The following is a 144,179-nucleotide window of genomic DNA, read 5'->3' on the forward strand; positions in this document are numbered from 1 at the left end:
ATGAACCACAAATGAATCAACTGCCCACCTGACTGTACCCTTGTCATCATCTCTTTAGTTGGCCTGAGTCAATGCCTGGCCCCTACTCAAGAACTTGACTTTCAGGAATTTATGTGATAGGCCTAATACAGCAGAGGCAAAGAAAAAAAATGGATACACAAAGATGTTCACAACAATATATATATATATATATATATATATATTTATTTTTTTTTTTTTGTGGTACGCAGGACTCTCACTGTTGTGGCCTCTCCCGTTGCGGAGCACAGGCTCCGGACGCGCAGGCTCAGCGGCCATGGCTCACGGGCCCAGCCGCTCCACGGCATGTGGGATCTTCCCAGACCGGGGCACGAACCCGCATTCCCTGCATCGGCAGGTGGACTCTCAACCACTGTGTCACCAGGGAAGCCCCACAACAATATTTTAAATAATAGAGAGGAAAAGTGCAGGTAACCAGACAACCAAAATGTTTAACTTTAAACACGGGCCTCAACTGAGCAAACATTTATTAAGCATCTACTCAGTAGCAACAGATAAATGAGATACAGTCCCTGCTATGGATTGAATTGTATCCTCCTCCAAAACATACTGAAGTCCTAAACTCCAGTACCTCAGAATGTGACCTTATTTGGAACTAGGGTGGTTGCACATATAATTAGTTAAGATGAGGTCATACTGGATTAGGTTGGGTCCCTAATCCAATGATGGTGTCTTTATAAAAAGAGTAGAGAGACACACAAAGAGAATGCCATGTAAACACAGAGGCAGAGACTGGAGTGATGCAGCTGCAAACCAAAGAACACCAAGGACTGACAGCCACTACCAGAAGCTTGGAAGAAGCAAGGAAAGATTCCTACACAGATTTCAGGGGGAGTACATCTCTCCCAGCACCTTGATTTCAGACTGCTAGCTTCCAGAACTACAAGACAGTAAATTTCTATTGTTTTCAGGTCACCCAGTTTGTAGTACTTTACCGCTGCAGCCCTAGAAAACGAACACAATCCCTATCTTCAGAAACCTGTATCTAATAAGAGACAAACATACAAACAAATACTTCCACCGTGGAGTAATAAGACCAAAAAATAAAATTATGTACAGCATTCAAGGGTAGTACCAAGTAGTGGTTAACTCTACTAGGAATCTATGTTGGAGAGAATTCAGATAAAACTTTACAGATACAGTGATGTTGGTTTTGGGAGTGGATAATGGCTATGTGAAGGCCATTGAACAAGGTGGGGATGGGGAATGAGAGGATATTCTTCCAGGCACAGGGACCAGCCTGTGCAAAGCCCAGACGGTGTGAAATGGTATTGTGGCTCCAAGAACTGCAAGTAGCTCACTACTGCTGTCTTTCAAATGCAAGTGAAATGAGGAGAGAAAATATTGACCTAAAAAAAAATGCAAGAAGCAAGAACCAGATCCTACAGCACTTTGTATGCCTTGTCAAGGAAGCTGAAATTTATCCATTCCATGATGGGAAGCATTAAAGTTTTAAAGGGAAGAACATGGTCAGATTAGAAAGGCCACTCTATGGGGTAAAGTGAAGAAGGAATTGGGGCAGAATATGTGTGTCACAAGCCAGACAGAAAGACAAATTGATAGACTGACTTTTTTTCTATCCTTCATGATGCCCTCTCTTTCCACCCACAGCTTCCACCCCTCACCCACCCCCAGTCCTGAGGCGACCACCATGCATCAAGTTTTTATGTGGGAAGGAGGTTAATCATTTGTCTCTATGGCTCCAGGTTATAATTAAGACAAATTGGTATAAGTGTGAGAGAAGATACAAAACAAACAATTGTCTCATTAGAAAGAGTTCTAAAATTATTGCAGCATTTTCCCAAATGTGACCTTATATCACTTCTGTGAAGAGGGTGGGAAGTTCCATGGCCAAATGTTTGCAAAATTCTGGCTTAAACAAAATAGAAAGTTCTCCCCATTCTGATTTTTGCAGAGCTCTTATTATGCTAATTTACATGATGACTCTCCAAAAGGGGGCAATTTTATAAAATGTTTCCCTAATGTATCTGACCTCAGAACTTTTTCCTGCAAATTATCACTTCCCAAAATAAAACACACCCTGTGTTGAGGTGAGTTAGCATTTTCTAATGAGCTAGTGATCCCCCCTTTGCTGGCATGTTTTGTGAGAGATTAGCCCTCTTAAGGATGATGTAAAAGAAAATTTCTCAGTTGAATGTGATGTTAGATTAAACTACTTCGGAAGTCAATTACATTCACTCCCAGGATCAGACTACAAGAGCTTTCTTAGGCAAGAAACCTAATCCTCCCCCCACCCCACCCCTGAGAGCTGCCCAGCTCCAATACCATGCCCAATTGTGTGGCTTCCTTTCAGAAATGCATCTACAAGACTCATGTAACTTAAGCTACTCCTGATTTTTTCCAGGGAAAATAAAAATCAAATACTGTCCCAAAGGAATGCTGTCATCAATAATTTAAGGAGGGCTGGAAAGGGACAAAGCCAGCCACTGTCTAAGGGCATGCTAGGAGGACATACCTGTTGTCACCAGAATTACCAGAGAGGCTACATGGAATGGAATCATTCAGAACCAAAGATGAGTGGCAGGAAGAAGGGCAGGAAGAAATTGAGAAAAATAATTTCTTTGTCGACTGAAGAAACTGCTAATCTATCACAATCCCTGTCAGCCCAATGATGCTTCAGACCCTGACCCTCTTCCCACCTAACTCAGCTCTGAGTTACACAAATACATCTGATTGGCAAAAACCTAAATTACAACCATAACCTTAGGAAGTCTTAAAAATGTGATTTTTAGCTTTCTAGCCTCTACTGTATAAGAAGGCACACTAGAAGGAAATTACAGTGGGTGTGGAGAAGGCCAAACAAACAACAGTATCCCCCACACACATATACAATACTTACAGAAAGCAGATCTTTTGGAAATAAAACAAAATACAAAATAGAATGAGTTGAGTGGGGTTCAAAGACAAGTTATAATCTACTTCAGGAAGCTCCTGATGATCCATTTATCCTACCAGTCATTAATAGCCACTCACACTTAAGTTGAGTCTGAGTTAGGATAAAAGATGTATAGCATATATTCTTTCACTTTCCCTTTCCACTCCTGTGGCAGACATTAATAATCAATCCCATTAATTTTGTGCTAAACCTAGACTCAATTTCAAATTCCTTTTCAGAACAATGCAACAGGCAGCTAGTAACATCAATCAGAATTAACAGGCAAGGGGCTTCCCTGGTGGCGCAGTGGTTGGGAGTCTGCCTGCCAATGCAGGGAATGCAGGTTCGTGCACCGGTCCGGGAGGATCCCACGTGCTGCGGAGCGGCTGGGCCCGTGAGCCATGGCCGCTGGGCCTGCGCATCCGGAGCCTGTGCTCTGCAGCGGGAGAGGCCACAACAGTGAGAGGCCCACATACCGCAAAAAAAAAAAAAAAAAAAAAAGAATTAACAGGCAAGTTGAAAATTGTCATCCTTCATTCAACTGTCGTGACATTTTACTTTAAAAAATTTAGGAAATTGCTGGTCTATCATCTAGTGCCACAAAAATGATATGAAAACAAAACAAAACAGAACAAACAACTCCCTGAAATTCAGAGGTTTAAAGCAACACTCATTTATTATTATTAATGCATCTGCATGTTGGCTGATCTAGATTAGGCATGGCGGGGGCAGCTCTGCTCCCCAAGTGCCTTAACCTCCTTGGACCAGTGGGCTAGCCAGGCATGTTCTTCTCATGTCAATGACAAGGGTGCAAGAGGGGCTGTGGAAATGCACTGCCTAGGTTTGGAACTGGCACACTACCACTTCTGTGCACATGCCATTAGCAAACAAATCACTAAGTTGAGCCCAAAGTCAAGGGTAAGGAAACACCTTTCAGCCACAGTAAGGCCATGGCAAGGGTGCGGAAGCAAGGAGCGGTGAAGAATTGGGTATAAAAATGCAAACTATCACAGGTCCTCATCAAGGATCATTATAATCTCAAAATAAAATTGTGTGTAATCTCTAATTTTCATTGCCAACGATGCTGAAAAATTCTGCCCTACATTGCAAGACATTGGCCCTTGTCAGTTAAAAACGGAGATCCACAGAGAAGTGTGGATTGACATTAGGAGCATTGAGGTGAGCATGAAATCTGCTGGTTGAGGAAGTGGTATCCTTAGAAGTCTAAACCAGCACACAGAACTGCAGCAAGTGGTGATCATACTAAAGTGACCGAGATAAGGGCCACGTGTACTTGGAGCAGCTCTATTTGTTCTCAGCAAGTCACTCACCATAACAGCAGAGGCATATGACAACAATCATTTTCATGTAAAGGCACCAATTTTGCTTCTATTACTCAGTGCTACTTATGAAGGAATATGTTTAAATTTGTCATTTTGATAATCTTAAAAAGCAAATAGCCCTTTTCACCCCCGCCGCCACCCATGCGTGTGCGCGGGGACCACCCTACCAGCTCGCCCTAGTCTTTTGCTTTCTTTTTCCTGCCCTGGGCCTCCCTCTTGCGCCCGGGACCACAATGCTCTGCTCCGCTTGTCATTTGGAGGCGCCCAAAGGTGGAGCCGGGCTGCCCTGGGGGCGCAGTGGATAAGCATCCTACTGCCAATGAGGGGGATACGGGTTCAAACCCTGGTGTGGGAAGATCCCACGTGCTGCAGAGCAACAAAGCCCATGTGCCACAACTACTAAGCCTGAGCTCTAGAGCCCACGATCCACAACTACTGAGCCCATGAGCCACAACTACTGAGCCCACGTGCCACAACTACTGAAGCCCATGCACCACAACTACTGAGCCCGCATGCCTAGAGCCTGTGCTCCACAACAAGAGAAGCCACTGCAATGAGAAGCCTGCTCACTGCAATGAAGAGTAGCCCCCACTCGCTGCAACTAGGGAAGGCCCACAAGAAGCAACGAAGACCCAACTCAGCCAAAAAAAAAAAAAAAAAAAGGTGGAGCCGAATTCCACTCCCCTTGAATGTGGGCCAGATTTAGTGACTTGCTTCTAATGAATAAAATGCAGCAGAAGTGATGTGATGTGGCTTTTGAGGAGAGACCAAGCAACTGGTTGCTGATCCTGCACTCAGCTCCCCGTAAGTCATGCAAATGGCAGCCCTGGCTTACCTTTCCTATGACATCTGTTAATAGCGTGAGGGCCAGAGGATCATGAACCAAGGAGTCCGTGTAAAAAGAACCAAGGTATTTCTCTGGGTTGGTTGGATTGTCCTGGGCACACAGATCTGGATGCATGCTGAATCCATGGGAGATTCTTCCTTCTGTGAAGGGGAAGGAACCACCCGCAAGTAAAGCCTGTTCCTGAGGGGTTAGTGTTAATTGAAAAGGATTCTTTTCAACCCTCATGTTGTATGCAAAGAGAAGTTACTGTAGCCCAGCTAGTTAACTGTGTTTACAGAGGATCTACTGGGTTCCAAATGCGAGAGATGACCCAGCAAAAAGAATAAAGTTAACTCGTCTAGAAATTCAGATTTAAGTAATTTATTCTAAAGAGAGAAGACAAGTGTATAAAGATGTGTGGTCAAGGTTTTCAAATGTAGTGTGGTTATAATAGAAAAATACAGATGCAGCCCTTCAGTTGGGGAATACCTAAATAATGACGGCATATCCATAAAATGCATTGTCATGCATACAACCATCAAAAATGATGAAGCTCTGTACTCACTGACATGGAAAGATGTCTCCACGTGCTGTTGAGAAGGAAAAGTGGATTAGAGAACAGTGTGTATAGTTTGATATTGTGTGTGTGTATTCAAGAGTCACAAACTCACTTACCTACAGGAACCAAGCAGGAAATGGAAATGAATGAAACAGGCCTGTTTGTAAACAATAGTAAATGGTAGGGACTACTGCAAACTGGAGAGCTTATGGTAGCTTGTGGTCTGACGAGAGATTTAAATGAAAAACAAAGCAAAATCAAGTAAACTGTGCCAACCAAACTAAATTTGTCTGCAGAAATGGAATTTGGTCCTTGAACCATCATATACTTAATAACTAGAACAACGACCAGGACTAAATTGTGTCCCTCCAAAATTGTGTCCCTGACTCCCAATGTGATTGTATTTGTAGATAAGGCCTTTAAGGAGATAATGAAGGTTAAATGAGGTCATAAGGTGGGACCCTCAGCTGACAGGACTGGTGTCCTAATAAGAAGAGGAAGAGACACAGGAACTCTCTCTCTCTCTTCCTGTGAACACACAAAGAAAAGGCCATGTGAGGACATAGTAAGAGGGTGGCCTTCTGTAATCCAGGAAGAGAGACCTCACCAAAAACCAGCTGTGCTGGCATCTTGATCTGGGAACTCCAGAACTGTGAGAAAATACATTTCTGTTATTTAAGCTGCCCAGTCTGTGGTCATATTCTGTTACGACAGCCCAAGCTGACTAATACAGATAGGGTTTTACCTCCATGTGCAAAACATACTTTCAGTTTAGGAAACTTCTTGAACACTCCACCCATGATCATGGAGCAAATGGCTGTGGTGGTCTCTGCGGGCATTCCTGGAAGACAAAACAGTCATGACATATAGGGCTTGTCATCACGAACAAGAAGTTCAGTGATGCTAATGGCAGGGGAATGGGACCTTGTGAGAAACACGGGGTCCCTGTGCCCTAGCATGGCTTGGTTGTATGCAGGCCATTACTTTGGCAAGCAGAAACCATGTGACACTTCCTATTTGCCACTTGCAAGTAGAGTCATCTAATGGCTAGAAGAGTCAAGGAGCCAGAGGGCCTGTCTTTTGTCCTGATTCTCCCAGCTTCCATTTTGTGTGCAGTGGGGCAAGCAGAGTACAGTGAGTCTAGGCTGAACCCTTTCTCCTCCAATTGTTTGCTTCTTGGGGTTTGACAAGTAATTTAATGCCCCCGAGTCTGGGCTTCTTCACCTGTGAAATGGGGACAGTGTTGCCCATCTTGGAAGGCTGTTGTGGAACCTTGCAAATGATGATGTTGGGAAAGTTCTTGGCCAGAACTTCACATTGAAGGGGCTCGACAAATATGATTTGCCTCCCTGCTTTAATTTCCTCATCTGTAAACTGGGGTTAATAATGGTTAGTTCTTGCCACTTAGTGAGTGCTCAATAAATATTAACTAATATTAATATTCCTGCCAAATCTTTACTGCTTCTTGGAGCTGAGGTTGAAAATAACTGGATTAAAATGAATTATTTCAAGTGCTTTGTGCTTCTAGAAGAGGCAGCTGGTCCATGCCTGATGCCTTCACCTCCATGGAGTCAATCTGGGCTATATTTCCAGATGACTGCTTTTCAGACTGTGATTAAGAAATCTCTGGGTGCTCTGTGACTGAGCCCTGGGCCTTCTGGGGAAGCCTGATTCTCTGTTTGCCTAGTGAGGCTTTACTGGTTGTTCAGCCTGCCTTAGGCCTGTCACTTTTCCATGGACAGAAATGTCCCTGGCTCCCTGGATCCTTGGCCTTTTGAGAATTCTGGAAGCATGATGGATTCACATCTACCTGGGAGTGGTTTGTGGGTAGAGTTTCCTGCAGGCAGGGGGATGGACAGCATCACTTCCCTTTGGTCCTATAATTCTGCTTTCCATTAACTACCTGGACAATAACCCCACAATCATTGTCCATATAGGAGCCAAAGTGGAATATTTATAATGCAAATTGGATCATGGCCCTCCCCTGCTGGGAATCCTCCAATCTCCTAAAGACCGCCTTTGCATCCAGAATAAAATTCTGAAATTAAAAAAAAAAGAGGGCTTCCCTGGTGGCGCAGTGGTTGAGAGTCTGCCTGCCGATGCAGGGGACATGGGTTCATGCCCCGGTCTGGGAAGATCCCACATGCTGCGGAGCGGCTAGGCCCGTGAGCCATGGTCGCTGAGCCTGCGCATCCGGAGCCTGAGCTCCGCAACTGGAGAGGCCACAACAGTGAGAGGCCCACATACCACAAAAAAAAAAAAAAAAAAGCAAATATAACTTACTGGTAATAATAAGTAACTAGAGTACATAGGGTGCTATAAATTTTGGGGGTTTTTTTGATGCTATAACGAAAAAAATTACTAACAAAAATAGTTTTAACCATACATTATTATGAAAACATGACATTTTAACTATAAATCTTCATGAAAAGCAACTGTATAATTTGATGTTGTATATTATATTTATAATCACTGTTTTGATACCAGTTAGAATATATGAGTACAACTGTTGGATCCACCAAAGTTATAAATGCCTTTGAATAATTTTTCTATCAATAAAACTAAATTTCACAACACTTGGTGTTCCTAATTCCTTTCAACACAGCTTAGTCTCAACACTTCCATTAAGGATTTTTCCTTCCTCTCTCTTCTTTTATGCTCACATCTATAAACACTAAAAATCATGCAGGGTGGGTAGGAAGGTAAGAAAAGATATTGGTTTAAAAAACTAGGTGGGAGACGGGGGAAGATGGCGGAAGAGTAAGACGTGGAGATCGCCTTCCTCCTCACGGATACACCAGAAATACATCTACACGTGGAACAACTCCTACAGAACACCTACTGAAGGCTGGCAGAAGACCTCAGAGCTCCCAAAAGGCAAGAAACTCCCCACGTACCTGGGTAGAGCAAAAGAAAAAAGAAAAAACAGAGACAAAAGAATAAGGACGGCACCTGCACCAGTGGGAGGGAACTGTGAAGGAGGAAAAGTTTCCACACACTAGGAAGCCCCTTCGCGGGCGGAGACTGCGGGAGGCGGAGGGGGGAGCTTCGGGACCGCGGAGTGGTGCACAGCGACGGGTGTGGAGGGCAAAGTGGGGAGATTCCTGCACAGACGATCGGTGCCGACCGGCACTCACCAACCCGAGAGGCTTGTCTGCTCACCCGCCGGGGCCGGCGGGGCTGCGAGCTGAGGCTCGGGTTTCGGTTTTGGACGGAGCTCAGGGAGAGGACTGGGGTTGGCGGCTTGAACATAGCCTGAAGGGGTTAGTGCACCACGACGAGCCGGGAGGGAGTTCGGGGAAAAGCCTGCACCGGCCGAAGAGGCAAGAGACTTTTTCTTCCCTCTTTGTTTCCTGGTGCGCGAGGAGAGGGGTTTAAGAGCGCGGCTTAAAGGAACTCCAGAGACGGGCGCGAGCCGCGGCTAAAAGCGCGAACCCCAGAGACGGGCGCGAGCCGCAGCTGAAACCGCGGACCCCAGAGACGGGCGGGAGACGCAGGGGCTGCTGCTGCCGCCACCAGGGGGGCTGTGTGCGAGGACAGGTCACTCTCTAAGCCCCTCTTCCGCGGAGCCTGTGCAGGCCGCCACTGCCAGGTTCCCGGGATCCAGGGACAACTTCCCCGGGAGTACGCACGGCAGGTCTCAGGCTGGTGCAGCGTCACGCCGGCCTCTGGTGCAACGTCACGCCGGCCTCTGCCGCAGCGTCACGCTGCCTCTGCCGCCGCAGGCCCGCCCCGCACGCAGTGCCCCTCCTTCCCCCATCCCCCAACCCCCGGCCTGAGTGAGCCGGAGCTCCCGAATCAGCGGCTCTTTTAACCCCGTCCTGTCTGAGCAAAAAACTGACGCCCTCCAGCGACCTGCACTTAGGGGCAGGGCCGGGTACAAAGTTGAGCTCCTGTGAGCTGTGAGAGCAGGTAGGAGAGGGGGAGGTCTCTCCCGGCAGCTGCGGAGGCGGCAGATTGAAGCTCCACAATCAACTTGATGTGCCCTGCATTGTGGAATACCTGAATAGACAGGGAGTGATCCCAAATTGAAGAGCTGGAATTTAGGAGCGAGATCTGTGATTTTTTTCCCTTTTCCTCTTTTTGTGAATGTGTGCGTGTATGCTTCTGTGTGAGATCTTGTCTGTATACTCTTGCTTCCACCATTTGTCCTAGGGCTCTATCCGTCCATGGTTTTTTTTTTTTTTTTTTTTTAATTTTTTTAAAATAATTAATTTTAATTGTAATAACTTTATTGTACTTTACCTTCGTTCTTTCTTTCTTTCCTTCCTTCCTTCCCTCCTTTAGACAGCGAATCACCCCAGGTTGAGGGGGTGGTCTCTGGGAGCAGGATTTATGATTTTTCCCCCTTTGCCTCTCTTTGTGAACGTGTATGTGTATGCTTCTGTGTAAGATTTTCTCTGTATAGCTTTGCTTCCAACATTTGTCCTAGGGCTCTATCCGTCCATGGTTTTTTAAAAAAAAAATTTTTTTTTTCTTAATAATTAATTTTAATTGTAATAACTTTATTGTACTTTACCTTCGCTCTTTCTTTCTTTCTTTCCTTCCTTCCTTCCCTCCTTTAGACAGCGAATCACCCCAGGTTGAGGAGGTGGTCTCTGGGAGCAGGATTTATGATTTTTCCCCCTTTGCCTCTCTTTGTGAATGCGTATGTGTATGCTTCTGTGTAAGATTTTCTCTGTATAGCTTTGCTTCCAACATTTGTCCTAGGGTTCTATCCGTTCCTTTTTTTTTTCTTTTTTCTTTCTAAATATTTTTTAGTACAACTATATTATACTTTATTTTAGTTTTACTGTATCTTCTTTCTTTCTGTCTTTTTTCCTTCTTTCCCTCCTTCCTTCCTCCCTTCCTCCCTCCCTCCCTCCCTCCTTTCTTTCCTTCTTTGCTTCTTTCTTCCTTCCTTCCTTTCCTCCTTTCCTTCTTTCTTTCCTCATATTTCTACTAATTCTCTATACATTTTCTCCTTCTTTCCCTCCGTTCCTTCCTTCCTCCCTCCCTCCCTCCCTCCTTTCCTTCTTTGCTTCTTTCTTCCTTCCTTCCTTTCCTCCTTTCCTTCTTTCTTTCCTCATACTTCTACTAATTCTCTATACATTTTCTCCTTCTTTCCCTCCTTCCTTCCTTCCTCCCTCCCTCCCTCCCTCCCTCCTTTCTTTCCTTCTTTGCTTCTTTCTTCCTTCCTTCCTTTCCTCCTTTCCTTCTTTCTTTCCTCATACTTCTACTAATTCTCTCTACATTTTCTCCTTCTTTCCCTCCTTCTTTCCTTCCTTCCTCCCTCCCTCCCTCCCTCCTTTCTTTCCTTCTTTGCTTCTTTCTTCCTTCCTTCCTTTCCTCCTTTCCCTCTTTCTTTCCTCATACTTCTACTAATTCTCTCTACATTTTCTCCTTCTTTCCCTCCTTCCTTCCTTCCTCCCTCCCTCCCTCCCTCCTTTCTTTCCTTCTTTCTTCCTTCCTTCCTTCCCTCCTTTCCTTCTTTCTTTCCTCATACTTCTAATAATTCTCTCTACATTTTCTCCCTTTTATTCTGAGCCGTGTGGATGAAAGGCTCTTGGTGCTCCAGCCCAGGAGGCAGGGCTCTGCCTCTGAGGTAGGAGAGCCAACTTCAGGACACTGGTCAACAAGAGACCTCCCAGCTCCACATAATATTAAACGGTGGAAATCTCCCAGAGACCTCCATCTTAACACCAGCACCCAGCTTCACTCAACGACCAGCAAGCCACAGTGCTGGACAACCTATGCCAAACAACTAGCAAAACAGGAACACAACCCCACCCATTAGCAGAGACGCTGCCTAAAATCATAACAAGGCCACAGACACCCCAAAACACACCACCAGACGTGAACCTGCCCACTAGAGAGACAAGATCCAGCCTCAACCAGCACAACACAGGCACTAGTCCCCTCCACCAGGAAGCCTACACAACCCGGTGAAACAACCTTAGCCACTGGAGACAGACATCAAAAACAACGGGAACTACGAACGTGCAGCCTGCAGAAAGCAGACCCCAAACACAGTAAGATAAGCAAAATGAGAAGACAGAAAAACACACAGCAGATGAAGGAGCAAGATAAAAACCCACCAGACCTAACAAATGAAGAGGAAATAGGCAATCTACCGGAAAAAGAATTCAGAATAATGATAGTAAGGATGATCTGAAATCTTGGAAGTAGAATGGACAAAATGCAAGAAACAGTCAACAGGACCTACAAGAACTAAAGATGAAACAAGCAACGATGAACAACGCAATAAATGAAATTAAAAGTACTCTAGATAGGATCAATAGCAGAATAACTGAGGCAGAAGAACGGATAAGTGACCTGGAAGATAAAGTAGTGGAAATAACTACGGCAGAGCAGAATAAAGAAAAAAGAATGAAAAGAACTGAGGACAGTCTCAGAGAGCTCTGGGACAACATTAAACGCACCAACATTCGAATTATAGGGGTTCCAGAAGAAGAAGAAAAAAAGAAAGGGACTGAGAAAATATTTGAAGAGATTATAGTTGAAAACTTCCCTAATATGGGAAAGGAAATAGTTAATCAAGTCCAGGAAGCACAGAGAGTCCCATACAGGATAAATACAAGGAGAAATACGCCAAGACACATATTAATCAAACTATCAAAAATTAAATACAAAGAAAGCATATTAAAAGCAGCAAGGGAAAAACAACAAATAACACACAAGGGAATCCCCATAAGGTTAACAGCTGATCTCTCAGCAGAAACCCTACAAGCCAGAAGGGAGTGGCAGGACATACTGAAAGTGATGAAGGAGAAAAACCTGCAACCAAGACTACTCTACCCAGCAAGGATCTCATTCAGATTTGATGGAGAAATTAAAACCTTTACAGACAAGCAAAAGCTGAGAGAGTTCAGCACCACCAAACCAGCTTTACAACAAATGCTAAAGGAACTTCTCTAGATAAGAAATGCAAAAGAAGGAAACGACCTATAATAACGAACCCAAAACAATATAGAAAATGGGAATAGGAACATACATATCGATAATTACCTTAAATGTAAATGGACTAAATGCTCCCACCAAAAGACACAGATTGGCTGAATGGATACAAAAACAAGACCCTTATATATGCTGTCTACAAGAGACCCACCTCAGACCTAGAGACACATACAGACTGAAAGTAAGGGGATGGAAAAAGATATTCCATGCAAATGGAAACCAAAAGAAAGCTGGAGTAGCAATTCTCATATCAGACAAAATAGACTTTAAAATAAGGACTATTAAAAGGGATAAAGAAGGACACTACATAATGATCAAGGGAATCGATCCAAGAAGAAGATATAACAATTGTAAATATTTATGCACCCAACATAGGAGCACCTCAATACATAAGACAAATACTAACAGCCATAAAAGGGGAAATTGACAGTAACACATTCATAGTAGGGGACTTTAACACCCCACTTTCACCCATGGACAGATCATCCAAAATGAAAATAAATAAGGAAACACAAGCTTTAAATGATACATTAAACAAGATGGACTTAATTGATATTTATAGGACACTCCATCCAAAAACAACAGAATACACATTTTTCTCAAGTGCTCATGGAACATTCTCCAGGATAGATCATATCTTGGGTCACAAATCAAGCCTTGGTAAATTTAAGAAAATTGAAATTGTATCAAGTATCTTTTCTGACCACAACACCATGAGACTAGATATCAATTACAGGAAAAGATCTGTAAAATATACAAACACATGGAGGCTAAACAATACACTACTTAATAATGAAGTGATCACTGAAGAAATCAAAGAGGAAATAACAAAATACCTAGAAACAAATGACAATGGAGACACAACGACCCAAAACCTATGGGATGCAGCAAAAGCAGTTCTAATGGGGAAGTTTATAGCAATACAAGCCCACCTTAAGAAGCAGGAAACATCTCGAATAAACAACCTAACCTTGCACCTCAAGCAATTAGAGAAAGAAGAACAAAAAAGCCCCAAAGCTAGCAGAAGGAAAGAAATCATAAAAATCAGATCAGAAATAAATGAAAAAGAAATGAAGGAAACGATAGCAAAGATCAATAAAACTAAAAGCTGGTTCTTTGAGAAGATAAACAAAATAGATAAACCACTAGCCAGACTCATCAAGAAAAAAAGGGAGAAGACTCAAATCAATAGAATTAGAAATGAGAAAGGAGAAATAACAACTGACACTGCAGAAATAAAAAAGACCATGAGAGATTACTACAAGCAACTCTATGCCAATAAAAAAGACAATCTGGAAGAAATGGACAAATTCTTAGAAATGCACAACCTGCCAAGACTGAATCAGGAAGAAATAGAAAATATGAACAGACCAATCACAAGCACTGAAATTGAAACTGTGATTAAAAATCTTCCAACAAACAAAAGCCCAGGACCAGATGGCTTCACAGGTGAATTCTATCAAACGTTTAGAGAAGAGCTAACACCTATCCTTCTCGAACTCTTCCAAAATATAGCAGAGGGAGGAACACTCCCAAATTCCTTCTACGAGGCCACCATCACCTTGATACCAAAACCAGACAAGGATGTCACAAAGAAAGAAAACTACAGGCCAATATCACTGATGAACATAGATGCAAAAATCCTCAACAAAATACTAGCAAACAGAATCCAACAGCACATTAAAAGGATCATACACCATGATCAAGTGGGGTTTATTCCAGGAATGCAAGGATTCTTCAATATACGCAAATCTATCAATGTGATAAACCATATTAACAAATTGAAGGAGAAAAACCATATGATCATCTCAATAGATGCAGAGAAAGCTTTCGACAAAATTCAACACCCATTTATGATAAAAACCCTCCAGAAAGTAGGCATAGAGGGAACTGTCCTCAACATAATAAAGGCCATATATGACAAGCCCACAGCAAACATCATCCTCAATGGTGAAAAACTGAAAGCATTTCCACTAAGATCAGGAACAAGACAAGGTTGCCCACTCTCACCACTCTTATTCAACATAGTTTTGGAAGTTTTAGCCACAGCAATCAGAGAAGAAAAGGAAATAAGAGGAATCCAAAGCGGAAAAGAAGTAAAGCTGTCACTGTTTGCAGATGACATGATACTATACATAGAGAATCCTAAAGATGCTACCAGAAAACTACTAGAGCTAATCAATGAATTTGGTAAAGTAGCAGGATACAAAATTAATGCACAGAAATCTCTGGCATTCCTATATACTAATGATGAAAAATCTGAAAGTGAAATCAAGAAAGCACTCCCATTTACCATTGCAACAAAAAGAATAAAATATCTAGGAATAAACCTACCTAAGGAGACGAAAGACCTGTATGCAGAAAATTATAAGACACTGATGAAAGAAATTAAAGATGATACAAATAGATGGAGAGATATACCGTGTTCTTGGATGGGAAGAATCAACATTGTGAAAATGACTCTACTACCCAAAGCAATCTACAGATTCAATGCAATCCCTATCAAACTACCACTGGCATTTTTCACAGAACTAGAACAAAAAATTTTGCAATTTGTATGGAAACACAAAAGACCCCGAATAGCCAAAGCAATCTTGAGAACGAAAAAAGGAGCTGGAGGAATCAGGCTCCCTGACTTCAGACTATACTACAAAGCAACAGTAATCAAGACAGTATGGTACTGGCACAAAAACAGAAAGATAGATCAGTGGAACAGGATAGAAAGCCCAGAGATAAACCCACGCACATATGGACACCTTATCTTTGATAAAGGAGGCAGGAATGTACAGTGGAGAAAGGACAGCCTCTTCAATAAATGGTGCTGGGAAAACTGGACAGGTACATGTAAAAGTATGAGATTAGATCACTCCCTAACACCATACACAAAAATAAGCTCAAAATGGATTAAAGACCTAAATGTAAGGCCAGAAACTATCAAACTCTTAGAGGAAAACATAGGAAGAACACTCTATGACATAAATCACAGCAAGATCCTTTCTGACCCACCTCCTAGAGTAATGGAAATAAAAACAAAAATAAACAAATGGGACCTAATGAAACTTCAAAGCTTTTGCAGAGCAAAGGAAACCATAATCAAGACCAAAAGACAACCCTCAGAATGGGAGAAAACATTTGCAAATGAAGCAACTGACAAAGGATTAATCTCCAAAATTTACAAGCAGCTCATGCAGCTCAATAACAAAAAAACAAACAACCCCATCCAAAAATGGGCAGAAGACCTAAACAGACATTTCTCCAAAGAAGATATACAGAATGCCAACAAACACATGAAAGAATGCTCAACATCATTAATCATTAGAGAAATGCAAATCAAAACTACAATGAGATATCATCTCACACCAGTCAGAATGGCCATCATCAAAAAATCTAGAAACAATAAATGCTGGAGAGGGTGTGGAGAAAAGGGGACACTCTTGCACTGCTGGTGGGAATGTGAATTGGTTCAGCCACTATGGAGAACAGTATGGAGGTTCCTTAAAAAACTACAAATAGAATTACCATATGACCCTGCAATCCCACTACTGGGCATATACCCTGAGAAAACCAAAATTCAAAAAGAGTCATGTACCAAAATGTTCATTGCAGCTCTATTTACAATAGCCCGGAGATGGAAAGAACCTAAGCGCCCATCATCGGACGAATGGATAAAGAAGATGTGGCACATATACACAATGGAATATTACTCAGCCTTAAAAAGAAATGAAATTGAGTTATTTGTAATGAGATGGATAGACCTAGAGTCTGTCATACAGAGTGAAGTAAGTCAGAAAGAAAAAGACAAATACCGTATGCTAACACATATATATGGAATTTAAGGGGAAAAAATGTCATGAAGAACCTAGGGATAAGACAGGAATAGAGGCGCAGACCTACTGGAGAACGGACTTGAGGATATGGGGACGGGGAAGGGTGAGTTTTGACAGGGCGAGAGAGAGTCATGGACATATACACACTAACAAACGTAGTAAGGTAGATAGCTAGGGGGAAGCAGCCGCAAGGCACAGGGATTTTAGCTCGGGGCTTTGGGACAGCCTGGAGGGGTGGGATGGGGAGAGTGGGAGGGAGGGAGACGCAAGAGGGAAGACACATGGGAGCATATGTATATGTATAGCTGATTCACTTTGTTATAAAGCAGAAACTAACCCACCATTGTAAAGCAATTATACCCCAATAAAGATGTTAAAAAAAAAAAAAAAAAACTAGGTGGCAGAATCCTTCTAAGAGAAAAGTACCTTTTACTTATAACATCCTGATTGGCCCTTGGTTGTAGAAAGATATCCCTTAAGATGGGTGCAGGATAGGGGAAGAGTGAAGAAAGGAGAATTAAATTGCCCTATGTAATAAGTAAGAAGTTTTTGTGGAAAGGGGAGTGGGGGGGGCGTGGTTTGAGAATAAGGTAGAAACTGAGGGAGGAGATAAAAGAAGATGGTATCAACCAAAAAAATAATGCAGGAAGCTGCAAATAAGAATAGAATTCATTTTGGATCTTAAGAATTATAATTCCAGAGACACAAATTTGGGTTACCCCAGAAGAGCATTCCAAGGAAGAGAAAGAGCCAGGGGCTTATAAAGACAAAAAGCCACAAGGTTGTTAAGGTGCCCAGTGAGAATGGTGATTGAATCTGACTTGAGTCGGAAAATATTCATTCCAGGGTTTCCAGGATGGTTCAACATATGCAAATCAAAGCCATACACCATATTAGCAAAAGGAAAGACAAACCACATGATCATCTCAAAAGACCAGCAGTCCCTAACTTTTTTGGCACCAGGGACCAGTTTCGTGGAAGACAATTTTTCCCTGGACCGGGAGTGGGGGATGGTTTGGGGATGATTCAAGTGCATTATATTTATTGTGCACTTTATTTCTATTATTATTACATTGTAATATATAATGAAATAATTATACAACTCACCATAATGCAGAATCAGTGGGAGCCCTGAGTCTGTTTTCCTGCAACTAGATGGTCCCATCTGGGGTTGATAGGAGACAGTGACACCCAAAGTGGGTTGCTTATGTCCAGTCTACTCCGTAATCTCGTTTTGGTTGCTGTCACTACAGAAAACCATGCTTCACAAAGATAGGATGTTGGAAATGGAAGCAGGCTTTTCCGTGATTTTGTGGCAATCTCAGGATATTCTGCCTTGACCTTAATCCAGAATGTATGGAGATTTGAAGTTGTCTCAAACATACTTTTAAGGCCACTGTCATTTGCAATCTCAAGCAGTTGATCCTCTTCTAGAACGGACAAAGTCAATTCACCTGGCTTATTCACAAATGGGTCACAGATCCACTCCTTCCCAGTGTGGGGGTCTTTTGTGGTTGGGAAGTAATGCTCAAACTCTTTTGAAAGCTGAGATAGGTGATCATGCACCAGCTGGGAGAAAGAAGTCCCTGGCTCAGTCTCTTTCAAAATCTCTGCTAATGTTTGAAACATGTCAAAAATCCCAATGTTCACTCATCGCCCCCATAATTCCAGTTTGGCTTTGAATGCAGCTACTTTATCTGTCGACTGAACACAGTTGTCGTTCTCCCCTGAAGTGACAGACTGAGTTCGTTGAGCAGGTTGAATATGTCACACAAGTAAGCAAATTTTGTGACCCGTTGTGTGTCACCGAAATGTGCTGCCAGTGGTGATTGTTTTTCTAAAAGAAATCTCTGGAGCGGCTCTCATAGCTCAAAAACTCTGGCCAGTGATCTGCCTTTAGAAAGCCATCTCACTTCTGTGTATGAGAGAAGATGTGTGTGCTCTGCGTCCATCTCCTCACAGAGCTGCAAGAACAGACGTGAGTTAAGGGCATGTGCTTTAATGTGGTTGATAATTTTAATCACCTCCTGCAAAACGTTGTTAAATTCAGGTGACATTTTTTGGCTCGTCAGCATTTCTCTATGGATGACACAGTGCGTAGATTCACATTCAGAAGTGACCTCTTTGACCCGAGTAGTGAAACCAGAAAGCCGTCCAGTCATGGCAGCTGCTCCGTCCAAGCATATACTGACACAAAATGACCAATTCAGTTTTCCTGATATGTAATCATTCAAAGACTTGAATAGTTCTACAGCTGTGGTGTTGATTGGCAACAAGAATGCACATAACATATCCTCATGCACATCCTCCTGAAAAATATATCACACAAAAATAAGCATTGTTGCCAACCTTGGTAGACTCATCAACCTGGATTCTGTACCACAGTGACTCATTAATCCTCTCTAACAATTGTGCCTCAATATTCTCTGCTATTTCTTCAGTTCATCTAGTTATGGTGCTAGCCGAAAGAGGAACACGTGCCACTTTTTGATCTGCAGCCTCTCCTAAAAGTTCACGACAAATGTCCTTACTAGCAGGCAGGATCAACTCTTCACCAATAGTAAAGGGCTTCAAAGCTTTAGCAATGTGGTTAGCCACTAAGAATAATGCTCTCAGTGCAGACACATTTGACGAAGTGGTGGCCTTCGATAATTGCTCTGTTCTTCATGTTCACATTTATTTCTTTTGAAAAACTCCTAAGGTTTGTCTTTTAAAGCAGGGTGCTTGGTCTCCATGTGGAAAAGCAGTTTTGAAGGTTTCATGCCTTCGTTGGATATCCTGTCGCCACATATTATACAAAGCAGGCTTGGAGAATGTGAATCACCTGTTGCAATGAACCTGTAATTTAAGTAGGACTCTTGGTATTTTCTTTTAAACGCAGCTTTCTTTTTGCTGGCAGTCTTAAGAGTCTTCTGCCGTCTCATCATTGGGTCTTTCCCCCTTTTCAAAAAAGCTCTCCAGCGACATTTGTTTTTACTCATTTTGGCTAGGGTTAGCTTGTGGGCTTAGCAAAACTGTGACTGAGCAAGTACGCAGTGCAGGAAAGAGGTGCGGACGGAAGTAGTAAATAAAATAATGGGCGGGCCAAGCGCAGACTAAAATAAGTGTCAGATTCTGACTTAACGCCTGCCACCAGATGCAGCTATACAACTGAAATACATCAACTCACTTGCCACTATAAAATCTGCCACCAGGGCTTCCCTGGTGGCGCAGTGGCTGAGAGTCTGCCGGCCGATGCAGGGTACACGGGTCCGTGCCCCGGTCCAGGAAGATCCCACATGCCGCGGAGCCGCGGAGCGGCTGGGCCCGTGAGCCATGGCCACTAAGCCTGCGTGTCCAGAGCCTGTGCTCTGCAATGGGAGAGGCCACAACAGTGAGAGGCCCGTGTACGGTAAAAAAAAAAAACAAAACCTGCCACCAGATGTAGCTTAATTTTCACTTGCCACTCACTGATAGGGTTTTGATACAAGTCTGCAAGCAGTTGATTTATTATGGTCTCTGTGCAGTCAAACTTCTCTGCTAATGATAATCTGTATTTGCAGCTGCTCCCCAGTGCTAGCATTACGCCCTCAGCTCCACCTCAGATCATCAGGCATTAGATTCTCATAAGGAGTGCACAACCTAGATACCCCACATGTGCAGTTCACGGTAGGGTTTGTGCTCCTATGAGAATCTAATGCTGCCGCTGATCTGACAGGAGGTGGAGCTCAGGCAGTAATGCCAGTGATGGGGAGTGGCTGTAAATACAGATGAAACTTTGCTCACTCACCCGCCACTCACCTGTATTGCAGGACCCCTGCAATAGACTCAGAAAAAGCATTTGACAAAATTCAACATCCATTCATGATAAAATCTCTCACCAAAGTGGGTATAGAGAGAACATATCTCAACATAATAAATCTATTTATGACAAATGCATAGCCAACATAATACTCAATGGTGAAAAGTTGAAAGCTTTCAAGTTCAAGACAAGGATGCCCACTCTCATCACTTCTCTTCAACATAGTATTGGAAGTCCTAGCCACAGCAATCAGACAAGAAAAAGAAATAAAAGGTATCCACTATTCGTAGATGATGTGATACTCTGTATAGAGAACCCTAAAGTCTCCACACAAAAACTATTAGAGCTAATAAATTAATTCATCAAGGTAGTAGGATACAAGATTAATATACAGAAATCTGTTGCATTTCTTTACACTAACAATGAAATATCAGAAAGAGAAAGTAAAAAACAAAATTCCATTTAAAATTGCGTCAAAAATTAAAATAAAATACCTAGGAATAAACTTAACCAAGGAGATGAAAGATCTGTATGTTGAAAACTATAAAACACTGATAAAAGAAATTGAAGATGATTCAAAGAAATGAAAAGATATCCCATGCTCTTGGATAGGAAGAATTGATATTGTTAAATGGCTATACCACCGAAGGCAATCTACAGGTTTAATGCTGTCTCTGTCAAAATACCCATGACATTTTTCACAGAACTAGAACACATAATCCTAAAATTTATATGGAACCAAAAAAACTCAGAATTGCCAAAGCAATCTTCAGGGAAAAGAACAAAGCTGAAGGAATAACACCTCTAGACTTCAAACAATACTACAGTAATCAAAAGTGTGGTATTGGCACAAAAACAGATATATGAATCAATGGAACAGAATACAGCCCAGAAATAAACCCATGCACCTGTGCTCAATTAATCTATGACAAAGGAGACAAGAACATACAATGGAGAAAAGACAGTCTCTTCAACAAGTGGTATTGGATAAGCTGGACAGCTACATGTAAATCAATTAAATTAGAATACTCCCTCATACCATATACAAAAATAAACTCAAAATGGCTTAAAGCCCTAAATATAAGATATGATACCATAAAACTCCTAGAAGAGAACATAGGCAAAACATTTTCAGATATATACTATAGCACCATTTTCTTAGATCAGTCTCCCAAAGCAAAAGAAATAAAAGCAAACATAAATAAATGGGACCTAATCAAACTTAAAAGCTTTTTCACAACAAAGGAAACCATCAACAAAACAAAAAGACAACCAAATGGGAGAAAATATTTGTAAACAATGCAACCAACAAGGGATTAATTTCCAAATATGCAAACAGCTCTTACAACTCAATAGAAAAAAAATAAACAACTCAATCAAAAAATGGGCAGAAGACTTAAATAGATATTTTTCCAAAGAAGATATACAAATGGCTAACAAGCACATGAAAAGATGTTCAACATCACTAATAACAGAGAAATGCAAATGAAAACCACAATGAGGTATCACCTCACATGGGTCAGATGGCTATCATCAAAAAGTCTACAAATAATAAATGCTGGAGAGGGTGTGGGGAAAGGGAACTCTCCTCTACTGTTGGTGGGAATATAATCTGGTGTAGCCACTATGGAAAACAGTATGGAGGTTTCTTAAAAAACTAAAAATAGAGCTACCATTTGATTCAGCAATTCCACTGCTGGGCATGTATCCAGAAAAGACAAAAACTCTAAATTGAGAAGATACATGAACCCCCGTGTTCATAGCAGCACTATTTACAATAGCCAAGACATGGAAACAACCCAAGTACCCATCAAGAGATAATTGGATTAAGAAGATGTGGTATACCTATACAATGGAATATCACTCAGCCATAAAAAAGAATGAAATATTGCCATTTGCAGCAACATGAATTGACCTAGGGAATATTATACTAAGTGAAATAAGTTAGATAGAAAAAGACAAATATTATATGATATCACTCGTATGTGTAATCTAAAAAATAATACAAATAAATTCTGCATACAAAACAGAAATAGACTCACAGACATAGAAAATGAACTTATGGTTACCAAAGGGGAAAGGGGGTATAAATTAGGAGTATGGGATTAACAGATACGCACCACTATACATAAAATAAACAACGAAGATTTACTGTATAACACAGGGAACTATATTCAATATCTTGTAATAACCTGTAATGGAAAATAATCTGAAATATGTGTATATTTGAATCAATTTTCCGTACACCTGAAACTAACACAATACTGTAAAAACTACACTTGAATTTTAGAAAAAGAAAGAAAATATTTGCCTTAAGGAATCACAAGTTGTTTTAGGGTAGGGGTCCAATAAGTTGATAGACTTTCACAAGTTATTTTAGGTCTGATAAGTGTCTTGATTTTCTGGCAGAGGTTTTGATGACTTCATCAGGTCAAAGGTCAGATTCCATCCAGGCTGAGATGTGCATAAGTCACGCTTCCTTAATGGCACCTTGCTCCATTTTAGAGAGCTCACTTAGCAACACCAACCTCATTTTTATTTTCCTTTCATCATGGAGAGAGAGAAGGCTGGTAAAGTAACAAGAGACCAGACAATAGATGTCTGTGCAGAAACTCAAAGTTGTGGGCATAGCTGTTGATCTTGAAGAACAGGGATAGCTAATATTCTATTTTAAATTGCTTTCTAGGCTCTGCTGCAATATCACACAAACATGACATCAACCTCCAAATCATGAATAGACGCCTACAATATATTTCATAGAAATCAGAGAACTCTTCCCTTCAGGTTAACCAAGAGCAAAGAGAAGGGAATATCCATGAAAGGTGAAACAGAGAGAAGAAGAATTTGTGAGCAAGAGGTGACTAAGAGAAATGCAAGCAGGGTTGTTAGATAAAATAAAGGATACCCAGTCAAATTTTAATGTCAGATAACAGTGTTTGGACTAAGGATATCTCAAAGACTGCCTGAAACATACTTATATTTTAAAAATTAGTGCATTATTTGCTAAATCCAGCAATCCCAAATGCAAGCCTCCTCCACCCAAGAATCTTTAGATCTATTGTAGCAAGTATGTGTTTCTCTTTTTAATTTGAGATGATTAAACATTTTCCCCCACCTTCCAGCCTACAGGAGGACGTGAGGAATTCCAGACAAGTGACTAATATGTAAACGTATCCATTTACCATGTTACTAGCTAGTAATCCATACTAAACCAGTCATCTATTTCTCATGTCTTTTTAGTGTGGTCATGGTACTTTAAAATGGGGACTATTGTCCCAGTGACTTTTGCTTTCTGTGCTACAGAAGGAATAAAAAGTAAAGAATAGAAGTAGGCTTCCTTTTCTGGCATTAGGGACAGATTAGATACTCTGAACAACCCTCAAAATTGAATCAACTAAAATGCAGGATAAAATGTTTCTTAAAATATTTTGAATGCATCACTGAGCTGCATTCAAAGGAATCTACAGAAGCCAGAAATGAATTGAGAGCAGGAATTCTGAGTGGTAGGCAAGTATAAAACTCTGCATGGGGGGTTTGTGCTAAACCTGGAGAAACATTTAGTTAAACTGCAGGATGCGTGGGGGAAATACTAGATACTACCTAAGGTAGGGCTTCAAATAGAAGACCCCTACACCAAGCTGAGATAGCAAAGGGCTACACCCTCAGAAAAAAGTAATGAAAAACTCCTCTATGCTGAAAGAAGCAGTCAGCCTCTACCTGGATGCTGGGTGGAAGGGGAAAAAATATTCCGCTTAAGATCTCATAACCAGAGGGCTCTCTCTCACGGGTTCAAACTGTAAGTTCACACCAATTCTGTGGTCCAAAAACTCAAACAGAATTTAAAGTGGCCCCAGGGGACTTCCTGAAAAAGAATGATGGCAACAGCTTGAAGTTATTGAATCTCTCCAAAACTCATCATGAAACCAAGCTGAACAACCTAAAGATGCTGGCAAATGCTCACCACCAAAAAGAGACGCCACTCAAGTAGAAAGCTAGAATGCAGGTCTGAGAACATGTGTAACTGAGAGGAGCCCTCAAAGGCTCCAAGTCTCGGTTCAAAAACGACACATGGGGATGGGAGAGGACAATAGTCTCAGCCTTTCAGAATCTCAGATACCCAGGAATTTCCCTCCAGAGTCTCCCAATTGATAAACCCACGAGGAAGCCAGCTGACATGGGAACCCGTGAAACAGGGCCTTAAGTGTCAGCTTCCTACATGACAGAGCAAAGCAGGGGAGGGACGAAGAATAGGTCCATGAGCAAACAAGCAAGCAGCCAGCAGAGCCACCCCTTCCCTTACTGCTGTTATCCTGGCAGTGCTTTGTCAAGGAGTGACTGTGCGGGGCAGAGCCTCTGCCCATCTACGCCGACCTTGCAAAGTTGTGTGAAGCCACTGAGGTTTTGAAGTCATTTGGTACTACAGCACAACCCAGGTTTACCTTGAAAGACATGGAAATTGGTACTTTACCAGTTAGAAGGAGGACTCTGCTAATAACGAAAACCCTCAACAGGGGACACTGGCTTAATGGTCAGCTGGTCAGCAGCAGGGGAATTAATTAGAAGCTAGAATGGCAATTGGTTTTATACAGTGGGAAGAATTTGGCAGAACTATCACCACAGTAACCCAGAAGGCAGATCATATATCTAGTGAATTTATAACCCCTAGGGAAAGAGTTCAGAAAGCAAAATGTTAGTTATATGCTTTAGTTACAATTGGCTGCATTCAACAAGTTGCCACGGGGAAGATAGGAGCTCACAGAGGATTTGGCTGGTTTGCAGAAAAGGGCGAGAAAGAAGAGAGTCCACAAATTGATGGACTTGTACAGTGTCTCTCAACCTTGGGGTAAATAACAATTGAGGAAGTTTTGGTACAAAATGACCAATTAAAACTCAGCTTTGGGGAAAATATCTAGTCAAGGTACGGACACCTGAATTAGCGATCAATACCTTCAAAATGATAATGGTGGCTGGGAGTAGAGGTTGAACTAGCGGTGTAATAACCAATAACTCCTCTCACTGGAAAAAATGGCTCAGGGAAAAGATAATAAGCTTAACTGGGATTTGGGGCTATATTTTAAACACGGATACTAAAAATAGAATATGATAAACAGCTTTTTGTAAATTTGAAAACCGGACGAAATATACCAATCCTTAGGGGGAGAAAAGTCCTTATCAACAATAACTGAAGAAATAGAAAATTTGAATATTCCTACAACCATTAAATAAATTTAATCAATATTTTAAAACCTTTCTACAAAAAAAACTAGACCCAGAGTGCTTCACAGTCAAATTCTACCAAACATTCTAGTAAAAAATAACTCTAATCTTACATTAATTCTTCCAGAGAACATAAAAAGAAGAATCATCCCTCCCACACTCATATTTTCAGGCTACCATAATTTCATACCTAACCCAGACAAAGACACTACAAGAAAGGAAACTGATCACCAAGTTAGGCTCTACTCATGAATGCAAATGGAAATATCCTAAGGAAATAAAATAACCCTGAATCCCAAAATTCATAAAATGATAATGTAACATGATCAGTTGATTTTCCTTCTCAGGAATAAAAGTTTGACCTAAAATTAAACATTAATTAATCTAAGTGATTATTTCAATAGAAATAAGAAAAGAATTTAATAAAATTCAGTATCCATTTATTATTTTTTAAAAACCTTAAGAAACTAGAAATAGTAAGTCCCTAGCTTATTGAAGGATATCTAAAAATAACCAATAGCCAACCATACATAATACAGTGCTTTCAGGACAAATATTGTATGGTTTCACTTATATGTGAAATCTAAAAAATAAAACAAATGAACAAACATAACAAAACAGGAACAGACTCATAGATATAGAGAACAGTCACCAGAGGGGAGACGGTAAGGGGATGGGAGAAACAAGTGAAGGGGATTAAGATGTACAAACTTCCAGTTATAGAAAAAATTAGTCATGAGGATGTAATGTACAGCGTAGGGAATATAGTCAATAATATTGTAATAACTTTGTATGGTAATAGATAGTAACTAAACTTATCATTTTGTAATGTATAAGAATATCAAATTATTATGTTGTACACCTGATGCTAATACAATATTGTAAGTCAATTATATGTCAATAAATACATAAATAAAAATAAAAATTTAAAACCTAGTGCTTTCAGCATTTCACTGTCAGTCACTGCCTGGCACAAGACATGGACGCCTATTTACCTCAGCTTCTATTTAACATTGTACTAGAGATCTTAGCCTGTACAGTAAGACAAGAAAAATATTTTTTAAAGGGATTTGAAAGTAATAAATATGCCAATATTTGAATATTATATGACAGTACACATATAAATTCAAAAGCAGCTACAAATCATTAGAGTTAGTATCAGAGTTTAGCAATTGCTGTTCACAAAGTCCCTACAAAAATGTCAATTGCATTGCTCTACACTCTCAACAACCAGTCAGAGATCATAATTTTTTAATAGGTACACTTTAAGATACTTTAAAAAAATACATTTAACTAAGGGAAAATCTTAACAAAAGATGTACATCCTTTTACAGAAAAAAAAAAACTTTATTGCAAGGGTGTGAAAGACCTAAACAAATGGAGAGACATGTCCTATTCTTGGTGAGAAAGATTTAATAACATACTGAAGATAATTCTTATCAAAGTGACTTTTAGATTCACTTATACACTTTGAAGATTTCCAAAATATTGTTTAGAGAAACATACAAAAGGAAAACAACTAGGAAGAGAATGCTTAACACAAATTTTAGGGTAGCTATTTTTGGGGGGTGCTGAGAAGAGCATTAAGTTGGGAAGGTATTCACTGGAGCCTTCTGAGGTTTTAGTAATGTTTGGTTCCTTAAACTGTGGCATAGCTACACAGGTATTTGTTTTCTTATTTTTCATTAAACTGTACATTTGCATTTTATACACCTTTGACTTATGTTTCAAAATTCAAAAAAGCAAGAATATTAGTAAATAATTTGCCCAAATTGTCCACTCGCCTATAGTTCCCTAAAAAACTCCTGATAATGTTAACCCATTAGACTTTGTAAAGTACCAAGAGGGTCGGCCCTAAATCTTGTTCTTCATACCTTTTCCCTTGTCTAGTACAGTACCTGGGATAAAAGAAATAGCTCCATAAACTTTTTTTTTAATGAGTGAATAAACGAAGCCTCATTAATTCTCTGTAATGGCATGCATCCATCCCAACACCAATTACTCTTTTCCTAAGAACTATGCTTTGCATTCACATATCTCTAAGCTTTGCTGGTGTTCCTATTATTTCCTACCCACTGTCTACTGGATTTCCTCTGCTGAAATGCGTGACTCACTTCCTCATATATGTTTAATGAAGTTGTCAGCAAAGCCCTTTTTCATCAGACAGCCTGGCTTGTGTTTCACTTAAGGTCTTATTAGCATGCCTAATTCTACTTCCTGAAAACACAGTTAATTAACTTGCCAAATCTGTGAATGTAGCCCTGCATCACATTTAGTTTGCATTTACACACCAAGGGAAATTGGGGAACATACTTCATTTCCTGGGACTTGAGTAGCATGGCAAGAGCACCTGGGGCTTTCTGGGGAGTCCACAAAGAAGGAATTGAGGTGGTAGTTGGAACACCGTAGATTAGGCTCAGCTCTTGGCAGCAATAGTGACAGGGGCCCATCTGCTCCAGTCTCTGGCAACAAACTCCTGAGCCCACCCTGACTCAGGGTTCTAGGCTCAGTCCCCATGAAATGCTGCCATAACACAGATTATTTCTCCCCAGAAGGTCACTGCATTTTTAAAAAGAGACTGATGGTCCCCTCCATACTTCCCAGGGGTTCATGCTCATGAGTGGCTCTGGGATGGGGTGTCTTCTGATGACCTCGACAGAGTAACACCAAGCAACTTGGGGGTTTCCATACCATTTTGGGAGAAACTGGGGGCCCAGGGAATGTGAGGCAAAGCTGACACACATCCAGACCAGCCCAGTCTCAGGCAGCCACAGAGACCACCTGAGTCTATCCTCCTCTGGCTACTCCTCTCCACACTTACCTTCAGGGTCCAGGACTCCCGATGTAAACCGAGTTCCTACAATAGACCCAAAGCTCCCGAAGGAAGACATGCAGATTAAACTCTACGTGTGATTCTGAGCTAATTAGATATATAAATATAACAAATTCAGAGTAGGAAAATAAACTTAATAGAATTCTAGTTCTTGGGTCTCAATTGCTTCCCAAGGCAGTTTATGTCCAGAATCATGGAGTTGAGGGTACTTCCTGCTGCTAACAGCATGTCCATCTCTAAGCAGCACCAGCAGTCTATGGCCTTGGGGATGTACTGAAATGGTATCATTTTGTCTGGCAATCCAAGCTGCCTTCTGGATCCTGAAGATGTGTAATTTGGAGCATGTCGTGCAACCCTTCTCAGCCTCCCTTTTCTTATCTGTAAAATGTGCTGCTCTCCTAGGGTTGTTGAGAGGGTAAACGCTATGACATATATGAGATGGTTTGCATAGAGTAAACCAATAAACTGCAGCTACCTGACTCAATATTATCATTATTATTCCACTTCCCTCTCACATTGCCTCCTGGCCTCCCAGAGATACTGTCTCCCTTCCTTCCCAGAAATGCTCCATAGACTAAAGCATCGACTCTGAGTCAGAATGTCCTGGGTTCCAATCATAACTCTGCCAATTGATAGAGGTACAACCTTCAGCAACTCACTTACCTTTTCAAAACCCGTTGGAATAATAGTACCAACCTCAAAAAATCCTTATCAGATAATTCACAGAAATCAGTCAGTTCGATTATCGGTAAACGATAGTCATTATTATTACTTCCTCAATTTCTCAACTCAAATTGCTAGTAGCCCAATACAGATTATCTTAATTTATACAAAAGAAAAAGATTATTAACAGATTTAACCCTCAGAATCAGTTATTCGTAAATCAAGAAAAATTTCTCATTAGTGGGAATACTGGAGAGATACTTTTGAACAGGAGGATCTCCCTGCCTCTCTGGGCCCTCTCTTCATACCCGCACACTTTAGAGCACAGCTTAAGAACTGCTCCTGACTTCTAAGTGGAGTCTGATGCCTGCTCTGAACCCTCCAAGACCAAAAGACTGTTCCTGTTCATATTCTTAAAGGAGTAGAACAGCGTGGGGTGATTAAGCAATTATTTCCTTGATACAATGCTTTTTTCAACTTTTTTCTTTTTGGCAGTTGTTCCCTCTTCTTTTAATTTGGCAATTTAACATCTCTAGTTAACGATACTTCTCCTGTAAGCCAGAACTACTATGAGTGTAATTTGCATATCAACCCCGGGGACACATAAGGGTATTTCCAAGGCTCACTCTGCCAGGTGCCCCATGCCTTGTGGGAAACAGGGTGTGGGAGGGTGTCTTTGAAGCTGGGGAAGGCTGATCTGGATGAGAGCAAGTGACTCTTACAGGACTTTTCCTTCACAGTAAAATTCTTTAACATTTGTCATTAACTAATTTGCGGATTCTCTGTTTACTGACCTTCCCCCCTTCCTGCCCCCAACACGCACACACCGGATATTGCCTCCGTGATGCTGGATTTGGTCACTGCAACATATCCAGCACCTAGCACCTGGTGTGCACTTAATAAGTATCTGTTGAATAAATGAGCAAATTTAAAGTTTCCTGTGGAAGAAGATTCTTTATGTCCCTCTCTCCTTTGGAATAAATTCCATTGTTGGGGTAGGATTTCAGGGGCCATTGAGGTGAGGGGGAAGGCATCAGACAGCTTTATTTCTGATGTAATTGGATTAGAGCATGTGGCCTGGATGTGTAACTACATGCACTTCCTAATGCCCCCAGACTGAAGAGACTTACCAGCACCCACCCCTCATCCCCAGCTGAATAATCAGAGGCCTCCCTGACCGGGTCAGGCCACACCATGTATGGCAGAAATCAGATTAAAATAAGCCTGTTCTATGGACAGGCAACTCCAAAAGGAGTAAAAGTGGAGGGGGTGGGCTTCCCTGGTGGTGCAGTGGTTGAGAATCTGCCTGCTAATGCAGGGGACACAGGTTCGAGCCCTGGTCTGGGAGGATCCCACATGCCGCAGAGTAACTAGGCCCGTGAGCCACAACTACTGAGCCTGCGCGTCTGGAGCCTGTGCTCCACAACAAGAGAGGCCGCGATAGTGAGAGGCCCGTGCACCGCGGTGAAGAGTGGCCCCCGCTTGCCACAACTAGAGAAAGCCCTAGCACAGAAACGAAGATGCAACACAGCAAAAATAAATAAATTAATTAATTAACTCCTACCCCAACATCTTCTTTAAAAAAAAAAAAAAAGTGGAGGGGAGCTGGCTGAGCCACACGTGTTCAGGTCCTCCCAAAGTCAATCAAATAAGTTGCTTTCTCCCACTCTCCACACGTGGGGAGGAACGAGCTGAGCAATGGATTAAGTACAGGTCAGATGCATCATTTCATCCTGGAAAGACCCACCTCCATCAGATCAGCAATCAGTTAGCCAAGGGTCTGGTGAACCCCAGGCTGGGGTCATGACGCTGAGCCTACAAAGGGCCGGCCCAGCTCAGTGTGACAGGTGACCAAGAGAGGGCCCTCCAGACCTGGCCTGAGCTGCCACATCAGGAGACAGGGAAGATGTCTTCATGCTTCAAACCAGGCTGATGGCCTCCACAGTGCCACTGGAGACAGAAAGGCCACACACACAAACAGTTCCTAGGGCACTGCCTAGCCAGCTTGGGAAATGTCCCCAGGTTCCCGTGTAAATGTCAATGGAGCCACTCACTGGAGCAGGTGAGAGAGTGGCCACAGCCTGAAGGTCAAATGACTGCTCAGGCTTGTCTGGAAATGAGACCCTTATCCAAGGTCCTGAAGGGTATGGAGGGAGCAGGGAGCAGGCAGGTCCTACACACTCAGTCAGTCCTCAACAAGTCAGTCCTCAGCCTCCTTCTCTCATGCCCCTCGTTCCCCTCCCTTCCTTCTGGTACCTCATCTCTCTGCCTAAATTTCCCAGTGCTCTTGTACCTCTGGTTTCCCAGAGCCCACCCAGACCTGCCCTCCCTGAAGCGTCCCCCAAAATCACAAAATTAAGTCTCGACTTTTCCCATAATTATTCCCATTCCCAAAATTCAATCTCCCTCAGGGAAGTTACACTAGATATTAGGAAGAAAACATATCATCGAGTTAATTTACACAAAGTCTCCCCTGTTTTGGTCCAAAACACAATTTAGTAGAATTCCACCCGCAGGTGTGTCCTCTCTTTGCCTCTGCATGTGATCACCTGTGAATGTAATTTCTGGGATGTTGCAGCAAGTTGCAATCCCATGGGACACTAATCTTGTGCTGAAGCTGACACTGATGCTAGCAGAATAGAAGAAGAAAGGAATCTGGGTCCTCGATGACATAATTGAGTTGATGATTGTGACATGCCTGGAGCCTGCCTGCCCTTATCTTCCTATAGATTTCTTGTCATGTAATACAGTAATTTCTTATTACTGTATTACTTATTACTAAATTCCCCCAGGATTAGGGGGAGTGTGTAAATCAAGCAAATGTAAGATCAGATTCTGGCTTTATTTAAAATTTCAATATTTTGCTCACTGTGAAATTTTTGCATTAATGTTGACTTTTTTAAACATTGCATTTAAATGGTATTAGTCTTTATTACTGACTTTTTTGGTGCCCTCCCCCAAATTTGCGCCCAAGGCGAGTCCCTCAGTTACATTACCCTAGTCCTGGCCCTGCTACTTTTTGTTGCAACTTTTGTTACTCACAGCAAAAATCATCATCAGAATGAAAAAAGGGGGGCAGAATTTGATAAAAGCTGTTAAGGAAATTCGTTATCCATATGAGGTAAATGTTGAAGTGAAGACAGGCCTGGGTAAATGCCTACGTGCTAAACCTGCACTGCAGGAAGGAGGGAGAACAAATGCACGGAGGTGAGTTACTGAGCCACAGCCCTGCAACCAAAACAGCTCACTGCTTGGTCTCGCAGGACGCCTCCCAAAAGGTGACATGAAAGCACTGTGTCTTGGAACTCCATGGAGGAGCACGGACAAGCAATATAAAGGCTGGTTTTCCCCTTCCCCTCTTTTCTTTCTTGGTAGAAGTCCACCTGCTGGGGCTTTGACTCCCTCGCACTCCCTGGTTCTGTGTGCCTCCAGGCAGCCCCTGCAGAAGTTCCAAGCCTCACCAGGTCCCATCTACTCAGGGTGCAGGTATGATGGACTCTCCTTCTCAGTCAGTGCCACACAAGAGCTCCTTAGTCTATGGGCTCAGTGGCCATGGCTTTATAACCATGAGAGCAAAGAGAACCATTGCCAGGGTAACTCTGGCCAGGAAACAGGGCAGGTAGCCACTTCAGGCAGAGCCAAGGAGATTTGAGATGGCACATAAACTGGCTCTGCTACGATCCTCGCCTCCCATTTTACACAAAAATAATTCCCAGGGCATTAAAGACTTAACGATTCTTCAAAGAACAATAAGCTACAAAAATACTAGAGGAAAATAAAAGAGCATAGCTGTATCATCTGGGAGTAGGAAAGGCTTGCTTAAACAAGATGAAAAAAGCAAAATCATAAGAAAAAGCATTATCAATTGTACTAGGAATTAAGCTTTTTATAAACAGTGGTTCTCAACTGGGGGTAATCTTGCCTCCCAGGGGACATTTGGCGATATATTTTCCCTGCCAAAACTGGGGAAGTGAGGTGGGATACCATTGGCATCTAACGCCCTGAAACCAGGGATGCTGCTACATGTCCTACAATGTCCAGGGCAGCCTTCACAACAGAGACTTATCCAGCCCAGTCTGTCAGTAGCATCAAGGTTGAGAAACCCAACCATAAACAAGGTTAACAGACAAGTTAAAGACAGAGAAAAGCTGTTTGGCATATATGTCCCCAATAAAAGACTAGAGTCTACTATGGAGAGAGACTTACAAATCAATAAGAAAAAAAAGTCAACAGAAAAATGAGATATTCCGCAACCTTTCAGTTGGTAAAAGTTTAAAAAATCTAACAATATCAAGTGATAATGAGAATTTAGGAAGACTCTCATATACAGCTGGCAAACATGTAAACAGCTGCCCAGTAAAGCAAGTTATTTGACAGAATATTTTTCAGATTTGAAATGTTCATATCCCACTAATGGAACGTCAGCAAATGTGAGGTGTGCCTTTATTAGATCCATTCCTGAGAACACAGGTGTGAGCGCCTCTTGGCATCTTCCTGACGATAGGATTTGGAGCTCTCTTTAACTTAACTTCAACCATGCAGACAAGAATAAAACAGAAGGAAGGCATGTGATTGGCCATGTGGACAAAGCCATATTTCTACCTGGACTGTTCACCTTGCAACTATTATGTGAGAGAATATAAATGTCTATTTTCTTTAATCAGCTGTATTTGGGGTCCTCTTTGCTGAAGTAACTTGCTTTTACCCAACTAACACAGTTGACCCTTGACCAACGTGAGGGTTAAGGGGGCCAAACCCCCTGCAGGATCTCACATCCATAGTTCCACATCCAGGGGTTCATGTACTTATTTACATATTTTCTGGTACATGTTTAGTGAAAAAATCCACATATAAGTAGACCCGTGTGGTTCAAACCCAGAGGGTTCAAGTGTCAACTGTACAATGTAGGTATGTGCAGTGTATGTAAAAGCACAGAGAAAGATCTGGAAGACTACACACAAAGCTCATAGTTTCCTCTGGGCTGGGGGATGGGTTTGAGATCAGTGGTCAAAGAACTCTTTCTGCAATGTTTCTCTTTTAAATAAGAGAAGGTATTCACACACTGTGCATTTTTAAAGATATCTTTTTAAAAGAAGTGACCAAGATCATGTTGCCAAAACCCATTCAACAAATGGTAACTACTGTCGGTAAGAGGCAGGTACAAGATAACTGAGAGTGTACACCTTGTTCTCAGGGGAGCCAGGTCTGCAGGCACGTTCCAAAGTCTGCTGCCGGACCTTGATCAAGTTGCTTCATCTCTGAGACTAAGTTTCTTCAGGCACAAAATAAGGACAATATTGCTTCCCTCACATGGCTGTTGTGAGGAATAAAGGAGATAAAGTATGTAAAATTCTTAGAACGGTGCCTGTCATTTGGAAAGCATTCAATAAATCGAAGCTGTTATTATTATTAGGATATGTGTGAAAAGCAAAAGAAGAGCTCTCTGTTTTACTAGAAACGTATTTGTGAAAATAAAAATGAAAGGGTTATATAGCTGGCAAAGAAGGACAAAAACAAAATTTAGTTCCATTCACGTGCATGTGTTGAGCACCTATTATGTGCTAGAGGAGTACGACCTAGTCTCCTGCCCCTAAGAAGCTCAGAGTCTAGTTGTGGAGACAGATGAAACTAAACCTGTAAATACGATGTAGAACCTCTAATCTACACAAAAAGAGAAATTGGCCGTGCCTTCTATAGTTCATTGGAGAGACTGGACTAGGAGGGCTTTCAAAGAGAAGATAATAGAAAACATGAATAGAAGTTTCAGAGGCAGAAAAAGTCAGGACAAGACAGTAAGGGCAAGCAGAAGCCTTGTGCAAAGAGATGAAACAGGGCACCACCACCGTTTGCTGGAATCTAGACATGAAAGTAGTAGCAGGGGTGAGAAAGAAGACTCTAGAGGCATCACAGGCCCAAACAGGAAGGCCTTGAATGCCATCTTTAAGATCTAGCAGCAGGATGGAGGGTGGATATGAAAGGAGCAAAGCTGCGAAGCAGGAGAAAAAGGAGGGAGCTACTGCTGAAATTAGAGCAATGAACACAGTAAGAGCAAAAGAGAGCCAGAAGAGAGGCTATGGAAGCAGCAAAATCCAAAGTAATTGATGCATTGGACATGGGGAAAAAGAAAAAGGAAGAAGCTGAGGATGGCCGTCTGGTTTCTAGCCAGCACGACTGGTTGTATCTCTAAAACACAGAGCTCAGGAGGTGGAGGAGAGAGCCATGCAGCAGGTCTATTTATAAGTTCGGCGTAAGGACGAGCCAGCCGATTGCTGAGCTGCCAGGTCTGAGGGTGTGAATGCTTGGGTGGCATCACCAGATACTGGAGCGTGATGCTGGACAAGGCAGCTACTGGCCTCTGCTCTCCACTGAACCCTGGAAATGGCATCTACCTCACGGCCCATGACCAAGTGCTTAAATATGTCCGAGAACGGCCCAACTCACGTATAAATGCAGCTGTGTCTTTCATGAGCATTTCTGTTTTCATTTAAACCTCATCAGCTGCAAGGGTTGCAGAGACAGAAGATGGAAATGGGTTATCCTGTATTAGAGTCCCTGGTAATCGAGTGCCTAATGTTTAATATTTTCAGTTAAATCATGAGGAAATAGTTAGGCAAACCATAATTTTGCTATCCACAGGGAAATTATTAGCTTATTATCCTTAAGAGACTTGTACCAGGGCATCTAAATCTTTAGATAAGGAGCTAATTTAATTTTAGTTCCCCTTCTGCTAAGATTTCATACTCGGGGGTAATATATACAAAAAAGGGAAAACATGTGAGGTCTCTGGGTCAAGAATACTAGCATGATTATTAATGAGTAGAAATTTACCTGTTTTACTTCTTAAAACTCTAAAGTTCCTTCTCACTCACTATCTCATTTATTCTTAAAGATAATATAAAGCAAAAATTCCAAAAACAATATAGCTAAGTTATACGAGAGGCAAACTGCATTTGGGGAAAAGTCTTATTTTTATAAGTGTATATTACCAAACTTATAACACTTTGAATTATAGAGTTCTGTGGCTGAAACAGACCATTCCAGAGAGCATCACTTGTTTTAAAGGTGAAACAAAGGCTCAGAGCAGATAAATAGCTCAGTGAAGTTCACACAGTTGAGTTGTAGCAAAGAAAGGACTAGTTTCCAGGTTTTCAATCATCCATCTAGCATTCTCTCCTCCACCTCATCCTATTTCCATTATTGACACCTATTCATTCTTTTACAGTGCACGTTTCAATTTTAAAACTAAAAAATTTTCATTATCCCTAGTTAGCCAAACCCATCTCCCTAACCTCTGCTTTCTGCTGGTTTTTCTAAAGTTCATAAACTTACCATCCTTAAAAACAAAAAAAACGAAAGAGCATGCCTCTGATCCTGCCTCCCCCTCAAGCTCCCTCCTCCCTTCACAGCCCAGCTTTCCGAGCGAAGGTCCACACTCACGCTCTCCTCTTTCTTCCCCCCATTCATTCCTCAGCCCACTGCCATCTGGAGCCTGTTGCTGCCACTCCCAGAAACTCTTCTCACTGCAGTCACTCAGGATCTCACACCTGGCAATGCCCAAGGACCTGTCCTTGCTGGACGTCCCTGCTGCACGTGACGGTGTTGGCCATGTCTTCCTTTGTGAAAAACTGTCTCATCCTGGGCTCTATGATGCCAGCTTTTCGGTGCTTCCTTCCTTCCTTCTCAGTCTCCCTCATGGGCTCTCTGCTTTTATGAGTAGGCAGGGCTGTGAGGCATGGGTGAGCGGACCTGGCAAGGAGCGGAAGGGAGACACAACCATCCTCAGATACAGCTCCTCTCGACATCCTGCAGCCACCACCCCAACTTAGTAGTCCTGCCTTTCCTTCCTTCATTGATTCACTCAACAAGTATTTGTCAAGCACCAACCATATGCCAAATACTGTACCTGACCCTGGGGATGCAGCTATGAAAGATGAGAGTGTAGTTTTTCTGCCTCCAGTTTGTACCGGCCTCCAATTCACTTCCCTCCAACCCATCCATCTTCTGGAAAGATCTGACAGGTCCTGTCACTCCCTTCTGATGAAATCCCTCCAATGGCTGGCTCTCTTTTTAAGCCTAGCTACTCAGCATGGCATATATCTGGTTTTAATCTATCTGTCTGGCCATTCTCCACAGCGAACACTCCAATCACACAGAACAACTCACAATTTCCCAAACACACACACCCTTTCATGCCTCTTTGCCTTTACATACTCTGCCTCTCTCCCTCCCTCTAGAACACCCTTACTTATCTTCCTTGTGTGGCAAAATTTGCTTTGTCCTTCACAGCTGAGCAAAAATGTCATCTCCCCTACGACACCTTGTCAGCACCCCATCTGTTGTTCCCATTGTACAAACTCGTTAAATCACTTATCACTTTAAATTGAAATTGTTTTTTCATGTCAGCCTTTTCAATAGACTGTGAGCTCTGAGAACAAAAACTACATATTATTTATTTTCACACATGCTTAATGCCTAGCAAAGTCCCCGGTAGACAGTTATTAACACAGACACCAACAAAAACGTGTAGAATTAATTACTCTATTTTCAGTGGTACCACAAATCCTTGGTACTTGTGCATCCCATCAACATTTAATATGTCCTGGGTTGATTCCATGTTCTTTACCATTGTCTACATCTCACTCCTTCTTTTTGTTCTATTTATGTACTTCAAGAGGAAAAGGCAAAACCTGACATCTTTTCTTATCCCTCAGGCTCCTCTTCTTTATCATATTGAAACCAAACTTCTTAAACCACAAAAGACTTTTGGTTCAAGCCTCTCCTCCTGTAGATAGCAATGAGGACAGATTTCCTTTCACTGGATTTGATTTATTCCTTCATAATGGAATAAAAATCAACTTCATGGAAATGGTACATACAACCAGAGGAAATGCAATGACTAATGAGTGAGATATTACATAACAAAACAGCTTAATTGGCTATTCTTGATTTAAAAAGCACAGCCTCTACAGTTTACAATGTTTCATTTCCTTTCATTCTTTCTAATTTTGTCATTGTGTAGTAATTACTACATACCCCTCTTTGAAAATTGTGCCTTCTGCTCAGCCTATTCCTGCCCTTGTAAATGAACCACGCCCACACACCAGACCTCATTGGGATTGAATTAAAAAGTCACTGCACAAAAAAGCAGGTCATTGCTCTGCCTCCAGGACGCTGTCCCCTCCCCTGCCCACTTGTGCATCCCATTATTTCTCCCACTCAGTGTTTAGGTTCCTTCACACTCCCACATTTGGCATTTGTACCACGGCCACATACTTTCTTACCAACCGTGAATCGATGATTCTGTTTGAACTAGCTGTCCCTCCCCCCCATGATAACCCCCAGCAGTGCCCTGCCTCAGGCCACAGAGAAGCACCCTCAGAAGCACAAGCTTCAAGGAGCACCTCCCCCCACCCCAACAGGGGAGGGAGACTGACAGGTGTCATTGCTGAGCACAGTCTTACCTGCACACTTTTTAAACTCCCCCTCTCATTATCTTGCAAACTGTAGCCTCATAAAAGTCTACCCTGCCCCCGCCAGCCTCTCCCATCCTCCCCTCTCCTACTCCAGCCTCTCTCTCCCATGAGGACACCACGTGCCCTCCATGGGGTGAGAGGCGGGATATGTGTGCTCTGCACTGTCCACTTCAACTCCTAGACATTCCCTCCACATGCACCTCTATTTTTTTTTAAACATCTTTACTGGAGTATAATTGCTTTAAAATGGTGTGTTACTTTCTGCTGTATAACAAAGTGAACCAGCTATATGCATACATATATCCCCATATCCCCTCCCTCTTGCATCTCCCTCCCACCCTCCCTATCCCACCCCTCTAGGTGATCACAAAGCACGGAGCTGATCACCCTGTGCTATGCGGCTGCTTCCCACTAGCTATCTATTTTACATTTGGTAGTGTATATATGTCCATGCCACTCTCTCACTTCATCCCAGCTTACCCTTCCCCCTCCCCATGCCCTCAAGTCCATTCTCTACGTCTGCGTCTTTATTCCTGTACTGCCCCTAGGTTCTTCAGAACCTTTTTTTTTTTTTTAGATTCCATATATATGTGATAGCACACGGTATTTGTTTTTCTCTTTCTGATTTACTTCACTTCGTATGACAGACTCTAGGACCACCCAGCTCACTACAAATAACTCAATTTCATTTCTTTTTATGGGTGAGTAATATTCCATTGTATATATGTGCCACATCTTCTTTATCCATTCATCTGTCGATGGACACTTAGGTTGCTTCCAAGTCCTGGCTATTGTAAATATAGCTGCAATGAACATTGTGGTACATGATTCTTTTTGAATTATGTTTTTCTCAGAGTATATGGCCAGTAGTGGGGTTGCTGGATTGTATGGTAGCTCTATTTTTAGTTTTTTAAGGAATCTCCATACTGTTCTCCATAGTGGCTGTATCAATTTACATTCCAACCAACAGTGCAAGAGGGTTCCCTTTTCTCCACACCCTCTCCAGCATTTACTGTTTGTAGATTTTTTTGATGATGGCCATTCTGACCGGTGTGAAGGGATACCTCACTGTAGTTTTGATTTACATTTCTCTAATGATTAGTGATGTTGAGCATTCTTTCACGTGTCTGTTGGCAATCTGTATATCTTCTTTGGAGAAATGTCTATTTAGGTCTTCTGTCTATTTTTGGATTGGCTTGTTTGTTTTCGTGATATTGAGCTGCATGAGCTGCTTGTAAATTTTGGAGATTAATCCTTTGTCAGTTGCTTCATTTATAAATATTTTCTCCCATTCTGAGGGTTGTCTTTTCATCTTGTTTATGGTTTCCTTTACTGTGCAAAAGCTTTTAAGTATCATTAGGTCCCATTTATTTCTTTTTGTTTTTATTTCCATTTCTCTAGGAGGTGGGTCAAAAGTATCTTGTTATGATTTATGTCACAGAGTATTCTGCCTATGTTTTCCTCTAAGAGTTTTATAGTGTCTGGCCTTATATTAAGGTCTTTAATCCATTTTGAGTTTATTTTTGTTTATGGTGTTAGGGAGTGTTCTAATTGCATTCTTTTACATGTAGCTGTCCAGTTTTCCCAGCACCACTTATTGAAGAGGCTGTCTTTTCTCCATTGTATATTCTTGTCGCCTTTATCAAAAATAAGGTGACCATATGTGCGTGGGTTTATCTCTGGGCTTTCTAAGCTGTTCCATTGATCTATATTTCTGTTTTTGTGCCAGTACCATACTGTCTTGATTGCAGTAGCTTTGTAGTATTGTCTGAAGTCCAGGAGCCTGATTCCTCCAGCTCTGTTTTTCTTTCTCAAGATTGCTTTGGCTATTCAGGGTCTTTTGTGTTTCCATACAAATTGTGAAATTTTCTGTCTAGTTCTGTGAAAAATGCCATTGGTAGTTTTAGAGGGATTGCATTGAATCTGTAGATTGCTTTGGGTAGTATAGTCATTTTCACAATGTTGATTCTTCCAATCCAAGACCATATTATATCTCTCAATCTGTTTGTATCATCTTTGATTTCTTTCATCAGTGTCTTATAGTTTTCTGCATACAGGTCTTTTGTCTGCTTAGGTAGGTTTATTCCTAGGTATGTTATTCTTTTTGTTGCAGTGGTAAATGGGAGTGTTTTCTTGATTTCACTTTCAGATTTTTCATCATTAGTATATAGGAATGCCAGAGATTTCTGTGCATTACTTTTGTATCCTGCTACTTTACCAAATTCATTGATTAGCTCTAGTAGTTTTCTGGTAGCATCTTTAGGATTCTCTATGTATAGTATCATGTCATCTGCAAACAATAACAGTTTTACTTCTTTTCCAATTTGGATTCCTTTTATTTCTATTTCTTCTATGATTGCTGTGGCTAAACCTTCCAAAGTTTTGTTGAATAATAGTGGTGAGAGAGGAAAACCTTGTCCTGTTCCTGATCTTTGAGGAAATGCTTTCAGTTTTTCACAATTGAGAATGATGTTGGCTGTGGGTCTGTCATAATGGCCTTTATTATGTTGAGGTAAGCTCCCTCTATGCCTACTTTATGGACAGTTTTTATCATAAACGGGTGTTGAATTTTGTCAAAAGCTTTTTCTGCATCTATTGAGAGGATCATATGGTGTTTATCCTTCATTTTTTTAATATGGTGTACCACATTGATTGATTTACATATACTGAAGAATCCTTGCATTCTTGGGATAAACCCCACTTGATCATGGAGTATGATCCTTTTAGTGTAATGCTGGATTCTGTTTGCTAGTATTTTGTCAAAGATTTTTACATCTATGTTCATCAGTGATATTGGCCTGTAGTTTTCTTTCTTTGTGACATCCCTGTCTGGTTTTGGAATCAGGGTGATGGTGGCCTCGTAGAATGAGTTTGAGAGTGTTCCTCCCTCTGCTATATTTTGGGAGAGTTTGAGAAGGATAGATGTTAGCTCTTCTCTACATAGAATGCACCTGTGAAGCCATCTGGGCCTGAGCTTTTGTTTGTTGGAAGATTTTTAATCACAGTCTCAATTTCAGTGCTTGTGACTGGTCTATTTATATTTTCTATTTCTTCCTGGTTCAGTCTCAGAAGGTTGTACTTTCTAAGAATTTGTCCATTTCTTCCAGGTTGTCCATTTTATTGGAATAGAGTTGCTTGTAGTAATCTCTCATGATCCTTTCTATTTCTGCAGTGTCAGTTGTTACTTCTTTTTCATTTCTAATTCTATTGATTTGAGTCTTCTCCCTTTTTTTCTTGATGAGTCTGGCTAATGGTTTATCAATTTCGTTTATCTTCTCAAAGAACCAGCTTTTAGTTTTATTGATCTTTGCTATCGTTTCCTTCATTTCTTTTTCATTTATTTATGATCTGATCTTTATGATTTCTTTCCTCCTAACTTTGGGGGTTTTTTGTTCTTTTCTCACTAATCGCTTTAGGTGTAAGGTTAGGTTGTTTATTTGAGATGTTTCTTGTTTCTTGAGGTAGGATTGTATTTCTATAAACTTCCCTCTTAGAACTGCTTTTGCTGCATCCCATAAATTTTGGGTGGTCATGTTTTCACTGTCATTTTTTTCTATGTATTTTTTGATTTCCCCTTTTATTTCTTCAGTGATCTCTTGGTTATTAAGTAGTGTATTGTTTAGCCTCCATGTGTTTGCATTTTTTACAGGTTTTTTCCTGTAACTGATATCTAGTCTCATAGCATTGTGGTCGGAAAAGATACTTGATATGACTTCAATTTTGTTAAATTTACCAAGGCTTGATTTGTGACCCAAGATATGATTTATCCTGGAGAATGTTCCATAAGCATTTGAGAAGAAAGTGTATTCTGTTGTTTTTGGATGGAATGTCCTATAAATATCAATTAAGTCCATCTTGTTTAATGTATCATTTAAAGTTTCTTTTTCTTATTTATTTTCATTTTGGATGATCTGTCCGTTGGTGAAAGTGGGGTGTTAAAGTCCCCTACTATGATTGTGTTACTGTTGATTTCCCCTTTTATGGCTATTAGTATTTGCCTTATGTATTGAGATGCTCCTATGTTGGGTGCATATATATTTTCCATTGTTGTATCTTCTTCTTGGATTGACCCGTTGATCATTATGTAGTATCCTTCTTTGTCTCTTGTAATAGTCTTTGTCTTAAAGTCTGTTTTGTCTGATATGAGAATTGCTAGTCTAGCTTTCTTTTGATTTCCATTTGCATGAAATATCTTTTTCCACCCCTCACTTTCAATCTGTATGTGTCCCTAGGTCTGAAGTGGGTCTCTTGCAGACAGCATATATATGGGTCTTGTTTTTGTATCCATTCAGCCAGTCTATGTCTTTTGGTTGGAGCATTTAATCCATTTACATTTAAGGTAATTATTGATATGTATGTTCCTATTACGGTTTTCTTAATTGTTTTGGGTTTGTTTTCGTAGGTCTTTTCCTTCTCTTGTGTCTCCTGCCTAGAGAAGTTCCTTTAGCATTTGTTGTAAGGCTGGTTTGGCGGTGCTGAATTCTCTTAGCATTTGCTTATCTGTAAAGGTTTTAATTTCTCCATAGAAGCTGAATGAGATCCTTGCTGGGAGAGTGAGTAATCTTGGTTGTCGGTTTTTCCCTTTCATCACTTTAAATATGTCCTGTCACTCCCTCTGGCTTGCAGAGTTTCTGCTGAAAGATCAGCTGTTAACTTTATGGGGATTCCCTTGTATGTTATTTGTTGTTTTTCCCTTGCTGCTTTCAATATTTTTTCTTTGTATTCAATTTTTGATAGTTTGATTAATATGTGTCTTGGTGTGTTTCTCAGATTTATCCTGTATGGGACTCTCTGATCTTCCTGGACTTGATTGACTATTTCCTTTCCCATATTAGGGAAGTTTTCAACTATAATCTCTTCAAATATTTTCTCAGTCCCTTTGTTTTTCTCCTCTTCTTCTGGGACCCCTATAATTCAAATGTTGGTGCATTTAATGTTGTCCCAGAGGTCTCTGAGACTGTCCTCAATTCTTTTCATTCTTTTTTCTTTATTCCTCTCTCTGGTAGTTATTTCCACTATTTTATCTTCCTGGTCACTTATCCATTCTTCTGCCTCAGTTATTCTGCTATTGATTCCTTCTAGAGAATTTTAAATTTCATTTATTGTGTTGTTCATCATTGTTTGTTTGCTCTTTAGTTCTTCTAGGTCCTTGTTAAACATTTCTTGTATTTTCTCCATTCTTTTTCCAAGATTTTGGATCATCTTTACTATCATTACTCTGAATTCTTTTTCAGGTAGACTGCCTATTTCCTCTTCATTTGTTTGGTCTGCTGGGTTTTTACCTTTTTCCTTCATCTGCTGCATATTTCTTTGTCTTCTCATTAACTTACTGTGTTTGGGGTCTCCTTTTCACAGGCTGCAGGTTCACAGTTCTCGTTGTTTTAGGTGTCTGCCCCCAGTGGCTAAGGTTGGTTCAGTGGGTTGTGTAGGCTTCCCGGTAGAGGGGACCAGTGCCTGTGCTCTGGTGGATGAGGCTGGATCTTGTCTTTCTGGTTGGCACAACTGCGTCCAGTGGTGTGTTTTGGGGTGTCTGTGAACTTATTATGATTTTAGGCAGCCTCTCTGCTAATGGGTGGGGTTGTGTTCCTGTCTTGCTAGTTGTTTGGCAGGGAGTATACGGAACTGGAGCTTCCTGGTCATTGAGTGGAGCTGGGTCTTAGTGTTGAGATGGAGATCTCTGGGAGAGCTTCAGTGTTTGATATTACATGGAGCCGGGAGGTCTCTTGTGGACCAATGTCCTGAACTCAGCTCTTGCACCTCAGAGGCACAGGCCTGACACCCAACCAGAGCACCAAGACCCTGTCAGCCACACAGCTCAGAAAAAAAGAGAGAGAAAAAAAGAAAGAAAGAGAAAAAAATAAAATAAAGTTATTAAAATAAAACATAAAATAAATTATTAAAAATTTAAAAAAAATTTTAAGTATTAAAAAGAAAGATAGAAAGAAGAGAGCAACCAAACAAAAAATAAATCCACCAATGATAACAAGTGCTACAAAGTATAGTAAAAAAAAAAAAAAAAAAGGACAGACAGAACCCTAGGACAAATGGTAAAAGCAAAGCTATACAGACAAAATCACACAAAGAAGCATACGCATACACACTCACAAAGAGAGAGAAAGGGAAAAAAATATATTTATCCTTTGGGAAGTCTGAGGTCTTCTGCCACCATTCAGTAGGTGTTCTGTAGGAGTTGTTCCACATATAGATGTTTTTCTGATGTATTTGTGGGGAGGAAGGTGATCACGTCTTACTCCTCCGCCATCTTGAAGTTCTCTCCCACATCCACCTCTTGTTAAACCCTATCCCACCGAAGGTCCTGCCATCTGACCACTTATTCACTAGCTGTCATTCATTAAAGACTTTAAGTAGCTGGATCACGAGAAACTGTCAGCTCTCCAAACTGTTTCTCTCTCAGATTTATAACTCAAAATCTCTGTCTGACCCACCCTCTCTCCTCTCAATTTATATGCTAATCATTCCCACCACCTTTGTTTTGCAAATTCATTAGGACCTCTGGTCCAACAACCCACACACTGCTATGCATCCATCTCCTCCTTTCCCCTTCCTCTGCTTTGACTCCACGCTCCTGACGTCAACAATTCCCTCTCCAGTATTTGCAATTTCCGTTCTGGTCTGCACTTTCACAGCACCTGCCCAGTTAAACCCTAGGTGGTGAATCAAGCTATGTGCTTTCTTGGTGCTTACATTAGGAACATAAATACTGGAGAAAATCACATGTGGGAGGGCAGGATTTTCTTTTCTGTCACCCACTTATCTTCTTCCTCTCATTGTCCAGGTGACCTTCATGAAGGGAAAGCTAAGGGTCCATCCTCAGTCGTCACCTTACCTGGTTTCTAACACAGCCCATGTTTCAGATTTTCCTCTAACCTCACAGTTACTCCTTCTCATCACCTGGACTGCTTCCTCCTCATCTCTCTGACCTCTTACTAGACAGGAGCACCCAGCTTCAGTCTTCATCCCTTGTCAACTCCTCCTTATCTCTACTCACTTCTCTGATAATTAGCTTCTGGCTTTAAATACCACCTGGATGCTGTTGACTCTCAATGTCTATGTCTACCTCTCCCCTGAATTCCAGATATGCCTTTTGGAATTTTGCCTTAGATATCTCAGAGGCATCTCAAATTTCAAATGCTTCAAAGCCAGTTCTCTACCTGCCCACTCAGCCCCACCTTTTTTGGTATTAACATAGTCTTTCCATCACGATAAAAGGCAACTTCATCATTCTATCTTTCTTGGGTCAAAAACTTAGTCATCCTTGACTCAACAATTTCCTTTAAACCTCTGTCTAACCTGTCATCTAATCCTATCAGCTCTCTATCCTGCTCTCCTCTTTGTAGGAGGCCAGAGAACATTACCCTTTATTTATAGTCCTTTCATCTCAACCATTAATGACATCATTTAAATGCAGTGGTCAGAAGGAAACAAGTTTGCTGTGGTTCTCAACCTTGGCTGCACACTGGAATCATTGCGGGGGGCGGGGGGGGGGGGGGGGCGGGGGCGGGAGGCAGTGCCTGTATCCCACCTGGAGAGATTCTCATTTAATTGGTCTGCTCCTGGCCCCCACCCAGGTGATTCTAATGTGCAGTCAAGTTTTAGGGCTTAAAGAGAGAGACCCAGAGAGACCTGGTGAAAATCATTAGTATTAATCAGTGTTTAAATGTCAAGTAGATTTCAGAATCAGTATCACACACTAAAAACAATATCTCCCGAATTAAAATAAACAATAATAATAATTAAAACTGGAAATCTATACCAATATGTTCTATTCTTTTTGAATAGGCCTTATAATTTCAATCTTTACTTTTATAATCTTTTCTTTCTCATATTTATAAGAATCTTTTTTATTAGTTCTATATACTGATCATTTGATGAGAAAATTGTACTCCCGGCTAAAAATTGGCCAGATTATCACCAGATCTCAGCTCTGGATCCTTTCTGTGTTTTCTTTTCAAGCACTGACATTTCTCTGAATCTTGAGGGAAATGAGCTGAAAAGCTCATCCCAATATTAGGCAGGGTTGAAGGACTATAACAATTTAAGAAGGCCAGTTTTATTATCTTGATTTTCTTTTTCAGTTCTCGAGCATTTTCCTCTGAAGGCATCAGGCTGTGGGGTGACAAGTTTGCATTTTTTTAATGATAAGTTAACAAACAAGGGGAAAGAGACAATTGAGAAGTTAAAAAATGATAGGGAAAAACAACTCAAAGAGTGGTGGGTGAGAGGAAGGAGGAAAAAAGAGGCAAAGGAGGTGAAGGCTGGCACTTCTCAGTTCCTGCTATCAGAGGAAGTTGGGAAAACAGGTGAGCAGCTGGTGGACACTGTCATGTGGGGGAGGGGGCATCATTACATCAGAACCTACCATTTCTCCTCCCCATCCTAATTTCTATTTTCCTCTGATTCAAAGTTGTTAGAATCTGTGCAGTAAAGTGTTTGCAATCTTATTTCCCCTGAGAAGTTCCCTATGGATGTCACAATTGTACATCGAACAAATATTTATACTTATGCAGTTGCATAACATTGAAATAAGAATTTAGCATTAAAAAAACCCTGTTTACTAGAACTGAAGGATACTTTAGATTAATCCAAAAATACAGATTGATTTGCCTAACAGTAATATTAAATTTTTCCCATGATGCTAATTATTCCAGGGATATACCAGAGCAAGCTTGTCTTAATCTGAAACCTAAACTGTATTGCTTTTAAAACATGTCAACCACAGTGCAATCAAGGAAAACAACTTCTTGTTTAAACAAAACAAAACAAAACAAAAAACAAAGGAGAATAGAGTAAACTCAATTTTGTGAGTAAACAATTCTGTGGTGCATTTTACTTGTTTGTTTTATTTTATTTTTACACTTACTTTACCCCTCCTTGTACTTCCAAGCTTGAATTATGAGTACACTTCTCAAAATATTTTAAGCAAATGAAAAAATATTCATCACACTTTTAAAACAAATATCCCAAAATATCTTCTATGGTCACAGTTTTCATATCTGAACATTTAAATATAACTCTGTGTATGACCAGTAATGCTTTTTTTTTTTTCAATCATTTCTAATTTGACTGGTAAAACACAGAATTTTTCTATTTTTGAAAAATTGTCTAAAAAAAATAAGAACAAGCCTTTCTCTTCAATGTTACACATAAAGGACCTTCTTTGTCACCTTCTCTCCTGGAATGGTAACAAGCTGACCCTACCTTCCCTTCTCTAAACAAGGCAATGATGGTTCATGCAGGAAATTCAAATCTGGCCAGAGGCAACCCAGTGATTTTCCAGATGGAGGCAAAGGAAGAAAGCTGAGAAGCTCCGGGTATCTGCAGTCCGCAGAGCTGGGAGAAGTCGGCCACCCAGTGGAGGATGGAGGCCATGACGGTTACTTGTAATAGTTTGGTGCAGGTCTTTTGGGGCATCAAGAACTACTCTTACGGGGTCCTGGGTCATAGCTTCCATTCGAGACATGGTGTACTATCGGGAAAATGCCAACAACAAGCATCCATATTTAAACCCAAGACACAAAATATTTTACAAATGACAACTATGCAGTAGTGTTCTATATAAGAGCATAAAGTAGTGCCACATAAAGTACTGAGTGTTTAACAAATCCTGTCTCATTTCTACAGTGATTACCAATGTATTCTGTGTGTCTTTTCCTACTCAATAGCGAAAACAAGGTGGGAAGGATATTTATCCCCCGTTACTATGATTAAAGTTGTACTTTTTCAGTATCTGCAGAGAATATTTTTCATCTGTTCAGATCCATGCAATAATGTACCTCAGTTTATGGCTCTCTTTCAAAAGTGACTGACATGTTCAAGCAAAGTTAAGGGATCGGCAAAAATGGGCAGAAGACCTAAATAGACATTTCTCCAAAGAAGATATACAGATTGCCAACAAACACATGAAAGGATGCTCAATCTCACTAATCATTAGAGAAATGCAAATCAAAACCACAACAAGGTACCACCTTATACCGGTCAGAATGGCCATCATCAAAACATCTACAAACAATAAATGCTGGAGAGGGCGTGGAGAAAAGGGAACCCTCTTGCACTGTTGGTGGGAATGTAAACTGATACAGCCACTATGGAGAACTATATGGAGGTTCCTTAAAAAACTAAAAATAAAACTATCAGACAACCCAGCAATCCCACTACTGGGCATATACCCTGAGAAAACCATAACTCAAAAACAGTCATGTACCACAATGTTCATTGCAGCTTTATTTACAATAGCCAGGACATGGAAGCAACCTAAGTGTCCATCGACAGATGAATGGATAAAGAAGATGTGGCACATATATACAATGGAATATTACTCAGCCATAAAAAGAAACGAAACTGAGTTATTTGTAGTGAGGTGGATGGACCTAGAGTCTGTCATACAGAGTGAAGTAAGTCAGAAAGAGAAAAACAAATACTGTATGCTAACACATATATATGGAATCTATTTTTTCTAAAAAAAAAAAAAAAAGGTTCCGAAGAACCTAGGGGCAGGACAGGAATAAAGATGCAGACGTAGAGAATGGACTTGAGGACACAGGGAGTGGGAAGGGTAAGCTGGGACAAAGTGAGACAGTGGCATGTCCATATATACACTACCAAATGTAAAATATATAGCTAGTGGGAAGCAGCCACATAGCACAGGGAGATCAGCTCGGTGCTTTGTGACCACCTAGAGGGGTGGGATAGGGAGGGTGGGAGGGAGACGCAAGAGGGAGGAGATATGGGATATATGTATATGTATATCTGATTCACTTTGTTATAAAGCAGAAACTAACACACTATTGTAAAGCAATTATACTCCAATAAAGATGTAAAAAAAAAATAAAGTTAAGGGATCTGGACCTAGAGCCCAGGCCAGGCCGCCCATATACATTTGTGCTCTCTTCTTTTGGTTTCTTTTGTCACATTATTCCAGTTTGCTTTATGTTTTAAATGATTGTTTTTCAGGTACACATACAGGCATCTATTTGAAGGCATCAGTTCCACCCCTTCCCACCTCCAGTCCTGGTCCAGGTAGAGGTAACTCCCCATACGTCTGTCAGCTGTTTCTTTGAATAAAATGCTTCTGCTGTTATTTTCAGATCTGTGGGGGGCAGACTGCCTAAGTTTGGGTTCCCTCAGTAGTAGACCATGAGACAAGGATTCAAGGGCAGGATGGGGAAGTAAGATGAGGTGGGGAAGGCAGCCAGGAAAGGGTACATCACCAAACCAGCTGCCACTGTGGGCACCTGGAGCCAGACCCCAGGGCAAAATGGAGCCAGTGGACAACGGAGCCCAGGATCACTGGTTTAGGGCTGCTCCTGTCAGCAAAGTGAGTTCTGGCAGGCAAAACCCTGGAGCAAAGAAGTGCAGAAGCTGACAACTGGACACAGAGCCGCTGTGTGCTGCCATGGGCAGGACCAGGTGTCTGGGCAGGGCACTGGTTGCACCCACTACAGCCATCGTACCTCGATGAGCAAGTCCCTAGCACACACCCTACTTCCCCTTCCCATCCTCCCAATACCACCATTTTTTAATCCTTCTTTGGAAATCCTTGTAACTTTCAGTATATACTAACAGCTTTCTTTTTTGTTCCATCCACAATAGGCAGCATCTCATCCTCTAAAATAAAGACTTGCAGACACCACCCCACCAACCAGCCTCCCACCTCTCACCTTCTGATTATATTTTCTTTCTCGGTTGCATTGTTCTATAGCTATACTAAGTCCTGGGAGTTCAGCCTATAGTTTAATTTTAAAAGTGCATTTAAGCGTCCGTGCCCAAGCCTCGCGGGTCTGCGGCTGCAGCGCGAGGTGCTGGAGCTTGAGGGGCGGGGTTTGGGGTCGGGCCGGCTGCCGGCCCAGGAGTCAGGACACGTTCGACGCCATCGTGTTCACGGGGAAGGGTATCAGGAAGGCTATGAAGAAGGAATTAGTTTGGGTATGATTGAAGTAAGACAGTATGGCACGTTACATGGAGCTAAAATCGGATCTGAGATCGGGTGCTACCAAGGTTTTGCATTTGCTCGGAGACGTCTCCTGCATGGTTCCGCCACTGAGAAAGACAGCAAAAAGATGAATGTCTTAGAATCGTTGATTGGAATGATTCAGAAATTCCCTTATGCTGACCCTACTTAATGATAAACTTCACGAAGACTTAAGACAGAATTAGATGGAAATTTAAGCAGCTTTGTTCATTACTAAACGTTCAGCCCGACTTTAAAATTAGTGCAGAATGTTCCAGACTTTCATATTGAGGATGACAGATGCACAAAGATGAAACACCAAGGAACAGATGTTCATATGTTAAGTGTTTAAAAATGTGATTAAAGGCAAAACAACGATGGGGGATTCATTGTTTTTCAGGGAGGGTTCCAGCTTGGCCTGTGAACAGGCTTCCTTCCCCTGAGGTCTGCCGGGTCGCCTCGGTGGCCCCCATGGGGCCCCTCCACACAAGCCCGTCCTTTGTTGGGCCCTGTCTGCTCTGCTGTGTGAACATGGCCCTGGCAGAGCCCTCGCAGGGCTGCTCTTCTCTGGTCCAGAGTCCAGGCCGCTGGCTCACGGGTTCTCATCACCTGGCAGGCCTGGCTGGATCTAGACTCTGGTTGGCTCTGGATAGGATAAACCTCCCCTTTACCCCCTGGGCTTTGGTCAGTGCTCAGAGGGACAGTTTTTTAAAAAATGAGAGCCACAGGGTTCACACGAAGCAGGTTAATGGGAAGGAGTGATGGGTTCTGTGACATTTATTGACCCTTGAGATGTGCCAGTGCTGTGACCTGCTTCTCATGTTTTATTTAGTCCCTTCAGGAACCCATGAGGTGGGCGTTATTCCCGTCTTATAGATGAGGAAACTGAGGCCCAAGAGACTGCCTGATCCAAGGGCACTGGGCGGCAGAGTTGGGACTCCAGCCCTGTCTCCTGGTGCCCGCTCTGGAACGCACAGTCACACCCACAGGCTTGGGGTTCCTGCTTGCAGGTCCCTGCTATGCCCCGTGGAGTCCTGGGGCATTGTCCCCTGTGGCCTTGGACGTGGGCATCTGCCTGAGAGGAGAGGCCAGCCCTGTCCCCAGGGAGCCAGGATGTGCTCTTCCTGTGTCCCCAGGTGGGTGGGGCTCTGCAGCATCAAAAATGGTCAAGAGGAGGAGACTTTAAGGCCACCCTTCTATGTGCAGAAACTTAGGAGCCTTACTGCAGCCTTCCTTTTAGTGTGAGTTCTTCTGTCTTCTGCCGGACTTAAAAGGCATCATCTGTACATACCGTACGGCCTCAGATGCCCCTTTGTCACAGACACCAGCAGCACTTATCTCTGGCTAGTGGGATGGAGGGGCTTTTGCTGTCATTTTCCTGGGTGGATTTTTGTGCTTCCTAAACTATCTGTTTGGATAATGTATTATTTTTATAATTGGAGAAAAAATAAACAGCATATTTTAAAGCAAAAAATCAGTGCATTTATGTGACTACACAGTATTTTTCACTGCAGAGCTGGTGTTTACTATAATTACATTTCTTTTGTATTCAGTCTTTTCCATTTTTCCTGAAGTTTCTGTCTTTTAATGTTCTTGCACTTTTTGCCTTTGTTTCATAATGACATTTTTCCTTAACCTCTTCTACCCATCAGGGATCAGGTGTTCTGTTGAACCCCTTTTCTCTGTGGAGTTTCTTTGCAGTGCCCTCCATGGTGCTGCTCCAGTCTGGACTCCTTCTCTCTGCACCTATTATCAGCCTCAGACTTCCTGACACTGCTTTCCCTGGTTGGATCCACTGTTGCCTATATCCCGTTCTCCTTTTTTTCTTGGTATATTTACTCCCTAGTTTTACTTGATAGATCCTAAGAAATAATGTGCGGGAAGTAAACTTCCTTTCACTTTCAGTTTAGTAAACAGTTGCATTGCTTTTGACTTTAGATTATCACTTTTCTACTTTCTAGGGATACAGCTGCAAAATCTGATGCATTTTGATTCTTATTCCTTTGCAGATGGTCTGTGTTTCCTCCTCCATTTTTGGAAGCTTTTAAGATCTTTTCTCTTTACCCTTGGTGTTCTGAACTTTGCAACGGTGGGTCTAGATGTGTGTGCTGCCAGAGGTGCTTCCGCAGGCAGAGGCACAGGGAGAAATACCCTGGCTTCCCTCTTCCTCTGCCCTCCAGTCTCTTGCCAGTGCCCCCACTGGCCAGCTCCCCCTGGGAGCAGCAGACCTGAGAGCCTGGGAAACATTACCTGGAGGAGTCACATCTAGGAATACAGAGCAGGGCAGGGGAAGGGCAAGGGCAAGGGATAAATCTGAAGGCAGACAAGCCCAGGACCAGGGCAATTAAGACGACAAAATGTCACATAGAATACAATCTCACTTTGCTTTTTATGGTTTTAAAGGTTATAAAAGTAAAACATACTAGTTGTACAAATTCAAACAATATGTAGGTCTCCATTAAAAAGTGAAAGTCCTCATGTACAGCCCACCCATGATACTCCCTGCCCCAGATAATAACACTGTGGGTTTCAGTAGAGATCCTATCTGTGCATTTACAAGCTTTATAGACACAGGCACATGTGATATGTACATAACACATTCTCACTGTTTCTTTTACATCCCCTTTGCTCAATTCTGTCAGGCTGATTAAGTTCTCATGTTTCCTTTGTCTTCTTTAAGTAGATTAGAAATTATACAGCTATTTTACAGTTTTGACTCAAACAGTTCAATGAAATATTCTATATAAAAATATATATGTATATATAAAATATGATGTGTCTCCATTACTCAGCCTAAGATGTAACAGTATTGCTGAAGTATCCAGAAAGCCCCCTAAATTATAACCCTCTCCCACCCAACAACAACCACTAATCTGAATGTTGCTTTTCTTAAAACTATATTTTAAACTATATGTTATTTTTAAATACTATACTAGTAACTAATTGTGGTGGGTTTTTTAAACTTATATGAAAGGTGACATATCATAAGTATTCTTATACAACTTGCAATTTTTATTCAATATTATGACTTTTTGTTAGATTCAAACATATTGCTATGAAACTACAAAATATTATCAAGAAAAATTTTTTTAATTCATAAATGGAGAGAGATACCTTCTCTTCTGACATCTTAAGAAAGATGTCATTTCTCCCCAAATTAATCTATACATTCAATGTAATCCCAATCAAATTTCCAGCAGGCTTCACTGTAGACATTGACAAGCTGATTCCAAAATTCATATGGAAATGCAAAGGATCTAGAATAGCCAAAACAACTTTGAAAAAGAAGAACAAGTTTGGATAATTTACAGTACTTGATTTCAAGACTTATGAAGCCACGGTAATGAAGACAGTGTGGCATTAAAATACACAAATAGATCAACAGAACAGAATAGGGTCCAACAATTGACCCACATATATATGGACAACTGATTTTCAACAAAGGTACAAAGGTGGTTCAGTAGAGAAAGAATAGTCCTTTCAACAAATGGTACCAGAACAATTGAATACTCATATGCAAAATCTAGAACTTCAATCCATACCTTGCACCATACACAGAAATTAATTCCAAACAGATGATAGGCCTAAATTCAAGGCCTTTAAACTACAAAATTTCTAGAAGAAAACACAGGAGAAAATGTTCTTAAAATTTTAAGAAAATCTTAAAAGCTAAGAAATTTTTCTTAGATATAATACTATGATTCAAAAAGAACAAACTGATAAATTGGACTACATCAAAATTAAAAACTGCTCTTCAAAGACATAGCTAAGAGAGTGGAGAGACAGTCACCAGCTTGGGATATACCTGAAAAAGGACTTTCATACACAATATATAGAGAGAACTCTCACTACTCCAAAATAAGGCAAACAACCCCCCAGAATGGTCAAAATATCTGAAAAGACACTTAACCATGATGAAACTTATAATTTGATAAGCCTTGACCTATGTATACACTCATAAACACAGTTTTTACCAAAACTGGTGGCAAAAAAAAAAGCACATATCTTGAGGGAAATGTACATTAAAACCACAATAAGATACATAACTCCTATTAGAGTGGCTAAAATTGAGAAATATCCACAAAGGCAAGGATGTGGAACAAGTGGGACAATCATGCCACTCCTAGGTATTTACCCAAGAGAAATTAAAAACATATGCCCATATACAGCTTGTACATAAATGTTCATAGCGGCTTATCTGTAATAGCCAAAACTGGAAACAACGCTAATGCTTATCAATAGGTCAGTGTCCATAAGCAAATAGGAGAATATCCCTATAATGGAACACTACTCAGCAATAAAAAGGAATGGACTATTGACACATATAACAACACAAAGGAACCAGTATGCGGAGTCAAAGAAGCCAGACATTTATATGAAATCCTATAAAATGGAAGCTAATCAATAGTGATAACAAGGAAGCAGACAAGTGATTTCCTGTGCCACAGGAAACTTTTAGGGGTGATGGTATGTTCATCATCTTGATTGTGTTTATGGGTAAATAGATACATCAACACATCAAATTATACACTTTAAATATGAGTAGTTTATCGAATGTCAATTATACGTCAAGAAGGCTATGTAAAAATATGACTTTCAAAGACTCAACTTATATCTAAGATCTGCTTGAGAAGTTACAATGTCTCCGTACTAAAAATTAGTTTACTTTTGTTCTTCCAAACAATTTTATTAAATTTGTAACTTCCTCCTTAATCTGTATTACTTTGTACATATTATATATGCAATTGGTATGAGGTACATACTTATTGGCTCACTTTGGAAATCCTGGAGGTTCCATAAAAATACCTGGCTTTGTTCTAAGAAATATGCACTGCAATAGATGACTCCTCCCATAGCAGGGAAAAGCCTGGACAGTTCATTCTAACATTAAATTGGCAATTATGTACATGTGCCCATTTAATTTACCCAACCAAGGCTGTCAGTATCCTCGTGAGGGCCACAATCAACAAGGATACAGAGACCATCCCCCACCCCAGTTAAAGTCACCATTCTATTGCCTGGCAAAAAATGATGCCCCTCAGAAGGAGCATATACCATTTGGGTTACACTTTATGAGTGTAAACTTTGAACCTAAAAGGCTGAAGTAAACTTGGCCTTACCTCACATTGTAGATCATCTTAATTTGAATCATCTGAAACTGAACAATCGTATCTGGTCCTAAGTGAAAAGCTAATGCAAGATAGGCTATAGTGGGCTTCCCTGGTGGCGCAGTGGTTGAGAGCCCGCCTGCCGATGCAGCGGACACGGGTTCGTGCCCTGGTCCAGGAAGATCACACATGCCGCGGAGCGGCTGGGCCCGTGAGCCATGGCCGCTGAGCCTGCGCATCTGAAGCCTGTGCTCCGCAACGGGAGGAGACAGAACAGTGAGAGGCCCGCGTACTGGAAAAAAAAAAAAAAAAAGATAGGCTGTAGTGTTAAAATTAAAAAATTAAATCAATAACTAGTCACTAACAGTTTATACTTTGGGAATGGTGGTCTTTGGGCTGCTGTGGGTAAAGCTCCCACGACCAGCACCCTCGAAGCCTTGGTCTGTGGGCCAGGTGTCACTATTTTACTGGTCCTGTGCTATCACCACCATAGGTAAAAATCAGCCTTCCCATTTCACTTTGCATTGATTGGATGATGGAACAAATACAAGGATCTACTTAAAGAGTTTTGTAACGCCTCTGTTCCCAGTCAGTAAGACAAAGGGTAAATTATGGCAAGAAATCCTTGGAAAATACTGTTCCTTTGGGCTGAGGCTCCTAGCCATTTGCTATATGACTATCCAAACACCTGGGAAAGGAAGAGCTTGATTGTACGAGTGTTCCCAAAGGCTGTGCTGTTTGTTTTTAAAGAGAGAATTTATACAAGCTCAACAAGGGAAGGCATGAAGTGGGCTGCAAAACTCATCAGTCAATTCCCCCTCTCTCTCAGAAATTAGGCATGCTTGATACTTGGAAAGTCCATATTAGTGACTAGAGAACCATATTTATGGCCCATGGTGCCCCAAATGGGCAAATCTATAGTTGAATAACATCATGAGCAATTATCATGGTGATAAATAAGGCTGTCGGTTCACTTCTCACCTTGAGGGCATGTCCACAGCGCTGTACTGAACCTTCTTCTCCAGGTCCTTCTTCCTACCCCTCCTGACCAAGGGGAACTCCACTGCTGGGAATTCTGAAAAGGGGAGGGAAATACCTCACTAGGAGTCACCATCTGCTTATAAGTTAATAGTACCATAAAAAAATAGAAAGAACTTCGCTGAATAACATCATCTTGGCCAATGTATGGCTCTTGATGTTCTCAATCTTTGTGCTCATTGCCTTATAAGAAAAATAAGTGAATTATTAAGGCCTGGCAAAGAGAGGAGCATCTCTCATAATCTGGTCAGAATTCCCTAAAACAATAGCCATACATTTTTACTAAAGAAAACAAACATATGAAATAGCAAAATTTTCAAACTACAGCAAAATTCTTCAGTTGTTTACTGACTTTTTCCTCTCCTTGATATAGTTTTATTACCTTATGAAAGATTTTCTCATTTTTCTCCAGAAGGGACATCTTTATAAACAGTAAAGAGGGAAGGGAACAAAATCAGAGGAAGGGAACAAATCACAAACGGACAGACTTAAAAACTTCTCCTCACCTTTAGTCTGCCTGAAGATTCTTTTACTGTAAAAGTCTCAAGCACCCGAGTCATTATTACCTGTCAGTCTACACTTGCACCTTATCACCCATGTCTTCTGAGGGCTTACACTCATATTCCCTAAATCATCCAAAAACAAAACAGATTTAGAAACAGTTCTAACTCCGAAGAATCTTATCATCCTTTTCCACATTACAATTAATTTTACCCTCTTCTTTCCATCTTCTCTCCTTCCCATCTCCTTCCATCTCCTTGAAAAGTGTCAGCTCTCAATTACCCTGTTGACTTTTCACTCAGGACACTATTTACTGAACCCTCTGGCTGTGAGGCTACATTGCCATGTAGCAGTAACGTTCCGGGGATTTAGAGATTCAGTAGGCTGAACGATGTGTCGTTTCACGTGAGCAGAGCCCACCACTCTGCAGCGCAATAATGCTCATTCCTGAGACGCAGAGTACAAGGGGCAGGCGGTGTTTTGAGAGCCTACAGCAAGATAACTGAGTGAAAGACTAATTTGTATTTATTCCCCTTACATGTTCGCTTTCATCTCATTTCAGACAAGGAGGCAGGGCTTTAATATCTCCTTCCCTCAGTGATTTTTAAAAGTGGAAAACAGAAGTCACTTTCAATCAGAGGCTCTTCTGTCTTTTGCAAGCATCTAAGTTACCTGCAGAGAGGATGCCAGGAGTCCCAGGGGATGAGCAGATGGGTGCCTTTAAGAGCAAAAAGGAAAAGGGACAAACCCAGGGCCTGGAAAGGAGACATAGGTTGGTGGATCCCAAGGTATGGAGAGATTCACATTCAACTCCTAACCCTTGCAGAATGGAAAGGCCAGACCCCAGGTACAGATGCCCCATGTCTTACCAACTACCCCCATGCCAAGCACAGCACAGCCATGGGGTCCAAGGGACCATACAGGCTGCAACAAAGGGCCCCTTAGCAGCAACTGGTCATGGTAGACCATGACCAGTGTCCATAGGGGCCAGGATCCCAGGTCACTTGCACAACACTGAGTGGTACAGGAGCTTCCAGCTGGATTTAAGCTAATTTAAAGAAAATTCAGAAATGTCACATGTTTTGCACATCCCAGTTGGCACACTAAGATTCATTTGGAGACCTCACCTGGGGGTTGAGTGATGCATATCTGCGGCTGACATTGATTACAGGTTCTGGAATTTAAGCTAATTCATCCTGAACCCATGGTCGTGACTGTATTGTAGAATGGCGTGTAAAAAGATGAGTGTAAACTCTTGGAAAACACACCTGATTAGCAAATACCAAGGATCTGCGATAAGGTTCGGTTTGAAAGAGTAATTCATAATGCTTTAAAATCCCTGGCCCTCTTTTAAAAGTAACAAAATACAAATCACTTCTTCAGTTACTATTATCTTGACTTGGTGGAAGTAAATTCAAAGCAAGACAATATCAACTAACAAAAAATAAATAAAAGGATTGTTTTCAATATTGTACAATTTGTATAAATTATAAACAAATAAATTCTGGGCAGTTACAAGGTGGTCAGAGAAGGAAGTGGGCACAATGACAGCTTTGTTGGTTTAAGATTCAAGTTCTCTAATTCTTAGGAAAATGTCTAGAAAGATTTTAAGGTCTCTAAGTTAATTTGTCTTTTTAAAAATTAAAATCCTTCCCAGAGAAGGAAAGGCAAAGAGTAGCCTATACACATGCCATTATGTTGGGACAGCAGTTTCAGGGAAAACCATTGTGTGTGTGATGGACACGACAGTTACAGAAACTGCAAGGTTTTCCAGTGATGTTTCCAATAATGAGACTCCCACCCCCAGAGGAGAGACATCTGAATCTTGGTTAGGAAACATTACCAAGGAACTGTGGCTATTGCAGTACCGGAAGTGCTCAGCGGACAGGCCTCCCTCCAGCCCTCTGTGGCTTCATCGCCTACTACCTTCCGTTTTGCTCACCCCACTCAAGGCACACTGACCTCCCCGATGTTCCCTCCTCCCACGGCCTTTACCTGCATTCCCCCTGCCTGGAATGCCCTTCCCAGACACCGGTGTGGCCTATTCCCGTGCCCCCTTCAGCCCTTTATTCAAACAGCACCTTCTCAGCAAGGTCTTCTCTGCCTAAAATTGCCACCTCGGCCCCAGCATTGCCTTCTACACTTAATCACCATCTGGCCTATTACATATTTTACTTACTTCGTTTGTTGTCTTGTCTCCACTAGATAATCTCCATTAGGAAAAGTATGGAGTCCTGTTCAAGGCTGTGTCCTCAGCCCCTAAAAGTATCTGACACACAGTAGGTGTTTAATAAATTCTCACTGAAAGAACTAATGAGCAAGTGAATGTTTACAGAATAAATGCCAAGTGGCCCAGGCTTGGGGCACTTCTGCTTTCACAACAAACAACGCTGTAGTGGCTATGGCCGAGCATCTGAGTATAGGCTTGTGGAGCCCAATTTGCAAACAAACAGAACAAGCAAAAAACAAAAACAAAAAAACCAGATGGCTGTGAACAGGTGTCTTCAATTGCACTGTGGTCAGAGGGCTGCAGCAGGTCCAGGTCCAGGCCGAGGCAGCTTGGATCTTAGCACAGCTCTGTCCTACATGGAAGCAGAAGGGCAGATGGAATTTTGCAGGGCATGCTCTCCCGGAGAGTGGTTTGATGAGCTCAGTCTGCTCTGTGTTTCTCCCAAGCAGGGAATGTGGCAAAGGAGGAAAAGGAGGGTTATTGGTTGCTCCACTTCACACATATCATTACTCGTTTGGTGCTCTTCTCAAAACAAAGAAATTCCATGAGAACAAAAGAGCTGGGAAAATTCTTATTTGGGCATAGGGAACCTATGCCATACTTTTATACATGTGACCTGATGTAAAGCTCAAAAAAAAAAATAGTATAAAATGCAATGCCTGTTCACGTGAAGCTTACGCCCTGGATGGGGATACAAGACAAATGTGTAAGAAACAAATTGGCGACATTTTTCTAATAAAGGGAGCCAAGGAGGGCAAATACGTTTTTCCTGGAGGCCGGGTAGCATTCAAGTTGGAAAGCAGAATTTCTTTGCAGTTTTATGTTTTATTTTTTTAAATCAAATTTTATAATCTTTATAGGTGTAAAATCTGCATTATAAAATTGTTTTAATTACTTACCAGTAAACTTACTTAGCTTTTGTTTCCCACAACTTCAAGACAAACTGGTACTCCACCAAGATGTGCCAAGGAGCCCTGTGACTTTGGACTCTCTTTGGCACTATGAGCCCCGGGGGTATCACCCTAAATGGTAAATGTGGAATTTGGACATCACGAAAAACATCATCTTATACCAAAATATATGACAGAGGTAATAACTGTTATGGCTGTTCAGAAAAGGCCAAAATATTTGGAAAGACTACAGTGAGTCTTATTCAGTAATACTATACAGATTATTCAAACTGCTGCCAAAGATATAAACTGCAAGACACAGCCATTTTTTTTGCCTTAGTTACACTATTTTTTTTAAATGAGGAAACAAGACATTTCAAAAACATTTTAATATAAACAGAAAGTAAATATGCAGTAATGCCAGAAATAAACTATCTTCAACTCCAGGCTCTTTTCAAAAGATACAAGATACACAGATAAATCACATTCATTCCTTACAAATGTTAAAAAGCAAACAATTTAAATTCATAATGAACAATGAATATTTTTCAGTAGCTGAAATTTTACTCATTCCATAATTTTACAAGTGAAAAAAGAGCTAATCATGTTCCTTAATATTGTCATTTATGTATTATTCAAAAGTACAAACACCCTGAAGATAGAGTCCCATTCTTATCATATGTATTATAAAAACACTGAGACATTTATCAGGTATAATTAATATAATGAAAACTATATGTTAGGATATGTTTCACAAACACAAGTCCAACATTTCTCTCTGGTTCGGAAAATATGAGAGGTAGTTTCAAATAAAGTAAATGTCTATTATGTCACTACATTTCCATTAAAATGTTGGCAATTTATAACAAATTACTAGAAATAAAACTTGAGTTTAAGAACTCAATTGAATATGGGGATATATGTATAGCTGATTAACTTTGTTATAAAACAGAAACTAACACACCATTGTAAAGCCAGTATACTCCAATAAAGATATTAAAAAAAAAGAACTAAATTGAAAAATGATAAGAATAACTTCAACTAATAAATATTTTTCTAAGTCCTAATCACACAAATCAGAAAAGATAGTTGATTACAAAAAATGGCTTCAGTAAAATAAAAACATGCTATCAATATTATAAATCAAATTTTCTATATCATAATGTGTTTCTACATTGGGGGAAAGAGAAAATATGAATGTACATGTTTGTAAATTGGGCCTTTCATTTATAGTACCAAATATATAAAATTAATATATACTACTATTAATATATACTATTCTCCTAGCTTTGTGCTGCCCAAATTGAGAATTGCAGGGTCAAATAAATTAAAAGTGAGGGGGAAGTGAGAACGCCATTCACCCATGATCAACCTACTTCATGTAATTAAGAAATTTCAGATAACCAAGAATGGTCCCCAGAAGCCTTCCTGATTAAAATGGAAGTCTGATTCAAGTAGGAAACAAAGGACAAAGAGAAGAGAGATGCTCTTCAGAAACTGATACAAGTAAAAGGGTTTTGTTTCCTGGTGCTTTTCAAAGCAATGACAATAAACAGAATTTTTCAAATAAGTTGCCTTGTGTTGATAATTTAACAGTAATATACTGACGATCAGTGTGTCATCCTGGGAACCAAATAACAGTACAAGACAAATGGAGAAGTGCTCACTGAAATAAATATTATTTTATCACTCTTCCTTACACAAAAATCATATGAGTGGACTAGGGTATTCACATGCCTTGAAGTTCTGCCGCTTATGTTCATTCTTATTCAGCTTTAAAAAAGATTATAGACCTTATACCTATTTGGCTGCTGTAAGATTATGTTTTCATGCAATGATTCTCCATGAATGGTCCTACAAGGAAATTTTAAGAAGTTTAAAAAGACATTCAAAATACATAAATAATTTAAGTTTCTAGGTTTTCCAATCATTTTGTTTTTAAGAAAAAGAGATTTAAGTATAAAGGAACTGGCATAAACTTGAACCAACCAAAATAAAGATCAAAGATTTATAATTCACACAAAGCAAATTTAGTTCAGCAAGTACATCTTTTCAGATTTAGGATTCTAGGCAGAGATTTGTAGAAAGGACTAATAAGAAAAGATATAATTTTATTGCCTTTTCAAAACTGTATGAGCTTATCAAAACAATGATTTTTAGCATTTCTGAATGTATAAAATTGAGTCCAAATGTTTGAAGTTACCAATGATTTGCTCTTCCCTTTTGTGAAAAAAAAAATACAGCTTCTTTTTGCCATGGACTTGTTGCAGCTCTAGGAGAAAAGGTCACTCTGGAGATGGTTGAAAGTTTCAATAATTATGCTAAAGCAAAAAATTCAGCATATCACTTCTGAATTACTCCTAAAGTTTGTCTCATATTTTCATAAACCACATAACTGATGCCTACAGCAGGAAGCACCTTCATAAAGTTTGGGGTGATGCCTCTGTAAAGTCCTGGTATTCCTTCTTTAGAAATTATTCGTCGAAAGAGCCCAACCATGTTCAGCTGTGCGGCTCCTTCTACCATGGCTAGAAAATTAAAAAAGAAACCAGGCTAATTTAATATTCATGCATGTTTTATTATGACTATGCAATTATAATTTAGAATGATTTTCTAGAACGAACAGAATAAAAGGATAAAATTTATTCCAAGGGGCCCAAGAAATAATTCTCCCTGTATGGCACCTAACAGTGAATGCCCTGATTATAACAAATATGAGTGATTACTCTGTGTTAGATATTGAGTTAATTACTTTATATACCAATCCTCTAAGGTAAGTGTTATTATACCCATTTAATAAGTAAGAAATCGGAGGTTTAGAAAGATAGAGAAACTTGTCTCAACACACTTAGCTAGCCAAGTGGGAGAGCTGAAAGCTGATGGTCTTTCTCTTCTGTAAATGGAATGAAAACTGCACAGCACTGAAAGAATCAGTAGCAACATATGTAAAGCAGTTGGCATCTGTCAAATTCTCAGTAAATGGTGGCTGGAGTTGTTTGTTATTATGGGACCTACAACTTTTGAACTGTGATTCCTCCCCACTGTGACACTGTCTCCTCGACTTTGATTACACAGCGCCCTCCTGGCTCTCCTGCCGTCTGATTCAGTATTCTCTTTTCTTATGATTTGCTGGCTTTTATTGCTATGCAAAAGTAGTATTCATTCTGTGCCTTTCTTTCACTTTCTGCTTTATCCCTGGCCAATCTCACCCACTACCATTTCTTTAAACAGTACTCCCTGAGCATCGAGACGCCTCTATCCCCAATCTCTCTTCCGAGTACCAACCTCCCTCCCCCAACCAAGCAGTCAATCATTAATTAACCAGTACTTCCAATATAGATGATCTGTAAATACAAATGTAAAGAGTGGACTGCATGGCAAATGCAAGTTTTACTTTTTGGAACTTTGTGGAGTTTGGGAGTCTTTTTCCTGAATATTTTCGATCGACAGTTGGTTGAGTCCATGGATGCAGAGCCCACGAATATGAAGGGCCAACTGTACTCTTAAAACATGCACTCTCAACGGGAGCATGAAAATCTTACTCTGTGCATAAACCACAGATATACATACAATATATGCACAGAGTATCCGTGGTATTAAAATTTCATGAAGAGGAACTGATTTGCAAAAGAATTTCTAAAAAGCTTCCTTAAGGAGGCCATAATGCAAAAAAGGTTGAGAAATACTCTCTTAAAACCACACTCTGCTGTCTCAGTGGAACCTGAAGTTCCGAAAGCACGTTACTGATGCACTACTTTATCAGTGTCATCCTTTTATCCAAAACTCACCTTGAGCCTGCATGCGTGTTCTCACCAAAGCCAAGGGGTAGCTGGCCAGCTGACCACAGGTGCTGGATAAGGCACCACATCCCAGCAGCACCACGACTCCAGGGTTTACAGAGTCTTTGGCAAAATTATCTAGCCAATGGGACTTCAAGAGCTGTCAGAGAAACAGAAAAGAAGAAAAATAATGAACAACTAACTTTACAACTGCTTTCACTCAATATGATTGTTCTCACAGCTACTCTCATCCTTATGAGACAGGACACATGTCTGCAAGACTGGGCGGCACAGCCACTGTAGGAAGCAGCAGCTCTGTAGAAGCGGGGAAGCCACAGGGGATTCAAAACATGAGAGGTGTGACTGGGTGCTCATCTTCTTCTAACTAAATGTGAAGATCAACAGCACACCAGACTAGGATCTAAACATTTCCTACGGTGCTTATCAATGAAAATAATATAATACTACAAACTGCATCTAATTTTGTACTTTACACATATGTTATTTCATTCAGTCCTTCTACAAAAGCTCTGAGGTGGAGCTATTCTTCTGATTTTAGAAATGAGGAAAATTAGTCTCAGCGGGGTTTTCTAAACAAGGGTGCTGAATCAAGTATATGGATCCTCAGGCTATGCTTCTTCCCTATTATCCTAGGTCTTTGTATTTCCATTAGAAGGCAATTAATTGAGAGAAATGTATAATCTACTTTTTAAATAAAAAATATCTGAAGTATTAAAATATATGCTAATATGTGGGGGAAATTATATACTAGTTTAAATATTTTAAGATAACATGTAACTGCATACTTGGACCTTACAATTATATAATAGGAATATCTCTATAAATTTGAAAACAAAGATTATATTTAAGTGTCTTATTTAAGGTCCACTTAGTACTGTAATATGACAATAAAAAGTCAATAAGCCTAAAGACAACCATGTCTGAACTACAAACATGAGAAAAGAGAAGTGATTCACTAGAAACTAAGCAACTATTTACACTATTAACACCAGAATGGGGGGGGGGGGAGGTAGGAAAATGCACTTTTAAAACAATTAATTTAAAATCCTATAAAATATACATGATCTTGTAAGTCCTCTCTGTGTGTCCCATAATCATTTTCTTCTACATCCTAGGGTCCATTATCATTCCTTGCTTCTCAGATCTCACTATATTTTTTAATTTATTTATTTTATTTATTTTTGTCTCCCCCTCTTTATTGGCTTTGTACCCCTCAATTTATGGATATTCTCAAAATTCTATCACCTTATGAAGGTTCTCTGGTAACATCAAGGTCATAACAGTGGGGTCCTGATCCAATAGGATTAGTGTCTTTATAAGAAGAAATACCAGAGAATTCATTCACTCAACTCTCTCTCCCTCTCCCTCTGGGAACATAGCAAGAAGGCAGCTGTCTGCAAGCCAGTAAGAGAGCCTCACCTCAAACCAAATCAGCCAGAACCCTGATCTTGGACTTCTAGCCTCCAGAACTGTGAAAAAGTAAATTTCTTTTGTTTAACCCTCCCAGTCTCTGGTATTTTGTTATGGTAGCCCAAACATACTAATACACTACCCAAAGCAAACTGCAAATTCAATGTAATCCCTATTCAAATTTCAATGACATTGTTTGAAGAAATAGAAAAAAAAATCAAATAGGATCTTAAGGGACCCCACCTAACCAAAATAACCTTGAAAAAGAACAAAGTTGGAGACCTCACACTTCCTGATTTCAATGTATATTACAAAGCAACAGCAATCAAGATAATGTGGTGCTGGCATAAAGACAGATACACAGAATAATGGAACAAAATAGAGAGCTCAAAAATAAATTCCTGAATACATGGGCACATGATCTTCAACAGAGGTGACAAGACCCCACATTGGGCAAAGGATAGTCTCTTCAACAAATGGTGCTGGGGGGACTTCCCTGGCAGTCCAGTGGTTAAGACTCCGTGCTTCCACTGCAGGGGGCATGGGTTCGATCCCTGGTCAGGCAACTAAGATCCCACATGCTGTGCAGTGGGGCCAAAAATTAATAAACAAAAATGGTGCTGGGAAAACTGGATACCCTCAGGCAAAAGAATGAAGTTGGATCCTTATCTTACAACATATACAAAAAACTAACTCAAAATAAATCCAGGGCTGAAACATAAGACCTAATACTATAAAATTCCTAGGAGAAAACACAGGATAAAAGCTTTAGGACCTTGGCTTTGGCAACAATTTCTTGGATATGATCCCAAAAGCACAGGCAAAAAAGCAAAACTAGACAAATGGATTTCTTCACCTTAAAAACTTCTGTGAAGCAAAGAAAACAACCAACAGAGTGAAAAGGTAACCTACGGAATGGGAGAATATATTTGTAAACCATATATCTGATAAGGATTTAATATCCAAAATATATAAATAACTCCTACAATTAAACAACAATAAAAAATAACCTAATTAAAAAATGGGCAAAGGACTTGAATAGACATTTCTCCAAAGAAGATAAATAAATGGACAACAAGCATATGAAAAGATGCTCAACATCACTTATCAGAGAAATGCAAGTCAAAAGCACAATGAGATATTGTCTCACACCTGTTAGGATGGGCACTATCAAAAAACAAAACCCAGAAACTAAAAAATATTAACAAGGATGAATGAAAACGCACTGTTAGCAGGAATGAAAAATGGTGCAGCTTCTATAGAAAACAGTTTGTTCCTCAAAAAGCTCAACACAGAATTACCATATGACCCAGCAATTCTGTATACTGATAGGTATACACCCAAAGGAACTGAAAGCAGAGACTTGAAGAGAGATCAATACTTGTATCCCTTTGTCCCAAGAGGTGAAAATATCCTTGAAATTAATTCAACCCCTCAACAACTGATGGCATTCCAAGCTCCTCAACCCTATCAGCAGTTTTTGCCCTTAAGACAAGCTTGGAAGGTAACATAAACTTAAAACTCAAGAACGTCCCTGAGAGACTCGGCAAAATCCACAACCCACGTTGGGCAGGTTCATTTGGCTCCCTCAATTAAAATTCAAATTGACCACGGTCAGCCGCTTCCTAACATTAAACAATATTCTTTAAATCTTGAGACCTTAGCAGGAATTAAACCAATCATAGAGGAATACAAAACACAATACCTCATAGTCCCCTACACTAGTCTCTGTAATACACCCATTCCCCTCATTAAGAAACTCCACAAAAGAGGATGGAGATTTGTCCAAGATTTGAGGGCTATTAATAACATTGTTGCATGGCTTCCGGGAAGATGGTGGAAGAGTAAGACGCGGAGATCACCTTCCTCCCCACAGATACACCAGAAATACATCTACACGTGGAACAACTCCTACAGAACACCTACTGAACGCTGGCAGAAGACCTCAGACCTCCCAAAAGGTAAGAAACCCCCCACGTACCTGGGTAGGGCAAAAGAAAAAAGAATAATCAGAGACAAAAGGATAGGGATGGGACCTGCACCAGTGAGAGGGAGCTGTGGAGGAAAGGTTTCCACACACTAGGAAGCCCCTTCACGGGCGGAGACTGCGGGTGGCGGAAGGGGAAAGCTTCGGGGCCGCGGAGGAGGTCACAGCAACAGTGGTGCGGAGGGCAAAGCGGAGAGATTCCCGCACCGAGGATCAGAGCCGACCGGCACTCACCAGCCGGAGAGGCTTGTCTGCTCACCCGCCGGGGCGGGTGGGGCTGGGAGTTGAGACTCAGGCTTCGGTCAGAGCGCTGGGAGAGGACTGGGGTTCACGGCGTGAACACAGCCTGCAGGGGGTTAGTGCACCACGGCCGGCCGGGAGGGAGTCCGGGGAAAAGTCTGGACCTGCCGAACAGGCAAGAGACTTTTTCTTCTCTCTGCTTCCTGGTGCGCGAGGAGAGGGCATTAAGAGCGCTGCTTAAAGGAGTTCCAGAGACAGGCGCGAACCTCGGCTAACAGCGCAGACCCCAGAGACGGGCGGCAGACACTAAGGCTGCTGCTGCCACCACCAAGGGGCCTGTGTGCGAGCACAGGTCACTATCCACACCCCTCTTCTGCGGAGCCTGTGCAGCCCGCCACTGCCAGGTTCCCGGGATCCAGGGACAACTTCCCCGGGAGAACGCACGACACGCCTCTGGCTGGTGCAACGTCACGCTTGCCTCTGCCACCGCAGGCCCGCCCCGCACACAGTGCCCCTCCCTCCCCCCCGCCCCCCGGCCTGAGGGAGCCAGAGCCCCCAATCAGCGGCTCCTTTAACCCCGTCCTGTCTGAGACAAGAACACACAGACGCCCTCCAGCGACCTACACACAGAGGCGGGGCCAAATCTAAAACTGAGTCCCGGGAGCTGTGTGAACAAAGAAGAGAAAGGGAAATCTCTCAAAGCAGCGGATTAAAGCTCCACAATCAACTTGATGTACCCTGCATCTGTGGAATATATGAATAGACAACGAATCATCCCAAATTAAGGAGGTGGACTTTGAGAGCAAGATTTATGATTTTTTCCCCTTTTCCTCTTTTTGTGAGTGTGTATGTTTATGCTTCTGTGTGAGATTTTGTCTGTATAGTTTTGCTTCCACCATTTGTCCTACGGGTCTATCTGTCCATGTTTTTGTTTTTGTTTTTAATTTTTTTCTTAATAATTACTTTTTATTTTAATAATTTTATTTTACTTTATTTTCTTTCTTTCTTTCTTTCCTTACTTCCCTCCTTTAGACAATGAATCATCCCAAATTGAGGAGGTGGACTTTTAGAGCAAGATTTATGATTTTCTCCCCTTTTCCTTTTTTGTGAGTGTGTATGTGTATGCTTCTGTGTGAGATTTTGTATGTATAGCTTTGCTTCCACCATTTGTCCTACGGTTCTACCCGTCCCTTTTTTTTTTGTCTTAATAATTATTTTTTTACTTTAATAACTTTACTATATTTTACCTTATTTTATTTTACTTCATCTTCTTTCTTTTTTTCCTTCCTTCCCTCCTTCCTTCCTTCCTCCCTCCCTCCTTTATTTATTTCTTTTCTATCTTTCTTTCTTTATTTTCTTTCTTTCTTTCTACTTATACTAATTATTTCTTTCTACTTTTTCTCCCTTTTATTCTGAGCCGTGTGGATGAAAGCCTCTTGGTGCTGCAGCCAGGAGTCAGTGCTGTGCCTCTGAGGTGGAGAGCCAACTTCAGGACACTGGTCCACAAGAGACCTCCCAGCTCCACATATCAAACGGCAAAAATCTCCCAGAGATCTCCATCTCAACACCAGCACCCAGCTTCACACAACGAATAGCAAGCTACAGTGCTGGACATCCTATGCCAAACTAGCAAGACAGGAACACAACCCCACCCATTATCAAAGAGGCTGCCTAAAATTATAAGAAGTCCACAGACACCATAAAACACACCACCAGACGTGGACCTGCCCACCAGAAAGACAAGATCCAGCCTCATCCACCACAACACAGGCACTAGGCCCCTCCACCAGGAAGCCTACACAACCCACTGAACCAACCTTAGCAACTGGGGAAAGACACCAAAAACAGCAGGAACTACGAACCTGCAGCCTGCAAAAAGGAGACCCCAAACACAGTAAGATAAGCAAAATGAGAAGACAGAAAATAACACAGCACATGAAGGAACAAGATAAAAATGCACCAGACCTAACATATTAAGAGGAAATAGGCAGTCTACCTGAAAAAGAATTCAGAATAATGATAGTAAAAATGATCCAAAAGCTTGGAAATAGAATAGACAAAATGCAAGAAACATTTAACAAGGACCTAGAAGAACTAAAGATGAAAAAAACAACGATGAACAACAAAATAAATGAAATTAAAAATACTCTAGATGAGATCAATAGCAGAATAACCGAGGCAGAAGAACGGATAAGTGACCTGGAAGATAAAATAGTGGAAATAACTACTGCAGAGCAGAATAAAGAAAAAAGAGTGAAAAGAACTGAAGACAGTCTCAGAGACCTCTGGGACAACATTAAACACACCAACATTCGAATTATAGGGGTTCCAGAAGAAGAAGAGAAAAAGAAAGGGACTGAGAAAATATTTGAAGAGATTATAGTTGAAAAATTCCCTAATATGGGAAAGGAAATAGTTAATCAAGTCCAGGAAGCACAGAGAGTCCCATACAAGATAAATCCAAGGAGAAACGCACCAAGACACATATTAATCAAAATGTCAAAAATTAAATACAAGAAAACATATTAAAAGCAGCAAGGGAAAAACAACAAATAACACACAAGGGAATCCCCATAAGGTTAACAGCTGATCTTTCAGCAGAAACTCTGCAAGCCAGAAGGGACTGGCAGGACATATTTAAAGTGATGAAGGAGAAAAACCTGCAACCAAGATCACTCTACCCAGCAAGGATCTCATTCAGATTTGATGGACAAATTAAAACCTTTTCAGACAAGCAAAAGCTGATAGAGTTCAGCACCACCAAACCAGCTTTACAACAAATGCTAAAGGATCTTCTCTAGGCAAGAAACACAAGAGAAGGAAAAGACCTACAATAATGAACCCAAAACAATTAAGAAAATGGAAATAGCAACATACATATCAAAAATTACCTTAAATGTAAATGGACTAAATGCTCCCACCAAAAGACACAGATTGGCTGAATGGATACAAAAACAAGACCCATATATATGCTGTCTACAAGAGACCCACTTCAGACCTAGAGACACACACAGACTGAAAGTACGGGGATGAAAAAAGATATTCCATGCAAATGGAAACCAAAAGAAAGCAGGAGTAGCAATTCTCATATCAGGCAAAATAGACTTTAAAATAAAGACTATTAGAAGAGAAAAAGAAGGACACTATATAATGATCAAGGGATCAATCCAAGAAGAAGATATAACAATTGTAAATATTTATGCACCCAACATAGGAGCACCTCAATACATAAGGCAAATACTAACAGCCATAAAAGGGGAAATCGACAGTAACACAATCAGAGTACGGGACTTTAACACCTCACTTTCACCAATGGACAGATCAACAAAAATGAAAATAGATAAGGAAACACAAGCTTTAAATGACACATTAAATAAGATGGACTTAATTGATATTTATAGGACATTCCATCCAAAAACAACAGAATACACATTTTTCTCAAGTGCTCATGGAACATTCTCCAGGATAGATCATATCTTGGGTCACAAGTCAAGCCTTGGTAAATTTAAGAAAATTGAAATTGTATCAAGTATCTTTTCTGACCACAGTGCTATGAGACTAGATATCAATTACAGGAAAAGGTCTGTAAAAAATACAAACACATGGCGGCTAAACAATACACTACTTAATAATGAAGTGATCACTGAAGAAATCAAAGAGGAAATCAAAAAATACCTAGAAACAAATGACAATGCAGACATGATGACCCAAAACCTATGGGATGCAGCAAAAGCAGTTCTAAGAGGGAAGTTTATAGCAATACAATCCTACCTCAAGAAACAAGAAAAATCTCAAATAAACAACCTAACCTTGCACCTAAAGCAATTAGAGAAAGAAGAACAAAAAACCCCCAAAGTTAGCAGAAGGAAATAAATCATAAAAATCAGGTCAGAAATAAATGAAAAAGAAATGAAGGAAACGATAGCAAAGATCAATAAAACTAAAAGCTGGTTCTTTGAGAAGATAAACAAAATTGATAAACCATTAGCCAGACTCATCAAGAAAAAAAGGGAAAAGACTCAAATCAATAGAATTAGAAATGATAAAGGGAGAAGTAACAACTGACACTGCAGAAATACAAAAGATCATGAGAGATTACTACAAGCAACTCTATGCCAATAAAACGGACAACCTGGAAGAAATGGAAAAATTCTTAGAAATGCACAACCTGCCAAGACTGATTCAGGAAGAAATAGAAAATATGAACAGACAAATCACAAGCACTGAAATTGAAACTGTGATTAAAAATCTTCCAACAAAGAAAAGCCCAGGACCAGATGGCTTCATAGGCGAATTCTATCAAACATTTAGAGAAGAGCTAACACCTATCCTTCTCAAACTCTTCCAAAATATAGCAGAGGGAGGAACACTCCCAAACTCGTTCTACGAGGCCACCATCACCCTGATTCCAAAACCAGACAGGGATGTCACAAAGAAAGAAAACTACAGGCCAGTATCACTGAGGAACATAGATGCAAAAATCCTCAACAAAATACTAGCAAACAGAATCCAACAGCACATTAAAAGGATCATACACCATGATCAAGTGGGGTTTATCCCAGGAACGCAAGGATTCTTCAGTATACGCAAATCAATTAACATGATACACCATATTAACAAACTGAAGGAGGAAAACCATATGATCATCTCAATAGATGCAAAGAAAGCTTTTGACAAAATTCAACACCCATTTATGATAAAAACCCTCCAGAAAGTAGGCATACAGGGAGCTTTCCTCAACATAATAAAGGCCATATATGACAAACCCACAGCCAACATCGTCCTCAATGGTGAAAAAATGAAACCATTTCCACTAAGATCAGGAACAAGACAAGGTTGCCCACTCTCACCACTATTATTCAACTGAGTTTTGGAAGTTTTAGCCACAGCAACCAAAGAAAAGGAAATAAAAGGAATCCAAATCGGAAAAGAAGAAGTAAAGCTGTCACCGTTTGCAGATGACATGATACTATACATAGAGAATCCTAAAGGTGCTACCAGAAAACTACTAGAGCTAATCAATGAATTTGGTAAAATAGCAGGATACAAAATTAATGTACAGAAATCTCTGGCATTCCTATACACTAATGATGAAAAATCTGAAAGTGAAATCAAGAAAACACTCCCATTTACCATTGCAAAAAAAGAATAAAGTATCTAGGAATAAACCTACCTAAGGAGACAAAAGAACTGTATGCAGAGAATTATAAGACACTGATGAAAGAAATTAAAGATGATACAGATAGATGGAGAGATATACCATGTTCTTGGATTGGAAGAATCAACATTGTGAAAATTACTCTACTACCCAAAGCAATCTACAGATTCAATGCAATCCCTATCAAACTATCAAAGGCATTTTTCACAGAACTAGAACAAAAAATCGCACAATTTGTGTGGAAACACAAAAGACCCCGAATAGCCAAAGCAGTCTTGAGAACGAAAAACGGAGCTGGAGGAATCAGGCTCCCGGACTTCAGACTATACTACAAAGCTAGAGTAATCAACACAGTATGGTACTGGCACAAAAACAGAAAGATAGATCAATGGAACAGGATAGAAAGCCCAGAGATAAACCCACGCACATATGGTCACCTTATCTTTGATAAAGGAGGCAGGAATGTACAGTGGAGAAAGGACAGCCTCTTCAATAAGTGGTGCTGGGAAAACTGGACAGGTGCATGTAAAAGTATGAGATTAGGTCATTCCCTAACACCATACACAAAAATAAGGTCAAAATGGATTAAAGACCTACATGTAAGGCCAGAAACTATCAAACTCTTAGAGGAAAACATAGGCAGAACACTCTATGACATAAATCACAGCAAGATCCTTTTTGACCCACCTCCTAGGGAAATGGAAATAAAAACAAAGATAAACAAATGGGACCTAATGAAACTTCAAAGCTTTTGCACAGCAAAGGAAACCATAATCAAGACCACAAGACAGCCCTCAGAGTGGGAGAAAATATTTGCAAATGAAGCGACTGACAAAGGATTAATCTCCAAAATTTATAAGCAGCTCATGCAGCTCAATAACATAAAAACAAACAACCCCATCCAAAAATGGGCAGAAGACCTAAACAGACATTTCTCCAAAGAAGATATACAGACTGCCAACAAACACATGAAAGAATACTCAACATCATTAATCATTAGAGAAATGCAAATCAAAACTACAATGAGATATCATCTCACACCAGTCAGAATGGGCATCATCAAAAAATCTAGAAACAATAAATGCTGGAGAGGGTGTGGAGAAAAGGGAACACTCTTGCACTGTTGGTGGGAATGTAAATTGATACAGCCACTATGGAGAACAGTATGGAGGTTCCTTAAAAAACTACAAATAGAACTACCATATGACCCAGCAATCCCACTGTTGGGCATATACCCTGAGAAAACTATAATTCAAAAAGAGTCGGGGCTTCCCTGGTGGCGCAGTGGTTGAGAGTCCGCCTGCCGATGCAGGGGACGCGGGTTCGTGCCCCGGTCCGGGAAGATCCCACATGCCGCGGAGCGGCTGGGCCCGTGAGCCATGGCCGCTGAGCCTGCGCGTCCGGAGCCTGTGCTCCGCAACGGGAGAGGCCACAACAGTGAGAGGCCCAAGTACCGCAAAAACAAAACAAACAAAAAATAATAAATAGCTTCTTTAAAAAAAAAAAAAAAAGAGTCATGTACCAAAATGTTCATTGCAGCTCTATTTACAATAGCCCGGAGATGGAAACAACCTAAGTGTCCATCATCGGATGAATGGATAAAGAAGATGTGGCACATATATACAATGGAATATTACTCAGCCATAAAAAAAAACGAAATTGAGCTATTTGTAATGAGGTGGATGGACCTAGAGTCTGTCATACAGAGTGAAGTAAGTCAGAAAGAGAAAGACCAATACCGTATGCTAACACATATATATGGAATTTAAGAAAAAAAATGTCATGAAGAACCTAGGGGTAAGACAGGAATAAAGACACAGACCTACTAGAGAATGGACTTGAGGATATGGGAAGGGGGAATTTTAAGCTGTGACAAAGTGAGAGAGAGGCATGGACATATATACACTACCAAACGTAAGGTAGATAGCTAGTGGGAAGCAGCCGCATAGCACAGGGATATCAGCTTGGTGCTTTGTGACCGCCTGGAGGGGTGGGATAGGGAGGGTGGGAGGGAGGGAGACGCAAGAGGGAAGAGATATGGGAACATATGTATATGTATAACTTATTCACTTTGTTATCAAGTAGAAACTAACACACCATTGTAAAACAATTATACTACAATAAAGATGTAAAAAATTTTTAAAAATTAAAAAATTAACATTGTCATCAATCATCATCCAGTTGCCCTTAACCCTCATACCCTTTTAATGGCAATACCTACAGAGAATAAATTTTTCACTATAACTGACCCCTGTAGCACCTTTTTCAGCATCTCTGTGGATTGTGAAAGTAAAATTTTATTTGCTTTCATGTGGGAAGGACAATACATCTGGACTGTCATGCCACAAGTCTAGACTAAAAGCCCTTCCTACTTTTTACAGATCCTAAAAGCAGATTTAGCAGGTGTCATTTTTCTGTAAGTGTCCATCCTTTTCAATAGGTTGATGACCTTCTTTGCTCATCTTCCAACGGGGCAAGTGAGCAAGACAGCATCCATCTCCCCAAGCTGTTAGCAACTAAAGGTCATAAAGGTCTCTAAAGAGAAATTACAACTTATTCAAACACAGGTCAAATACCTAGGACCCTTGATCTCGGATTAAGGACTGCTTTAAGACCCTAATAGGATTCAAAGTGTCTTAAATTTCCCATAGCCACAGACCAAAAGACAACTTTAAAGATATTTTGGGCTGACTGGATACTACAGAAACTGGATACTTAATTTTTTAGTTGCCCAGCCTCTCAAAGCTTAAAGACAAGATCCTTCAGAGTGGGAAGAAAACGTCTTTAGGGCTCCAGAACCTGAAAAGTGGACTCTGCAGTCCCCTGCTTTAGGACATACTAATGATTAGCTTCCCCTTTTCCATTTCATGTTCGAAAGAAGAGAAATGGCTTAGGAGTGCTTACTCAAAGGCACAGAGGTCAACACCAACACCTTGGATATTACACTCAACAATCAGACCTGTAGCCAGAGACCTTCCTCCAGCATGAGAGCTATTTCAACAGCAACAGCCCTGACAGCATCAACTGAGGAAATAGTCATGGGCTCTCCACTCACCATCTATGTTCCCCCATGCGGTAGGAGGCTTGCACAATTCTCATCACACTCAACACCTTCCTGCAAGCTGTCTTACCCCGCATGAAATACCATTACTGACTTCTCACACAACCCTTTCCCGCTACAACAACTTCAACCCTGCAACCCTTCTCCCTTTACTTAGTGACAAAACTCCTCATGACTGTCTGACCCTGACTGATCAGTTATTAACCCTCAGAGCTGACTTATAAGAAACCTCTGTTGCTAACATTGAGATTTCATGGCTTACCGATGGTTCTTGTTTGAAAAACGGCAAAGGAAAATATTGTACTGGGTATGCAATCATCTGCTCCTTTGAAGTAACTGAGGCAGCTCCACTGCTGACCGCTACTTCAGCCCAGCAGGCAGAACTCCATGGTTTAACTAGAGATTGCACCCTAGCAGAAGGTAGAACTGTGAATACCTATACAGATTGTCGCTTTGCCTTTAGGGTAGCTGAGGACTTTGGCATGCTTTAGAAACCAAGAGGATTCTTAGCCTCAGGGGGAAGCCAGATTAAGAATGAAAATTGGGTCAATAAATTGTTGGAATCGATCCAACTTCCATCTATCCTAGCCATCATTAGGGTACCTGGGCATCCAAAATTAAATTCAGATGAAAACAAAAGAAATAACTTGGCTAATCAGGCCACAAGGACAACTGCCTTACAAGCCACCAAATCTCCTAGGAGTCATTTCCTGTGCCTCCCTGCTGCCCAATGGTCTAACCCTATGACACTGACTCCTTGAAATAACCACTGGAAATTAAAAATTCCCCCCCAACATGGGACATGACTTTCTGGGACGGGTCCATCCCAGCAATGTGAGACAAAGCAAATCTGTAAGTTGACTGGCAATGCTTTTAGAGAATGATCTTGATCAAAAGGGGGATATGTGACGTAAGATGGAGTCACTTATGTCAGGGGGTTTTAAAATGAAGCTGGAAGGCCACTCAGGAGGTGGACCTTATGCCTGTCTCACCAGGTGGAACCATAAACGTATGAACTAGGCCACACCACAGATAGTCCAAGAACTCTGCAAGAACACCTGCATCTTGTCACAGTAATGAACTCTTACCTCCCTCTAATGATAGCCTTAGCAATCAATCATGTTTAGTCAACTAGGTTCTGCCTTCAGCTCCAACTAAAATTCTTTGTAATGCAAACCTCCCTTCTTTACCATTTAAAACCCCTGACTCGGGCTTCCCTGGTGGCGCAGTGGGTGAGAGTCCGCCTGCCGATGCAGGGGACACGGGTTCGTACCCTGATCCAGGAGGATCCCACATGCCGCAGAGCGGCTGGGCCTGTGAGCCATGGCCGCTGAGCCTGCGCATCCAGAGCCTGTGCTCCGCAACGGGAGAGGCCACAACGGTGAGAGGCCCGCGTACCGCAAAAAAAAACAAAAAACAAAAAACCCCCCAGAAAACCCCTGACTTTTATTCCCTAGCAGACACTGTTCAGATTGATACGCAAATCTGTGTGTACCGAATTGCAATTCTTTGATCCCAAATAAATGCACTGTGTTTGATTATTGCCTCCTAGGTTTCTTCAGGTTGACAAGTACAAGGAATGAATCTGTACTACCCACATCAGTCTCTTGGTTTTATCCATGTTAAATTTTAACAAACCAAAGAAAATGTGCCATTTTTGCTTATTTTTCTCCCCTCAGAAAAATCCCTAATATCATCTGCTAAGCTGAACAACTGTATCTGTAATAACCTTTTTTTTAATTGAAGTACAGTGAATTTACAATGTTTTATTAGCTTCAGGTGTACAGCAAAGTGATTCAGTTATACATTCTTGTTTTCAGATTCTTTTCCATTATAGGTTATTACAAGACATTGAATATAGTTCCCTGTGCTATACAGCAGGTCCTTGTTGTTAACTATTTTATACATAGTGGTATGTATATGTTAACCCCAAACTCCTAATTTATCCCTCCCACTCCCACTATCCCCTCTGGCAACTATAAGTTTGTTTTCTATGTCTGTGAGTCTATTTCTGTTTTATAAATAAGTTCATTTATATCATTTTTTTAGGTTCCACATATAAGTGATATCATACGATATTTGTCTTTCTGTCTTTCACATAATATGATAATCTCTAGTTCTATCCATGTTGCTGTAAATAGCATTATTTCATTCTTTTTTATGGCTGAGTAATATTCCATTGTGTATAAATACATCTTCTTTATCTATTCATCTGTTGATGGACACTTAGGTTAACTTCCATGTCTTAGGTATTGCAAACAGTGCTGCTATGAACACTGGGGTGCATGTATCTTTTCAAATTAGAGTTTGCTCCGGATATACGCCCAGGAGTGGGATTTCTCGATCATATGGCAGTTCTATTTTAATTTGGCAAGGAACCTCACTACTGTTCTCCATAGTGGCTGTGCCAATTTACATTCTCACCAACAGTGCAGAAGGGTTCCCTTTTCTCCACACCATTATTATTCCTTTTCTCCACAGCATTTATTATTTGTAGACTTTTTAATGATGGCCATTCTGACTGGTGTGAGGTGATACCTAATTATAATTTTGATGTGCATTTCTCTAGTAGTTAGCGATATCGAGCATCTTTTCATGTGCCTGTTGGCCATCTGTATGTCTTCTTTGGAGAAATGTCTATTTAGGACTTCTACCCATTTTTTGATTGGGTTGTTCTTTTGATATTAAGCTATTTGTGTATTTTAGAAATTAATCCCTTGTTGGTAGCATCGTTTGCAAATATTTTATCCCAGTCCATTGGTTGTCTTTTTGTTTTGTTTATGGTTTCCTTTGTTGTGCAAAAGATTTTAAGTTTAATTAGGTCCCACTTGTTTATTTTTGTTTTTATTTCCATTACTCTCGGAAACGGGTCCAAAAAAATATTGCTGTGATTGCTGTGATTCTGCCTATGTTTTCCTCTAGGAGTTTTATAGTATCCAGTCATACATTTAGGTCTTTAATCTATTTTGATTTAATTTGTGTATATGGTGCTAGAGAAGTGAACAACTATATCTGAATGTGAGAGTATTCTCTTCATTAATAAAAATAATTAACAGGGAAATCTAATACAAAAGTGACCACAGGCATATGGGGTCTCATATTCAAGGAACTTGAAAAGAAAGATAAAAGAATACACCCTTGAATCTACTTTTGGTCACAAACTGTTTCCTGATACATATGTACCTCTCTATATAAAGTCAAATTCTAACAATGAGAACTATTTAACTACATTTTCAGATTCAAAAGATTGCTACAAACTCACCTCATACACAGCAAGATCTATACCTGCATAAGGTATGATGCCTAATAAATTGGGAACGTAACCTTTGTAAAAAGCTCCCATGCCTTCATGTTTCAAAATCTTCTTGGCACAATCAAACATCCCAGAGTATTGTCCAGTTTTGCCTACAGCCAGCCTGGTTTTCAGAACCTGGTTATGAGAGAATATAATGAATATTATTATTCACATCAACGCTATCATCACAGAATTCAAAAGACGTCACTTTACAAAGAACAAATATCTAGCATACATTGTCACTCAAATGACTGTCCAGTTTGTTGATGTGTTCTCTCTCACAAATTATCTCTCTTAAGGGTCTAAGACCAGAGCCAAGAAGATCCCTTTTGCTGTAAAGATGATCTGAATTAGGGCAGTAGCAGAGGAAATAGAAGATAATCTATTGACATCTTAACAAAATTGTGATGTATTAGATATGGAGGGTGGGGAAAATGGTAGTGTAAAGGATGATCCCAGTGTTTCTAGCTTGGAACTTGGGATGGGGCCGGCAGAGAAGAGGGAAGGTGATGCTATTAACTGAGATGGAGGATATAAGAGGAAGCCTAGGTATTGAGTTAGGACATTTTTTGAGGGGTGTGTGGAGTAATATGAACAACCATGTTAAGATGCCTGCAAGGAAAGCTATATGAATATGCATACCACAAAGGTGAAAACTAACAGTATTTCTTAAGCTTATCAGTTATTGAAAAACGCTTTGTCATATCAATAAAGATATCCACATCTACAATATTATTCTTGCTCTAAAGCAGGAGTTGGCAAACTTTTTCTATAAAGTAAATATTTTCGTCTTTGCAGGACAGAAATACCAGGTCTCTGTTGCATATTCTTTGGTATTGCTTTTTCGTTGTTGTTGTTTTTAAACCACCTTAAAAGGTAAAAATATGAAAACCATCCTTAGCTCAAGGGTTGTACAAAACAGTCCACAGGTCCATGGTTTGCTAACCTATGTTCTAATAAAAGGATGTCCAGTTAGGATTACCACCACCTAATCAAATTCTAAGGTTCCATTACGAACTTTATGGTACAGAAACTCTTTGGAGAGGAATGGGTGCTATAATTCTTATCAACACTATGGGAGCCAGCCTCCAAGATGGCCCCCAACTATCCCTGCCTCCTGGTATTCACACCATGTGTAGTCCCCTTCCACACTCTACCAGGCGTGGTCTTTGTGACCAACAGAATAGAGCAGATGTGACCAAAGATTGCAGCTTCTATCTTGGGTGCTCTCTTTGATGACTGATTTGGAAAAACCAGCTACCATGTTGTGAGGATACTCAAGCATCCTATGGAGAGGACCCTGCAATAAGGAACTGATATCTTCAACCAACAGCCAGGGAAACCTGGCAACAAACACGTGAATAAGCTTGAAAACAGATCCATTCCCAGTTGAACCTTGCAGTGACTGCAGCCCTGGCTGACACCCTGCTATAGGCTGTGAGAAACCCTGAGCCAGAGGAACCCAGCTAAGCTACACCCAGATTCCTGATCCACAGAAACCGTGAGATTATATATACTTGTTGTTTTAAACTGTTAATCTTGGGATAACTTGTTACACAGTAATAGATAATAATACAAACACCGTTCATGCAATCAGACTTCACAATGGTACTTACCTCCATAGGATAAATAAGTGTCTGTGCAGTTGCTCCAGCCATGGAACCAGAAACGAATCTCTCAAAGGTTCCTACTTTTTGTCCTTCCTCAGTAAGCAACTTCTTGTACTGTGTAAATAAAGTTTTAAATGCACATTAATACCTGCTACAGAATGAATTGTGTTCTCCCCCCCCTTTCCCATCCCCCCCACAAATTCATATGTTGAAACTGTAACCTCCAATGTGATAGTATTTGGAGCTGGGGCCTTTGGGAGGTAATTATGGTTTGATCATGAGGTGGGGCCTCTCTCTCTTTCTCTCTTTCTTTCACACACATGCTCACTCTCTCCCTCCTTCCTTCCCTACCCCTCACCCCTGTCTCTCTCTCTCCCCCCAACATGTATGCACCAAGGAAAGGCCATGTGAGCACACAGTGAGAGGGTGGCCATCTGCAAGCCAGGGAGAGAGCCCTCACTGGAAACTGAATTGGTCAGCACTGTGACGACAGACTCCCCAGCTCTAGAACTGTGAGAAATAAACTTCTGTTGTTTAAACAATCCAGCGTATGGTATTTTGTTATGGCAGGCCAAGCTAAGACAATACAAAAATACAAATCAGCTCCTAGAAGTCAATTGACAATATGATGTTTCTCAAAATGCACATTAATTATTAATTGTTAATGCACTGCATTAACAATATCTAACAGAAAAGCAAGGTTTGAATGCTAATACATTCAGTTTACTGGACAGTGATTTTCAAGTTAGAATTCCACAAAACACAGATGATCCACAGAGGGGACCCGGTAGCTCCTTTGCTAAAACAGATTCATCACAACGTTCTTCCTCAGATGCACAGGTTAATAAAGTGTTCACAATTTTTAGATATTTTCCCCATAGTTTTCCTTCTTTTAAGATGAGTTTATTTTCACCAGTATAAGTAAAACTAATAAATAAGTGACAAATATTAACAAAACAACTTAGAAAGACAGTTTTTGTAGGTAATACATTTAACCATACTAACATCTCGACCCCAGAGCCCACCTGGCCCACCAGTACTAAAGCAACCGACATGGCTGATCTGGCCAAAGGGGGAAATCTGGCACAAATGCAGCCGAAATACCGATAGGGCAGGATGTTAACATCATGGGCTCCACAGTCAGGCAGACCTGGGCTTGAACCCTAGGTCTACGTGGCCCTGAGCAAGTTTATGAACATGTCCACATGCAGTTTCCTCATCTGTGATAACCCCAGTTTCACGGGGTTGTTGAAAGAATTTGATCAGATAATACACGTAACACAGCACAGTGCTGGGCAAATGGCAAATGTTCAGTAAATGTTATTGTTGTTGTTATTACTAATATATTCAATATTGTCTTTCTACAACTTGGAGAGAAAATCTCTGTCCGAACACAGGCTGTGGTTATAAGCCAGGTAAACCAGATTCCTTCTCCTAGAAATGTGAGGTGGGTCTACAGGTATAATTAGGCACTGACACCTGAGGGAGAAATGGATAAAGCAATAGAGAAGCAGACACATGGAGAAGGGACAGGTCAGTGAGGTTCCACTTTCTGCACTTCCTGAGGCTCCTCCCCTTAATGCCGCAGGCACCTCCAGCCTGCTTCCCTGAGCCAGTCTCTGTTCCTTGGGATCCAAAGAGCTCAATGCAAAAACACAGGAATACTTTCTCCTAGTAAAACTGTGTTTCTCTGCTCATGATAAAAATTAAATATATTACGATTTCACAAAGTTCCCCAAATAGCAGATATCTGCTTACCCCCAAAGATCAATGTTTCCACAGGCTCTATTTCCTGAACTACACCAGAATGTTAACCAAAACTCCCTTCTGCGTAGGCCCTATTGATTTTCCTGCATGTCAGATTATCACAATCATTAAATATAATTTATTGAAAACCGTCCTGCATATGAACAGGAACCTCAGAGACATCGTTTACATAGTGTACCCCCATCCCAAAAGCACCTATCAAAAGTATTCTTTAGTGATTGGTGAATAAATATTTAAAGTGTAGGGGTTTGGGGCTCCTGCACCCCGGAACATACAATGCACAAAGGTAAGAGTTGAGGACAGAGAGCCTGTACAGGGTTAGGCAAAGGGACAGGTGCTTAACACTACGTCATCAAGCTTAATTCCTACCCCAGAAAGGAGGTAACAGTCACAGAGACTTTAAGTGGCTTGCTCAAGGCCACAGAATTTGACTTTCTCAAAGATGACTTAGCTGTGCTCTCAAAGCCAGCCTAAAATCCTTTTCAGGATTTTAATTTTCTTCCTTCCTTTCTTTCTTTCTCTCTTTCTTCCTTCTTTTCTTTTCTTTTTTCTTTTCTTTCCTTCTCTTCCTTCCTTCCTCCCTCCCTCCCTTCCTTTCTTTCTTTCAATTTTCTTTGTTTCTTTCTTTTTCTTTCTTTCCATCCATCCTATCTATCTCAACTGTCTCTCCATTTGTTAGAATACCTATTTCAACCTTCTCCATTTTCCTCCAGCTTCCAATACCGCTTCCTCCCTCATTCTCAAAAAAAGTCCTTTCTTGGGAACTCAAGGAAGAACAGAGGCCACCAGGCAAGGATATCTTGGTATTCCTGCCCACTTCCCACACAATCACCCACATCCACTTATATCTTTTTCTTCCCAAGCTGACATGAGAACAGTCCTCCACACAGTCAAAGGCTAATCCTGCCAGCAGACTGGTTAGTACCCATTTCTCCCCCAGCCCCTCCACCCCCCACTCCCTAGTCCACACACATACTTCCTCTGAATACCTGCTGCACTTGTCGTCAGTCTCTCCCACTTATATTTTTTAACCTCCTTCTTTGTATTGACATGCTTCCTTCAGCCATAGGCATGTCATCAAAATGAAACGTATCAAAACCCAACATGCTTCTAACCTATCACTCTCTCCCTCTTCTTTTCTCCTTCCCTTCACTGAAGTCAAGCTCCCGACAAAGGTGTCTACTGTCCAGTTTTCTTCACCTCCTGTTCACTTCAGCTCATTTCAATTGGTTTATCATCTCATTACCTCACTGAAACATTTATACCAAGCTTTCCCGTCTCGGAGCTGGTAAATTCTGAAAGATAAACTGTTTATTGTATTTAGTACCCTGCAGTATTTGACCCTTCATGGAACCCTCTTTTTCCTCTGACTTCTAGGCCGTCACTTTCTCTGGATTTCCTCCTGTCTCTTTGGCTTCTCTTTCTCAGTCTCCTCTACAAGTTTCTCCTACTTCTCCCTGGACATATCCCCAGAATTGTTCTCATTCTATAAGCCTTCCTGAGGGCTCCATTCCAAAGGCTTTTCACCTCAATCACATCCTCCCTGTCCTACTGGACAGCTCCTTGTACGTGTTACAGAAATAGCTCAAACCCAGCATGCCCAAAATGCAACCTGTCGTTTTACCTCAAAATCAGTTCCTCTTGTTCCTCTTATTGTGTTCTCTACATACTTAGTTGCTCAAGTTAGAAACCAGAGTATCACCCTTGATTCCTCTTTCTCACCTCTACATTCACTCAGTGAGTTCCGTTCTTTCTATTTCCCAAAATAGTTTTCAGTTCATTTCAGTTTTTCTTCAATCACTACAGCCGTCTCCTTATACTGGTCCTCATCATTTCTTACCTGAATTCCTGATATATTTCCTTAAATAGTCTCCCTGCCTCAACTACAGCCTCACTCTCTTCCAATACCTCTTCACTTTTTCTCCACATTGATCTTTCTTAAATGTAAATATACTTATTCCACTTCCCTATGTAAGATGCTTCAATAACCCCCTCACCACATTCGGGATAAAATCTAGACTCCTATCACATCTGGCTCCTGCCTACCTGTCCAGCCTGCTTTCATCATCATCTTCCCGGACACACACTCCACTACACTTAAGCCCAGTGGACCACCTTCAGCTTCCTTAGTGAGTGATGCTCTCCTGTGCCAACATTTCTGTCCACAGGCTGCTGCTTCTGCTCAAATACCCATCTTCCCCTTCATCTTAATGGACTGAAGACTCACACTCATTCAATGAGGATTTACTGGCACTGGGCAAGGTGCTGGGAACACACACCTGAAAACAGATCCTGCCTAAGGAAGCTCACAGTCTCCTTAAGAAGAGAGATAAGTACTGAGATCATCAGAATTCAGTGTGAGAGTGCTAACAGAGGGAAACAAAGGGAAGGTGTCCTGGAGGAAATAACTCCCGAGCAAAGTCTTGAAAGATGTTCACCACCATATGACCTCTAGGAAGAGGAATGGTGTGTGTGTGTGTGTCACTGGAGTGGGGGGTGGGGGAGGGATGACTGTAAAGTACCCTTGGGATATGTAAGCGGAGATGCACAGATATGCAGTGCTCAGGTGGATGTGCAGGTATAGAGACGAAGAGAAGAATGTTAGAATGGAAAGCAGTTAGAATGCAGATGGCAGCTGAAACCATGGGAACACAACACCGTACTGCCACCCTGTTCCTGATACAATTGAACTGCTATGGCAATGAGGACCCAGATGGACTGCAGCTTTATCCCATGTTGATGTGTTTAAGAGAGCTGCGTACCAGGCTGAAAATATTCTTTTCTTTGTTTTCTAAGCTATTAGTTATTCAATGAACAAGACCTACCTGAATACAAAAGTGAGCTAGTTAGGTACTCTAGGAAATTTGAGAATATATATGGCATAACATTTATGCCAAGGTAGTTTATAATTTACTGGGATAAACAATGGGTTTTCCATTATCTGATGGAAAATTGGATATTCTGTAAAATAGTACTCTAAGGAAACCAGGCAGGAGAGGCATCAGTTTTGGTTGGGATGCTTAGGAAATGCTTCTCATAGGAAGCTGGGCTTTGGGCTTAAGAGAACCCCGAGGGATGAAAGGACCTTCAGCAGGGGGCAGAAAATGGACAGGCATAATAGGTCCCAGAGACCACAAGAACACTATACCACACTGTGCAGAGAGCTTTCTCGTGATCTCTAAGAAAAGTTAGCATGCAGTAATTAAATATTGTGAAGAAGCCTGAGAAAGGAGCCTGGCTGGATGCCTGTTGGTAGTGTTCAAGGTAAGAATCTGCAAAGTAGCATAAAGTATAATACATACATTTGCTTGCAATAATACAGACTTTCAAAAATATTGACTTCCTGCATATGGAATAATGGTTTTATACTTGAATACTTACTTAATTTAGGGTCTGGTTTTCCTATCATAAAATCCAAGTACGTGATCAGAATAACCTACAGGTATCTAAAATGCTAGCCCTTACTAGTCGTGATATGTATCTTCAAACATTCACAGAAGGAAAATATACTTCCCAAAGATAAGCTGCAATTAAAGTCATGGAGGCTAGATTTTCTTCAATGTTTTCTTTGCTTCTCTATTTCTTAAGCCAAGAAAAAAACACCACTAGACTTTGTAATCTTCTCAAGAGTATTCTGTTGCTCCAGAACAAAATGTTCTCCAAAATTATCAAAAATCTATTTGAAATAATACAAAATATAAGGTGGGATTCAATTTCAAGGTTCTTATCATCTATGGTCAACAATGATGGAAGAGATACTGGAAAGAATAATTTTGTGCACGCTTAACTAGACAATTCTGCTAATGACAAAGAGAAGCCAAACTCTAAAATCCACTACTGTATTTCCTCTTAACACCAAGTTATGCTGAAGCAGCATCCTAATATCTGAGCATCCTAAACAATCTAAGTCAACGGAGAAGCTGATTCAGAGGTAAATGCATTCATTCATTTACTCATTCACTCACTCATTCTACACTTACTGAGCGCTTATCACACGCCAGGCTCTGTCTAAATGCTGGAGTGCACGGAGAAGAAGCCAAGCCCCTGCCTTCATGGAGCTTGCACTCTAAATTCAGCTCAATTTTATAGCAATGTCAAATTACACAAAGGACTTCAACTTAAAAGCTTTCCTTCCAGATGCTGGATGGGGATACTTTCACAAAAAACTTATGTGAGTGTGCAGCTTCTATTCTGAATTCAAAATGAATAAGCTAAAATCTTACGTTTCCTTTAAGAGCTACTTAGAAAAGAACACAAAAGTCTTTTTAAGTAATATGAAATTCAGAATTGAGTCATGAGGGATCTCTGAGGTTATCTAGTCTAATCTCCTATAAGAGAAATTCCTCATGGAGTATATATGTGGAAAATTATCATGTATTAAAATAATAATCTAAAAAGCATTGTATGATAATTGTTATTGAATCGGTTTATTAACTCCCCTTTGTTAACAAATTCCACAGGTGATAACTATTACCTGTTCATATGCCCAGAACTTAACAGCTGTCTCAGGAGCAATTTTAATGACATTTGTACCATTTCCTCTCCAAAGTGAGCGGATACCTCCCTCTTTCACCATCTGTCGAAAGCCACCATATATGTTCATTTTCTCTGATTTTGAACCATGGACCTAAAAACAAAAGCAAAACGATATTAAATACTGGTGGGATGTTATTATTACTATCTCTAAAGTAACCATACAATCCACTCTCTTTTCTTCAGTATTATTTATTACTGCATGAAGATGTATTTGAAAATAGAATATAGAAGGCTGAGAAAACATATAATGGGAAGAACTATTACCATCATTTTAGAAGCCTGACTCTGAATCTAAAACTAAGAAAAATCGTAACCCTCAGTGTGGGAAAGTAAACAGAGAAGGCATGATCAAAAGTAAAATTATGAACAACGTTCATAAGATAAAATGAACCAACTTATTATTTATTAGGCTATGGAACACCCTTTGGAACATGAGCAAGTTCAGTATAAGAAAAATTAGAAAAATACACTGAATGTAATATATTATCCCTCCGCCTGAGAAGTAACACTGACTTGAAATATAAATGGGACTCAAAACAATCTGGATGTTATGTTTATCAGAGCCATAGAGAATAGAATACACACAGCCTGACACCAAAAATAAAAATTGTAACTTCTACAGCTTATCTCGAAATCTCATGTACCAACTGCCTAACCCAGTGAATACTGATGAATTACCTGGCTCATACTACCGATGTGATAGTTGTTTAAATAAACCAGACCTTATGCTTGTCTCTATATAAAACTGATTAAATCTAATAAACCAAAAGTAATTTAAAAAGTCAGCTATTCTTCTGATTGTTTCTGCTTACACAAAATGAGTGACTACTATTTAAAAAAAAACCAAGAAGGGAGGAAGTGAGAGGCTGAAGACTAAAGGTCAGCCATGAGGGCAGTATGTGATCTAGTCACAATAAAAACTCTGGACACCAAAGACTCAGGTGAGCCTCCTTGGTTGGTGTGCAACTCTGTGCATATTGTCACACGCCAATGTCAGGAAATAATACATTCTGACTCTCTGGGGAGAAAACAACAGAAAGTCTGCATTTGGTACTTCCCTGGAAGCCCTATGCTCTTCTTTCCTTGGCTGATTTTAATATATATCCTTCAGTGTAATAAACCATAATCGTGAGTATAAAAGCTTCCAGTGAGTTCTGTGAATTAATGAATCTGAAGGTAGTTTGGGGAAACCCCTGAACTTTCAGGAACAAAAGTCTAAATATATCCATTTTATTTTAAATAAACTTCACAATAAAATATGACAAAGGAAAAAAATATGCTTATTCAAGCTCTCTCAAAGTCAATTTACTATTGTTCCTAAAGAAAAACATACAGGCCGATTCCCTCTCCTTTTTTTTAAAAGCAGTATCTTTACCCCTAAACATATTTTGAGATGTAGGTACATTCTCAATGGATGCTGGTTTAAAATATTGTCAGAAATCATTTTGTACAGAAATCTAATGGCAAATATAAAAAGTGCTGACCATAGGTATAACAACATAACTTTTAAAAACCTTTTTTAAGCAGCTAGCATATTCTAGCAGGGTGTTCCAGCCTACCAGGCATTTTCACATATCTTACATTATTTAATTCTTACAACCACCCTTGTTAGATATTCATATTATCATTCTAGAATGAAGGAAAATGAGGCCTCAGGGGTTTCATGCAGTCTGAGAACCATGAGCTTTAGAGCCAGAAATACTCCATTCCTTGTCTAATTTGTTGTAAAGGATAAGTCATTTAACTCTCTGAGCCTTGTGTTCCCCACAGATAATATGAGGATAAAATCCCCCCATGCTGGGTTACTAGAGGATTAAATGGGTTACCATAATGAGCACCAAATAAATATTAATCCTTTCCTTTTCCTTTCTTTTCACTCTGACCAGCCAAGCCTACACTGCTAGTAAATAGGAAAGTCAGCTTATAAACCCAGGTCTTTCCTGCCAACCTCAGCTTTAGAATAATTTTTTAAGTTACATCCTTGTTCCAAGATTCTAGATTTCAGAAAAACCCTCTTTTGAGAAAGAACATAAAATACAAGGAAAATATAAGTAATTTAAGGAGAACCCTACAATAATGGCTAGAGATTTCCTTTTCTAATTAAACATTTGAATAGTCACAGAAAGCCAAGATTAACAGTTCATCACACACATGTACCAACAATTTAAGGTTTGGTCAAACACTGAAATACTTAACATGGACTGAATTTAGGATTAATAGCAATAAAATTGAGAGATTTCTTTTTAAAGGTATGACTATCACTGCGAAATTTTTAAACTTTTATCAATGCACCGTATTTCTCATTGTTTCAGAATATTTTGGGCAAACTTAGAAGATCGCAAAGCTCACCTGCATCATGACTTTCAGACGATCCAAAGGGGCAGTGCTTGTTCGAGAGACGGCACCAGCAACACCTCCTGCCAAAAGCTGCCTCCACCACTGCCCCGACTTCTTTTCATCTTCCGTGAATTCATCTGGAACAGTTAAACTGTCTCCTATGTCAATACCCTGTTAAAATGGAAGAAAGAGCCCCAGGCTCCATCAATTAAAGACAGATCATTCCAGAAGGTTTGCTTCTTTGAAAGAAGAATTACATATTTTATAATTAAGATCAGCTTCAATCCTTAGAAAGTACAATACTGAACCAATCTGAGCATACAGGCAATTATAAGTAGCCTATTCACGCTAAATGAAGTACAGTATCAGTCCACAAGAAATGAAAATTAACAGTATTTACAAAACCAAAAATCACAACTTTTTTCTTAATAGATTCAGAATAACTTTTCTCTTCTAGGTCTAAGTCAGAATGAAAGAGCAGCATTTGATCAGAGGTAGTGAATCCTTAGCTACAGAAAGAAAATAATTTGTCAGTTCTTAAAGATACACACTTTATCTCAAAATTATATCCACATTATACTTTATAACATGATATGTGCTCTAAAGATATAAATAAAAATTAAATTAAAACTGTAATTTGAGTACCCCTAAACTCATTTCCTATATAGACTGTCTGTAAATATTTTTATAAATCTGACTTGTCATTTAAAACATGCAATAGATTCTATATAAAATTTAGCTTACAGGGAGGTATTGTTTAAAATGATCTACCTTCCAATCTTCTCTAAATATTACTATAGGTTACAAACATAGCTTGACAGAAACAAAATTCTATAATAATATTTTTATAACTTTATTATCTAAATGATTCTAGTGTAAAACATTTTATAGGTAAGAGTGTCAGGGTAAGGAGCTTTGCTATAGTAGTAACCCTCTATTTCTTCATTTTACAATCAATAAAATGGATACATGATTGTAGCCTCAACTATTACTATCTCCAAAGATACAATAAGAATTTGATCATGTAAATATGACTTCACATAAGTATAAAATTTGTCAAGGCAACTGAACTACAAATATAGTATTATTTTATACTCATAGTTGAAAAGGCATTAGTCACCAATAATTCTACAATGCTCTAGGTAAGTTTAGGCATTGTTACTAGTAACAATGTGAACTCTAGGCTTCATTTAGTGCATATAAAATGTACTGAAATCCAGGAATACGTATAGAAGTCAAGCCCATTAGAAAAATAAAAATTCCCTCAAAGAGTTCCCACTGTTTTCAGGAACAGATTGCAGAATGAAATGAATTTCATTTACCCCAGGATATTTCAGTAGGACATTAATGAAATTTAATTAAAATTTGAAAGTTTAGAAGAATACACATGGATAGGTGTGCAATATTAAGCAGATGAGCCAAAGATTTTTTAACCTTCCATGATTATTATTACAGGTGCCTTAAGCCAGAGATAAATGTAGGTGGTTGACTGAACAAGTAAGTTTCAGAAGGGATCTTTGGTCATTATCAACCACGAGGTACTGAGATTACTTAGGCAATATATTATCTATAAAAGGTAAAAGCCCCAGGACTTCTCTGGTGACGCAGTGGTTAAGAATCCTCCTGCCAATGCAGGGGACACGGGTTCGATCCCTGGTCTGGGAAGATCTCACAGGCTGCGGAGCAACTAAGCCCGTGCACCACAACTACTGAGCCTGTGCTCTAGAGCCCACAAGCCACAACTACTAAACCCATGTGCCACAACTACTGAAGCCCGTGTGCCTGGAGCCCATGCTCCACAACGAGAGAAGCCACTGCAATGAGAAGCCCACACACCTCAACAAAGAGTAGCCCCTGCTCGCTGCAACTAGAGAAAGCCCACCTGCAGCAACGAAGACCCAACACAGCCAAAAATAAATAAAATAAAATTAATTAAAAAAAAAAAAGCTTTAATATACTCTGAGTATACACCTAACAGAACACGTAGAACTTTACAAGTTAAAGAGCTATTGAGACGGGTACCATGGCCCATAAGTGTTACAGAGTGCTTTTGGATGATAACCATACCAATTGCTTATAGCTCCAAATTATCCAAATAAGTATAAATTAATACATAAAGCGTACTCACAGTAGAATGTTTCCAGAAACGGATAATTTCCTCAATGTCTGTAACAGGGTTAAATAAGAAGTAGTCTCTCCATTCATTCCAGTCCACTGTCATCGTCCCATCAGCATCGATGCTGAAAATAAAAAGAAGCTGATTAAAGAACAAAATAAAATGTATAAATAAAACTAACATTATTGGCCATGTTGCAGAATGACAGTTTCTCTTCCAACTTAATATTCTTAAAAGGTTTTTGGAAATGGCAACAAGCATTTGATAATCTGCTTTAATCATTTAGATAAAAATAGATCCCCAAATTACAGGTCTCACTAAAGGCTACTTTTGGTGCTCTGTCAAACTCCAAGTCAATGAGCTGTCAAACACTAATGTTGGAAGTTAAAATTGGGGGGTAGCAATGAATGAATTTATGATCGATTTTTTCTTACACTGGCTCAAGAAGATAGTTCTTCATGTTCTATTGTAACATTTGGATGTGACTTCAGAATATACTCAAGATACACTATCAATTTCCTTCTCCAATTTTCTCTAAGCTAAGAAAATTACCAATGATTGTAAAAAATAAAATCAAACTTGGTGATTGGGCCATCTGAGTCTTAAGAAATCCTGGTACCTTATCTTCAACATTTAAAATTAACATATTGTAGCCTTGGATATTTTTCATTAACTTTTTGCTTATTTTAGTAGGTTCTTGGCAATAATGTCATTTGTACCTGTTTATTTTCCTAAAAGCAACTTTATAAACTGCCCAGGATGTTGATAGTTTTGTTCACTACGGTAGACCCAGCATTTAAAGTGGGCAGTACAAAGAAAGTGCTCATTTATTTATTGAATTAATGAATATATCTGAAAAAAAAGTTTTGGGGTCTCCTCTGAATTTTATATTTATTCTATGACTTGTGTGAAAGTGATGCATAAAGATGGCAGTCAGATAAAATGCTATTTTCAGATATTTATGATTATATTTTCCAGTGCCACTTTTTACTTTGATTGCATACATGAAATTACACTTAAACTTTCAATTGTCCCATCACACAGGTGTTAACATTCTATATTTGCATAAGAGTCCTAGTTACTACTGATGTTTATGACACTATTCTTCTGGGTTAAAATATTTATAGCTCTATTTTTTAATCACTATTTGCTATTTTAATGCAATTGTTTATTGTCTGACCCTACCCCTCAACCCCCCACACACGCATGCAAGCATCCTCCACAAGGCAAGGATTTTTTATTTTATTCACTGATATGACCAAAGTGTCTAGAACAGTGCTTGGCGCAGAGCAAATATTTGTTGAATGAATAAATGAATTCCAAACTCTGCAGCTTAAAGCTGCAGAACACTTAGTGTCGACAAACTTCTTAAATAAGATAGTCTCACTGTGGGTTTAAATTGCGTTTCTCTTCAACTTACTAACGAAGTTGAGCATCTCATCATATTCATCTGTTATTCATGCTTTTCCCCTTGTGAAATGCTTGTTCATATCTTTTGCCCATTTTTCTAATGGGTTGTGTCTTTTTCTTAAGTATGTATAGTTCTTTATATAGTTGATTTAATCCTTCAAGTCATAAATTAGCAAGTACCCTCTCTTTGTCTTTTCATTTTATTTATAGTGTCCATGAATAGATGCTCTTAATTATAATACAGCTGAATTTATCAATCTTTTCATATATGGTTACTGACTTCTGTATTTTTTTAAAATAAATTCTTCCCTATACTGAGATATAGACATTTGCTTCTTTTTCCTCTAAAGGTATTGCAGTGTAACTTTCACATTTAGTTTGATTTTTTTTAAATGAAGTACAGTTGTTTTACAATATTACGTTAGTTTCAGATGTACAGCAAAGTGACTCAGTTATATGTATAATTTTTTCAGATTCTTTTCCATTATAGGTTATTACAAGATATTGAATATAGTTCCCTGTGCTATACAGTAAATCCTTGTTGCTTATCTATTTTATGTATAGTAGTTTGTATCTGTTAATCCCACACTCCTAATTTATCCTTCCTACCCTCCCTTTCCCTTTTGGTAACCATAAGTTTGTTTTCTATGTCTGTGATTTCTGTGCATGGCGTGAGGCAGGTACCCAACTGTATTTCTGTCTGCATGGATAACCAGGTGCACCAGAACCATTTATTGCATAGTCTCTCCTTTTCCCAGGGATTTGCAAAGCTACTTCTCTCATGTGACAAATCCCAAATACAGCTGGGTCTGTTTCTGGGATGGTATGTTCCACTTGTCAACTTGTCTATCTGTGTAGCAATACCACTATGTCTTAATTATAGCTTATAACAACTCTTTGATATCTGATAGGGCAGGCCCCCAGCTCCTTAGGGTTCTCCGAGAATGTCTTGGTTATTCCTGGGCCTGTATGGTTTCATTTTTCTCTAGAAATGTTTCATAGCCCAAATGCTGGGGCAAAGAGAGCAACTGAGAGGGTCGTTCAGGATTGGGGGAAAGTAAGTAGGAGTGGTGGAAGGAATCAATCAAGAGATTGACAGACTGGTGGAAATGAAGGGGCCAGAGATCTGTAAGTCAAAATGCAAGTACCATAGGAGCCAGACAGTGTAGAATCTGGAGGAAGAAGGGTCAGAAGGTAGGATACAGGCTTTTAAGACTTCAGACAAGGCGTGGCTTCAAGTTATGATACAATCCTGAGAGGGAGCGGGCTGCTGAAGCAAAATGGAATAAAAGTCTCAGGTGTGTTGAGGAAGGCAAGGAACACTGACGCTAGAAAGAGGAGTCACCAGCACAAATACTGAAGTTTCCTAGGACTTAAAGAGAAAATGACTATTTGACAAGTGCCAAGGTCCTCAATAAATGTGGAGGGGGAACTAGAGATAAGAAAATTAGAGGAAAGAGGGATGGAGATGAAAGCCTAAATGGAAAATGGATTTTACTTGAGAGCGGAAGATAAAGATACATGAAGCACACATGTTTGGGAGTGACTGCCTACCTATTTCAGCTACTCCCCACCCATATCGTCTACTGAAAAAGTAGAACTAGGAGGCTGTATTTCAACCAACTGATTCCTATTCTCATACTCTGATGACTCAGCCTCAGCTGTTTCAATCAGCACCTTTCAGACTTCTCTCCCATGAATTCAGTTTTGAGTATACTAAGAGACAGTGAAATGGCTGAAAGGAAGCTGACATTTGGAGGTATTACGAGTCACACTGATGGCCGAGCACTCAAGGGAAGGTCCGTGATTTCCACTATTGAAAACACAATCAGATTCTGCCTTTTAAAACACTGCCTTTTAAAACCCAATCAAATTCTGCCTTTTAAAACACTGTGAGATAATAGAAAATATATAACTTGGTCTCTGTTCCCTGTTCCTGGCAAGAGCCCCTAAAGCCCTTGTAATTTCCTAAGTGATAAGAGCACTAGGGCATCTTTTGTTCTAATGAGGCAACTCTGAGTGGGCTCCTGGATGGCTCCTGGATGAGGGCTGGTCACCAGAAAAACCAAGTCATGATTAGAAGCTTGGAATTTTCAGCCCCCTTCCCACCCCCATCCCACCCCAATTCTCCAGAGGGGGAGAGGGACTGAAAATGGAGTTAATAATTGAGCATGCCTACATGAAGAAGCCTCCATAAAAATCTCAATAGCACGGGATTTAGGGAGCTTCTGATTAGCAAACACATCCATACACTGGCAGAGTGAAACACCTAACTCCACAAAGACACCTGTGCTCAGGACCCTCCCAGGCCTCTCCTTATGTATCTTTTTGTCTGCCTGTTCATCTGTATCCTTTATAATATCCTGTAATAAACTGGTAAGCATAAGTAAATGTTTCCCTGAGTTCTGTGAGCTCCTCTAGCAAGTAACTGAACCCAAGGGGGAGAACGTCACGGGAACCTCTGATGTGTAGTCAAGTCAGGCAGAAGATGTGGGTAATCTGGGTACCTACTACTTGTGATTGGCATCTGAAGTGGAGAGCAGTCTTGTGAAACTGAGTCCTTAATCTGTGGGATCTGACACTACCTCCAGGTAGACAACATTAGAATTGAGTTATGTTGTAGGACACCCAGCTAGTGTCAGCTAGAATTGCTTGTTGTGGGGAAAAAACCCCACATATTCAGTGACCAGAAGTTTCAGAAGTGAAGTGTTTTGTGTGAGTGGTAAAGGAGTCACGTAAAAGGGAAAACAGAGCTTCTTCTACTGCACCAGCCCTGGAGGCCTTGAAAGAGTTTTCCCATTCCTACACTTTAGGTATATGTGTACACACAAAATGAAAAGCGAGAAAAAGGGGAGGAAGATATTGAAAGTACATAGTGAGGAATGGTAAGGTACAAGGATTTGTTTTAAGCCACACTTACAAAGGCAGATCTCTAATACAGGATACTAAAAGTAAAAAAAAAAAAAAAAAAAACTGTCAATAGAGGAAGAGCTTACCTTTGAAGAATCAACTCTGCTTGTTGTTTAGAAATAGTTAGACCTAGTATCTGGAGAGACTGGACAATTTCAGAAGCCTCAATTTTTCCTTTAAAAAATAAAAATTATAAACTTAGAACTGATAAGGACCTTAGAAATCATGAATTTCAAATCCCTCACTTTATAAGGGAGAGGCTTGGACTGATTAAGGTAAAATTGTGAATTTAGATGAGCTATAGATTTGCTTAAGTACATATTGCAACACCAACTCGAATTTCAACAAATACATTAAACAAATATACACACATTATTTCACTCAAAAATCATAACAGCCTTGTAGGTAAATAATGACATTCCATCTAAAGAAAAGACTGAGAGCGTACATGGCCTTACCAAGAAATGACATTAAGAAGCAGCAGAACTGAGATTCAAATCAAGATACTCTGACTTTGAGGTAAATTCAATTAAGCTAGGATCTATTAATTTTAAAGCATGCATTTCTACATTTTAATAAATGATTAAGCATTTATTATACATAAACATGTAAAGCACTGAGTTAAAAGAAAGTAGAAAATGACTAAATGAAGCCAGAGTGTGGAATATTCTTTTGAGAAATCTGGCAATAAAAATAAAGCAGGATAGTAGGATGATGGAAGTAGGAAAATTATTATTATAAGAGCAATTAGAGCATGTTGTAGAAAGGAGAAGAATCAGAAGAGAAGAAGAAAGAGAAAACATAAGCAATAAATGTAAGATTGCGTTTCCCTCAAGCATCCCACAGACCCATGAGGATCCTAAGACTAAGATGCATGGAACAGGTAAACAAACCAAAGGGTCTGATGCCAAACCAGGATTAACAGCAAAGTTCTCCAGGAAAAGAGGAAGACAAAAATTACTGTTAGTGGTGAAAGTAAAGACTCCCTTTAAGGGAAGGACTTTGAAGGAATGACAGGATTTGGAGAGACTTCTCCCAGGGAGAAGAAAGGAGCAGCACGAGAATCTGGACAATGTAAGAGCAGTTAGAGGCGTCACCCTGTTAGCGATGAAATTTTTCAAATACCACTCTGAATAATCTCCTTTATGGTTGCACTTTCAAAGAAGTACAGTTGATTCTCATTATTCACTGTAGTTACTTTCTATAAGGTCACCATGAACACAGAACTAAAGAACCGAACCGCTGTTCCTAAGGGAAATACAGGGTTAGGCTCCTGTGCCTCTGGTCACAATATTCTCATCAACCAATCAATATAAAACCTTGTTTTCTGTGTGTTTCTGTTTAAAGACACCTTGCTTAATATATATTATTGACTCATAAACATTGAACTCATGGTCAACAGCACTATAACTCATGCCTGAGTGAAGCTTTTCTGACACACCTATTTTCTTCCAAAGGCACGTCACAGCCTTCCCACATTTAGGAACACTCGACAGCATTTCAGCACTGTTCTTGGGAGCCATTGCAAATAGTGAAATCACCAATAAAAGCATAAAAATGCAAAAAACATGGCACCAAGTAGACTGCAGAAGGACTTGTGTACAATAAAAAAGCTAAAACAAGAACGCAGCGCATTGCCTCTCTCTATCTCAGCTTTAGAAATGTGCTCACCAAGAAAATGAAATTTGTGGCTGCTCAGCGCAAACCCATGAATGACTGCAAAAGCACTGTGAGTACTGATTTGGGGGTTATTTATGGAGTTAAATTTTAGCAAGTAGAAAAATTCTCAAATACAGAATTCATGAATAATGAGGATAGACTGTATATGCTTTGCTTTAAGAAAGTTTAAAAAACAAAAGTATGAACCTATAATGAAAAAGTGTTTTTAAATTACAAAAACAAGATAAACTGAGGGGAAACTGTATTTATTACAAATTTCATCTTTAACACAACATTATAAATCAACTATACCTCAGTAAAAAATAGAATAAAAATATTTCACCTTTAATTATTTCTTCTGGTTCATTTAGAATTTTCTGAAATGGACCATTGATACATGCATACTGTACGTACAGAACAATCAGCCTCTACTTATCTGGAGATGATCATGAGGTAACTTCACCTCCTGCTACTGCCTGCCCTAACACTATATAGACAGTCCCTTCTCTGCAGCTGAACTTTAGAGGGTTCAGGGTGGGATAAAAGTTTGTGGGAAGAAATAAACTTGATTGTAAGAATTGAATTTTGCTACAAGATTGGACTAAGGTAGACTTGGAACATACAATGTAAGGTTTATGGGTGGTAACAAATATTCTAACAGTACTACTTCCCACCACAAACTCAGCTCTTCCTGGCCAAGTCACACATTTGAACGATCATCAAAACCATTCAAAGGGTTTAGTTGTTTCTTTGTTTGAAGAAACTTGCCTTGAGTCTAACTGAAGTTAATGTTCAGTAAAAATCAGGGATCAACAAACTATAACCCTCTGGCCGAATAAGGCCAGTTGCCTGCTTTTGTAAATAAAGTTTTATTGGAACACAGCCATGCCTACTCATTTACATATTATTTATGACTGTTTCTGCACTGTGACAGCAGAAATGAGTACCTGCAACTGAGATCACACAGCCCATTAAGCTAAAATACTATCTGGACTTCTACAAAAAAAAAAAGTTTGCCTATCCCTGGTATGAACCATATTTTCTCTCAATTTATTTGTTTAACTTGTTTCTTGAATAACAAATCTTGAATGAAATGGCCTTGACCACTCATGCGTGGGGAGGGGTCTGAGGCTGCATTATACATTTTTATTTTATTTTTTTATTTTAAATTTTTTATTTTTTTGGTACACGGGCCTCTCACTGTTGTGGCCTCTCCCGCTGCGGAGCACAGGCTCCGGACGAGCAGGCTCAGCGGCCACGGCTCACGGGCCCAGCCGCTCCACGGCACACGGGATCTTCCCGGACCGGGGCACGAACCCGTGTCCCCTGCATCGGCAGGCGGACTCCCAACCACTGTGCCACCAGGGAAGCCCTGCATTATACATTTTTAAAATAAATGCCCTCTTCCTATCAAAGGTTGCCTCTGGTGATAAGGGTTTGATAGCTCTTCCCTTTCTCCTACAGTGGCCTTTACTTCTTGCTCCACATGACTGGAACTCTAACTCCAAGCTATTAATCTAAATAGAAAAACTACAATCCCAATCAGAAGGTATGTATTTAAACGTCTATCTGCTATTTTCTTTTTTAACTTTCAGAATCAGAGCATCTTCTTTGATCACATGTAATTCTTTCAAAAAGACTATCAAATATAAGATAATCTGAAAGTTGTTTAAATTTTAGAATATATAATACTCATGCTTAGTATGAATAAAAATAACTCTGTTGCCCAGAGAGCAAAAAAACATAATTATTATTTTTAACCCATAGCTTTAAGTTCAAATCAGTATAAGGTTCCATAATTAATATTTTACAAAGGCCCTACTCACAGTTTATGATTCATTAGGCAAAGCTACATATAACTTTTCTTCACCATAAACATTCTATATAAAAATCACATTACTAAGAAAAACAAGTATTAACACAAGTAATAATTATCATCTAAAAATAGACTGACTAAATATACATTGTTTTAGACTTTTGGAAGCATGAGATGTGGTTCTTCATAGCTGGTGATAAATAGAAAAGAAAGACACACCATCATTATTTTTGTCCAAACTCTTAAATGCCAATTTCATTTGTTTCTCATGGTCTTTAAGGTACTTCATAAATTCTTCAAAATCCAGCTTTCCGTCTTTGTTGACATCACCAGTAGTAAAAATTTTCTACAAAAAAGAAAAAAATTAGAGATATTTTTATATGGGTTAAAAATACTAGATGTTTTGTACGTCAAGCAGATTGGCTGTTTTCCTATTAAGACTTGTATTTTATAAATCCCAAGATAGAAGACAAAATCTTGACCTAAATTTAAATGTTTAAAATAGTATATTTCCCTTTAATTTCCAAAATTAAATAATCTTTTCCTAAATATGATTCTTATAAAAAGCTGTCATATCAAACTGCCTATCTCTATTAAGAAAAATCATTCCTTTTGAGAAAGAAATAATATATTATTTCACACAAATATATGTATTGATATATACACACACATAATATATATATACATAATATATATGGGTACAATATATAAAATTGATAATACTATATATATAATTATATGAATACAACAATATATAAATGGATACTATATATATACACATATAATACTATATGTATTATACATACACATATGTACATGTATAATACTATATATTATATATACATATGTACATAATAAATATATACATAACACTATATATGGACACACATACATACACAAGATAAATGTATTACAGTAATCCCAGGTTGGGTTAACATATTTTTTTTAATCTTGTAATTTACCACAGTAACAGAATAAAAAAGAAAAGTCATGTGGTTACCTTAATAAATGCAGAAAAACATTTGATGGATTCAATATCATTTGCGACTAAAAACTCTGAGCAAACTAGGAATGGTGCTTCCTCAAACTAATAAAGGGTATTTACAAAGAATTCTAGCCTTTTTTGTTTAAACTAGTATGACTAGGATTCTCTTATCTGCAACCTAAATGCCATCAATTATTACTTACAGTTTTAAAAGCAAATACATTTGTAGTGTCACTGAAAAATAATTATTGCTATTTAATTACCTTTACAAATTAGACTGAGGATGATTTTCATCTGGAAATTATTTTCTGATTACTCAACACATACACTGAGATTTGCATAATCCAAGAGAAAATGTCACAGCATTCTGGGGCCCCATTTATGTACTGAAGTTTCATCTAAGAAGTTTATATTTTGGTCAATGAAAATAACAGTGAACAACTATCATTTTAGAAATTACAAGTTAAAGGACATCTCTAACGCTATCTTTGAACAGCCTGATTTTTTTACCCATATTTCATTAGCCTTTGTTACGGTAAATAAAGATTCCCAGAGTTACAACTGTCTAATGACTCTGACTTTTGAGTTTTCTTGCCTATTCCTCTGTGGAAATAAAGACCAGTCAAAGGAGAAAAGGAAAGGCTGTTTATTCTGAGATTACTATAGCAAGGAAGTCAACCACTGTCACTTGTATTTTGGCTCAAAGGCAGGAAGAAGAGTGGGAAAGCTTTATAGTAGAAAAAAAAGGAGTTTTGGGGTGTGCCCTGATTGCAGACTGTTGGCCTGGGAAAACTGTAGGTGGGCTAAAGCAAAAGTGGGGCATCCTGTGTGATTGGTTAGGGGGGCATATTTGGCTTTTTCTGGTTGGTCCTAAGTTGGAAGCAGGGACAAAAATTGGGGAACATGTCAGTTATCAATTAATTTCTGGCCATTTGGGGCTGACTGTTACACAAGTTATTGTTTAGCTTCCTGGACTGTCACTAGAGATAGCATTCTGGCTTCCAGTAAGTCTGACTTACAGCGGGTTGGCTTCCTGGATTTTTTATTATAAACAAGGGGTAGTTTTCTGGGTAGGTCTTAGGTCAAAGTTCAAAATTTTTTTAATTGAAATATAGTTGATATACAATATTAAGTTAGTTTCAGGTGTACTACATAGTGATTTGACATTTGCACACATTATGAAATTCAAAGTTCAATTTTAAATATGGTCTAACACTGTCTATTTGCATATTCAGTCTCTCACCTTTCACAGCAAAAAAACAAACCAAATCAAACATCATTCAAAAAATCTGTTATCAGAATAAAAAGTTTTATCTTTTCTTTCTTAGTAGTATGTAAGTACCATTTCTATATTTAAAAAATCAATTGAATTCTCAATCTATATAAATAAACTTCTACCACAGAATCTGGAGACATGGGGGTGAAAACTCACATCAAAACTTCCTAGAGATGTGACCATCACCTGAGGAAAAGCCACATCAGCTTCTCTGAAATATACGGTTCTATGTGGCTGGTGCAGAGACTGCCAGAGTTTTGATATGTGAGACATCATCATTCATAAAAAGCCTTTATATGGCTCACACCACCTCTTACCAAAAACAAAAGACAAATATGCAAAAAAAAATTGTTTTGATAAAGAAGAAATGTGTTTTAAAGGGTTAAACTTGTTTATGGCATAATCCTGAATTTCTTATGAAAGGTTAGTTTGTATCAAATAAACAAATATCATACAAGTCACATGTGAAAATCTAAGTACAAGAGTAGCTTTAAAAAAGCATGAAGGGAAGATGGCGGAAGAGTAAGACGCGGAGATCACCTTCCTCCCCACAGATACACCAGAAATACATCTACACGTGGAACAACTCCTACAGAACACCTACTGAAGGCTGGCAGAAGATCTCAGACCTCCCAAAAGGCAGGAAACTCCCCACATACCTGGGTAAGGCAAAAGAAAAAACAGAGACAAAAGAATAGGGACGGCACCTGCACCAGTGGGAGGGAGCTGTGAAGGAGGAAAGGTTTCCACACAATAGGAAGCCCCTTCGCGGGCGGAGACTGCGGGAGGCAGAGGGGGGAGCTTCGAAGCCGTAGAGGAGTGCACAGCAACGGGTGCGGAGGGCAAAGCGGGGAGATTCCCGCACAGAGGATCGGTGCTGACCGGCACTCACCAGTCCGAGAGGCTTCTGTGCTCACCCGCCGGGGCGGGCAGGGCTGCGAGCTGAGGCTCGGGTTTCGGTTTCGGACGGAGCGCAGGGAGAGGACTAGGGTTGGCGGCTTGAACATAGCCTGAAGCGGTTAGTGCACCACGGCTAGCCGGGAGGGAGTCTGGGGGAAAGTCTGCACCTGCCGAAGAGGCAAGAGACTTTTTCTTCCCTCTTTGTTTCCTGGTGCGCGAGGAGAGGGGTTTAAGAGCGCTGCTTAAAGGAACTCCAGAGATGGGCGCGATCCACGGCTAAAAGCGCGGACCCCAGAGACGGGCGGGAGATGCTAAGGCTGCTGCTGCCGCCACCAAGGGGCCTGTGTGCTCCACAGGTCACTCTCCACACCCCTCTTCCGTGGAGCCTGTGCAGCCCGCCACTGCCAGGTTCCCGGGATCCAGGGACAACTTCCCCGGGAGAACGCATGGCGGGCCTCAGGCTGGTGAAATGTCACGCCGGACTCTGCCGCCGCAGGCCCGCCCCGCACACAGTGCCCCTCCCTCCCCGCCCCCCCCCCCCCCCGGGCCTGAGTGCGCCAGAGCCCCCGAATCAGCGGCTCCTTTAACCCCGTCTTGTCTGAGCAAAAAACAGACGCCCTCCAGTGACCTACACGCAGAGGCAGGGCCAAATCCAAAGCTGAGCCCCTGTGAGCTGTGAGAACAAAGAAGAGAAAGGGAAATCTCTCCCAGCAGCCTCAGAAGCAGCGGATTAAAGCTCCACAATCAACTTGATGTACCCTGCATCTGTGGAATACACGAATAGACAACGAATCATCCCAAATTGAGGATGTGGACTTCGAGAGCAAGATCTATGATTTTTTTCCCTTTTCCTCTTTTTGTGAATGTGTATGTGTGTGCTTCTGTGTGAGATCTTGTCTGTATAGACTTGGTTCCACCATTTGTCCTAGGGTTCTATCCGTCCATGGTTTTTTTAAAAATTATTTTTCTTAATAATTAATTTTAATAACTTTATTATACTTTACCTTCGTTCATTCTTTCTTTCCTTCCTTCCCTCCTTTAGACAACGAATCATCCCAAATTGAGGAGGTGGTCTCTGAGAGCAAGATTTATGATTTTTTCCCCCTTTACCTCTTTTTGTGAGGGTGTATGTGTATACTTCTGTGTAAGATTTTGTCTGTATAGCTTTGCTTCCAACATTTGTCCTAAGGTTCTATCCGTCCCTTTTTTTTTTCAAATAAGTAATTTTTAATTCAATAACTTTATTATACTTTATTTTATTTTTACTGTATCTTCTTGCTTTCTGTCTTTTTTCCTTCTTTCCCTCCTTCCTTCCTTCCTCCCTCCCTCCCTCCTTTCTTTCCTTCTCGCCTTCTTTCCTTCTTTCTTTCTTTCTTTTTCTTCTTTCTTTCTTCCTTCCTTCCCTCCTTTCCTTCTTTCTTTTCTCATACTTCTACTAATACTCTTTACTTTTTCTCCCTTTTATTCTGAGCCGTGTGGATGAAAGGCTCTTGGTGCTCCAGCCAGGAGTCAGGGCTCTGCCTCTGAGGTAGGAGAGCCAACTTCAGGACACTGGTCAACAAGAGACCTCCCAGCTCCACATAATATCAAACGGCGAAAATCTCCAGAGACCTCCATCTTAACACCAGCACCCAGCTTCACTCAACGACCAGCAAGCTACAGTGCTGGACAACCTACGCCAAACAACTAGCAAAACAGGAACACAACCCCACCCATTATCAAAGAGGCTGCCGAAAATAATAATAAGGCCACAGACACCCCAAAACACACCACCAGACGTGAACCTGCCCACGAGAGAGACAAGATCCTGCCTCATCCACCACAACACAGGCACTACTCCCCTCCACCAGGAAGCCTACACAACCCACTGAACCAACCTTAGCCACTGGAGACAGACAACAAAAACAGCGGGAACTATGAACCTGCAGCCGGCAAAAAGGAGACTCCAAACACAGTAAGATAAGCAAAATGAGAAGACAGAAAAACACACAGCAGATAAAGGAGCAAGATAAAAATGCACCAGACCTAACAAATGAAGAGGAAATAGGCAGTCTACCTGAAAAAGAATTCAGAATAATGATAGTAAGGATGATCCAAAATCTTGGAAATAGAATGGACAAAATGCAGGAAACAGTTAACAAGGACCTAGAAGAAATAAACATGAAACAAGCAATGATGAACAACACAATAAATGAAATTAAAAGTACTCTAGATGGGATAAATAGCAGAATAACTGAGGCAGAAGAATGGATAAGTGACCTGGAAGATAAAATAGTGGAAATAACTACTGCAGAGCAGAATAAAGAAAAAATAATGAAAAGAACTGAGGAAAGTCTCAGAGACCTCTGGGACAACATTAAACGCACCAACATTCGAATTATAGGGGTTCCAGAAGAAGAAGAGAAAAAGAAAGGGACTGAGAAAATATTTGAAGAGATTATAGTTGAAAACTTCCCTAACATGGGAAAGGAAATAGTTAATCAAGTCCAGGAAGCACAGAGAGCCCCATACAGGATAAATCCAAGGAGAAATACGCCAAGACACATATTAATCAAACTGTCAAAAATTAAATACAAAGAAAGCATATTAAAAGCAGCAAGGGAAAAACAACAAATAACACACAAGGGAATCCCCATAAGGTTAACAGCTGATCTCTCAGCAGAAACCCTACAAGCCAGAAGGGAGTGGCAGGACATATTGAAAGTGATGAAGGAGAAAAACCTGCAACCAAGACTACTCTACCCAGCAAGAATCTCATTCAGATTTGATGGAGAAATTAAAACCTTTACAGACAAGCAAAAACTGAAAGAGTTCAGCACCACCAAACCAGCTTTACAACAAATGCTAAAGGAACTTCTCTAGACAAGAGACACAAGAGAAGGAAAAGACCTATAATAACAAACCCAAAACAATTTAGAAAACAGGAATAGGAACATACATATTGATAATTACCTTAAATGTAAATGGACTAAATGATCCCACCAAAAGACACAGATTGGCTGAATGGATACAAAAACAAGACCCTTATATATGCTGTCTACAAGAGACCCACTTCAGACCTAGAGACACATACAGACTGAAAGTAAGGGGATGGAAAAAGATATTCCATGCAAATGGAAACCAAAAGAAAGCTGGAGTAGCAATTCTCATATCAGACAAAATAGACTTTAAAATAAGGACTATTAAAAGAGACAAAGAAGGACACTACATAATGATCAAGGGATCGATCCAAGAAGAAGATATAACAATTGTAAATATTTATGCACCCAACATAGGAGCACCTCAATATATAAGGCAAATACTAACAGCCATAAAAGGGGAAATCGACAGTAACACATTCATAGTAGGGGACTTTAACACCCCACTTTCACGCATGGACAGATCATCCAAAATGAAAATAAATAAGGAAACACAAGCTTTAAATGACACATTAAACAAGATGGACTTAATTGATATTTATAGGACACTCCATCCAAAAACAACAGAATACACATTTTTCTCAAGTGCTCATGGAACATTTTCCAGGATAGATCATATCTTGGGTCACAAATCAAGCCTTGGTAAATTTAAGAAAATTGAAATTGTATCAAGTATCTTTTCTGACCACAGTGCTATGAGACTAGATATCAATTACAGGAAAAGGTCTGTAAAAAATACAAACACATGGAGGCTAAACAATACACTACTCAATAATGAAGTGATCACTGAAGAAATCAAAGAGGAAATCAAAAAATACCTAGAAACAAATGACAATGGTGACACAACGACCCAAAGCCTATGGGATGCGTCAAAAGCAGTTCTAAGCGGGAAGTTTATAGCAAAACAAGCCCACCTTAAGAAGCAGGAAACATCTCGAATAAACAACCTAACCTTGCACCTCGAGCAATTAGAGAAAGAAGAACAGAAAAACCCCAAAGCTAGCAGACGGAAAGAACTCATAAAAATCAGATCAGAAATAAATGAAAAAGAAATGAAGGAAACAACAGCAAAAATCAATACAACTAAAAGCTGGTTCTTTGAGAAGATAAACAAAATAGATAAACCACTAGCCAGACTCATCAAGAAAAAAAGGGAGAAGACTCAAATCAACAGAATTAGAAATGAAAAAGGAGAAGTAACAACTGACACTGCAGAAATAAAAAAGATCATGAGAGATTACTACAAGCAACTCTATGCCAATAAAATGGACAACCTGGAAGAAATGGACAAATTCTTAGCAATGCACAACCTGCCAAGACTGATTCAGGAAGAAATAGAAAATATGAACAGAACAATCACAAGCACTGAAATTGAAACTGTGATTAAAAATCTTCCAACAAACAAAAGCCCAGGACCAGATGGCTTCACAGGCGAATTCTATCAAACATTTAGAGAAGAGCTAACATCTATCCTTCTCAAACTCTTCCAAAATATAGCAGAGGGAGGAACACTGCCAAATTCCTTCTACGAGGCCACCGTCACCTTGATACCAAAACCAGACAAGGATGTCACAAAGAAAGAAAACTACAGGCCAATATCACTGATGAACATAGATGCAAAAATCCTCAACAAAATACTAGCAAACAGAATCCAACAGTACATTAAAAGGATCATACACCATGATCAAGTGAGGTTTATTCCCGGAATGCAAGGATTCTTCAATATACGCAAATCTATCAATGTGATACACCATACTAACAAATTGAAGGAGAAAAACCATATGATCATCTCAATAGGTGCAGAGAAAGCTTTTGACAAAATTCAACACCCATTTATGATAAAAACCCTGCAGAAAGTAGGCATAGAGGGAACTTTCCTCAACATAATAAAGGCCATATATGACAAGCCCACAGCAAACATCATCCTCAGTGGTGAAAAACTGAATGCATTTCCATTAAGATCAGGAACAAGACAAGGTTGCCCACTCTCACCACTATTATTCAACATAGTTTTGGAAGTTTGAGCCACAGCAATCAGAGAAGAAAAGGAAATAAAAGGAATCCAAATTGGAAAAGAAGAAGTAAAGCTGTCACTGTTTGCAGATGACATGATACTATACATAGAGAATCCTAAAGATGCTACCAGAAAACTACTAGAGCTAATCAATGAATTTGGTAAAGTAGCAGGATACAAAATTAATGCACAGAAATCTCTGGCATTCCTATACACTAATGATGAAAAATCTGAAAGTGAAATCAAGAAAACACTCCCATTTACCACTGCAACAAAAAGAATAAAATATCTAGGAATAAACCTACCTAAGGAGACAAAAGACCTGTATGCAGAAAATTATAAGACACTGATGAAAAAGAAATTAAAGATGATACAAATAGATGGAGAGATATACCATGTTCTTGGATTGGAAGACTCAACATTGTGAAAATGACTCTACTACCCAAAGCAATCTACAGATTCAATGCAATCCCTATCAAACTACCACTGGCATTTTTCACAGAACTAGAACAAAAAATTTTGCAATTTGTATGGAAACACAAAAGACCCCGAATAGCCAAAGCAATCTTGAGAACGAAAAAAGGAGCTGGAGGAATCAAGCTCCCTGATTTCAGACTATACTACAAAGCTACAGTAATCAAAACAGTATGGTACTGGCACAAAAACAGAAAGATAGATCAATGGAACAGGATAGAAAGCCCAGAGATAAACCCACGCACATATGGACACCTTATCTTTGATAAAGGTGGCAGGAATGTACAGTGGAGAAGGGACAGCCTCTTCAATAAGTGGTGCTGGGAAAACTGGACAGGTACATGTAAAAGTATGAGATTAGATCAGTCCCTACACAAAAATAAGGTCAAATTGGATTAAAGACCTAAATGTAAGGCCAGAAACTATCAAACTCTTAGAGGAAAACATAGGCAGAACACTGTATGACATAAATCACAGCAAGATCCTTTCTGACCCACCTCCTGGAGTAATGGAAATAAAAACAAAATAAACAAATGGGACCTAATGAAACTTCAAAGCTTTTGCACAGCAAAGGAAACCATAAACAAGACCAAAAGACAACCCTCAGAATGGGAGAAAATATTTGCAAATGAAGCAACTGACAAAGGATTAATCTCTAAAATTTACAAGAAGCTCATGCAGCTCAATAACAAAAAAACAAACAACCCCATCCAAAAATGGGCAGAAGACCTAAACAGACATTTCTCCAAAGAAGATATACAGACTGCCAACAAACACATGAAAGAATGCTCAACATTATTAATCATTAGAGAAATGCAAATCAAAACTACAATGAGATATCATCTCACACCAGTCAGAATGGGCATCATCAAAAAATCTAGAAACAATAAATGCTGGAGAGGGTGTGGAGAAAAGGGAACACTCTTGCACTGCTGGTGGGAATGTGAATTGGTTCAGCCACTATGGAGGACAGTATGGAGGTTCCTTAAAAAACTACAAATAGAACTACCATATGACCCAGCAATCCCACTACTGGGCATATACCCTGAGAAAACCAAAATTCAAAAAGAGTCATGTACCAAAATGTTCATTGCAGCTCTATTTACAATAGCCCGGATATGGAAGCAACCTAAGTGCCCATCGTGGGATGAATGGATAAAGAAGATGTGGCACATATATACAATGGAATATTACTCAGCATTAAAAAGAAACAAAATTGAGCTATTTGTAATGAGGTGGATAGACCTAGAGTCTGTTATACTGAGTGAAGTAAGTCAGAAAGAAAAAGACAAATACCGTATGCTCACACATATATATGGAATTTAAGAAAAAAAATGTCATGAAGAACCTAGGGGTAAGACAGGAATAAAGACGCAGACCTACTGAAGAACGGACTTGAGGATATGGGGAGGGGGAAGGGTGAGCTGTGACAGGGCGAGAGAGAGGCATGGACATATACACACTAAGAAACGTAAGGTAGATAGCTAGTGGGAAGCAGTCGCATGGCACAGGGATATTGGCTCGGTGCTTTGTGACAGCCTGGAGGGGTGGGATAGGGAGGGTGGGAGGGAGGGAGACGCAAGAGGGAAGACATATGGGAACATATGTATATGTATAACTGATTCACTTTGTTATAAAGCAGAAACTAACACACCATTGTAAAGCAATTATACCCCAATAAAGATGTTAAAAAAAAAAAAAAAGCATGAAGGACGTTTAGGTTTAAAAAGAAAAACACAATTTAAAAATCCAAGTAAACTTTACAGAGATAATATTTTGGACTGGTCTGGTCCATGGACAACATCCAGTCCAGGCCTCTGATGTTACAAATGAGGAAACCAGGACACAGTGCTTGGCATATAGAATGTGCTCAAAATACAAGTGATCAATGACTAAGTGAATAATCAAAATAAAGACTTCCAAAGTTCACATGGCTAATAGGAAGAGTTTTACCAAATCTTAACACGACAGAACTCATTTGACAGTTTTTTGAGCATGAAGTGTCAATTATCTTAAATGAATTCGCCAGTCTTTAACTCTCATGGATCTCTATCTATTGGGTTAAACATCCAAAGAGCAAAGATCATTGGAAAGTAATAATTATACTCAATAATAACTTCTGAACAGAAGATAACTTGGAAATACACTGATAGAAATATGCATTAGGCACTGCATACTGAGAAGGATCCTTTCATCTAGGTTGCTGGGGAAAAGATTTGCAAAGGAAAAAATGCCCAAGCTCATTCTTCAAAAGTCTGATGACAAAGGCACCTTATGAGGAAACATCAGCATGGGAAAAACCCCAAGAGTACAAGCCACTCAGACTGATTGCCCTCCTTCCAAGAACAGAAACCAAAATACACTATTAGAGAATTTCCAACTACCACACAACTCCCAAAACACACAGTGATTATGCCAGTTCCCCAAAGTGGGAAGAGAGCATCTTTGGCCTAAATGCACATCTAGGCTACTAATAACAGGTGAGTACATTGAAAAAGGTGACTCCAAAAACAAGGCTGCAGCCAACATGTTGAGGGCAATTTGAATTTAGAAGTGTTATTAGAGCCAGGGAGAAACTTGAGAAAAATGCTGGAGAGGAGTATTAGTAATGTTGTTATTCTTCAGACAGTGACGCTGGTAATAGACCTGAAAATTATAGTGGGGCCCAGGATCAAGCTTGGGAACATGTAAATTTGGCTTTACCCTTCTCTGCCCAAGGCCCCTCCAGAATTCTCAGACCCAACATCTCTCCAACCACAGCCCCACTGAAGCCCACCTCCCCTTCGTCCTGAATGACCCCTACGTCCTGCAGGCCTTCCTGAAGTTCAAGGATGTCCAGGGTCCCATCTTCATTATGGTCTAGGTACGAAAACAGTTCTTCATCGAAGGCGTCCATCTGGGATGTCTCTGGCGGCAGAAGTGCTTCGGGTGGTCCACGCTGTGACCCCCGTTAGTCTCCCCGAGGTGGAGGTGAGAGGGAGGATGGTGATCTCTGCCCACCACAGACCGAGTTGGAAAAGACCTAAGGTAGCAGCTGCCTCTCTGCTACCAAATCCAAAGCCCCTGGGCCAGGTACAGAACGGAAAGGGGACGGTTCATCGCCACGGCTCCAGAGCAGAAGCACGAGATGCGCTGGGAGCCTCGGAGGGGTTGGTGCTGGAGGCCAGGCCTGGAGTGTGAGGCCATGGAGTTCCGGCCTCACTCCCAGATCAGCCAATCAGACTCCCTGTTTCCCACCTCACTCCAGGAAGAGCCTTTTCTCCAGAAGCTTCCTGAGAGACCTCGACACAGGTCTGTCTCTAAAGGTAGAACTTCTTTTTAGAGAAAAGTGGGTAGGGGAGTTTTGAGACATGGACTGTGGGGCCATAATGACTGGTGGTGTTGGTCCAACATTTTTTTGTTTTTTAAGTTGTCTGGTCACACCTAAGACTTCTTCTTCTAGGTTAAGGCACTTGGGAATTATTGTAATGAAGCTTGGGACCAGAATGAAAATCTGACCATGTGGGCCTTTCCTTCTGTGATCCTCTCCCCCAGTTCCTTATCTTCACTCAGTATCTGCAGTGGCTCCAGAGCAAGGCTGCTGAACAGAAGGAGTCCCATCTCCATCTGCACAGATTGTGGCAGCACACTTGGGAGGATAATCTCAAAATGGGCAGAAGTTAAGTCAACTGGGGTCCAGGAGATACTCATAAACAATGTTTATGGCATCTTCTTAATCGCCACTTTCCGTAACCACTGAGAGCTCTGGCTTCCCTATACACATACCTGTTGGTCCCTCATCGGGCGCCACTGGAAATGTGGAAGTGTAGTTTCACAGTCAAAATTCCACATTTTACATAAGTTACTTTTAAAAATATGGAGTAGTCGTTAAAAACTTGAATGTTAATATTCATATGGAGTAACAAGAACTCTCATGCTGGTGGGAATGCAAAATGGTACACTTTAGAAGACAGTTTGGCAATTTCCTACAAAACTAAACACACTTTTACCATATAATCCAGCAATCATGCTCCTTGGTATCTACCCAAAGGAGCTGAAAATGTATGTCCACATGAAAATCTAAACACAAATGTTTGTAGCAGCTTTATTCATAATTGCCAAAATTGGAAGCAACCAAGATGTAGGTGAACGGGTAAGTAAACTGTGGTACATCCAGACAATGGACCATTATTCAGTGCTAGAAAGAAAAGAGCTATCAAGCCATGAAAAGACATGGAGAAATCTTAAGTGCATATTACTAAGTGAAAGAAGCCAATCTGAAAAGGTTACATACTGTACGATTCTAGCAATATCATATTCTGGAAAAGGCAAAACTATAGAGACATTAAAAAGATCAGTGGTTGCCAGACGGTTGGAGAAAGGGGTGGAAGGATGAATAGGCAGAGCAGAGAGGATTTTTAGTGCAGTGAAAAATACCCTGTATGATTCTGTAAAGATGGATACACATCATCATACATTTGTCCAAACCAATAGAATATACAACACCTAAGGTAAACTATGGACTTGGGGTGATATGTCAACGTAGGTTCATCAACTGTAACAAATGTTACCACTCGGCATCAGATGTTGATCATGGGGGAGGTTATGCATGCGTGGGGGCAGGTGAGATATGGTTAATCTCTAGACCTTCCTCTTAATTTTGCTGTGAACATAAAACTGCTCCCCCAAAATAAAATTTTTTTAATTCGTAAAGATAATCTAATCAAGCCGTTATCTGTCAGTTTTTGCTCTCTTTACTCATCATGTCAAGTACGGAAAACACAAAGAGGACCATCCCATGTCCTTGAACTACCCATGCGTTTGCCAGGAAGAGATTATGCCATGGTTAGTCATAAGTACTACTGCAAGCTTCGCAATAAACGTTTCTCCCCAGAGCTGTTGAGCAGTGGCAAACATCTAATGTTGTTTCACAAGATGGGCTGTGACCCAATCAACAAGGAATTCTCCAACAAAAGAGAATTTTACAGTCCACAGGGAATGATCCTTCCCTGGGCATTGCAGAGAATGCAAGTAGTCACAAAGAGTCATAGAAGACAGACATCCAGGCAGGCGCAAGAGTCTAAAGACCAAGTAGAAAAGATAGAAGTCACAGCCAGACTTCTGAATAAAGAAAACAGACTAACAGCATTTTACATAACTGATAGAAGAGAGCAAAACATAGACTTGATCATCTCATCATTTTATTGCCTTAATTCTAAATCCAGATTTTTTTTTTTTTTGGTTCTACACTATTCTGAAGTCTTCCAAGCCTAAATTGAACCAAAATAAGCATACTTCCAGCTAAAATTGCTGACTCTTTGTCATCAGTTTATTTTTCTGATTTCCATTTCAGTAAATTAAAATTCAGATGGTTTCTTCTGCTCTTTGATGTTCTGAAATTTTTTTCCTCAGAGTACCTCAAGTGACATCCAAACATTGGGATTGCCTTTTAAAATGTTCTAACGTGGCCTTTGATGAAAAACAATGAGGAGGGGGAGGCAAAGAGGGAGGAGGGAGGAAACGATGGAAAATAATGCAAAAAGCAGACAGGATTACTAGATTCTTATGGGAAAATTAGTAATAACTACTGTATCTCCTTGTTCCTCATACTACCTTCTACTCTCAATTCCTGAGTCACAGGAGAACTTAATGTGAATTTTATCTCTTCTAAAACACTAATTTCATAATGAGGAGATTTGGAAACACACGGAAAAGCAGGGTCACTCATATCAGAAGAAACCATAGTGAGTTCGCCTCTAGCTAGTTCTTAATTTTGTCTCAGAACTTGCCTTGATGTCTTTTCCCTTCCCTGTATACTTTTGGAACACTTAGTAACAATTAGTTATTGTATTCCTTATTATGTTCCACATTCTTTCCATTTAAGGCCTAAAGGAACTTAAATAGAAATTTGCTCTCTTCTACATGCCAAATTCGTTACAAAAGCTTGGCAACATGGAGATGAGATCAAGTCAGATGGAAATTTATAGAGATTTCACTTTAGGTTGAGTATTTGTTTTAGATGCAAATTATCTTGAAACCATCCCTTGAAGAATCACCCCATAGTTCTCATTTCTAGATACTCCAGTGGGTAATCTCCCCAATCCTTGACATTATACAAACCCTTGACCTATGCCTCTGAAATTCTCCCCCATAAAGACTGACCATGTAACCCTAATTCCAAGTATGTGATTGGCTACTGTCACCCAGGCTCCCCTCCACACCCTCTCTTCCTCCTGTTTTTGCACAGCCACCAGAGTGATCTTCCTAAGTCATAAGTCTGCCTGTGTCCCCTCTTGCTTAAAATCTCCTAAGTGCTCCCATCACTCAATTGATAAAAGTCCAAACCACCTGGCAGGTCCTCAATGCCTTTCATGATCTGGCCCTTGCCTGGTCCTGACATGACACTATTCCTCAAGAAGGCCAACTGGTCACTCGGTGGAAAGTCAGTTATATTGGGTGCCTCCTGTGGTGTAAGGGGAACTGGGTCTTCCTCAAAGGAAGGTAGGGGTTTCCCTTTCCTGCCCACAAAGGTTCAGACAGCACCACTATCTGGGGGCTTGTGGAATGCCTGATCCACAGGCGTGAAATCCCTACAGAACACAGCATCTGACCAGGGGATCCCTTCATAGTGTAAGAGGTGTGCACATGGGCCCGAGACCACTGGATCCACTGGCCATTTCACACCCCACACCATCAGGAAGCAGCCAACCTCACAGAATGCTGCAATGTCCTACTGAAAGCACAGCCGAAGCACCACCTAGGAGACAATATTCGGCAAAAATGGGTTGCCACCCTTCGGGATACCGTTATGTACACTAAATCAGAGACCTACCATGTGGCTTTGTGCCCCCAAAAGGAAGAACACATGAGTCCAGGAACTAAGAGGTGGAAGCAGGAGTTGTCCCACTTACTATCACTCCCAATGACCCAATGGGAACTTTTTGCTTCCCATCCCCACAACTCTGGGCTCTGCAGTGTTAGCTTCTGGTCCCCAAGCAGGATAGATATACTCTTGTCAGGGAACACAATGAGGGTCCCATTGAACTACAAGCTATAGCTTCCACCTGGACATTTGTAACTCCTTGTGTCCAGGGACCAACAGGCAAGAAAAGAAGTCACCCTCTTAGTAGGTGTAAATTGGCCCTGATCAGCAGGAAGCAGGGCTGCTTCTACACCACCGAGACAGAGAGGAATACTTACGGAACTCAAATGATCCATGTGGACTCCAGGGATGCCCAGTTATAACTGTGAATGGGCACATGCAGCAACATTGGCCTGAGAAGCTCAGACACTGCAGAAAGGAAAGTTTGGGTCACACCACCAGGTAAGTCACAAAGACCTGCAGAGATTCTAGATGAACGTGAGTGGAATTTAAAGAAGGGAAATCATGAGTACCAGTTGTGACCAAGTGAAGCAACGGGGACTGTAGCTTGTCCCACTGTCCTCCCTGGGGAAAAGAGGCTGCGAACAATAAGGGAGCACTCCCAAACCTATGCTGAGAAGCACATCTGTGGGTGCCATGGAGTGGCCTGTGGAGGCCAGGTCAGATCACTCCACAGGCAAACACTCCTGTTTCCTCTCTCTTACCCTTCTTTTGCACACCCAATCCCATCTTGGTTTCTGCTCCTAGGAGAACCAGAAATGACGCAGTTAGCACCAGCAGTAGCCCAAGACAAGAGGTAAGAACATGGGGTTTGGGAACTGGCTCATTCACTGCCCAGCAGGCAAAGAGCCCTGAGTGGAACATGGGGCAAGGATGATGCCTTGTACAAGGTGGGAGCCCAAAGCTGAAGATTTCCCAGCGGTGACCTGGGAAAACAACCTGTTTAAGGGGAACACCTGGCTAGTGCAATGACTCAGGCATTTGTAAAATATGAGGGGAACTATGCTATAAGGGTAGGCAAGAAAGCATAATGATGAAAGGAGCAATTCACCAGGAAGCTAAAACAATGCTAAATTTGAATATACCAGCAGTATAGTCCATTATATAGTCTGTTTTTAAAATAAAAGGGAAAATCAACAGAATTATAAAGGAAAGTTAGCAAATATACAATCATAGAGGAAATTTTGACACCCCTCTTTCAAAAGTGATGGTAGTAACAGTTTTAGATAATTTAAAGGCTAATTGATTGCTTATTAGGTACCACGAATTATTCTAAATACTTTACGTATTTTAATTCATCTATTCTTCACCATAACCCTATGAGATAAGTACTCATGTTACCTCTGTCACAGATGAGGAAACTGAAACTAAAAAGATATTTTTAATGGCCCAAAGTTAACTAGTAAGTAGCAGAACCAAGATTTAAACCCAGGTGGTTTGACTAGATATTTCTTATTTTCTTACAAGCTCATCTATGTATGTAAAAAGATGTTTATCTGGAAAAACTATAGAATCAATAAAAAGATCAGTGGTTGGGGATGTGGGAATGAATAGGCAGAGCACAGAGGACTTTTAGGGCAGTAATAATACTCTATATGATATTATAATAATGGATACATGTCATTATACATTTGTCCAAACCCATAGAACATACAACACCAAGAGTGAAACCTAAGGTAAACTATGGACTTAAAGTGATAATGAGGTGTCAATGTAGGTTCACCTTTGGTAAAAAATGTACCATTCTGATGAGTGATGTTGACAATGGGGGCGGCTATGTATGTGATGTTTAGAGGCAGAGGGTGTATGGGAAATCTCTGTACCTTCCTCTCAATTCTGTTGTAAACAAAAAAGTGCTCTAAAAAAATAGTCTTTTATATATTTATCTTATTTTATCCAACATTTCTAGGTATCTAGCAACAGGAGAATTTTTGGTTTTCTTGTCCTACATATGCTGGAAATAAAAGCACTAACAACTGCTTTACAGTTAAAATTTTTTTTCTTTTAATTATTTCAAAGGAGCCACTGTCTTGTTTAGGGTATTTCAAATCACAGCCTTAAATCTTTTTATACCACTGTGCTTAGATCACTGAGACATGACCCTCATCTTCAAGATGCTTGGTCTTAGTGGAGGGCACAGTCAATAAATAACAATAGTACCTTTTGAAAATTATAGCAGTAGCGATATAGGAGACCAAGATCTACAAATAGTAGGGTGAGACCAACTCTTCTATAGAGGGTGGTCCAGAAAAGCTCATCACAGAGGAGGTGATATTTATTTTAAAAAAAAACAACTCTATTTTTCCCTAATCATAAAAATAATAATATATGGTCATTTTAAAAAACTGAAATAATACAAAAATTGTGAAGAAAAAAGTAACAAGGTAATTTAACTCCTACCATCCAGAAGTAATCATTATTAACCTTTAATTGAAGAATATACCCATCAGAAAAGAGTGCTGGGAATAGTTAATAATATCTGGCATGAGCACAGAGTGATACTATGTATATGTATATGTATGTAGGTATAATATGTATAGAATACATATATTGTGTGTGTGACAAATATACGCCATCCTGTTCTATATGTTTGCATACACACAGTTTTATACAACTTATTTTATAATTTGTTCTTATATAAATTTTGGAAAATTAAAGACATTTTTTATTCCTGAGTTCCTCTCTCTTTTTATTAATCAGTCTTGCCAGAGATTTGTCTATTTTATTCATATTTTCAAAGAACCAACCAAAAAAGCATATAGTTGGAAATTTAAAGCACACAAATAATTCATGGGTCAAAGATGAAATCATATTGGAAATTAGAAAATACTTAGAACTAAATTACAACAAAAGTACAAACTTACGGGATGCAACTAAAGAAGTAATTAAAGTGATATTGTAGCTCAAACTTAATAAATCAAGCATTTATTAATAACTCAAGAAATTAGAAAAGGGACAAATGAGTAAACCCAAAGAAAGTAGAAGGAAATGAACAAAAGTTAATGGAAGAAAATTTTAAAAATGGAGACAATCTTCAAAACGTACCAAAAGTTGATTCTTTCAGTGTATGAATAAAAAAGACAAAGGTTGAAGGGGAAAAAGAAAAGGTTGGCAAGAAAAAAAGATTTGGCAAGATTGAAGAGGAAGCAGGGGCAGGGGTGGGGGGAGATATCAGGAATAAAACAGAGAACATAACTACAGATACAGTCAGAACTTTTTAAAAATCACAAGTGAATATAAATATTATGAGCCTTGGACAGAAAGTGCAGTTTCCTAAAAGTTGTAACTTACTAAATCTGACTCAAGAAGAAATAGTAACCTGAAGAGGCCTGTAACTACTAAAGACATTGAATGAGTAGCTTAAAATATAACTACTATAAAACAGTTTTTGGCTCTTATAGCTTAATAGCACTTTACCTCTTGGGATAGGGAATGCCAAAGTGTCCTCCTACGTTTCAGTGGGGTTGGAGAGGTTCCAAATATCTCTGCTGATAGGGGCGCACTTCAGGGACACAATTAAAATGACTCAGAGAAGCTGAAATTGCTCATAGGATGGGCCAACCCTTCAGGTCAACTTATGTACTTAGGGCATTAAGAATGTCTTAAACAATGGAATGTTGCCTCTCCTCAACAGGAGGTTGGGGGAAACATACCACTGGTTTTCAAACAGTTTTGAAACAGCAGACAAACTAGCTGGTGTAAGAAAGCAGCTTCGAAGAGATACAAAATGTGAGACTTTTTACAGAACTTGGGGCTCGCTGAAGCGTGAGAGCTAAAAAAAAAAACAAAAACAAAAGTGGCTAAATTTTTGCAAAGGCTTAAAAAGCCTTGGGATGCATTCAGACCAAAAGTACTGGGCACAGGATTTTAAATTCTCAGAGTGAGTCAGAGGGTCCACTGCACTAATTTTTCTTTAAAAGTACCGGTAGCCTTTCTGATCCTGATGCGCATCCGTTCCGGGGTACCTGGCCCCATTCCCGAGCTTCTGAACCCACTCGCGGGTTGGAAGCCACACTTCCAGCTACTTCCTGCAGAGCCGCGGGCAGCCGCCCTCCGTCCTGGCAGCGCCCAGAGTCCCCGCAGACCTTCCGGCCCTCAGGCCCCGCAGCGACCCACCTCCTCGGCGTCCTGGCCCAGGGGGATGCCCAGGCTCTTGAGCCCCTCCTGCAGCTCGCAGATGTCCACCACGCCGTCCCCGTTGCGGTCCAGCTTGTGGAAGAGGGTCTCGTAGCGCGTCGGCGGCTCCGCGTCCTGGCAGGCCGCCGCGGGCAGCACGACGCCCCGCAGCCAGCGCAGCATGGTCCCGGAGGCGCGGGCCGGCCCAGCCGAGGGACGCCAGGGGGGCCGAAGGCTGCTCGGGCGCGAGGCCTGGCTGTAAGGGGCCCGCGGCCTGGCTGTAAGGGGCCCGCGGCGCACAAGCTGAAAAGAGCCAAGTCCCCACCCGAGCTCGGCTCGGTGCACGGGGAGTGGCCGTTCCAGCTGCTGCCTGGGGAGGAGCTCGGCCGGCGCCGGCCTTCCCGATGGGCGCGGGGGACGGGCTAGGCTCTGCCTAGAGCGGGCAGGAAGTGAAAGGGTTGCAGGGTGCGGCCCGGGAGGGGCTGTGAGACCTGGGAGGTAAGCTCTGCGGCGTCCCTAGTGGAACTGTCAGGGGTGCGGCCCGAGGAGCCAGTCCCGGGAGGTTGTGGGATTCTGAATCAGCGTATTAAAGGTGGGGCGGGGGACGGAGGAGGGGTGGTGGTGGTGGTGAACGGGAGGACTGAGGGAGCAGCTGGAAGCTCAGGTTACTTAACTTCAAGCTCCCTTCCCTTCGGGCTTGGTACCCTGGCGAATTGCCCAGCAACAGTCCTCTCTGCAGGGACACTGGGCCTTCTCGGGCTTTGTCTCACACAGATCTCGCACTTTTTCGTGCAACTCCACGGACACTACACATCTCTGGGACTGTTTTCTTTTCTTTTCTTTTTTTAACATCTTTATTGGAGTATAATTGCTTTACAATGGTGTGTTCGTTTCTGCTTTATAACAAAGTGAATCAGTTATACATATACATATATTTCCATATCTCCTCCCTCTTGCGTCTCCCTCCCTCCCACCCTCCCTATCCCACCCGTCTAGGTGGTCAAAAAGCACCGAGCTGATCTCCCTGTGCTATGTGGCTGCTTCCCACTAGCTATCTGTCTTACGTTTGGTAGTGTATATATGTGGGACTGTTTTCTATTCACAAAAAATGAGAGAGTTGGGTGGCTGCTCACTTGGGATGGGAATTAAGCTTTAAGAAGCAGAGGAGTTAAATCTGAAAGCAATTAAGAAACAAAAAGGAACACTTAAAACTAATACAGTATCATATAATTATAGCTCCACAAAACTGGGCACGGGGTTGGGGGGCACTCAAGGGTCTTTTGCAGAAACTATCAACATCCATCCAGGTGGGCAGTGGTAAAAAGAGGGATTACTTTGCTCTACAGCTTAGTTAGTGTGATCTGCCCCGATAAATCTTAGGGAGCATCTGCCATCAGCACTTATTAGGAAAACCTCAGGCCCCTCCTTCTCAAGATGGATGCAGTTACAAGGCTTGGGGTTTATTGCCCAGGAAAGACAGACATTCTTACTGCATAACATGGGATAAGCAAAGGAACAGTGGACCTCCAAAGAAAATACCAGACGGGGTCCTAATCCTTCAGCTGTGTAAACTTGGGAGATGTGGCATAACCTCCCTGGGTAGCCTCTCTCCTCATTAAAATGAGAATATGAATATCTGCCTCATAACAACAAGGTTGTATATTGTATGTGAAAGATCTTAACACTCTCAAGTGCCAATCAGATGAGATATTAATTGTAATAATTCTCTGTTCATCCACAGCTGCTTATAGAAACTATCACAGTGTTCCTGTTACCTGAAGGAGATACAGATCTGTATTTGTACTATAAATAAGGATCCGCCCACGTTTTCTGAAACACTAAGCAAAAACTAGTTCCAACAAAATCCAGGAACTCAGACCTTGAATTTACTTCCCCTCATACTATTTTATATATTTAAGACACATGCAAATCTAGAGTTTGTAAACTGAGGACTGCTTGTTGAGTAAAATCATCTTGAAACCCAATTTGTTTGTTTATTTTACTTACAATTTCCAGTTTTGTTAAGAATTATCCTCTTCCTTTGGAAAGGCTTTCAAACGTCATCAAATTTTCTATCCGTCTTTAAAAACCTCTTTCAATCCCTGCTATGAACACTCTGTACTTGAAGAGAAGCTGCTTGAAATGGTCATCTCAGACTTAAATGTTTTTCTTCTTCTTCTTTTCTTTCTTTCTTTTCTTTCTTTGGAGTAAATAGAGGAATTACTTATCAAAATTTTGACTGAGAAAATTTTGAGAAAACTTATGTTCACACAAAAACTTGTACAAGAATGTTTATAGCAGTTTTCTTCATAATTTCCAAAACCCAGAAATAAGCAAAATTTCTTAAATGGGTGAATAGATAAGCAACCTGTGTTACATTCATACAGTGGAATACTACTCAGCAATAAAAAGGAATGAACTGATGAATGCGACCATACATTACATGACATTCTAGAAAAGGCAAAACTACAGAGACAGAAAACAGATCAGTGGTTGTCAGGTGCTGAGGGACAGGGAGGGAGTGATGGAACTGTTCTGTGTTTTGATTATGGTGGTGTTTATGCAACTGTATGAGCTTGTTAAAATGCACACGGCACTGTGCACTCTCTGGAAATATACCTCAATAAATCTGACTTAAACATAAGTAAAATGGAATAAGGATTCTTGGCTCAAGAGATCACTGTGAAAATCAAAGTAGCTTATGAAGTACATAAACTTCAAGACTAGCTACAGAAAAGCGTGGTTGCAGACCAGCAGCATCAGTATCACTTGAGAGCTTGTTAGGAATACAGAATCTCAGCACCACCACCCCAGGTCTACTAAACAAGAGTTGCACTTACACAAGAGCCTCAGGTGATCTTTCACACATTCAGGTTTAAGAAGCTCTGCTACCAAAGTGTAGCTTGCACACTGGTGCCAGACTGCAGGCTGTTACCTGTTCACAACGAGGTAAATCAGAGATTAAGAGGAAGCATTTAGAAACTTTACAGCAGTTTGATAATTTCCTATTTGTTGAATCTAGTACATAAAAAGAAAACCTCAAGGCTTGTCTTTTTATTTCAATTTTCTAATAATTCATTTTTAATTTTTTAAATAGAAGTATCCGAGTTAAGAAAACACTGTTACCACACCTAATAAAGGTATAATTAACAATAGCAACTTCAAGTATGAGAAAAGAAAATGTTACATAGATATTTAAACATCTGCGTGAGAGAGGGCAACCCTACCCACCTGTATGCTGGTAATTCTCAAAGACCAGTGTTCCTACAGAGGTCAAGAGCAGAAGCCCTGAACTCATTCGCTTCCTTAGCCCAATTGATTTCCATGGTCAGGACAGAAGTCTGGGGTTCAGCTTGCTTCCATTTTTCCCAGCATCTAGCCTTCTCAAGTACTACTGTCTTCCACTGGAACAACTTTTGAGCTTAATCTCATCTACTTTGGTCTTCAAAGACCTCTTTCAACACCTACTTTGAATACCATATAGTTAGGGGGATCTGCTTGAATAATCATTCTAGATTTTCAGAGTTTTAGCTGGTAAACAAGTTTACCCTTTTTATTTACTGGAACACTTAGTTCCAATAAGACCAAAGTCTCAGCTGGTCCACAAAGACCTGATCCCATTTCAAAATCTTGGCCATTGCTGTCTCAAATTTAAGTGATCACAAAGTGGGCTAAGAGTTTGATCGGTTCACTGTAAAACCATCACTGGAAAGACAATTTTATCATACAATGAGTTTTAAATTTGAATGTTCTTGTAGTCTTTAGGGGAACAATAATCATTTTAAGTTTTGACTCATTTATAACATTAAGATAAGTGGATATTCTCCCCAGGTTTTCCAAGGCATTTAGGAGACAGAAATCCAGATAAGAAGGTGAATTCTGTCTCTTGCTCAGCCTATCCACTATCTCCAATCCCCCAAAAGGTAAATGCAGACAACTCTCAATCACAAAAACATGGCACTTAATTACTGAAAAACTGCCATTATTATTGAATCATGTAAATAATTCCCATTTCAAACCAGTTGTATCAAATTCAAACTGGATTCAAAACCTCATACCTCATCACTTTGAAAATAATTATGTGAAAGACTGTGTTCAGACCATCTTCAGTTTGTGAACATTTGTGTAAATTTTGTCCTGAAGACCAATAGATTGAAAGTGCAGGGAAAGAAAATTGCACATCTATTGAAGAATCAATAATCATGGAAATTGTATCAATATTCTATACTTATGTTTTTGTATGTAAAGCCTCCATCTCCCTCCCTACTTCCCTCCCTCCCTCACTCTCTTCCTCCTGGAATCACCAGTTAAAAGCTATTAGGCAGGCTTGAGGAAAGCTGCCCAGCATGGATCAAAGCTTAAGGAAAAAAGGAAGCTGAGCAGGGCGGCAGTCTAATGGTTGGGAGACTAGTTACATACAAGAGGATAGAGCAAATAAATAAATATACTGAGGATAATGAGAGCTAGGCTTCTTGTCAGGGAAGTGAGTTACAAATATGCCAAGAGGAAAGCTAGAATGAACCCTATAGTGTTGGATTTGAATTAGTGGTATTGGTATGAATTCATGTTTTTAAATATTTTTAGATACAGAAATATAGAGGGGTGTCTGTACTCACGGAGCGTACAATTTAGTCAGAGGAGACAAAATAACTATACCTCCAGGATACTGTAACTGGAAGAAATTTGGGCCATGTAAATAACAATAAAACTAAGACTCTACAGAACAATAAAAATGTGCTCCTCTAACATTCATTTTAACAGTTTTACTGTGCAGAGAGAAATTTCAAATGCACATTTTTCATTTTAAAGTGTTCATAACTCATATTTAAAATGGGACTTTATGCTTTTTTTATTTCATTCATACCTTATTGCTATATATGCTCAAAAATTAAATGTCTTTTACATTGTTTGCTTGTGTCTTCATAATACCTTCAAACTCATGATCACTTGTTTCTTTGTAGTAACGTGACTGTACTTGTATCTTTTTAATAAGTTTGAAATAATCTGCAAGCAATTCAATTTGCAGAAAGTCCATCTTTTTAGTACATTTTCGCAGTGTTATTTTTCCTTTCGAAGGAAAAGGATCCACTATTGGAAGAATAGCCACAATGTAATGTTGCTACCAACTCAGTAGAGGGTGCTGCAACTTAAAGATGAAGAATAGCTTTGGGATAAATACTAGTAAAAACAGAGAGGGAAATGCAGGCAGGAGGAGATCAAAGGAAAGAAGGAAGATTAGTGGGTCTTTATTTTTCAAAGTTTCATGTGGAGTCAGGAACTTTATAATCCCTGTGAATGATTTCTCAGTGACCCAATCACCTATTTAAGCCCTGAAGTATATAATGTAACTTTGTGCTACAAAAAAAAGAAGGGCAAGTGATGGTTAAAGTTCATTTTGTAAACCTTGAAACCTTCTGTTGTCAAAATGTACTGCTTTTCAAAGTTGTTGTAGTGTTGATTCTTCTTTGTTATTGTTGTTCATTTTAATTAACCTTCCCCTTTAATGTCTTCAAATGTCTTCTAGATGTTGACTCTGTATAAGTCATTATATTATGTGTATGTACATGAATTTAGTCATATTATACCCTAATTTCATATTTTCTATTTTCGAAAAAAAATATTTGAGGAAACGTAGTAGGCTCTAAAGAGAAAGTGTTTGGAGACTCCAACTACCAGAAGCCCAGTCTGAGCTAACTTATGCAAGAAGAGAAGGACTACAGCTGGAACTCAGGTAAAACAAGAAGCATGAACTGGAACAGCCTCAAGATTCTGAATGTTGTGTCTCTGCTCCCATTTGTGCTCCTGCTTCTGTCTTCTCCCACAATGCAGATCAGTTTTCCTTACATAGTAGGAAACATGGTTGTAACTAACAGCTCCCAGTTTTATATCTTACTACCTCAGGCACCAGAGACAGCCGTTTGTAATGCTCTTTCTGGTACTAAGTTCTCTAAATCCTCATGAGGGACTCCTTGACTTAGGTTAGGTTAGGTGCTCACCACTGGAGAAATTAACAGTGTCCGTGGGCCCAGGATTAGGTCAATGCATTGCAGTTCCCAGTGAATACAAATAAGAAAGTGGAGAAGTGCATTTTCTGGAAGAGGATTTAGATGTACAAATAGATTTGTCTTATTAAATTTAATTGACTTAGGTTTCAGTGTATCAGATTATATATAATTTGTCAAATGTTCAAAAGTCAGTTCCACTTGAAAACAAATCAGAAAAATAAAGCATCTCTGAAACTGACTTATTTAAGTCGATGGCAAAATGGGATTCAATTAAAAACCAAATTTTGGGCTTCCCTGGTGGCGCAGTGGTTGGGAGTCCGCCTGCCGATGCAGGGGACGCAGGTTTGTGCCCCGGTCCGGGAGGATCCCACGTGCCGCGGAGCGGCTGCGCCCGTGAGCCATGGCCGCTGGGCCTGCGCGTCCAGAGCCTGGGCTCCGCGGTGGGAGAGGCCACAGCGGTGAGAGGCCCGCGTACCGCAAAAAAAAAAAAAAAAAAAACACCAAATTTATAAGCAACTTTGTAGGAACATACATTTTATATAAAGTAATGCAGAATTAACAGGCTGTTAAATAGAAATTTAACTAAGATACCAAGACAGCATATATCCTAAGACAAAATGAAATGCAAGGCCATAAAGCAGAATTTTCAAAGGAAGTAGTAGTAGAAGTCAGTTTTGTGGCCCTTGAACCCCTGTCACGCACATTGAGGGTAAAAGGGGTTCAATTAGAAGAGGATTTTTAGAGAGAGCTGCTGCTGTACTGAGTGCCCCTTCGACTCAACCCCACCTCCCGCCCAGGGAAAAGGGTACCTGTCCCTCACCTGCAGCCTAGGGCAAGGAACTTTAGTGAGATTACCTGAAAAGTTTGATATAAATCTCATCGGTTTTGAAGACACAGTGAACTGGTATCTGATTCATGCTTAGGAAATGTGTGCTAACCATTCTCACAGTAAAGTGAGAGAGAAGCTGCTGCCTTAGGCAAGTTACACTCTCAGAGTTTGTTGAAACAAAGAATATGTGAATATTTTTCCTGTGAAAAGATGTGGGCTGTGAAAAAAAAGCCAAGGTGGAGTTGTCTTAGATCCTGTCTAAAAGGGTTAAAGGGCTGTCTGAAGAGATAAATGAACTTCAGCAGAAAAAATGGTGGAGGCACCAACAGATGTCTAGAGATTGAAGAAGGAGATATAAGTGACCAACCAGGGAGAATACATGATATCCACCAAGAAACCATAGAAAAGAGTTTCCTAGGAACTGAGTGGGTCTCCAAAGAACCTGCAAAAGACCTGATAAGAGAAAGAAAGAGTTTCACAAGATGTCAAGGCAGAAAACTCAGTGCTGCTCACAACGGTATTAGATAAGAACTGGCCCACTGGCCCTTTCCTCTCCTTTCTATTCTATTGTGACTCTGATGGGATTAGCAAACTACAGAAAATGAATCCTAGAAGGAAAAAAAGAAAAGCCAAAAATGTCCATCTCTTTCCTAACAGGCCTGAGCAGAGGTAGAGGAAGAAATTTTAGCTTTAAATAGAGATTGAAGTTTTGTTGACTACACTGGGCCAAACATACTAATTACTCCCTTGAAGAACCTTTCATTAATTGAAAGTGATAAGTTGTGCAATCTGCCCTGAATTTCATCTAGAACAAGGGAAGAACCAGCCTCACAAAATGAGTTCAGAGTGACTCTGGGAAACAGTTACAAAGCCCTAGTAATTACATCCCACAAGTTATGCTTGTTTCCATACATAAAATACTCAGCAACAACATCACCTCACACCTGTTAGAATGGCTATTATCAAAAAGGCAAGAATAATGTGTGTTGGTTAGGGTGTGGAGAAAAGGGAACCCTCATGCACTATTAGTGGGATGTAAACTAGTGAAGCCATTAAGGAAAACAGTATGGAATTCCTCAAAAAAACTAAGAATAGAACTACCATATGACCCAGTTATCCCACTTTTCAGTATTTATCCAAAGAATATAAAAATACCAATCCCAAAAGATATATGCACCCCTATGTTCATTGCAGCATTATTTACAATAGCCAAGATATGGAAACAACCTGAATGCCTATCAATGGATGAATGGATAAAGAAGATGTGGTGTATATATATATATATATATATATATATATATATATATATATATATATATACACACACACACACACACACACACACACACACACACACACACACACACACAGTGGAATACTACTCAGCCATAAAAAAGATGAAATCTTGCCAGTTGCAACAACATAGATGTATTATGCTAAGTGAAATAAGTCAGACAGAGAAAGACAAATACCATATGATTTCACTCTTATGTGGAATGTAAACAAACAAATAAAATAATTCAACAAACCAAACCAGGGCTTCCCTGGTGGCGCAGTGGTTGAGAATCTGCCTGCCAATGCAGGGGATGGGAGTTCGATCCCTGGTCTGGGAAGATCCCACATGCCACGGGGCAACTGGGCCCGTGAACCACAACTACTGAGCCTGCACGTCTGGAGCCTGTGCTCCGCAACAAGAGAGGCCGCGACAGTGAGAGGCCTGCGCACTGAGATGAAGAGCAGCCCCCACTCGCTGCAACTAGAGAAAGCCCTCGCACAGAAACGAAGACCCAACACAGCCAAAACTAAAATAAATAAATAAAATTTTAAAAAACAAACCAAACCAAAAAAAACCGTATGGATACAGGGAACAGAGTAGTGGTTACCAGAGGGGAAGTGGGTGTGGGGACAATGAGATGGGTAAAGGGGATCAACTGTATGGTGATGGATGGAAACTAAATTTTGATGAAGAGCACATTATAGTGCATAAAGAAGTATAAATATAACGTTGTACACAAGAAACTTATATAGTATTATAAACCAACGTTACCTCAATCAAAAATAAGTTTTTAAAATATTCAGCTACAACTATCTCAGAGGCTGTATAATATTTAAGAGAAATTGCTACCAAACTCAGGTTCAGCTGCTCATCACTCAAGAATCTAATACTGAGAGACAAGAGTTGGGTGAAAGGAAAGATAGCTTTATTGAGGAAGCCACAATCCTGGGGAGGAGGTGGACTCATGTCCCAAAGAACCAACTCCCAACTGCCAATCAGGGGGCAAGAGCTTTTAAAGGGGAGTTTTAGGGGTGCACAGGTGGAGTGGGGGGCTTCATGCAGAACAGCACAGTCAGATCCAACAATCATCTTGAAATTGGTCATGCTGTGGTCTGATAAGCATCATCCTGATTGTTTCAAGCATAATCTTCAATTCTAGGGTTGGTTTGTTTCCATTTTCTTGAGGCCAGTTCTTGGCATTATGCAAGATGGACAAGTTTATGTCATGGCTACAGTCTGGTCATCATGCAGTTAGCTTTTTCTCTCTGGTGGCAGTTATAGTAACTGCAAAGCAACGCAGGAATGTGCATCAGACACTGTTATCTATGTCCTTCAGGGAGGAACTAAAGAGTCTGTGACTCTACTGCCTAATCATTAACTGCTTGAGCCTGTTTTTTGTGACTCAGAGGAGGCCTGGGAGACTATAGATTTTTTACAAACAAGAGGCAGGGGACATGGAAGGGCTGTACCTAGGAGGGCCCTGCAGGGTCCTGCTTGATTTCAAAATGAATGGAGGCAGTTGTTAGAGAAACATCCTAAATTCTAGATGTTTTACATATATTATTCTCATTTAAGTCTCATAACAATCTTCCAAAGTAGGAATTAATAACCCCCCTTTTTTTTACATATGTGAAACCTGATTATCAAGAAGATTGAGTGACTTTCCCAAATAACAGAGTCACGATTCATATTCATGTTTATCTGGTTCCAACAAACGTGTCCTTTCTAAATTCACCCTAGTTCCCACATGCATCTTAGAAATGTTTTTAACTTGCAGCAAATTTATCTAAAATCTCTGATCTCTAGTTTCTTTGTGGCAAGGATTGGATTAAAAATGCCTGTTCTCGGGCTTCCCTGGTGGCACAGTGGTTGAGAGTCCGCCTGCCGATGCAGGGGACATGGGTTCGTGCCCTGGTCCAGGAAGATCCCACATGCCACGGAGCGGCTGGGCCCGTGAGCCATGGCCGCTGAGCCTGTGCATCCGGAGCTTGTGCTCCCCAATGGAGAGGCCACAACAGTGAGAGGCCCGCGTACCGCAAAAAAAAAAAAAAAAAAATTCCTGTTCTCCCTCCGTCCACGGTTATTGGAAGAATCATGAGATAATATACTACAAAGAGGAGAGAAACAATACATTATTGTTCCTTCTTCTGCAGACAGAAGAATTGTATTGGAGGTAATCATATGGGGGGATCATAAATCATACTCATAAATTGCTTGTGATATACTACACTAAAAGTCATTATATCTTCCCTGAAAAAAATTTCAAAATGGAAATGCTTGCTTTAAATATAAATTTATTGATCTAAAAACATAACACCACTACCAGTAAAAAACAGAAGTAGAGAATGGAAACCATTCCTTTTCATTTGTTTCATTGAATCAAAAAATGTATTTTGATTCTACAAATCATGACCAACCTAATTATCTTGGCTGAAGTAATCCACATTGCACATGAATGAAGTGGAGCAAGGCTGGCCACTATGTACACCTATTTGAATTTTCTTTGGCCAAATTTGTTAAACCTCATTAGAACTTCCTGCTGCCCACACAACATCCTGCACTGACTTCCTGGTAGCCTTTTGTGATCTGACAGGGTGAGTAACTAAACAAAATTATAAACAACACTTCAACTTGCACTGAGGCATTACCATCCTCTCCCTAGGAAAACAAAGGTTATTCATAAGAAAGAGAGGATGACTAAGAAAATCAACTATTATAAAATTACTAAGTTTTTAAAAATGTATTAAAATATGCCCATTTTAGTCTTATATTTTTATTCTGTTTAAATGTATTAAGGCATTTAATCTTAAACGCAAGGCTTCATTAGCTACCTATGTTACGCTAAAATTTTTTCGGCCATCTTAAAATTCTCTCCTTTATACCAATTTCTTTTGCTATTTTTAAATGACCTATACACTTTGATTTCTGATTACAAAATGATACATGTTTATTGTATGGAAAATACAGAAAATCACAGAAGAAAAAATATACACATGATCTCACTGTCCAGAGATTTAATTTAGATGTGAAACCTTTCACTTTCTCTCTCTCTCTGTCTTCTTTTTTGTATAACTGCTTTATTGCATATTCCATTTTTTAAAATAAATTTATTTATCTTTGGTTGCGTTGGGTCTCCGTTGCTGCACGTGTGCTTTCTCTAGTTGTGTTGAGTGGGGGCTACTCTTTGTTGTGGTGTGAGGGATTCTCATTGCAGTGGCTTCTCTTGTTGAGGAGCGTAGGCTCTAGGCACGCGGGCTTCAGTAGTTGCAGCACATGGGCTAAGTAGTTGTGGCTCACGGGCTCTAGAGAGCAGGCTCAGTAGTTGTGGCGCACGGGCTTAGCTGCTCTGTGGCATGTGCGATCTTCGCCAACCAGGGCTCAAACCTCTGTTCCCTGCATTGGCAGGTGGATTCTTAACCACTGTGCCACCAGGGAAGTCCCTGCATATTCCATTTTTTATTAAAATAATCTCAGATTATATATACTATTTTGAATACTGCTTTTCCTAGTTAATATAGTATAGACATTTTCCTGTGTCACTGACATTCTCCTATATCATTATTTCAAAGAACTGTTTAATACTGTACTGTGTTAGATTTAAACTAATATTTTGTTAAACATATTCATTATTACAATTCTTCACTATTATAAACAATGGAAAATATAAACACTCTAAAAGATAAATCTTTTTTAACAGCCATGATGGTTTCCTTAGGATAAATTTCTAGAAATGAAATTGCTCAGTTATGGCTTTTTCTGCTTTTGCTAAGTATTGTCAAACGGTCCTTCAGTAAGTTTGGACTAATTTACATTTCCATAGGCAGTGTATGAGATTATTTAATTAAAAAATGCAAGTACTGGGTATTAGAATATTATAAACTTCCATAATTAAAGAGGTGAAAACTGTGTCTTACTTTAATCCACAATACTTTGAGTAATATTGTTTTAGCTTTTACATAAAGCTGTCATCTACTTCAACTAACTTTTTGTGTATCATGTAAGGTAGGGGCATTGAGGTTCATATTATTCCATATGAATATCCAATTGTTCTAGAGCCATTTGTTGAGGAGACTGTCCTTTCCCCCATTGAATTACCTTGGCACTTTATCAAGAGTCAATTGACCATACATGTGTAGGTCTATTTCTAGGATCTCTAATTTGTTTCATTAATCTGAATATCTATCCTTAGGCCAATACCACCCTGTCTTGTCACTGTAGCATTAGAGTAGTTTTTAAATCATATAGTATGAGTCCTCGTACTTTGTTCTTCAAAATTGTTCAGGATAGCCTAGGATGTTCACAATGGATTGAAATTTCGAATTTCACTCCGCTGAGATCAGAGAACATACTTTGTATAATTTTAATCCTTTTCAAGTTATTGACCTATTTTATGACCTAGCATATGCTCTATCCTGGAGGAGGTGCATGTGCACTTAAGAATATGTATCCTGGGACTTCCCTGGTGATCCAGTGGTAAAGAATCCACCTTCCAATGCAGGGGATGCAAGTTCGATCCCTGGTCGGGGAGCTAAGATCCCACATGCCACGCAGCAACTAAACCCGTGCACCACAACTACTGAGCTCACACGCCTCAACGAGAGAGCCCTTGTGCCACAAAACTACAGAGCTCATGCACCCTGGAGCCCATGTGCCACAACTAGAGAGAAGCTTGAGCGCCACAACGAAAGATCTCGCATGCCTCAACCAAGATTCAGCATGCTGCAACTAAGACCCGATGCAGCCAAAAAAATTAAGAAAATAAGTAAATTAAAAAAAAAAAGAATGTGTATTCTGCTGTTTTTGAGTGGAGTTCTATATATGTTAGGTCTAGTTTGTGTATAATGTTCAAGTGTTCTGTTTCCTTGTTGATCTGCTTAGTTTTTATATCCTTTATTGAAAGTGTGCATTAAAGTGTCCAACTATTATGGTTGAATTGCCTATGTCTCTTCAGTTCTGACAATTTTTGTTTCATATCTTTTGGGCCTCTGTTGTTAGGTGCATATATGTTTTTGATTGTTCTAGCATCCTGATAAATTGACCTATTTAGTATAAATGGTCCTCTTCATCTCTATTAATATTTGTTGTTTTAAAGTCTATTTTGTCTGATATTAGTATAACCACTTTAGCTTTCTTGATTGCTATTTATGTAATGCCTCTTTTTCCATTATTTTACTTTCAACCTATTTGTTATCTTTTGATCTAATCCATGGCTCCTTTTAGACAGTATATAGTTGGATCTTTTTTAAAAATTCAGTCTAATAATCTCTGGCTTTGATTGTTTAATTCACATTAATGTTATTAATGATAGAGCTGAATTTACACCTACCACTTCTGTTTGCTAGTTGTCTTGTGTCCTTTTTCTTCCTCTCTTCCTTTACTGCTTTGTCTTTCATTAAGTGAATATTTCCTACATAAAATGCCCACGTCTTAAAAGGGTATTAGCCCTATAAATGATTTTTCTTTCATTAATTCACTAAATACTCAACAACAAACATGTATTGATAGGCTACCTTGCATTAACAAATAGGCCCAAAACTGTAACTGTCCAAATTTAAAAGTAATTATTTCTCACTCACATAATAGTACTACACAGGTGTTCCAGTCACAGGTAGCTCTCCTCCATGCAGTTTCAGGAAATCTAATTTCAGGCCCAGAAATTGTACACATCATTTCCACTTACATTCCATTGGAAAGAACTTTGTCACATGTCCACCCTAATTACCAGGGGTGCTGAGAAATCTTTAGGTGTATTTCAAGGATGAAGGGGAGATTACATACTTTTTGGACAGCTAGACATCTCTAACTCAGTACTATGAAGAAGCCTGAGGAAAATTTTTCCTCTGGATAGTTCAATATTCTGAAATTAACTCCTTAATTTACAAGCAAAAATCTATAGGAAGTTTTATTTTTTAAAAAAAGCATTAAGCAGTATATATTTTTGCAAAAGAAAAATTATAGGAGGCTAAAGTGTCACAATGCCTTAAAAAAACTTTAGAGGGCTTCCCTGGTGGCACAGTGGTTGAGAGTCCGCCTGCCGATGCAGGGGGCGTGGGTTCGTGCCCCGGTCCGGGAAGATCCCACATGCCGCGGAGCGGCTGGGCCCGTGAGCCATGGCCGCTGAGCCTGCGTGTCCGGAGCCTGTGCTCCGCGACGGGATAGGCCACGACAGTGAGAGGCCCGAGTACTGAAAAAAAAAAAAAAACTTTAGAGACCCACAAAATTTAGAGTAAGCTTTTCTTTCTAGGATCACCTGTATGAGCTGTTCCACTGAAGTCTCTATATTACCTTCTGCTTCATAGTGTGTCTGCTGCACCACTACTTCTTGGTATGCTTATTCTATCCTTCCCTGGCGTGGCTACTGTACTATGAGGTTATTACACTCATATGGTCCTTCCCTTGACATAATCTTCTACTTTCTTATGCCAGTGTTCTATTGGTTTGACTTTTCCAGTGATAAGGTGAAATGTGACATTTTCAAACAGCCCTGTGTCATGCTTAACCAGACTTTTTTTAGTCATTCAGAGAACACATAGCTTTTATAGAAGGGACTTTTTTCTGTCCTTTCCTTCTTGATATTTTCAGTGATTATAGTTATTTTAAAGGAGATTTAACAGATGTCAGGTCAGAAATTCCTTCCCCTTAAGGCTTTTCCTCTCTGATTATAGATCAACTACCTTTGCTATGAAAAAAAACTCTGCGGGGCTGGCATCAGTATGTACTCTAACAGAACAATTTTACTTTCCTTAAAGCTCAGTTTCTATTCTAGACAGCAAGGAAAGTCAACTACACTAACTGCTTACAGGAAAATCACACCAATGACAGTTTTCCCTTGTCTTTCCAGTAATAGGTCTGAGAATCCTACCCCAAGTGTATTACTCTCAACTATTCAGGAGTTGCTCCCTACCTCACTCTGTAGTTTGTTATTAATATCCCGTCATCAATATTATTAATATAATTAGTATCATCACTACAATTATGTACTGGGCAGAAAATCAAATTATCTAGTAAAAATATTTCACACAAACCCCATGGCAAGTGAAACAGTGTCCTTAGCTATTCCTTTAAAAAATGTGTATGCATTCCATCTTACCTTCAATTTTTCTAAGTGAGCACGGAGAGGGAAGACATCAGAGCTTAAAGTATGGGACTAACTCAGTAGGTGTTCAATAAGAGTAACACCAGCTCCTAGGAAGCAACTTGGAAATTTGTGAGAGAATTTTAAAATTATTTTTTAATAAAATATTAACTTTAAAATAGTATTTGGGGCTTCCCTGGTGGCGCAGTGGTTGAGAGTCCGCCTGCCGATGCAGGGGACACAGGTTCGTGCCCCGGTCTGGGAAGATCCCACATGCCGCGGAGCGGCTGGGCCCGTGAGCCATGGCCGCTGAGCCTGTGCGTCCGGAGCCCGTGCCCAGCAACGGGAGAGGCCACAACAGTGAGAGGCCCGCGTAACGCATAAAAAAAAACAAAAACAAAAACAAAAACAAAAATAGTATTTGATTTACAGGAAAGTTGTGAAGATAATACAGAGAATACCCAGGTACCCCATGCCCAGTTTCCCCCTATTATTAGCATTTGCAATTAGTAAGGTACATGTGTCACAGAGAAGAAATACTGATAAATTACTATCAATTAAAACCCATACTTTATTCACATTTCTTTAGTTTTTAACCTACTGTTCTTTTTAGTTTCCAGGATCCCACCCAAGCTAGCACATTCTATTCAGTCAACATGTCTCCTTAACTTTCTCTTGGCTTAGCTGTGAGAGTTCTCAGACTTTCCTTGTTTTTGATGACCTTGACAGTTTTGTGGAGTACTAAACAAGAACTTTGCAAACTGCCTCTCAGTTGGGATTTCTCTGATGTTTTTCTCATAATTATGGGATTTTTGGAAGGAAGACACAGAGGTAAAGTGCCGTTCTCATCACATGGTATCAGTAGTACATCGTATTAATATAACTTAGTCTATATTGACTTTGATTACCTGGCTGAGGCAATGTTTGTCAGAGTTCTCCAGTAAAGCTAAGTAACTTCTTCCCCCTTTCCATATTACTCTCCTTGGAAGTCACTATGCATAGCCCACACTTAATGAGTGGGGAGTTGAGGGAGAAGTATCTACATAAATTATGTGGAATTCTCCTGCAAAGGAGATTTGTCTATTCTCCTCCATTTATTGATTTATTCAATCGTTAATTTACATTAGTAGGGACTCATGAATATCTTATATTGGGTTATAATCCAATACTATTTCATTTTGTTGCTCAAATTTTTCCAGCTTTGGTGATTTGGAACACTTTCTATGGGCTCCTGTGCCCCTTTGACATAACTCCTTCAGTGTGTGTGTGTGGGTGGGTTTTTTGTTTTATTTGGATTTGTGAGCACTTTACTTTCTGGCACTACAAGACACTTCAGGCTCGTCATAGGTATTTATTTCTCCAGTCCTAGAATCAGTTAATTCCACGAGTCCTGTTTTCTTTATTGGAGAACGGTATTAGAAACCAAGATTTGGGCATAAGGTGTGCTGATTGCTACTGGTGTGTTGTTTCTTTGAGGCCATTTCAGCTGACAATGCAAAGAAATATACATGTGTATGCTGACCTGTGTAAATACACCTAATTACAAATGTTCCCTATATGTAACTATCTCTATCTATATTAAGATAAACATGAGTTCTTACTGATGTCTCCAGCAGTAGTCCTTACTGCACAGTACAAGGCCTTCTGCCCTTGTTTATCTGTAACCTCTCACTCCAACAGTGACAAAGGTGGCTCCCACCATCTGCCATCATTTACTTAACTGTTAAATTTCAGTATACATGTATAGTGTTTTCAGAATTGTTAAACTGTACCCCTGTGGGAAGCAACTGTCATCAACTATAATATTGCGCTCATGTGCAGTTCCTTTTGCCTTTAGTCTTAACAGACTTGTGGTGGCACTTTTGATTGTCATAATGTTTGTAAGGGTGGCTCTGACATTTACAAGGAAGGACTCAGGAATGCTAAATGTCCTGAAATGCAATGCACAACTCTCACAAAGTATTGCGTATATGACTTTTAAATGTCCCACTGACCATCTATTCAAGTAAAACCTGTTTATTATCTATTTTTACAGTTATAATTTTCATTAAACATTTCAAGAATGTAACTATCATGTAATTTAAGGAAAAATTATACTTCTTTTGTTCAGAATGTTACCAAGCAATGTTTACCATTTTGGAAAATAATGTCACTGATGGTAGCACTGCTTGTGGTATTTGAGCTGCCAAAGCAACACCTCTGTGTTACTCTGCATCTGTTGTTATCACATTTGCACAATTCTATGTATGTATACAAATATGCTTATTTTTCCTTTATTTCAAATGTCAAATACAAGGAAAAATTGTCTAAATGTTCAACTGAATATATTTTGTCTTACTTGGAGTTCTGTGTTCCACTGGAATGAGGTAGATACTAAGTTTTTAGTTGTCCTACTTCTCCCAGAAACCCGAGGAAAAGGAAGAGGAAATAAAATCCCTTAAATATATTTCAGTGAAATAGGAGACAACAAAAATCTGAAAACTCAAAAATGGGCATGAGTGCTGCCCTAAGCTCCCTAAGAAGTTGGCGTAGGTGTTTGTAACAAACGTCCTAGGGAAGAACAGAGGACTCAGCAGTAGGAGATATCAGAAATCTCCACAAAATGTTGTATTCTAAAAGAGGGCCCCATGTGTAGAATAAACTATTGTGAGCAAGACTGAAACTAGATAGGACACCAGGGGGAGAGGCGAAGAGAGAATGCTCAGAAAATGCTGGCGGACTGAGGCTCTGAAGGGGCAGATCTCACAAAGATCCCACACACCAAAATTTCTAAAAGTGAGTGCAGCATCTTGGAAGGTGATTACTTTGTTTCCTGGTGATGGAAACCTATAGAGAATGTGTGGAGGCCCAGGGGTCCTAAACTAAGCTGGTTTCTGACAGCAAGAGGAGATATGACTATACAAAGGCAGGTATTTTAAGTTGTTCCCCTGAGCTATGAAGCTTGCAAAGTTACCTTGGCCTCCCCTACCAACCCCACTGGGACTTCTAATCCAGAAATTTCCATCTCCTTCAACTATGATTAACAAAGATGAATATGCTCAGCATTTAGACTAAGGTATTACAGGCATACCTTGGAGATATTGTGGGTTCAGTTCCAGACAACCATGATAAAACAAGTATTGAAATAAAGCAAGTCACAGAAGTCTTTTGGTTTTCCAGTGCATATAAAAGTTATGTTTACACTATACTGTAGTCTATTAAGTATGCAGTAGCATTATGCCTTTTAAAATGTACATATCTTAATTAAAAATACTTTATTGCTTAAAAAATGTTAACCATCAACTGTGCCTTCAGCAAGTCATAATATTTTTGCTGGTAGATGGTCTTGCCTCTATCTTGATGACTTCTGACTTATCAGGGTGGTGTTTCTTGAAGGCTGAGGTGGCTGTCACAATTTCTTAAAATAAGACAACAAAGAAGTTTGCCACATAGATTGATTCCACCTTTCATGAACAATTACTCTGTAGCATGCAAGCCTGTTTGATACCATTTTACCCACAATAGGACTTCTTTTAAAATTGGAGTCAATCCTCTCATACCTGTTGCTGTTTTAACAACTAAGTTTATATAATATTCTAAATCCTTTGTTGTCATTTCAACAATCTTCACAGCATCTTCACCAGGAGTAGATTCCTTCTCAAGAAGCCACTTTCTTTGCTCATCCATAGGAAGCAACTCCTCATCTGTTCAAGTTTTAACATGAGATTGCAGCAGTTCAGTCACATCTTCAGAGTCCATTTCTAATTCTAGTTCTCTTGCTATTTCCACCACATCTGCAGTTATTTCCTCCACTGAAGTTTTGGACCTCTCAAAGTTATCCATGAGTGTTGGAATGAACTTCTTCCAAATTCTCCTTAATATTGATATTTTGCCCTCTTTCCATGAATCACAAATGTTCTTAATGGCATCTAGAATGGTGAATCCTCTCCAGAAGATTTTCAATTTACTTTTCCCAGATCCATCAGAGGAATCACTATCTATGGCAGCTATAACTATATGAAATGTATTTCTTAAAGAATAAAACTTGAGGGCCGGGGCTTCCCTGGTGGCGCAGTGGTTGGGGGTCCGCCTGCTGGTGCAGGGGACATGGGTTCATGACCCGGTCCGGGAGGATCCCACATGCCGCGGAGCAGCTGGGCCCGTGAGCCTGCACGTCCGGAGACTCTGCTCTGCAACAGGAGAGGCCACAGCAGTGAGAGGCCCATGTACCACTAAAAAAAAAAAAAACTTGAGGGCCGGAGGAGACAAGATGGCAAAGTAGAAGGGCTTGAGCTCACTTCCTCTTACAAAAACACCAAAATTTCAGCTGACTGCTGAAAAACCATTGACAGAAACGAGTGGAACCTACCAAAAAAGATATTCTACATCTAAAGACAAACAAGAAGCCTTCACAATATAATCAGATACCATACCCACCAGTTGGGCAAGCCACAAACTAGAAAATAATTATATCACAGAGGTTCTCCCACAGGAATGAGAGTTCTGAGCCCCATGTCAGGTTCCCCAGCCTGGGAGTCTGGCATTAGGAGGAGGAGCTTGCAGAGCATCTGGCTTTGAAGGCCAGTGGGGCTTGAGTGCATGAGCTCCTCCACAGGACTCAGGGAAACAGAGACTCCACTCTCGGAGGGTACACACAAGGTTTCACATGCACTGGAACTCAGGGAAAAGAAGTGACTCCATAGGAACCTGGGCCAGACCTACCCATGGGCCTTGGAGGGTCTCCTGGGGAGGCATGTGTCAGCTGTGGCTCACTGTGGGGGCAAACACCCTGGTGGTGGAGTCCCCTGGGAATATTCATTGGCATGAGCTCTCCTAGAGGTCACCATTTTGGCACTGAGACCTGGCCCTACCCAACAGCCTGCAAGCTCCAGTGCTGGCACACCTCAGGCCAAACAACCAACAGGGTGGGAACACAGCCCCACTCATCAGCAGACAGGCTGCCTAAAGTACTGAATGTATAGCCACCTCTAAACACACACTTTGACACATCTCTGCACACCAGAGGGACAAGACCAGCTCCACCTACCAGTGGGCAAGCACAAGTCCCTCCAAGCAAGAAGCCTGCACAAAACCCTGGACAAATCTCACCCACCAGGGAGCAGACACCCGAAGCGAGAGGAACAATGATCCTGCAGCCTGTGGAAAGGAAACCACAAACACAGAAAGTTAGCCAAAATGAAATGACAGAGAAATATGTTCCAGACAAGGAAACTAGATAAAACCCCAGAAGATCAACTAGGTGAAGTGGAGATAGGCAATTTGCCTGAAAAATAATTCATAGTAATGATAGTAACAATGATGCAAGATCTCAGAAAAAGAATGGAGGCACAGACCAAGAAGATACAAGAAATGGTCAACAAAGAACTAGAAGATATAAAGAACAAACAGAGATGGACAATACAATAACTGAAATGAAAAATATACTAAAAGAAATCAATAGCAGAATAAATGAGGCAGAAGAATGAATAACTGAGCTGGAAGACAGAATGGTGGAAATCACTGCTATGGTACAGAATAAAGAAAAAAGAATGAAAAGAAATGAGGACAGCCTCAGAAACCTCTTGGACAACATTAAATGGAACAACATTTACATTATAGGGGTCCCAGAAGGAGAAGAGAGAGAGAAAGGGCCTGAGAAAATATTTGAAGAGATAATAGCCAAAAACTTCCCTAACACAGGAAAGGAAACACTCAAGTCTAAGAAGCACAGAGAGTCCCAAACTGCATAAATGCAAGGAGGAAAACACTGAGACACATATTAATCAAATTAACAAAAATTAAAGACAGAGAAAAAATGAAAAGCAACAAGGGAAGAGCAAAAAACATACAAGGGAATCTCCATAAGGTTATCAGCTGATTTCTCAGCAGAAACTCTGCAGGCCAGAAGAAAGGGGCATGATATATTTAAAGTAATGAAATGGAAAAACCTACAACTAATAATATTCTACCCAGCAAGGCTCTCATTCAGAGTTGATGGAGAAATCAAAAGCTTTACAGATAAACAAAAGCTAAGAGAATTCCCAGGGATGCAAGGATTTTTCAATATCCACAAACCAATCATGTGATACACCACATTAACAAACTGAAGAATAAAAACCATATGATCATGTCAATAGATGCAGGAAAAGCTTTTGACAAAATTCAACAACTATTTATGATAAAAACTCTCCAGGAAGTGTTTATAGCGGGAACCTACCTCACCATAATAAAGGCCATATATGACAAACCCACATCTAACATCATACTCAACAGTGAAAAGCTGAAAGATCAGCAATAAGACAAGGATGTCTACTCTCGTCACTTTTATTCAACATAGTTTTGGAAGCCCTAGTCATGGCAATCAGAGAAGAACAGAAATAAAAGGAATCCAAATTGGAAAAGAAGAAGCAAAACTGTCACTGTTTGTGATGACGTGATACTATACATAGAAAATCCTAAAGGTGCCACCAGAAAACTACTAGAGCTCATCAATGAATTCAGTAAGGTTGTAGGATACAAAATTAATATCCAGAAATCCCTTGCATTTCTCTACACTAATGACAAAAGATCAGAAAGAGAAATTAAAGAAACAATCCCATTTACCATCTCAACAAAAAGAATAAAATACCTAGTAATAAACCTACCTAAGGAGACAAAAGACTGGTACTCTGAAAACTACAAGACACTGATGAAAGAAATTGAAGATGACACAAACAGTTGGAAAGATATACCATGCTCTTGGGTTGGAAGAATCCATATTTTCAAAATGACTGTACTACCCAAGGCAATCTACAGATTCAATGCAATCCCTATCAAATTACCAATGACATTTTTCACAAAGTAGAGTAAAAAAAAAATTTAATTTGTATGGAAACACAAAATACCCCAAATAGCCAAAGCAATTCTGAGAAAGAAAAATGGAGTTGGAGGAATTAGGCTCCCTGACTTCAAACTATACTACAAAGCTACAGGCATCAAAACAGTATGGTACTGGCACAAAAACAGAAATATAGATCAATGGAACAGAATAGAAACCCAGATATAAACCCATGCACCTATGGTCAATTTATCTATGACAAAGGAGGCAAGAATATACAATGAACCAAAGATATTCTCTTCAATAAGTGGTGCTGGGAAAACTGGACAGCTACCTGTAAAAAGAATGAAATTAGAACATTTTCTGACACCATACACAAAAATATACTCAAAATGGATTAAAGACCTAAATATAAGACTGGCTATTATAAAACTCTTAGAGGAAAACACAGGCAGAACATTCTCTGACATAAACTGCAGCGATATCTTTCTTGATCCACCTACTAGAGTAATGAAAATAAGAACAAAAATAAACAAATGGGACCTAATTAAACTTAAAAGCTTTTGCACAACAAAGGAAACCATAAACAAAACAAAAAGACAACCCACAGAATGGGAGATAATATTTGCAAACAAAGCAACCGACAAGGGATTAATCTCCAAAATATACAAACAGCTCAGGCAGCTCAATATCAAAAAAAACAAACAACCTAATCAAAAAATGGGCAGAAAATCTAAGTAGACAAACAGATGGCCAAAACGCACATGAAAAGATGCTCAACATCACTAATTATTAGAGAAACGCGAATCAAAACTACAATGAGGTATCACCTCACACCCGTCAGAATGGCCATCATCAAAAAGTCTGGAAAGACTGTGGAGACTGTGGAGACTGTATAAATGCTGGAGAGAGTGTGGAGAAAAGGAAACCATCATGCATTATTGTTGGTGGGAATGTAAATTGATACAGTCACTATGGAGAACAGTATGGGGATTCCTTAAAAAACTAAAAATAGAACTACCATATGACACAGCAATCCCACTCCTGGGCATATATCTGAGAAAACCATAATTCAAAAAGATACTTGCACTCCAATATTCATTGCACCACTATTTACAGTAGCCAAGACATGGAAAAACCTAAATGTCCATCGACCGAGGAATGGTTAAAGAAGATGTGATACATATATACAATGGGATATTACTCAGCCAGAAAGAAATAATGCCATTTGCAGCAACATGGATGGACCTAGAGATTATCATACTAAGTGAAGTAAGTTAGACAAAGACAAATATCATATGATATCACTTATATGTGGAATCTTAAAAAATTGATACAAATGACCTTACTTACAAAACAGAAACAGAATCACAGACTTTGAAAACAAACTTGTGGTTACCAAAGGGGAAAGTTGAGGGGAGGGATAAATTAGGAGTTTGGGATTAACATATATACACTACTATATATAAAATAGATAATCAACAAGGACCTACTGTATAACATAGGGAACTCTACTCAATAGTCTATAAAAACCTATGAAAAGAATCTTAAAAAAATGGATTTATGTATATGTATAACTGAACCACCTTCCTGTGCACCTGAAACTAACACAACATTGCAAATCAAGTATACCCCAATATAAAATAAAAATTAAATCAAAAAAAAGAATAAAACTTGTAAGTTGAAATTACTCCTTGACCCATGGGCTGCAAAATGGCTGTTGCTAGCAGGCATGAAATAACATTAACATCTCCATCAGAGCTCTTGTGTAACCAGGTACATTGCCCTTGAGTAGTAATATTTTGAAAGGAATCTTTTTTTTCTGAGCAGTAGGTCTCAACAATGAGTTTAAAATACTCAGTAAACCATGTTGTAAACAGATATGTTATCATCCAGGCTTTGTTGTTGCACTTATAGAGCACAGGCAGAGTCAGTTTAGTATAATTCTTAAGGGCCCTAGAACTTTCAGAATGGTAAATGAGCATTGGCTTCAACTTTAAGTCACCAGCTGCATCAGCCCATAACAAGAGATTCAGCCTGTCCTTAGAAGCTTTGAAGCCAGGCATTGACTTCTACTGTCTAGCTATAAAAGTTCTAGATGGCATCTTCTTCCAATACAAGGCTCTGTCATCTACAATGAAAATCTGTTCTTTAGTGTAGCCACCTGCATCTTAGCTAGATCTTCTGGATGACTTTCTGCAGCTTCTACATCAACATTTGCTGCTGCACCTTGCACTTTCATGTTATGGAGATAACTTCTTTCTTTAAACCTCTTAAACCAATCTCTGCTTATTTCAAGGTAACATTCCCACATATATATTTTTTTCCTTTGGAAATTTGCTTTATTTTTTAGATTAATTTTTATTGGAGCAGAGTTGCTTTACAATGTTGTGTTAGTTTCTGCTGTACAGCAAAGTGAATCAGTTATACATATAAATATATCCCCTCTTTTTTGGATTTCTTTCCCGATTAGGTCACCACAGTACATTAAGTAGAGTTCCTTGTACTATACAGCATGTTCTCATTAGTTATCTATTTTATACATAGTATTAATAGTGTATATATGTCAATCCGAATCTCCCAATTCCTCCCTCCCCCTCTTCCCCCCTTGGTATCCATACATTTGTTCTCTATGTCTGTGTCTCTATTTCTGCTTTGTAAATAAGATCATCTATACCATTTTTCTAGATTCCACATTTATGCGTTAATATACAATATTTGTTTTTCTCTTTCTGACTTACTACACTCTGCATGATACTCTCCAGAGCAATCTAAATGTCCACGAATAGAGGGATGGATAAAGAAGATGTGGTACATACATACAATGCAATATTACTCAGCCATAAAAAGGAACAAAATTGGGTCATTTGTAGAGACATGGATGGAGCAGAGTGAAGTAAGTCCCACATATATTTTTAAAAGAAAAACTATAATGGAGCAATTGAAATTATGAAGAAAGACTATAAAACAGACAGAAAAATGGGAAGCAGATGGTCCAACAACAGGAGGTTATGACTAGATAACATGAAAATGTGAAGTGGGAACTGACATAACTCAAGAAAGTAACAAAAAGACTAGTTTGGGGTTTTAATTTGGAGGCAGTGGAAATCAGTGCTGCTGTCCTGGATTTGCCTGTTCTGATTTCTCAATGCTCTTTCCCTATGTAAGGAGTTTAAGGGCATTTTGAAGATCTATGTGGCTTTCTCTACCAAAGCTACCTGCTCTGCTCTTCTGTTTTACCTTTATTAGTCAGCTCACACTGACATGCTAACAAATAATATAGACTGGGTTGCTTAAACAACAGAAATTAATTTTCTCACAGCTCTAGAGGCTGGGAAGTTTAAGATCAAGGAGCTGGCCAATTCAGCTCCTGGTGAGGACTCTTTTCCAGA

General features: G+C 40.0%; 1 protein-coding gene across 3 annotated transcripts; it reads right to left on the bottom strand.

The window, feature by feature from the left end:
• Positions 1–62,492: 62,492 nt before the first annotated feature.
• SLC25A24 (solute carrier family 25 member 24) lies at positions 62,493–118,989 on the bottom strand. 3 transcript variants are annotated; one of them, XM_065872436.1, is made up of 10 exons: positions 118,807–118,989; positions 99,481–99,607; positions 95,873–95,960; positions 91,479–91,590; positions 89,363–89,521; positions 86,952–87,104; positions 80,717–80,824; positions 79,068–79,235; positions 63,938–64,088; positions 62,493–62,677 (listed from the first exon to the last, which is right to left on the bottom strand). In XM_065872436.1, the coding sequence occupies exons 1-10, from the start codon at positions 118,987–118,989 to the stop codon at positions 62,493–62,495; spliced, it is 1,434 nt and encodes a 477-aa protein (XP_065728508.1). The 3 variants fall into 3 exon arrangements, with proteins under 3 accessions (XP_065728508.1, XP_065728515.1, XP_065728521.1); XM_065872443.1 differs by lacking the exon at positions 118,807–118,989 and adding an exon at positions 110,605–110,724; XM_065872449.1 differs by lacking the exons at positions 91,479–91,590; positions 95,873–95,960; positions 99,481–99,607; positions 118,807–118,989 and having other exon boundaries at positions 80,717–80,790; positions 86,927–87,104; positions 89,363–89,443.
• Between the last annotated feature and the right edge of the window lie 25,190 nt (positions 118,990–144,179).

Source organism: Phocoena phocoena, chromosome 1 (assembly GCF_963924675.1).
Source record: "Phocoena phocoena chromosome 1, mPhoPho1.1, whole genome shotgun sequence".
Lineage (NCBI taxonomy): Eukaryota > Metazoa > Chordata > Mammalia > Artiodactyla > Phocoenidae > Phocoena > Phocoena phocoena.

Excerpts from the sequence above, each read along its gene's own strand:
- SLC25A24 (XM_065872436.1), bottom strand. The coding sequence starts at position 118,989 with ATGCTGCGCTGGCTGCGGGGCGTCGTGCTGCCCGCGGCGGCCTGCCAG. Across the intron at positions 99,608-118,806 it reads TGGGCCAGGACGCCGAGGAG|AAAATTTTTACTACTGGTGA; the intron begins GTGGGTCGCTGC and ends TCTTTTTTGTAG. Across the intron at positions 62,678-63,937 it reads AACACGCATGCAGGCTCAAG|CCATGGTAGAAGGAGCCGCA; the intron begins GTGAGTTTTGGA and ends TTAATTTTCTAG.